We start from the raw sequence: 110,865 nt of genomic DNA on the forward strand, positions 1-110,865 counted from the left end.
GGCATACATACATAGGGAGCATAGTGGGGGATGGACTGAAAAGCATATTGGAGGCATATAGAGGGGAAGTCAAGCAGTGATATAATTTTATCCATATAGCTGTTCAGAGTTAATGGCGAAGCAAGGGTGAGTGGCGCTCCTTCCCCATCCCTTCCCACCAACCCACCCCCTTCCCTTCCCCTCCCCGGTATCTCTTTAATTTTCTCAGCCCAAGCAGCATTACGAACTTGCTGCCTGCATCGTGTCAGCTCTCCCTCTGATGTAATTTCCTAGGCACAAGACCCAGAAGTGATGTTAGAGAGAGCCGACACTGACACGGGCAGCAAGTTTATGATACTGCTCATGCCGAGAAAATTAAAGAGGTATGAGGGGAGGGGAGGGAAGGGAAAGGAAAGGAAAGAGAGGAGATAGTACCAGGGGTGGACCCCCCCCCCACTCTTACTATGTCACTGCATAGAGTTTGAGGATTTCATTGTCACAGTTCACATAACCCCTTGAAGTGCTAGGTGCCTATTGGCTAATTCATTTGTTAAAATGTTTTTTTTATGACACTTTTGAATTAATGGTGCCGATTAAGCCAAATTAAATAATTAAGTTAGACACCTATATCAGCTAGTTGTGCCAATCTAGGCATTTAATGTCAGGTGTTGTTAATAGAATTTGGGCCCAGAAGTTCACTCTATCACCAGAAATGGCAATCCTGCATGGCCCCGTCATTTTTAGTGATAGCTAGCCAATGCAAAATCAAGATGACAACCCACCTCCATCATGCCTATTATTGTAATGTGCAGCTTTGATGGGGGCCTCCTTGGGCAATCATGATTCTGGACAGAGAGGCCTACCTCCCACACCTCTCCCCCAACAAGAGAAGGGCAGGGCAATAGGCTAACTCCAATTTCTAGCAGCTGGAGAAAGTATATACTTGTGAGGAAATCACTTCTCTCCTGCATCACAACAGCCAAGACTTAATGGCCATACTGTTTCCCTGAGGCCATTTAAAAGAAACAATAACAGTTTTTTTTAAAGATTTCTCTGTTGTTTATTTGGCAGAATACTGCACGCAATGCAAAATTTGTGCAGAATTCCCTACCTACACTAAATTGGACTTTTCTTGTTCATAATCCAGCAAGATTGGGCCGCATGGCCATAAGTGGAAAACAGAATCAAGATTGGCCCTGTAGATGAAGGACGAGGGAAGCATCAATCATAAGAACATAAGAATTGCCATACTGGGACAGACTAAAGGTCCATCAAGCCCAGTGGCCAACCCATCCTGTGCATAGAAAACAACTCATGAGGAAGAAGTGTTGGGGAACAAGCCTGGGCCTGCGACTGCGACTCCTTCACAGGTGGGATTACGAATGAAAACTCAGAAGAACCAAAAGAAAGCAACGAAGAAGTGGGTTGAGATTTGAAGAGAAAAAGACAGACTAGTGGGGGAGGGGCTTGGGGGGGGGAGCTGAGCCTAGGGATGGATGGGGGCTGAGCATGAGCTGGGGAGGGAGTAAGAGGAACATTAGCTATGGGATTAATGAAGGGTGTGCAAGAGCATGATGGGGATTATAAAAATGTTGAAAAGAGCAAGACCAAGGACCAGCAGCTGTGGCACACCACTAGTAATACCAATTCCTTCAAAGTGAACTCAATTTACCACCACCCTTTGTCATCTCTCACCAATTTCTGACCTAGCCAATCTTAAATCAATTTTCAGTTTATTTGTAAATCACTGGTGTACAGTGTCAAAAGTGTAACCTTGTCAAAAGCCTTGATGAAATTTATATGCATCCCTGATCCAACTCTCTAGCCACCCAGTCAAAGAAGTTGTTCAGATTCAAGTGATAAGATCTACCCCTAGTAATCGCATGCTGCCTTGGATCCTGCAATCTACTCGAATCCAGAAACTATACTATCCTCAGTTCATCTGTTTACTATTGAGGTCAGAATAGCTGGCTTTTATTTCCCATAAGTCTCTGGATCGATTATGGTATCATAGAAAGAATGGCCTAGGCAGGGAATGAGCTATTAAAGAATGTGCTGTAAAGAACTTATCCCGAACGGTGCTACAGCCGATTGAGAGCCAAGATACCGGAAATGGCGATGACAGCGACATTGTTTACCTTAGAGACTGTCGTTAGGGAGCGAAATCGGTTGCCAGGAGACGGGCGCAGGTGGTCAGGACGGGAGGACGGTGCCTGGCAGGGGCAGACGCAGCTCACCTTCGCCCGGGCGCCCCTGCCCTCCTTCCCTGTACCAGCAGCCATGACATCGGTTCTACAGCAGAAGGACTCGGTGGTCGGCAGCAGCAGCACTTACACCTTCTCTAGCCGCCCGCGGGTGCTGCCCAGCCGGAAGAAGTACCGGGACGTGGAGCCCCCCACGTGAGTATCGCGCTTGCCGATATGTAAATAGATGTCTCTGCTCTTTCGAACGTGGCACCTCTTTTTTTTCCCCCCTCTGCCCTTACCTCCACCTCCAAAAGCAATGTCCTTTGTCTCTTCCTCTCTCTGCTATTCAACCGTACATTCAAATCGTATCCAAACTTTTTAAAATTATTTCAGGATGTAGTATAGCAAGGGAAAATACGGGGGGTGTGCACTAAACTTTTCCTTAGGGCTTAGGGTAGGAGTGGGGGGTGGGGGAGGGGGTTGCTTGGCGGTGGGAGAGAGTGGGCATCTCTCCTGCTGTCAGTTGGAGGGTTGCTTGACTTCTTAGGCAGCTCGATTTGTTGGGGGGGTTTTTTTTTGTTTTTTTTTGGGGGGGGGGTCATTTATTCTGCGCATATGCCCATTACTATCGCCAGCGATGGGCATATGCAAATTTAGCAAATCTTCACTACTCTCCATTGTTTTTTGGAGAATGGCTCGCTTTTTTAAAATCGCTACTATAAGGACAGCAATAGCAGTCCATCGGTTTTTAACGGAACCTTTTGAGAATCTAGGCCTAAGTCAGGTTTATCTGTTGTAGTATGATGCCTTTGTTATTTGCTGATCTGGTATTTATGAGGGCGATAGATAAGTTTTTTTGTTGTAGGGGTGTATGAGAAAAAGGGGATTCCTCTTAGATTGTGGGGGCTATGTTGGGAAGGTTTTTTCTGAGGGGAGTTTTTTGTGTCAGCATATTTGCCCTGGTTGATGATGACAGGGTAAGATTATTATAAGTTTAAGGTATAGCATTTGGGTTGTTGAATTATATTTTAAATTTTCTTACCCTTATTCTGTGCAGGTTGGACTTGGCTGGGCAACAGGTGGTAGGTGCAGTGGCGTACCAAGGAGGGGGCGGGGGGATGGTCTGCCCTGGGTGCACGCTCCAAGGGGGTGCACAGCCGGCCACCCTCCCTATTCTGCCGCTGCTGCCTTTCCTTAACCAGCAGCAACGGCAGGGGTGTCCGCAGGTGCTCACCGGCATTGTTCAGCTTCTGGCCGGTTCCCCTGCTGAAAGCCGCGGGTATCTGCTCCTCATGTGATCCACGGCTGCGTCGGAAGCATTCTCTCTAACATCACAACGTCAGAGAGAAGGCTTCCGACGCAGCCGCAGATCGGTGAGGTGTATACGCCCACGGCTTTCAGCAGGGGAACTGGCCAGACATGCTGGGCAGGGAAGGAGGGAGGGTAGAAATGCTGCACAGGGAAGGGGGGGAGGGTAGAAATGCTGCACAGGCAAGGGGGGGGGGGGAGAAATGCTGCAAAGGCAAGGGGGGAGAAATGCTGCAAAGACAAGGGGGGAGACATGCTGCTGCTGCACATTGAAGGGGGAGGGGAGAAATGATGCAAAGGCAAGGGGGGTGACATGCTGCTGCTGCTGCACAGGGAAGGGGGGAGAAATGCTGCACAGGCAGGGGGGAGAGAAATGCTACTGCTGCACAGGCAAGGGGGAAAAATGCTGCAAAGGCAAGGGGAGGAGAAATGCTGCTGCTGCTGCTGCACCCAATTGGGGAGAGAGAGAGAAGGATGGAGAGGAAGACAAGGGAGAGGAACCAGAGATGCCAAGTCCATGGGAGAGAAGGAAAGGAGATACCAGACCATGGAGGGGGAGGAAGAGATGCCATGGCATGAGGGAAGGGATGGAGATAGAGATACCACACCATGGTGTAGAGATAGAAGGAAGGAAGGAAAGGAGAAGAGAAAGAGAGAGATGCCAAAGCATAGGGGAGGGGGTGTAGACAGAAAAATGGAGAGGGGGTGAAGCTGAAATGAATCATGTGCACAGGAGAGAAGGGACCCCAGATATACAGTTTATTGAAGGGACATAGAAAGAGGGACGATGCCATATGGAAGAGAGAGACGGTGGACAGTAGATGGAAGGGGCAGAAAGAGTGTGGGCAGTAGATGGAAGGGGTAGAGAGAGAGGGCAGAAGCTGGGTGGAAGGGGCAAAGAGAGGGCAGATGTTGCATGGAAGGAAGAGAGGACAAACGCTGTATAGAAAGAAGAGAGCAAAGAGAAGATGATTAAAGCAGAAACGACAAAAGGTAGAAATATTTTTTTGTTGCTTTACTTAGAATAAAGTAGTATTGTAACTGTATTGATAAAAGTTTATAAATAAAAAATGGAAATAAGGCAATTTTTTGGACTAAACCCCTTTCCTCAGGACAGGATACCATAACAGCAGTATACTGTACTGTTCTGAAGAAAGATTTGGCCTCTGAAAGCTAATTGAAAAATGGATTAGTCCAATAAAATGGTATTTTCTTATTTCTCATTATTTGTTTTATTTTTATTTGTTAATTTGTAAAGTGGTGATTGTTATGTATCAGTTTTTTCAAATTTACATCTACTGTCTTTATATTTTGCACAGTATTAGGAGACATGTGCCACTGTTTTTGTGGTGTTGTGGTGTTGCATTGTATGCAGAGTCTGGGTTCTTGGCGGCAGTGGTGTACTAAGGGGGGGGCGGGAGGGGCGGTCCGCCCCGGGTGCCAGCCATGAGGGGGTGTTCCCGGCCTTGCCGTTCATTCCCCCCCACCCCCGAAGGACCGCTCGCCCCACTGACCTTCCTGCACCACCTGTGAAGCAGCCCGCAGCAGGATCGCGACTTCAGCGATACCTGAGCTGCTTGGGCGCTGCTTCCTGCGCCACGGTCCCGCCCCTCCTCTGACGTCAGAGGAGGGGCGGGAACGCGGCGCAGGAAGCAGCGCAGAGATCGCTGACGTCGGGATCCTGCTGCGGCTGCTTCATAGGTGGTGCAGGAAGGTCAGTGGTGCGAGCGGTCCTTCGGGGGTGGTGGGGGGGGACTGAACGGCAAGGCCGGGAGCATAGGTAGTGCTGCTTCATAGTGGTGCGGGGAGGCCAGGGGCGAGCGGGTCCTTCGGGGGGGGGCGGGCGGGCAGGCAGGCAGGCAGGCTTTCAAGGAGGAGGGGGGTGACAGACAGGCAGGAAGGCCTTCAAGGGGGGACAGGCCTTCAAGGGGGGGGGGGACAGGCAGGCCTTCAAGGGGGGGGGACAGACAGGCCTTCAAGGGGGGACAGGCCTTTGGGGGGGTGTGCAGACCTTCAAGGGGGAGGGACAGGCCTTCAATGGGGGGACAGGTCTACAAGGGGGTGGGACAAGCCTACAAGGGGGTGAGACAGGCCTTCAAGGGGGGAACAGGCCTTGGGGGGTGCAGGCCTTCGGGGGGGGTGCAGGCCTTCAAGGGTGGGACAGGCCTTCAAGGGGGGGACAGGCCTTCAAGGGGGGGGACAGGCCTTCAAGGGGGGGGGACAGGCCTACAAGGGGTGGGACAGGCCTTCAAGGGGGGTTCAGGCCTTCGGTGGGGGTGCAGACCTTCAAGGGGGTACCGGCCTTCAAGGGGGGACAGGTCTTCAGGGGGGTGCAGGCCTTCGGGGGGGGGCAGACCTTCAAGGGGGGGGGACAGGCCTTCAAGGGGGGGACAGGAAGGCAGGCCTACAAGGGGGGACAGGCCTACAAGGGGGGGAGGACAGGCCTTCAGGGGGGTGCAGACCTTCAAGGGGGGGGGACAGGCCTTCAAGGGGGGGGACAGGCAGGCAGGCCTTCAAGGGGGGACAGGCCTACAAGGGGGGGAGGACAGGCCTTCGGGGGGGTGCAGACCTTCAAGGGGGGGACAGGCCTTCAAGGGGGGGACAGGCAGGCAGGCCTTCAAGGGGGGGGACAGGCCTACAAGGGGGGGACAGGCCTTCAAGGAGGTGGGACAGGCCTTCAAGGGGGGTGCAGGCCTTCAAGGGGAGACAGGCAGACCTTTAAGGGGGGACAGGCCTTTGGGGGGGACCCTGGTTTAGAAGTACACGGAGGGAAGGGAGTGTTCAAAGAGACGTGCATATGCCAAACTTGGGGGGGGAGGAAGAAATAATGGGTCTGAAAATAGAGGAGAGGGAGAGAGATGATGGACCATGGGATTTAGGGAGGGAAGGAACAGAAAGGGAGAGAAATTGGACACAAAGGATGGTGTGGAGGAGGGATAGAGATACTGGATAGGAGGGTAATTGGGAAAAGAAAGGGAGAGATGGTGGACTCGGGTGGTGGGGAAGGAGGGAGAGATGCCGGATGAAAGGGTAGTTAAGAAAAGGTGGATCTGTGGAGGGAGATGAAAAAAAGGAAAGATACCAGACTTCCTGGGGAGGGAAGGGAAATGGAAAGGGAGGACAGAGTTGGCAGATGGATGGTTAGCATGCAGAAAGAAGAAAGAAGGAGACCCCAAGTTATCAGAAGAAAACCAGAGCCTTGGACCAACAAGATTTGAAATATAACCAGACAACAAAAGGTAGAAAAATTAATTTTATTTTCTGTTTTGTGATTATAATATGTCAGATTTGAAATGTGTATCCTGCCAGAGCTGGTGTTGGACTGCAAACGTGAGCTAGGATTTAACAGAGAGAGGAAAAGTCCTTTTTGTTTCTTTATTTTATTTACACCACAGCGCCAGTGTGATTAGGAGAAGCCAAAGGGGGTGAAAAAGCTATAAAACCCACCAGGAGTTTTGAAAAAAATCACCCAACTGGGCAGGAAAATCGAATTGAAAAACCAATTCAATAGGCTGAATCGAATCAAAATTTTTTTTCCTGAATCTGGCAGCATTAGTTTGCGCTCCTGTCTTAGACTTTAGGACCTGGGATTGGGGAGAGATGGCATCCTCAGTACTTTATAATGCAAGTGAAACGAGGATTTGGTCAGACTTTTGAAGGGTCTGCAGAAAAAAAATATTGTATAGGCCGGGGACATGAGACAGCAGGAAATGGGAACTTTTCTTCCTTCTATTTTTGTGAATGGAAAGGCTGAGGATGTCAGAGAGTTCAGTTAAAATATGTGCTTTATAAGAAAATATAATAATGTGTTTTATAAAGTTTATAGCATAGCTGGCCTACCCAGTGAGGTGTTTCTAGTGGTGGTGGTGGCAGCGTGTCAATGTGTTGAGAGGAAGAGGTGGTCTGGGAAATTCTGCTGAGCAAACTCCGGGCCCATTTCCACCCCCCAGTTAGTCCACTCCACTCAACTGGTTCACACACTGAGTGGGTCTTTGGGTGTTGTGTTGGGATCTCTTTCAGTGGTTTATCAGTATTTCCTTCTGGTCCAAGGAAGGAAACTTTGTTATCCTTAGCATTGACCTACAGAATATGTTTGTAACAGCGCTGCTTGTGTGGCATTAGGCTATGTAGTGATCGAAAGAAAAAAACAGACCTTTGCACATTTTTGCACTATATGGTGGGTGTATGAGGAGATTCACATTTCCTGCACAGCTAAGTCCATGTGAAGTTACCTTGTGCTGTATTTGACATCTAGCAAGGTCTCTGTTTGAAAAGAAAGATCTAAACTTAAAAATGAAGTGGCCAGAAGTTATGGTAAAAGCAGATAGTGTAGCTGGTTTTAAGAAAGATTTGGACAAATTCCTGGAGGAAAAGTCCATAATCCTTTATTAAGACATGGGGGAAGTGTCTGCTTGCCCTGGATCGGTAGCATGGAATGTTGCTACTCTTTGGGTTTTGACCAGGTATTAGTGTCCTGGATTGGCTACCATGAGAATGGGCTACTGGTCATGATGGACCATTGGTCTGACCCAGTTAGGCTATTCTTATGTTATGTTCTCATCTGTAGGGGCCTTTGTTTTCACTTCTTATTTTAATGTATTTTTTTTCTGGGAACTTATCAGTGTTTTTTATAATGGGAACAAAAATGGAAGAGAATTAATGTGTGTGGGATGAGGGGGTAACTAATTTCTTCAGCTAAATAATTCAATCCACTTCAAACAGACATAGGAGAACTCACGCACCATTCACACACCCTCCAACCAAAAACGTCAAAAGAAAAAAACTGTTCGACAACCTCCTAAGCCATTCGAGCTGCAACACTCGACCCCCAACTCTACAACCAATTGACATCGATCACAGACTGCAAAACCTTCAAAAAGAAATAAAAACCCTTCTATTCAAAAAACACATAAAACCGAACTAACACAATCAGAACTGTCCCAAGCATCACCTGCAACTACTCCATATGTACTTCTGATGTCATGACAATTCAGACATAATTTATGTTATGTTATGTTTGGAATATAAGAAAATTTTCACTGCCTGTTTCTATTCTGACCATTTATTCCGTTTCATGGTCATTACAAAAAAATATTTTTTTTACATGGGGGGGGGGGTGTCAAAAAATGATGGGCCCCGGGTGCCACATACCCTAGGTACGCCACTGCTTGGCGGTTCAGTTTAACTTTTGTCTACATATTTCTATTTTTAGTTTGTGATTATTCCATATTGAGCGAAGGTGTATCTCTCTTCTGTGTGTATGAAAAGGACATAGTTTTCAGTTGGCATTGACTGCAGGATCAATTGACTGTGCGGGTTCTGGCTTGTTTAGTTTTATAATGTATGTGTTGGTGTTCTAGTGCTCACTGCAATATTTAAGATGCTGCCTTTTCCTAGGTACACTCTTGTTGTGCGATATGTGGATTGTTACTAAAAAATCATATTTTTGATATAGATGTCAAAAAATGATGGGCCCCGGGTGTCACATATGTTAGGTATGCCACTGGGTAGGTGCATCTATATATGTAATGTGAGATCCTAGGCTGAGTTCACAGTGTGGCTGTGGGGACTATCTCGGAGATCTCCTAGAAGCTGGCCTATACCAGGGGTGTTAAACTCAATCACATAAGGGGCCGAAATCTAAAACATAGACTAAGTTGCGTGCCAAATTTTTTATTGAGATACTTAGGGGTCCTTTTATTAAGGTACGCTAACCGATTTAGCGCGTGCTATAGATTAGTACACGCTAAATGCGCACCTTAATAAAAGGACCCCTTAGTCTTAGTAGAAGTATAGGATTACAACCTCTCCCCACACTCCTTTGCAGGCTCTGCACCCTGTCACCCCTCCCTACCAGGCTCTGCACTGAGCCCCTTCCCTCCCTGCCCTACCAGGCTATGCATCCAGCCCTTCTCCCTGTCAGGCTCTATACCCTGTCCCACTGCTCTGCCTTGTACCCTGTCCCACCTCTGGTGGTCTAGTGGTAGTCCAGGACAGGAAGGATCCGTCCCAACTGACTAATAATTTTTACCCCCCCCCCCCCTTTTTAATTCTGGTGGGCCAGCAGTGTATCAGAAGGAGCAAGCTTTCCACGCTCCTGCCCCTTCCTCTCTAGACAGCTACCTCATCATATCTTGTGGCCAGCAGCGCACAAGGCAGGAGTGTGTTTTTCACACTCCAGCCTGACCCCGCACCGCTCTCTGAATGGCTGCTGTCAGTTCTTGCCAATACACCATTGAACCACCAGAATTTAAAAAGATACCGGGAGGGGGGGGGAAAAATTGTTATATGCATTCCATAAGAGCACAGACATTTCCACCCACTTGGGGGGGGGAAGTGCATCGTGTGGAGAGAAAAATACGGGTACTCGCAGGCCAAATTTAATTATCCTGCAGGCCAAATTTCGCCCCTGGGCCTGAGTTTGACACCCCTGGCCTATACTTTAAGAAAGGGCATTCCTGGTAGAGTTAAAAGTAGCAAAAGATGAGAGTTGCTTTCCAGGTGGAAAAGCTGGGTTCATATGAGAGCAGGATAGTAATGTAGAATGATTTGAGTTAACAAGCTTTGGGCTGCTTGCTTCAAAAGTTTCAAAGTTTATTATTTTCTTGATTAATCGCTTTATCTAATTCTAAGGAGGGGAGAGAGAAAAAGTGTGATTTTAATATGTCATATCCATTTATGTGGGACAGGCAAGTGAGATCTTTTAGGAAGAAGAGGAGATAGTGGATGGGCAGACTGGATGGGCTATTTGGCCTTTATTTGCTATCATGTTTCTAAGTTTGTACTTTCACTTCTTGTCTCCTCTCCTATAAAATTGTAGTTCTTCCCTCTTTTCCAACTTGTCTCTAGTTAGTCTAGTTTTAGTGAATGTCCAGACAACTTTTATAATTTATTCATTGTTTAAAAAATAAATAAATGCCACTGAATTTTGAGATTCAGGCCTTTAGGTTCCTCAGACTTCAACCTGAATATCCATTCTTGTTCTCTTTTTAACAGAACCAGCTTTCTATCTCCTCCTCTTTTATTAGGTGGCATATGATCTATGAAAACAAAAACTGTGGATACAAATGTTCTGGGTCTACCCATTTTTCTTTGATATGATCTATGACCCAGCATTTAAGCATGGAAAATTGATGTCCATATTGTATGCAATGTTGCACTAATGGTTCATCATTCTTTTGACATGTTACACTACTCCTGTGTTCACCAAACCGTACCCAAAATGGTCTTGTGGTTTATCCTATATACACCTTCTCACAAGGATATTTTATCAGATAAACCACATATGCTGTGTCACATGAGGTTTTAATCTAAAGGTGTTGTTAGTCTGGGGATCTCTGAAAATCTTTATTTGCTCCTCAGCTGAATCACAAGTTTTACATTTACCACACTTTAAGTGACTCCCCTCAATAGACTAACCTTGTGTTTGTCATCAACACATCTGCTGGACATAAGATTTCCTTTAGATTCTGATTTCTGGTGTATGCAATTCTTAACTGTTTGTCTTTATACATGGGCAGAATTGATTTTTTTTTCTCTTGAAATGCCTGTACAGATTGTGTGCTTAATTGAATACAGTTCCTCAGATTCTGAGCCCATTGCACTAACTACTAGGCTACTTATCCACAATAGGGCCTTCAGATACTACATAATTGCATCTGAACTGCTTCCTGCATACTGTGATCAAGTGGGCTCCGCTCTGCCTTGGTCATGTTGTTTTCTTGGCTTTCCACCAGGGGGAGCCGGTGGGCTTAGGTGCTCTTCAAGTTGAAGCTATCTAGGGCACCACCAGGGGGAGCCCAAGGGCTGAGGTAATTCCTGCTGACTTGGCTAGAGCAGGGTATGGTCTTTGTTAGAAAAGACAGCCAGCTGGGACAAGGAGGAGGCAAGCGAGGGGAAGGATCTGGTCTCTCTCAGTAGGACTCCCCAGGTCCTGGCAGAGGTAAAGGCAGTGCAACCTATGCTGGTACTGGAATCTGGAAACTTTCGGGATTTGGCATGCTGTGAAGAAAGCCACTACGTGGGATTAATAAGGAAGCCTTTCTGAGGAGTTTATTACTTACCTGCAACCGACAGTGAGTTTGTGTTTTTGGAAACTATTGGGTTTTTACTTTGTTTGGACTTGCTTTGTTGAGCACTGCAGTATTTTTGGGGTGTAACTTACCTGAAGCTGGAAGTCCTCTGTTTGGGGTGAGGTTTGTTAAGATCCTGAGAGGGGATTTTTGGATAGCTACTTTAAAAGCTGTTATGGCAAGACAAACCTGGAGACACTCCTAATTCACCCAGCAGTGCTACCTAAATCTGCTGAAGGCTTTAATGGAAGGACTATAAGCAGTGCTAAGAACTGAGCCAAGCACCTTGTTAATAGTTTACCCTGCTTGGGAGCAGGCTTAAAGCACAGTGTATTTATTAGCTCTGAGGAGAGCCAGTGCTCATGAACAGTACTTTCTTGCTGTGTTGGAAAAGAAGAAAACTGAACTTTACTTTTCTTTGAACTATTTTGGTTTTGGCTTTAGGTTTTACTTTTGAACAAGAATCAATGCCTATTGTTTGTGGATGTCATTCCTGACTTTATTTATTGACAAGTAAAAATGATATATTTTGAATGAACCTTGGTAGCAGTGGGTTTGATTTTGGTTCCTGTTTTTCTTTGATCAGTCCGGTCCTGCAGGGTGTCTCCGGTCCGGGTCACACTCTATCTGGATTTTTCTTTGCAACCACTGGGGGGTGCTCTAGAGTCCCGTTCAGTATCCCAGGGTTGCTACAATACACAGAAGCTACCTTCTACTATATCAGTGTTTCCCAATCTCTTTGTGGCGGTGACCCCAAGATTGTAGCCAAATCAAATTGTGTGACCTCTCTGGAGGTGCGGATTAATGATGAACCTATGGTGAAATCACCTAGATTGTGCCCCCAAAGACATGTTTTGTGACCCCATTTGAGGTCCCGACCCACAGTTTGAGAAGTTCTGCTCCACATGTCTCAATACTCATCAAGGAAAAAGCAAAATTTAAACTACAAGTAGGTTAAGAACATAAGAATAGACTTACTGGGTCAGATCAATGGTCCATCTAGCCCAGTTTCCCATCTTCATGAAGGCCATCCAAGTCACAAGTACCTGGCAAAAACCCAAATAGTAGCAGCATTCCACGCCACAAATCCAGGGCAAGCAGTGGCTTCCCCATGTCTGTCTCAACAGTAGACTATAGACTTTTCCTCCAGGAACTTGTTCAAACTTTTTTTAAAAACCAGCTACATTAACTGCTTTTACCACGTCCTCTGGTAATACATTCCAGAGATTAACTATTCTTTGAGTGAAAAAATATTTCCTCCTATTGGTTTTAAAAGTATTACTCTTTAACTTTGAGTGTCTCCTAGTCTTTGTAACCAATTCTTGATCTACAATTGAACATTACCTTCTCTTCCATATTCTTATCCCCTGGCTCTCCATTTCATCTTTTTAACTCACCCTTGGTGATGGGGATCTTAGTAAGTGACAATAGGAAGAATATAATGTCAACCCAGAGTGTACTATTGTAATAGAAATTATTTATTTAGGCTTTTGGAGGATTTTCGTATGATATAATTATAATTAGTTTTAGCATTTTAAGATGTTTCTAGGATCATATATTGTTAATTAATTTTAATCTGTTCTGTTTTGATGAAAATAAGAGCATTAGGATAGCTGTATTGGGTCAGACTAATGGCCAGACCAATGATCCAGCCCAGTATCCTTCATCCACAGTGGCCAATGCAGGTCATAAGTACCTGGCAGAAACCCAAATAGCAGCAGTACTCCACCAAGATTGTGTTACACTTTGATCATCCACAATAAAAGCTATAAAAAAGTTAATTGATAAATAAACTAAATATTATTTCAGCTATTTATGCTTTTGATTATGTAAGGCTTTAAGTATTATCACTGTCGGTTTAAATTTTACCCTTTTACTTGAAGCCAGTGGAGTTTAGCTAATAATGGTCATACACTTTCATGTGACAGTGTTCTGGTTTATCTGTAATCTCCCTAACATCTTAAATGCTAACCCCCTCTTCCTGCTAGAGCAGTCCAGACTAGTGGGATTTTCAGGGTGCACTGTGCAGGCTCTTTTAAAAAATGCCTAGTGAAAAAAACTTCAGAAGGGAATGCCCTCGATCCAGCAGGCTGGAGGGCAGAAAGAGATCAAATTTTGAGTTATAGATATTTCACATTTATTTAATGTATCACAGAATAGATATGTAAGCAGTTTATAACATATCTAAAATAAATGATGGCAACCAGTGCTAACTAATATTCTTGCTGTTGTATTATGTTGCAGAATTGAAGAATGTGTTAATTATGGAAACATTATGTATGACAGAAGGGTGGTACGAGGCAGCACTTACGCACAACAGACATTTCCTCTGGTAAGCAGAATTTGGATTTTTAAAAGTCTGAGTTTCACGTCAGTTAACAGGGGAATACTTTAGACATTTTTGCTGAAAAATGCTCAAGTATGTTATCTTTATTTAATGACAAATCACCCCTTTTACAAAGCCACAGAAGAAGCTGCCATGCGGCAACTGCATTGAAGCCCATTAATTTCCAATGGGCTTCTGTGCGATTACAGCAGGCTGCTGCAGTAATCCCCTTTGTAAAAGAGGGCCAAAAAGATATAAAGGCCATTGGCACCTTAGGGATTCTCAGACAGAATCCGTCTGATTCAGGTACTCTAGTGCTCCAGTGATGGCGGCAATGGGAATAAGTCCTCAACCCGCGCCATTTTTTTAGAACTGAAAATTGAACTCCTTAGTCAGAGGTGGAGTAAAGATAATTAGTTAGTCTGTGGAGGTAGTGAATGGGTGGGAGGTGGGTTAGCGAGTGGGTGGAGGTAGGTAGTGTGTGGGAAGGGAGTAATTAGGTCGATGGAAATTTGCGAAAAGTTGGGGTTAGTTAGATGACTAGTCACATAGTTTGTGAGTAGGTGCTTGGGAGATCCCAGTGTAGAATGCATTCTCGGTGAAGCCTTCAAAGCTATCCAAGAATCAAGAAAGAGCCATGAGCATGAAGAAGTGGTTAGTGGTTATGTAGTGTTGTAGATCCACAGAAGTCCATACTTGAGCTGTTGATTCCCATTTCCTGCGAACTGCAGAAGGATATCCCTTTAAGAACTCAAAAACTCCTCCTCTTCTGCAGTGGAGCATACCATCCTCCTCAGTTATTCCTTTTGCGAGTGAACTCAGAATACTGTATGTGTTTTACTCTTCTCTGTTTTTTTCTGCCGTATTTTTGAGTTCTTCATGGCTTCGATGCTCAAAGATTCTCTGCTCAAGCATACTCTGCTGGGGAAAGGATGCAGTCCTGCATGAGAGGACTTCTACTCCCAGGCTAATCTCCCAGAGTAGCTGGGTCCCTTCATGAGCTCGGGGTCTGTCCCCCCTGGGAGTAGCTCATCTGCTGATTTAATCATAGGCTTGAGCGCAGGCTGTGTGGCTCCTAAGTAAGAACCCTAGGGATATCGGGGTAACAGTTGTCACACCCACGCTCTCTGAGAACACCTTGAGCCGTCGGGTAGTGACATGAAGCTTGTTACTGGCGTGGTCCCTTTAGAATTAGGGTCACCTTTCAAGTTGGTAGTCGCTGGCAAATGCCCCACTAAGCTTATTCTCCAAGGATTTTGAAAAAAATCACACTTTGTCAGAATGGCCTTGGTGAAAACATAAGCTTTTATTCGGCCACCGGCCGTGGAATTACTGTGCCGCTCCAGGTTTTCCTGGTAGCATGAACATCATACAAAAACAACCGAAAAAGTTCATTTCATTCCTGGTCACCCAGTAATCAGCTCTGGACTGGGTTAATAAACCACATACAGTCATTAATATTCCAGGAGGCTAGGAGGTGAAACAGTTAGCACAATTAACTCTCCATTGTAGCTTTACAGGAGAGACATTCTTGTTCATGATTGAGAAATATTCTGTGCTGTCTTGCAGTGCATTCTCTTTCTCTAGCTGGGTTGAACTTTCTCCCTAGTCTCTCAGGCTTTTCACTGAGAGGGTTAATCTCACTCTTCCTAAGAGGCAGGCAGACTAATTGAGTTAGTTAGTTGTTATGGTAACCCCTTTGCAGCTGGGCTTCCTGAAGCCAGGAAAATCTGAGGTTTAAACTAGCCAGCATTACAGTCCATGGGGTTCAGCAGTGCTCCTAGCCTGAAGAGGACATTACTGTATCCCTCTATACATTCCAGCAAACCAACATGTGAAATTGCAGTACAGGATTATTTCACTAGTAACTCCCACAGTCATTAGTTCACAGAGCAAGCAGAGAAATACAGCCAAGACAAAACCTCTGTTCACAGCCCTTTCCCAAGATATTCAGCTCTCCATTTCCTCTGAACAGCTTTCCTGTATAGCCCCACTTTCTTCCCATACCATGGGCTCTGGGGGAAGGAATTCAGTGGCCAAATTACCAGCCTGTTCCTCAGTCATTTCCCAGTCAGTGCTGAGGAACTGCTCGGCCCCGTCCTGCCTTTGCTCTACTGCCAAGCCTCGTTCTGCTCCTCCTCCTTCCTCCTTCTGCTCTCTAACGCTCTGGAACTGCTTCAGGTAAGTCTAAGCCTTCCTGTTCTATTTCCATTTCATTGTCACTCACCAGGTAGTTAGCTAATTTATTGTCCTGGGCCCTGACCTGGTCAGCCCTTCTGCACTGGGGTTTATATACTTTCCTTAATTTCCCTGTGGCAAACCTTGGGAAAGACGTCCGTTTGTCACACAGTTGAGTAATTTCTCCCTCTGTCACTGTATGAGGAATCTCGGGGGTGGGAGTCGGTGGCCATGGTTCATCCGTCTGGCAGCCAGAAGATTTCCTTCGACGGTTGAAGTCTGAGCAATTTCTGAGGCAGACCTGCAGCCAGGCTGATTCAGACAAACAGGCACCTAAAGCCACAGTGAGTACTCCCATTATTCCCTATGAGGAACTTCGTGGGGATCTGAAATTTGGGGGTTGGGGGGCTTAGTGCCGATGTCCCCCTCCTCTAAAACCCTAAAATCACTATTTTTTTATTTTTGCATTTAGCTCCAGTGATCCGTTTTTGGCAAAAATATTTTGACTGCAGCCATCTTGGATTTTTAGTGATTGATTTTTAACTCTTTTTTTTTCTACTTCAAAACCATTTTGTTTTGACAAGTGATTGCCTCTGATGGATGCCCCAGATCTTGTATTGGTTGTACAGAGTTGCCAGGTGAGGAGCAACTGAGTTTCACATGCTGCGAGATGTGGGAGGAAGGGGCAGGAGCTTCGGGCTCAGCCCTCAGTCAGTCCTCCAAAGACTTGGAACTCCCGAAATCCCAGAAAGAACAGTCTAAGGGGAAGAGATCCTGCTCAGATGAACTGAGTAGCAATGGGGCGAAAGGCAAGCACTTGGTGGCAGAAGATGCGTCTCTTCTTCTCCATTCTGGAGTTATGCAAGGAGCTTCAGGTCTCCTGATGGAAGACTTCTCAGATATAAAGTTTATATAAATTTTTTAATAAACATAAACATATTATATATTGTAAACTGCTTGGATCCTTTCTGGCTATGTACATGGTATATAAAGTTTTTAATAAACATTTTGTCAGCCTTTTATGGTAAGCTTATTTAACAGGACCGGGAAGCATTGTGCTGCCTATGGGCGCACCTACTCCGCCTAAGGGGAAATCCTTCTCCCAAACAGGTGGCCTCGCTTCATACCAGGCCAGCTCTCAGTGTCAGTGACCTTTCGAAGCAGGATTGTGATGATTGGAAGTTCCTTTCCATGCCTTTGTTTTCGCTGGGCTCTTCTGCGATGATGGATGATATGGGATCCCTTTTGGGGTCCAGTATACAGAGAGCAGGGGCAACAGTGGATCACAGTGATGATCTCTCTGTACATCACATTTTCCAGCCAACTTCAGTCTCCCATGCCATTTCTGACACCCTGTCTGTACCAAAGCTCGATGCCCAGCAGCCTTCCACTTCACAGTGTTCTGTCACGTGTAGAACTAATGCACAGATTAACTTTTTTCCTGTTCACCTAGATTTTACCTCTTTGGTTACTGACCAGTGGGAGACCCCTGAAGGCTTACTTAAGGTGGCCAAAGCTATGTCTCAGTTCTACCCTGGATAGACATGATATCCTGGATGTCTAGAGCAGCAACTGTTTGTCCAATCAAAGGTGGACTTCTCGGTGGCCCAAGTGACCAAGTGCACCTCCCTTCTTCATGAAGGTGAAGCGATGCTGAAGGACGCACAGGACCATAGAGTGCATGCAGTCCTGAAAAGACAGTTTGAAGTGCTGGCCTTTGGTTTTAAAGCTGCAGCAGCTGCCTCCTTCATAGCACATGCCTGCCATACCAAGCTGCAGACTAGTCTCTAGGAGTTTGGGGACTCCTGTCCCCACATTTTAAGGAGGGTGTGGATTATGTGTCTGATGCTCTTTAGGACATCATTAGAGTCCTGGGTAAGGTTCCAGCTTACTCCATTTCAGCCTGCTGGATGATCTGGATCAGACAGTGGGCAGGCCACTCTCAGCAGATTACTCTTCAAGGGGCAGATGCTGTTTTGCAAAGGGCTAGTGTGGTGGATCACCACCCCAATTCCCTCCCAGATAGTAGAAGCCGCCAACCTGCCAGAGGCAATGGAAGCAATTTTCATGCTTCCAGGAGAGCTCGCCAATTTTCCTATAGCTACTCCTCTCGGAGGCTCTTGCAGGGATCCAGTCAGCAATGACACCAGGAGGACAGCCAATCCTCCTCATATCAGAGAGCGGCTGTCAGCATTCAGGGACAAATGGGATTAGATCTTGGCCGACCGTTGGGTGCTGGCCATTATCAGGGAGGGGCACAGGATCGAGTTTTGTCAGCCCGTTCCAGATCTGTTCCTCAGCTTCCCAGCCAGACAGGCAGAGAAGCAGGTCAGAGTCCGAGTGATATTCCAACGACTGTTAGACATTTGTGCCATAAAACAACCAGTTCCCAAAGAAGAACTGGCTCAGACAGATATTCTTTATACTTCTTAGTGCCCAAGAAAGGAACAGAAGATTGGAGACCCTTTCTGGATTTGAAATCTGTAAACAAGATCCTGAAAGTCCCCCACTTTCGCATGGAAACTGTCCGCTCTGTCATGAGGGGCTGTGGCTCCTGCGGAATTCCTTGCCTCTCTGGATTTGATGGAGGCTTATCTTCACATCCCCATCTTTCTGGCTTACAGGAGATATCTGAGATTTCATGTGTTTCTGCTTCACTTTCAGTTTGTGGCACTCCCCTTCGATTTGGCCATGGCTCCCCGCACCTTTACCAAGATGATAGTAGTTGTAGCAACCCACCTTTGCTGGATGTATGTCCAGGTGCATCTGTACCTGGACCATTGGCTGATCAGGGCCCCCTCACTGGCAGAATGTGAGCACGTAGTCCAGCAGGTCGTGAGCCTCTTACAGGACCTGGGCTGAATAGTCAACTTTTGGAAAAGTCATCTTCATTGTTTGGAGTATCCGGGAGTCCTCTTTGACACAGCACAGAACCGTGTTTTTCTTCCCAAGCCATGGGCCTGGTAGTATCTGCAGATGCGGGGCTCAATGGCTGCCTTCTTGGAAGTGGTGCCCTGGGCGAGAGCTCATATATACTCTCTCCAACATTCCCTTTTGTCCAAATGGTTTCCGCAACATCACTCCTTGCAGATGAAGTTCTTCTGGACAGCGGAGGCAAAGCACAGCCTGCATTTGTGGCTCCAAGGGGAGAACTTAATGAGGGGCATACCGATCCGAATCGACACATCATGAGGGGCATAGAGAGGGTGGATAGGGACAGATTCTTCAGACTGAAGGGGACAGCAAATACGAGGGGGCATTCTGAGAAACTGAAGGGAGACAGGTTCAAAACAAATGCAAGGAAGTTCTTTTTCACCCAAAGGGTAGTGGACACTTGGAATGCGCTACCGGAGGAAGTGATCAGGCAGAGTACGGTACAGGGATTCAAGCAGGGATTGGATGGATTCCTGAGGGATAGAGGGATCGTGGGGTACTGAGTAAACCAACCTGGTCGTGCATGTGCAAGACCAGAGGGCTAGGACTTCGATAGGAGGGCAGAACTTAAATGGGAAACCAAGGTGGCAGGGGAGCCCCTTCTGATGATTCAGACAGGCCTTGACCTGTTTTTGGCCACCGCGGGAGCGGACTGCTGGGCAGGATGGACCTGTGGTCTGACCCGGCAGAGGCACTGCTTATGTTCTTATGTTCTTATGACCAATGCCAGCCTCAACAGCTGGGAGGAACCTCTGCTGCGATTGCAATCTCCAGCGCAAGTAGTCTCTGTCGGAGATCAAATGGTCAATCAAATGGTCAATCAGTCATCTGGAACTGAGAGCGATTCAGTTGGCCTTTCTACAGTTGCAGTCTTTCCTGACAGGGAAAGCAGTCAGGTTGTTTTCACACAATGCAGTGTCTTACATAGACAGTCAGGGGGCACTAGAAGTTCTGCCCTCTGTTTTGAGGCTCAGATGTTGTTCCAGTAAGTATAACTTCACTTGTAGGCCTTCTCAGTAGTTCATGTGACAGGAGTAGAGAACGTCTAAGCTGACTTTGTCAGTCAGCAGACCCTGGAACCCAGAGAGTGGTTCAGTCTCAAGAGCATTTCCCCTCATAGTTCAGACTTGGGGCAAGCCAAGCATAAGAACATAAGAATTGCCGCTACTGGGTCAGACCAGCAGTCCGTTCCCGTAGCGGCCCTTAGGTCAAAGACCAGTGCCCTGATTGAGTCTAGCCTTACCTGCTTACGTTCTGGTTTAGCAGGAACTTGTATAACTTTTTCTTGAATCCCTGGAGGGTGTTTTCCCCTATAACAGCCTCCGGAAGAGCATTCCAGTTTTCTACCACTCTCTGGGTGAAGAAGAATTTCCTTACGTTTGTACGGAATCTATCCCCTTTTAACTTTAGAGAGTGCCCTTTGTTCTCCCTGCATCCATTGCTGTCTGCTGTCTGAAGTGGCTTCTCCCTGTTTCCTTTTGTAGCATCCTTGGTGTTACTGTGAGGTCCCTCACCTGATTTTAAAACTTCTACCTTTGCTTGCTTATTGCGTGTGTGTCCTCTGTGTCTGCTGTGGTTGCCCTCTGCTACTACTGTGTTCATTTATCTACTGCATCTCTGTCCTGTTGCCCTTGTGGTACTTACCTGTGTAGGTGTCCTTCCCAAGTGTTTCTTCTTTGCAGTGACTTGTCCCTTCTTAAGGCCCTTCGCAAAGGCACTCTCGCCAAGGCGAGCCCCTTTAACGCTCGCCTTTGACACGCACGAACAGCTGAGCGCCATTGGCCCCTCTCTTTTAAGGAGGAGATCTGGATTGGTGCTGCTTGGCTGACATCAGAGGGGTGGGTGGAGCTACCTTTTGTCGCTGCCCCTCACTCTCGCCTGCCTTCTCCTGACCTTTCCCTTCTTTCTCCGCTCCTTCTTCTCAGCTGATTTCTCTCCTTCATCTGCCTCCCAACTTTCTACAGGCTGCCCTGCTCTCTCTGGCACAGCATGAATCTTATGGCCACGACCAAGCATGTGGAAACATCCCGCTTCTACAGTCAGAGTTGAGCAGGGAAGAGCAAGCCTGGATACCCTGGTCCAGCCTTGTCCCACAGATCTGTTTCTCTGTGTTTCCACTGTGGGTCATGCTGGATCGGATCATCTGCAGGATAGCCATCCATTGGGGTCTGATGATCCTGGTGGCACCAGTCTGACCACAAAGGCCTTATATTCAAGAGATAGACTCTTGAAGCTGTCTGTTCATCCTGGGCTTCTCAGTCAAGGATGGAGATGTCAGAATGCTTTGGTCTTATGGCATGGCTCTTGATTTGGAAAGACTAGTCGGAGGTTGTGGTTACGACTCTCCTTAGGGCTAAGAAGCCTGTGATGGTTATGGCTTATGCTAAGACCTGGAAGACCTTCCAGTTATGGTGTGCCAAGGAGCAGGTAGAACCAGAGAGAGCTTCTGTTCTGTGATCATTACTTTCCTGCAAGCCAGTCTCAAAAAAGGACTTGTGGTTTTGTCCCTTAAAGTGCAGATAGCTAGTATCTAATGCTTTCAGGCTCGAAGTGGCCTTCAGTCTCTGGCTTCTCACCAGGACATCGCTTGGTTTGGGGGGCTCTCAGGCTGAGACCCTTGTTGTGCAAACCGTTCCCATCTTGAAACCTAAATGTGGTCTTGAAGGGCTTGGCCCATGCTCCCTACGAGCCTCTTTCAGCGGCTTTTCAACTAGACCTTACGGTTAAGTGGTTTGGTTGCCATAGTCTCAGCAAGAAGGATCTCAGAATTGAAGGCTCTCTCCTGCAGAGAGCTGTTTCTCTGTTTCACAGAGTCAGGTATTTCTCTGTGCACAGTTTCTTCCTTTCTTCTGAAGGTGGTTTCCACTTTCCATGTCAATCAGGAACTTCATTTGCCTGTCTTTCAGCCAACTGGTTCTATGAAACAGGACAAGCTTTTGCACAAGTTGGATGTGTGCAGGGCCCTGCTTATCTTCCTGGAGAGGACTAATGACTCCAGGCTTTCTGATCATCTTTTTGTGCTGACCAGTCACTTGAGACATGGAAAGCCAGCTTCTAAAGCGTGCATTGCCAGATAGATCTGCATGGCAATTTCATCTTCCTACATTTCCTGATGGAAACAGCCACCTATTTATCTTGCAGCACATTCCATGAGAAGCTTAGCAGCCTCCTGGGCAGAGTCTCGGGCTGTTTTTCCTGATGAAATCTGTAGAGAAGTTACATGAGCCACTCTTCACATTTTTACAAAGTTCTACAGTGTGGATATGGCGACTTGAGGGGATTCTGCCTTTGGGTTCTCAGTTCTATGGGCAGGCTCATCTGCCCCCCCCCCCCAGACGTATGGCACTGCTTTGGTATGTCAACTCAAGTATGGACTCCTGTGTATCTGCAACAGAATGACAGATTAGGTTCTTATCTCAATAATTTGGGTTCTGTTAAGGTACACTGGAGTCCTTACTACCCTCCCTTGTGTGGATTTTTGTGATTCACCTGATTTCTGCCTCGGATATTGCTGGTATCCATCTTGGTGCCTCTTCTACTGTATCTAAGATTAAGCAGAAATGTTATTACAGAACCAGGGGGGGTTTCCTTTTCTCTTTCCCCTTGGGAGGATGCTAAAGCTTGTTTCACTTTAGCAGATTAGCTCTTAGTTACTCACGTTCGTGATTTATTGTTCACTGTTTGCTCATTAATTGTTTATTAATCATTGTTCTAAGTTTCAGAGCAGAGCAGAATATGTTTGTCGCAGAGAAAGTTTTCCATGCCTCTCCTTCTCCTTTCTTATGTTTCAAAGGAGTTTGATTGCTTTGGTACCAACTGAGGAGGGTGCTGTTCTCCACTGCAGAAGGGGAGGAGTTTCAAGTTTTAAAGGGATACCCTTCTGCAGTTTTGCAGGAAATGGAAATCAACAGCTCAAGTATGGACTCTTGTGTATCTTAACAGAACCCAGATTATTGAGGTAAGAATCTAATCTGTCGCTCTTAAGAAAGTTAACATTATCATTCTTTTTATTTACTCACTTCCTCTAAACAGTGATTCTTAACCTATCAGTAATATTATTCTTATGTTTCTTTTCTAAGCTGATTCCTAAAGAATATCAGTCTTATACTACTAGCAGCACAGGCAAACTTTATCTTAAACATGAGGTAATGCAGTATCACACAGGTTCTTTTAACCTAAACTCCAAGAAACAGATCTTTCTTTCATTACTATTCTCTATTTAATATATGGTATCATCATGGCATTACATTAATTTTCACTCTTGATATAAGCCAACCTGGCTTCCGCATCATGGATCAACTGGTCCACATTCAAGACTCCTCACTGTACACTCCGTGGCCGCTTGGTAGACACCACGGGATCCACTTTCCCCAGTGCCAAACATAAGAACTGAAACACAATCTCCGGTTTGGGCAGTCTCGTTTCCATGTCCTTTGACATGCTTGGCATACTCCCCAGGTCTCGCCAATATACTTGAATACCCTTAAAGGGAAAGCAGATCAATTCTTCTCAGATGCCATAATATAGCAGCAGGGGATGCCCCCAGCGCAGGATTTTTCACAATTGCAACACAAATTTGGTCTTAATAAAACACAAAATTATAGATGGTTGCAGTTTAAGCAGGCCATTCAGGAAGGGTTCCCTGAATGGAAAAATTTGGAGGTTCAAAATAGTTTGCAGGTCTTATGTTTTCAGGTAGACTTCCTGAGTCACCAGGCCACTCAGTGGTATAAATTAATATCTGGATTTTTAAATAAGAAACCAAAAAATGGTCTATGTGACATTTGGAGCATTGAGATAAAGCATCAAATTACTGCATCTCAGTGGCCACGAATTTGGTCTTGGAGGTTGAGATGTACAATGTCTGCATCTATGAGACAAACATGGGGTTTTTTTTTATTACATAGAGTATTTTGGACCCCAGTTCGGTTGCATAGAGTAGATAGTTCTAAATCTAATAGATGTTGGCATTGTCATCTGGAAGTTGGGACGTTAGATCATTTACTATACTATTGTCCTTTGATACTAAAATTCTGGAGATCGATTTGGGATCAGGTTAATAATTTATTAGAAAATCCAGTGGCACTATCATATGATACTATTTTATTTGGAACATCTATGAGGGTGAAAAGTCAAATTTCAGCAAAAAAATAACAAACTTTTGTTTATAATGACGGGAGTTGCCATGCAGCTTATTTAAAAAAATTGGGGATAGATTAAATTATTCATTCTGGTGGGAATCCCTATGTTATATCTTTAAAAAGGAAAAGTTTATGGCCATTCAGAAGGGTTATTATAAAAAATTTATGGAAGTTTGGGAGCCATTAACTAAATATTGTAAAGATTGATTTATTTGGATAAACTGAGGGAAACATGTACATCTGGGGAAGGGGGAGGGAGATATGTTTTGGCATTTCTTAAGAAATATAGAAGGGTTGATTACAAGTATTTTTATGAGGTGTTTGTAAATTGGAAAGTGGGTGGGAGAAAATAAGTCTTGTTTTTATTCTATTAAGTATATTGTGTTGTAATAATGATGATTTATGTAAATGCATCTTCTTTTGTGCACAATTGATGTTCTAAAAATGAATAAAGAATTAAAAAAAAAAAAAAAAAAAGAAATTTCCAAAAAGGTAGGAGTAGAAAAACTCAAACACAATAAACACTACTCTCTTCTATAAGGGGAAAAAAAGCGTGCAGTGCTAGCAAAATTCAAGCACAGTTGGAGAAAAAGACCTCAGTTAAAGCCACACCATGGTTAGGAAACCGCTGTAAAAACTAACAAGAAACTTGTCAATGTAGACATAGCGGCTCCATAACAGTTATAGGTCTTTAAAAAATTCCACCTGATATCAAGCAAACAATAGCAGATTGAACGCTGCTCCCCCAAATAATAGGTAAGTACAGGCAAAACTTGTTGGAAAGTCACTACTTAACAGAATCTCCAGTTCAGGCACAGCATTAAATATATGAAAAAAAACAGGCCACTTAACTTTCATATGTCTTCATAGTTGTGCCAGCCAGTTAGAAATCCCAATGGGAGTACCCCGTTTCACAAACAGCCTCCTCAGGGGAACGGGACAGTAACACTCCTACAAATAAGTTGTAGCGATAGTGGTTGCTAACAAGAGTTCCTCATCCCAGTAGCAAGTCTATCCCCTTTAGTACCTTGAATGTTTCGATCATGTCCCCTCTCAATCTCCTCTGTTCGAGGGAGAAGAGGCCCTATTTCTCTAATCTTTCTCTGTACGGCAGCTCTTCCAACCCCTCAACCATCTTCGTCGCTCTTCTCTGGACCCTTTCGCGTCATTATTATTCTCGTGTTGACAGTAAGGAAACTCTCACTCCTGTTCCCTTCATCCTCCACATGCGGTTCAGATTTAGACTCCTCTCTTTCTCTCACTGGAACCTCCCACACATATTTCACTGATGTTATCACATTGCTCCCATAGACGTCTGAAACTGGGTGGGCAATTCCATCTCTTTTTTTCCCTTTCTCTTCCTGCCATTGAGAAAGGTGCCATTTTGCATGTCCTCAGCCAAATTTCAGTTCATTTTTACTCAGTCTCCGGCGGGAAATCTCCCCTTGGTCTCTCCGGTCCACTCATCTCTCACAGGTAGGTTACCACCTCGTATACCTCCTCTATTGAAATCTCCCTGGGATTTTGTAATCCTTTCGCCCCATGTTCCAGGCATCATTTTTGTAATCCGGTTCTGCCTCGCAGCCGGTTTGTGGGCTATGGCCAGCTGTTTGAGTCAGGAGACCCTCAACCAGGACTCACAAGAAGAATTTATCTGGGATAATATGAACATCTCTGAGCTGAGCATAGGCTGGGGCCAGACTTACCCTGGTAGGCACAAGGATCTCAATCCCGGGGTTCAATCACTCACTCAGTCCTTCACTTAATTACTGCAAGAAAATCAAGCTGAGACCAGGATGCAGTTGATAACAGGAACTTTTAATCAAACTTGCATGAAGATTCAGTGTAGAACTATTTACAGCTTCATCAGGTATCCAAATTTTAATCTAATTCCACATAAACAGATGGTATAGTCCCTTCACACAATCATATTCTCTTATCTCCTGATAATCACTTCTGAAAGATAAAGGGCTAGATTCACTAAGCAAACCAATTGTGTACCGAACAGTTTGCGACCCCTTTGCAACCCGATTGTCCTCCGACCTGATTCACTAACCTCTGTGCCGATCCGATTCTGATCCGTGCATGCAAATGAGGGGAAACGGCATGCAAAATAGGTAGGCAGCTATTCACTAAACAAAAATCTTGAACACCGACTTGTCTGGCCAATCAACAAGAAGTGACTGCTGGGCTTGCATCCTTTCCGACTGTCCTGCCAGCCCTGCAGCTCTGAAACTGCTCTCTGCCGCAACCTACTCTCTGCCTCCCTGACTCTCTCTCTGCCTCCCTGGCTCTCCTGCTCTCTGCTGCGACCTGCTCTCTGCCTCCCCCGACTCTCCTGCTCTCAGCCGCCCTTCCCTGCAATGCGAGCTTGTGTGTCCTCCTTACTTCCACTGCTTTCAATGGAAGTTTAACCCAGTTGTCTCAATCCATCCTCCTTTTTCTGGAGTCATATGTTAATCCTTCGCAGTTCCAGTTCTAGATTCTGGAATAAAAGTTCAGTTTCATTACCTTAGTGCCTTACCTTAGACAAGATTTATATAGAAATATGTTGTAAGCACCAGACAGAACTCCACTTTTCTACCTTCCTCTGGGCTTCCTCTCTCTCTCCCTAGCCCTGCCTTTTATGTTCCTCAGAGCTATTGTACTTTTTTTTATTAAAAAAATTTCTATACCGTTTAAAACTAAACGGTTTTCTTAAAATTACATACATAATTTTAAAACAAAAACATGATAAAATAAACATGCAAACAATCCTCAGAAATCATGTCTAAAAAATATCATAGCTTGCATAGTAAAGATCATGAATAATTCATCAACTCTGCCAGAGAGGAAAATTATTGGCTAGAGAAAGGCATCTACAAATAACTACGCCTTAAGTAGTTTTCTAAACATGCCCTTTTCACAACAGTTTCATATCTGACCCACCAAGAAGTTCCATATCTTAACTCCTGCACAACAAAAAGTTTGCTTCCCTTCTCTCCCCCACTTCCTGAGGAGAGCTCATATTTCTTAAAGTTCTGACTCTGTGAAGAAGAATCCACTAGGGGGTGTACCATAAGAGGAGCCCACCTTATTCGAGATATTATAGTTAACCTCAAAATACCTAATTTTAAAACTACTTGTCAACTCCCCTTGAAATTTACTTGTTCTTCATTTATCAGTCTATAGATGGCAAGCACTTGCACTAAGTTATAGATGGCATATGTTGGTACTTACTATTTTCTATTGAGTGCAAACAGTATATTCTCCAAACAATAGTAAGCAGTTAGGCTTAGCAAATGCCATTAAGGCCCAGACTAAAGATAGCGATTCAATCGCTTTTGGCTGATTTTGAAACAGCGATTAATTCACTATCTTTCTTGCATGCAAACTCCCTGACTCAATTGTTCAGTGAGCAATTGAGTCAGGGCAGAGCCCTGACAGTAGTGATAGGAGAAGCAGCCTCCTGTTACAGCTGTCGGGGCTTCTGCTGTTTTTTTATTTTTTATTTTATTTTGCAATGGTCAATCAGGGACTTCCTTAGGCTACTCCTTAAGGAAGTCCCTGATTGGTTCAGGTGCCTCAAGCCCCTCTTAAGGGAGGAGCCCGAGGTGCCTGAGCCAATCAGGGCCTTAGGCCACTCCCTGTGCATCATATGATGCATCGTGGCGGGGCCTAAGGCCTCAGTTTGTCACTGGAGACCTCCAGAGCAGGAGGGACTGAGAGCCCCTCATGCTCCCAACTTTTAAAGGTACGGGGAGGGGGCGTCCGGTGGCAGGAGGGAGTGGGCATCCTTCCTGCCATTTGTTTTTGGGGAGGGAGGAGGAAGGAGTTGGCCCGATGGCAGGAGGAAGTCGGTATCTCTCCTGCCATATTTTGAAACGCGGTGGGGGGGAGCAACGATAGCAGGAGGGAATGGGCATCCCTCCTGCAGTTTTGGAGGGGGAAGGGAGGGAGTGCTTTGTCGGGGGGAGGCTTTTTAATTTTATTAGCCAGATATTTTGTGTGTGTAATACATGCAAAATATCAGTGCCATTAAAAAAATATATATATATATTTTTTTCAAAATCTTTATTCATTTTTCATCTTACATCAAGTGCACAATATTACAACAGACAGGCAGACCAGTTACCGACAGGTCTACAGCAGTCGGGTTTTACAGTCATAAAACCCAATGCAAAATAGCCAAGCAATTGTTAGTGAATCAATCACTTGGCTATTGTGCATGAGGTTTTACTCATTTGCATGAGTGTATCGGATCAGACAGGAGATTCATCGGACAGCAGTTTAGTGAATCGGGTCGGGGAACAGGAACGATTGCAAAACCAGTAAAACTGGTTTTGCGACCATCATTACAAGATCGGTAAGTTTAGTGAATCTAGCCCTTAGTACAAAATCAGTCTATATAAGGATTGGAAGCAATGATGGGAGGGACAATCAACACCTCAGAATAATACTGTGTAAACATAATTCCCCTTAAAAAAAGAACAATCTTTTAGAAACAAGATACTACTAACTTATTACTTCTTTATCTGCCCTATGCTCACCAAGCCACTCTTAACAAGCTGATACCTTTCGATGGTTCATATAGTGAGTGTGGGACATTCTAGCCAGTGGGAACTTATTGGATCAACAGTTTAGCATACTGGCAGGCAGAGTATCCAAATGAAGACATTAATATTCCAATTTTGGACTGTATTGCAGTCACTGGTCCTTTCAGTTCTAGACTATTATGTTATAGTGTACATATATCTTGGCCTACCCATGTATGCAGTCAAACTGCACAATTGTTCACAGATTTCTCATTAAACAATCTTTGGGGCACACCCAGCCAGTCAGGTTATCAGGATATCCACAATGAATATGCATGAAAGAGATTTGCATACCAAGGAGACAGTGCATGCAAATCCATCTCATATATACTTTAAAGTAGCATCTCTGAAAGAAAAAAATCTGAAATTTCGAGATTAAAAATAATTTACCTCGGAGCAATTTGCTTATAATTACTTCATAGTATGTCAAAAAGTGGCTTGCTTCTCAATGCCAATTGCTAGATGCAAATGATTACCTTTTATTATGTCAAACCCCAGACTGCTCAGCCAGACCCTCTGGAATACCAGCAACATCAAGAGGCCCAGCGGCGAGCCCTTGCAAAGAAGAGAGCCAGAGATCATTTACGTGTAAGAACCCCTGAGCCAGTGGAGGGCAGGAAGCATGTTGATGTGCAGACAGGTATGACCCTGGATAAGCTCTTGTATAGTGAATGGCAGTCCATCCAGCCTACCTCATTGAATTTCTTTTCTTTCTAGTATCACATTGGATAGATAAAGCATATGTTCTTTAGCAACTCTCCAGACCGTTATAGCTGCAAATCTTACAGATGGGTATATATCTCATCATGACCAGCAGCTATACCAGTCTGGAGAGGCTAAAAGAAAGAAAATTAGCAGGTAAGAACCTAATTTCTCCTTTTACTATATACAATTCAATGCCAGCTTCCCTGCCTCTCCTGTCAACTGATCTCTCAACTCATTCCCACCATGGCTGTTTGTATTGTGATATTGTGGTGGTGTAACTGGTAGGACTAGAACTATTTTAATTGTTTTATAAATATTTTAATTGTTGTAAGGAATGATGTTAATGGAATTGTAAACCGCTATAACATGTTTTAGTCTTTACTGGTATATCAAGTAATCAAATGTTTGACTGAAAGCTTAATTGTATAACATAAACGTGCACACAGCTACAGAAATTGGTATATGTCAGCTTAGAAAAACATTCCCTTATGCTGTGCAATATGGAAAATAATAAAAATAAAGAGCACACTGTTAACTAGTGAATAAAGTCTTCTATGATATAGGACCACTTATGTGCTAGCTTGGAATAAGGTGATATTTTCAATTGTTTCTACTAATTTTGTCTCAACAGAGATATATCTGGAAGAGATCACCGACCAAATTGAAGAGACTGATGTATCATGCCAAACAGATGCCTTCCTCAACAAACCACCAACACCTCTCTTTATCCCAGCAAAGTCTGGTGCAGATGTGGCCACACAGATAGAAGAAGGAGAGGTAGAGTGCTAGCTTTGATGTAGAAAAGATTATGCAACATAGTTATCTGATTTTTATTATTTCCACAGCAGACTAAGCAAATTAACACCAGATGGGAATTCTAATACATGTGGGTCTCTCCTTATTAAACTGGTATTACATATTCATGCACGCTAAGATGGCAATTCTATAAAGGATGGATGCTTAGATGTAAGTGCCTCAATGCAGTAAAGAGAGCACCTATACTCATTCTTTTCAATATCTACCTTTCCCCTTTACTCACCATTCCCCAGACCCTAGACTTTACAACATATGTGTATGTAGATGATATTCAAATTCTGTGTACTTTAGACTCTACAGACCAAACTCACATTGAATCAATTAATATAAAACTTCAACACCTATTAATACAAAACTTCAACACTTATCAACATGGTTGGCTGATAACAGGTTACCCCTAAATCCAGGCAAGTTCAAATCCCTACTATTCATCAAGCACCACAATGTTACAGCGCTGCATACGCCTTTCAGCGCTATATAAGTGATAAGTAGTACAGTCAACTCCACTTAAGTTCAAGGCTTCCGGACCGGACCGCGAGATGCGCTTAAACGGAGTGTGCACTTAATCGGAGTACCACTTTTTAGTCATGAAAAATCACAGTACGCTATAGTTAAATGCAATAAAACTTTTATTCAGCAAAAACACACCAAATACAATTTAACACGGTTCAGTTATAGAAACAGCACTGTTCCATCTAATGCAATACACTGTAAACCTTTTTTTTAAACCAACATTTATTTACTGAAATAATCAGTCATTGTTTTCTGCACGCAGATTGCACGATTCAGGCTGTGTATCTGACTACTGATGCTATAAAACTGTCCATAGTCGTGACATCTTGGTTGTCTGCAGTGTCTTTTATGACTGTACAGATATCGGAATTAGTGCTGTCAGATGATGTGGGCACATCATTGTCAACGGTGACATACAATTCAAACTCTTGTGGCGAGAGTCCAACTGGGATTCAATGGACAAAGTGTCAGCTTCAGTTGTCTCATCAGATGCGTGAATGAAGCTCGCCCGTCAATAGCAATTTGAAATCGTTGATTAGACTCGACTCCATGCCTCCCGTACCATGTGAAGAGAGTCGAGCACTGTCATTTTTCTTGCAAGCTCAGCAGCTCAGGGGCTGGATACTGTGCTTGCATCAATCACTGCCATCACATATCTTAAGACAAGCGACCTGTAATGACATTTGAAGTTTGCAATTATCCCTTGGTCCTATCGTTTGGATCAAAGAGGTCATGTTTGGCGGAAGAAACACGAGTTTGATGTTGGTTAGTCTTATGTCATTGCTGTGTGCTACACAGTTATCACATAACATTAAAATGTGCCTCCTACGCCTACTCATCATATTGTCAAGCTTCTGCAACCATTCAATCCACAGTGTCGCCGTCATCCATGCATTTTTATTGCTTTTGTATTCAACAGAGAGGCATTTAATGTTTTTGAAGCACCAAGGATTTCGATTCTTCCCAATCACCAGTGGCTCGAGCTTTTCCCTACGTCCATATTGCAACTGAGCAGCAATGTCAATTGTTCCTTTGGCACCTTGAAGCCAACAGTTTTGCTGCATTTGAAAGCCAGTGTTCCATCAGGGATGGCACGCCAGTACAAGCCCGTATCATCGGCATTGAAAACAGCGCATGGTTCATATCCACCAATGACTGATGGCAACACTTCCATGACCCATCTTTCTGCACCAAACTCATCTGCGTCTTGCTGCTTCTTAAATTTTATGCCATTATGAACTTTCCACCTCTCTAGCTATCCGTGTGCTGCTTTTTCCATCAGCAGAGGCCCACTGATTGGCAGTTGTCATATTCTAGCTTCAGCAAACCATCACAGCAACGCCTGTTTAACATCTCCAGCCTTCCCAATTCTTTTCCATTTTCTGGTAGGATTGCTGTTGTTTTGCCAATCTTGTTTTTGTAAATATAAGAAATCTGGCTAGGATGAATGCTCCCAAGCCAATTGGTTAAGCCAATCAGGGCCTTAGGCACATCCCTCAGTATCCTGGATACAGAGGGATGTGCCTAAGGCTTGATTGACTCGGATGCCTAAGGCCCCACCCCTTGGGAGGCCTCCATTACTCATGATCTTAATGACCCCAGACTGGCCTCACCATCCGTGGTATACAGACCTAGTACATCTTCAGCAGGACAGGAGTCTCAAGTTCTCACTTCATCTCAGACTCCTCAGTCAGGAGCCAGTTCCCATGGAGAATCCACAGTGCTTTGGTTTCATGGCATAGCTCTTGAGTGTATGGCCTAGTTCGCAAGGGATATTCAACATGATTATTGCCACTCTTCTCTGAGCTAAGAAGCCTTCTACAATGGCGGCCTTTGCCAAAGCATGGAAGGCTTTTCAACAGTGGTGTGAAAGGGACCAGGTAGAGCTACTTAAAGCTCCCATTCCAGTTATCCTTGCTTTCCTATAGGCTGGACTGGAAAAAGGTCTTGCAATGGCTTCCCTCAAGGTGTAGGTGGCTGGCCTTATATGTTTCTGAGAGCAAAGTAGTAAGGTTTCACAGACAGCTCACCCAGATGTGACCAGATTCCTAATAGGGGTGCTCTGGCTGAGACCTCCACTAAGGCATCCTTTCCCATCAGGGAATCTTAACACTGTTCTAAAGGGCCTCACTAAAGCCCTATATAAACCACTCAAAGATTCATCCCTTTTGGATTTCACAGTTAAGACAGTGTTCCTGGTGACAATAGTATCGGCAAGATGTATTTTGGAATTCCATTCTCTGTCTTGTAGAGAGCCCTTTCTCAGAATCACAGAGGTGGGGTAAAGCTCTTTGGGCTGTTCTTTCCTTCTTTCTGAAAGTTGTATCTGATTTTCACATCAACCAGGAGGTTTGTCTGCCTGCTTTTCAACCTAGAGGCTCAACCAAGCAGGATAGGATATTGAAGAAACTGGATGTGTGAAGAGTTTTACTCTACTGCTTGGAAAAGACCCAATGAATTTCATTTTTCCGACCATCTGTTCGTGCTAACCAGCCAGTCCAGGCATGCTGCTATGTTTTTAATTTCTGTTGATCATTGCTGTAATGTTTTTCTACGTTATAGAGCAAAACAGAATTGTATAATGTGTGCGGGGACGTTCCCCATACCCCTCCTTCTTTGTATTCTATTCCAGTGGAGCTTGATTGCTTTGGGCCATAACTGAAGGGGGCACTCCATTCCACTGGCAATGTGGGAGGTGATGAAAGCTGTATCACACTTCTGAAATTCCCGGTTCTAGGGAATGGATTGATCACCTAGCATAAGGACTCCTGAGAAGATTAACAGAAAGAAGATTATCCAGGTAAGAACCTAATCTTTCATTACACACCTAAGTATGGAACCCGCCAATGCCCCACCCATGCTTCCCCCCATATATAAGCAACCCGTTTGCATTTGTGCACTATACAGGTTGTGTGTTAAGCTTTTTGAATATTGCTTAGCTCCCAGCCAGCACTTACATGCATAATTGATACATTTATGTGCATAAGTGCTAGTATTCTAAAATCTTAGTGTGCATATTGTGCTTACATTTAGGTGCTAAGACTATAGAATGAGGGAGCTAATGTGATTTAGTATATAGGCCATTTTATGAATTTATTTCTGATAAAAGAAAGAGGAGGCAAAGGAAGGAGTGGGGTAGTGGTTAGAGCAACAACCTCAGCACCCTGAGGTTGTGGGTTAAAACCCCACACTGCTCCTTATGATCCTGGGCAAGTCACTCAATCCTCCATTGCCCCAGGTACATTAGATAGATTGAGCCCACCTGGGCAGTTAGGGAAAATGCTTAAGTACCTGATTGTAAACTGCTTAGGTAACTTTGATAGGCAGTATATAAATACAAAAATAAATGCAATGTTTTGATCTTTTATGGTTGCACCTCATTTAGAGCCTTTGGAAAACCAAGTTACAGATAAATAGAGGAATTAACTTAGTAGTACTAAATGTTAATGCACTTCAAAGATGCTGCATTTTAATTGAAAGTACATAGTCTTGAAGCAGCAATTGAAAATGAGTAATTCCAGCTGTATGGAGAAGGCTGGAGAATGCCTCATTTCTGCTGGCAAAGTGTCACTAGCCTTTAGGAATGCTAATACAATGTAATCCCCTAATGCAATTTTGGGTAAGTTGATAACATTAAATACTCCCAATAGGGATATATAACTATCTAATAATTAAAATTATATGTGGCCTCAGTGCATAGGTGAAAGCTAATGAACACCTGGTGAACCAGGGTTCCAGGCTTCAACAACTTAAAGGGAGCTATTTTTCAAGCCCCTTCTGCACCATCATGCGTACTAAATAATGTGTGCACGTATGTGGGCCCATGATGGTGCCACATATATAATTACAATTATTAGTTAGTTATATATCCCTATTGGGAGTATTTACAGCCTCTTTTACAAAGCCGTGCTAGCGGCTGTGCTGCACTAATGGCCTCGAAGCCCATAGAGATTTAAAGGGCTTCAGGGCCGTTGCCGCACAGCTTTGTAAAAGAGGCATTTAATGTTATCAACTTACCCAAAATTGCATTAGGGGATTACATTGTATTAGCACTCATTAATATTCCCATTAGGGTCTTTCTTACTGTGCGAGACTGACTTTTAGGAAGCACTATTGCTGACGGAGCATCTGCCCAACAACACAATCCAGCAAACAGAGAAGCCAGACTGTTCCTTGCTATTTCTTACATCTTGCTCCCTTGATGCATGAGGTACTGCAGGAGATGGAGAGCTTCCAGGAATTTTGGCAGAAGAGAAAACCTCCAGCACTCTACCAACTGCACCCTACCTGCAGCAGACTGGGAAATGGCTGTTAGCCATGGAGACACTAGATCTGTGGCTTAGTATGTCCTTCCCTTTTCACGCTCGAGTTGATGGATCAGAATATTTGCATAAAAGAGAGAAATTAATGTATATATTTGTGTGATTGGGAGTACTCATATGTTGGAGAAAATTTAGTTTGTATAATAATTGGTTAACATTTTGCAGATAATAAAATTTGTCACATACTAGTCTTGATGACCAGAATAAAAAATTAACTTCTATTTGACCCTAAGTGAGCTGGTTATTTAACATGGCACTTACAAATCTTGGCCCACGGACCTGAAACCAGAGAAGGAGCTGCTGATAAAATGTGCATTGTCTGTGATCTGAGACTATTAGCTGTTGTTTAATACTCATTTATTTTTCCTCAGCTCTTCGATTTTGACATTGAGGTCAAGCCAATGCTGGAAGTTTTGGTTGGTAAGACAATTGAGCAGGCTCTGTTAGAGGTCATGGAAGAAGAGGAACTGGCCAACATGCGGGCGCAGCAATATATATTTGAGGAATTACGGTATGCAGAGCTCGCAGAAGTGCAGCGCCTTGAAGAGAAGGAGAGACGGCACAGAGAGGAGAAGGTAAGGAACTCGCATCAAATGTCTTCTCAGCGACTACACACATTAAATGAGATGTGCCATAGTGCATTCCGGTGAGCTGTTCCAGTAGAATCAGTGACAAGATGGAAATTCAGTCTACAAGAACGAGAGGGCATTCAGAAAAATTAAGAGGGGACAGATTCAGAACCAATGCTAGGAAGTTCTTCTTCACCCAAAGGGTGGTGGACACCTGGAATAGGACAGAGCACGGTTTTGGGGTTCAAGAAGGGATTAGATAATTTCCTGAAAGAAAAGGGGATAGAAGGGTATTGATAGAGGATTACTATACAGGTCCTGGACCTGATGGGCTGCCGCATAAACGGAATGCTGGGCATGATGGACCTCTGATCTGACCTGCTGAGGTACTGCTTATGTTCTTATGTTGTCTCCCCTAAGATGGATTTGCAGCCCAGAGACTAAGAAGGATATAGTGGGTTAGCCTACCAAAAATAGCATTAATTAATACAAAATTAAATTAAAAGAATAATGTTCATAATAAGCTACCTAAATCAGAGCTTTTGAAAGTTGCCCCATATAGAGTAGCTAAATATAGCAGACTAGTTACAGTAAGCAATAGTATTTAGCTACTTAAAATGGGTGTTTAGGGGTTTGGGTTGGGGAACTGTTCCCTCTATGCCAGGGGTCTCAAAGTCGTGGCTCGGGGGCCACATGCGGCCCACCAGGTACTATTTTAAGGCCCTTGGTATGTTTATCATAATCACAAAAGTAAAATAAAACAATTTCTTGATCATATGTCTCTAGCTATAAATTACAATATTATTATTAAGACTTGGCCTAACAGAAAGCTTTATAAACTATAAAGAGTTTTACCTCATGCAAAATTGTCATTTCTTTAATAAGACATTAACCATTTTTTTCTGAGGCTCTCCAAGTACCTACAAATCCAAAATGTGGCCCTGCAAAGGGCCACCATTTGAGTTTGAGACCGCTGCTCTAAGCTGAGTGGGAGTCCTCCAACTTCACTGCTGCCAGTGGAGGGTAGTGCTTCAATATTGTGTTTCTAGTCACTAGGGGACAGGCAGGTTCTGGGGAATCTTGCAGAACTTGCCTGTCCTTTACTATTGAAAATGTGATAACAACATAAGAATAGACTTACTGAGTCAGACCTATGGTCCATCAAGCCCAGTAGACCGTTCTCATGGATGCCAATTCAGGTCCCTAGTACCTGGCCAAAACCCAAAGAGTAGCAACATTCCATGCTACCGATCCAGGGCAAGCAGTGACTTCCCCCATATCTTTCTCAATAACAAACTATGCACTTTTCCTCCAGGAAATTGTCCAAACCTTTCTTAAAACCAGCTAAACTATCCGCTCTTACCACAACCTCTAGCAATGTGTTCTAGGGCTTAACTATTCTCTGAGTGAAAAAAAAATGTCGTCCTATTGGTTTTAAAAGTATTTCCCTGTTAGAGATCCTACTTTGGTTGCAAATTACAGGCCCATTTCATTAATAAATGTGGATGGTAAACTTTTGGCCAAGATTTTGGCTTTACGATTAGCTAAGGCTCTCCCTTTTATCATTGATATGCATCAAACTGGTTTCGTGGCAAAAAGACACTCCTCTGATAATACTAGATTGGCTTTTCATATGTTAAATTTATCTAAAGAAATTGCAGATCCGGTTTTTTCCATTTCTTTAGATGCGGAAAAAGCGTTTGACAGAGTTGAATGGTCTTTTATGTATCAAGCACTTGGTTGGTTTGGTATTGGTCCGGGATTTATTCAAATGATTCAAGCTTTGTATAGCTCCCCTTCTGCAAGATTGTACATTAATAATAGTTTCTCTGAACGGTTTACTTTGCGGAGGGGGGTTAGACAGGGTTGTCCGTTATCTCCTTTGCTTTTTGATATTGTATTAGAACCCTTGTTATTGGCCATTCAACAAGCAAAGGGGATACAGGGTATTCTCTTTTCTGATAGAGAATATAAAGTTTCAGCATATGCGGATGACATATTGCTGTATTTGAGGAATCCTGAATCTACCATTCCATGTTTATTGGAGTTGATTGATACATTTGGAAAATTTTCAGGATATAAAATCAATTGGAATAAGTCTGAGATTCTTCCTCTTAATGTACATTGTACTAAAGGTTTATTTGATGCTTTTTCATTTACCTGGAAAGAAGAGGGATTAAAATATTTAGGTATAATGATAAAAAAGACGTTGGAAGACACTTTGAAAGAGAATGAAAAACTTTTATTAAAAAAAATAACAGAAGTATGTGAGCATTGGAATCCGTTACATCTTTCATGGTGGGGGAGAGTGCAAACAATTAAAATGATGATTCTGCCTGTAGTTTGTTACCAAATGAGTATGATACCAATATTTTTTCAGGGGTCATTTTATAAAAAACTTAATGGTATTCTTACGAAATTTATTTGGCTGGGTAAAAGACCTAGGATTGCTCTAGTATCTCTACAAAAGCCAATTGAGGAGGGAGGGGTTAAATTTCCAAACTTTTATAGGTACCATCAAGCCTATATTTTAAGCCAGGGTATGTATTGGATCCTCCCAGAACTCTATGATAATGCTCCAGATTGGTTATATTTGGAGTGGCGTCTTATGTTTCCTTTACATTTAGTTCATGTTGTTAGTATAAAAATGCCTAGAAGATATAAACAGAACAGAATTTTGATTGATACATGGAAAACTTTGAGATACATTAGTAATCTAACATCTATTCCAATAAGCAAATCAACAAATCAATCTTTATGGATAAACTCCAAGATTCGAATTGGCGGAGCTCAAATCTTATGGAAACACTGGATTATAGCAAGCATAAGAACTTTAAATGATGTTATTTTAAATGGTAAACTGCTTGACTTTTCATAGTTGCAAATTAGATTTGGTCTTGATAAATCACAAAGTTTTAAATGGTTGCAGCTGAAGCAGGCTATTCAGGTGGGGTTCCCTGAATGGAAAACTCTTAATACTCAATATAGTTTGGAGTTCCTATGTTTCCAGGCTGATTTCATGGGACACCTAGCCGCACAGTGGTATAAATTATTATCTGGATTTTTAAATAAAAAGCCAAAAACTGGTCTGAGAGACATTTGGAGCATTGAGATTAAGCATAATATTTCTGCTTCTCAATGGCCACGAATTTGGTCTTGGAGAATGAGATGTACAGTGTCAGCATCTATGAGACAAACTTGGTTCTTTTTATTACATAGAGCTTTTTGGACCCCAGTTCGTTTACAAAAGTTGGATAGCTCTAAATGCTGGCACTGTAATCTAGAAGTGGGGACATTGGATCATCTAATTTTTTATTGCCCCTGCATTAGGAATTTTTGGAATTCAATTTGGTCTCAAATAAATTGCTTATTGGAAAATCATGTGGAAATATCATATGATACTGTTCTGTTCGGTATGTCTATGAGGAAAAAAAGTCAATTATCAGCACATAACAATAAGCTTTTGATGATAATGACGGGTGTTGCTATGCAACATATTACTAACAACTGGAAAAATTATAGTAATCTCAATTATACGTTTTGGTGGAATTCCCTGTGTCATATTTACAAGATGGAAAGAGCAATTGCAATACAGAAAGGAAGTTATAAAAATTTTTTAAAGATATGGAGACTGATGGTTGATTTTTGTAGTGAATAGGCATCATTTTTCTTTGATAATATACATAGGGGGGTGGGGAGATTGGAAGATAAGATGTAGCAAAATTGAAATTTTTAAGGAATATGATAGTTTTAATGATTGTAAAGAAAGATGGGAGGGGGGAGGGTTTTTAATTAATTTACATATAAAGAATATAATGTATGATGTTCAAGTGTTGTACGATAGTATTTCATGTTGTTCTTTTTGTGCACTTGATGTAAGTTTGAAAAAGAATAAAGAAATTATAAAAAAAAAAAAAAAAAGTATTTCCCTGTAACTTCATCAAGTGTCCCTTAATCTTTGTAATTCTTGATAGAGTAAAAATCGATCCATTTATATCCGTTCTACTCCACTCAGGATTTTTTAGACTTCAATCATATCTCCCTTCAGTCGTCTCTTTTCCAAGCTGAAGAGCCCTAACCTTTTCAGTCTTTCCTCATATGAGAGGAATTCCATCCCCTTTATCATCTTGGTCACTCTTATTTGAACCTTTTCTAGTGCCGCTATATCTTTCTTGAGATAATGAGACCAGAATTGAACGTAATACTCTAGGTGAGGTCGCACCATGGAGCAATAAAGGGGCATTATAACATTCTTAGTCGCCGCCACACATTGGGTGGAAGTTTTCATCATATTGTCCACAATAATACCCAGATCCTTTTCTTGGGTGCTATCCCCCAAGGTGGACCCTAACATCCGGAAACTGTGATTTGGGTTATTTTTCACAATGTGCATCACTTTGCATTTGTTCACATTAAATTTCATCTGGTTCAAACATGTAGTTTAAAAGATATCTGGAGAATTTTACATTTTGATGCTCGAGAATTTTCACAGACTCCCACGGGTGGGACATGGTCATATCGGGTTACAACTTGCTTCGCCGGGACAGAGAGGGTAGGATGGGAGGGGGTGTAGCATTATATACTAAAGATGACATTAAGGTCACGAGAATCTCAGATGTCCAGTATACTGGGGAATCCCTTTGGGTTAATTTGGCCAGAGGGAAGGACAAATGCTTGTATCTTGGCGTAATTTACAGACCCCCAAGACAACAGGATGACCTGGATATGGAAATAATCGAAGATATAGAAAATATCACCTTGCGTGGGGACACAGTATTGCTAGGTGACTTCAACATGCCTGATGTGGATTGGGTTACACTTACCTCTGCTTCCGGCAGCAGCAGGAGGCTATTAAACTCTATGAAAGGAGCAAGCCTCAGGCAACTGGTGTTGGAACCGACAAGGGATCAGGCAATACTGGACCTGATACTTACCAATGGAGAAAGTGTCACAGAGGTCTCGGTGGGCGACACATTGGCCTCCAGTGACCACAACATGGTATGGTTCAATATCAGGAAAGGTTTCACTAAATCTACTACACTAACCAAAGTCCTCAAATTCAAGGACACAAATTTCAAAGAAATGGGAGACTTCGTTCACCAGGCGCTACAAAGCCAAGAAGAAACCGATAACGTGGAAGACATGTGGTCAACTTTGAAAGCAACCATACAAGAAGCAACAAACCGCTATGTAAAATCAGTAAGTAAACGGCGAAGGAACAATAAGCCACAGTGGTTTACTGCGGAGATCTCAGACCTGATCAAGGAGAAGAAAAAAGCATTCATCTCTTACAAACAATCAGGGAAGCAGGACTCTAGAGCAGACTACCTGGCCAAATCAAAAGCCGTCAAAACAGCAGTCAGGGAGGCTAAATTCCTCATGGAGGAGTCTCTAGCAAAGAACATCCAGAAGGGAGATAAATCCTTCTTCAGGTATATCAGTGATAGAAGAAAAAACTCAGGCGGGATTGTACGTCTTAGGAAACCAGACGGAGACTATGTGGAAAAGGATTCGGAAAAAGCCCAACTATTAAATGAATACTTCTGCTCAGTCTTCACCCGAGAAGCGCCAGGGCTCGGCCCTCAGCTACAGACAAGGGTTGGCTCAGTTGACCCGTTTAGTAACTTTGAATTTACGCCCAGCAGTGTCTACGGTGAGCTGTCAAAGCTCAAGGTTAACAAAGCAATGGGGCCGGACAACCTGCACCCCAGGGTGATTAGGGAGCTGAGTGATGTCTTGGTGGAGCCACTGTCCGCGCTCTTCAACCTCTCCCTTAGTACAGGCAGCGTCCCGTTGGACTGGAGGACGGCTAACGTCATTCCACTCCACAAGAAAGGCTCAAAGATGGAGACAGCAAACTACAGACCAGTGAGTCTAACATCGATAGTGAGCAAACTAATGGAAACTCTAATCAAACACCAATTAGATAAGATCCTGGATGAGGAGAATCTACGGGATCCCCGACAACATGGATTTACTAAGGGGAGATTCTGCCAATCCAACCTGATCAGCTTCTTTGACTGGGTGACGGGGAAGCTGGATATTGGGGAGTCCCTGGACATCGTGTACCTGGACTTTAGCAAAGCATTCGATAGCGTACCACACCGCAGGTTACTGAGCAAGATGAGTTCTATAGGATTAGGTAACACATTGACGAAATGGGTTGGGAGCTGGCTTGGAGGTAGGCTCCAAAGGGTGGTGGTGAACGGCACCCCCTCCGAAATGACGGAGGTGATTAGTGGAGTACCACAGGGCTCAGTCTTGGGCCCAATCCTATTCAACATCTTTATAAGAGACTTGGCAGAAGGGCTTCGAGGTAAAATAACATTATTCGCCGATGACGCCAAACTGAGTAATGTAGTGGGCAAATGCACAACAGACGAAGATTCAGTGCCCGACAACATGATGCACGACCTACTCCTACTGGAGCGATGGTCTAGGACATGGCAACTCAACTTCAATGCCAAAAAATGCAAAGTTATGCACCTGGGCAGCCAGAATCCATGCAAGTCTTATACCCTTAATGGCGAGATCCTAGCAAAAACGGTAGCAGAACGAGACTTGGGGGTAATCGTCAGTGAGGACATGAAGTCTGCCAATCAAGTGGAGCAGGCTTCGTCCAAGGCAAGACAAATCATGGGCTGCATACGAAGGGGTTTCGTCAGTCGTAAGGCGGAAGTCATTATGCCATTGTATAGATCCATGGTGAGGCCCCACCTGGAATACTGTGTGCAATTCTGGAGGCCGCATTATCGCAAGGATGTGCTGAGACTGGAGTCGGTGCAAAGAATGGCCACTCGGATGGTCTCGGGACTCAAGGATATACCATACGAAAAACGGCTTGACAAATTACAGCTATACTCGCTCGAGGAGCGCAGAGAGAGGGGGGACATGATCGAGACGTTCAAGTATCTTACGGGCCGCATCGAGGCGGAGGAAGATATCTTCTTTTTCAAGGGTCCCACGACAACAAGAGGGCATCCGTTGAAAATCAGGGGCGGGAAACTACGAAGTGACACCAGGAAATTCTTTTTCACTGAAAGAGTGGTTGATCGCTGGAATAGTCTTCCACTACAGGTGATTGAGGCCAACAGCGTGCCTGATTTTAAGGCAAAATGGGATCGGCACATGGGATCTATTCACAGGGCAAAGGTAGGGGAGGGACATTAAGGTGGGCAGACTGGATGGGCCGTGGGCCCTTATCTGCCGTCTATTTCTATGTTTCTATGTTTCTATGCATGTTCATAAGTCATACTCTAGAATTGATTATATTTTTGTTTCAGATACTATGGTACAACAGGTCAGGAAAGCTACCATAGATCCAATCATTCTATCAGATCATGATGGATTATGGATAGAATTTGAAAAGATGGAAAAAGATTGTAATAGACCTGTTTGGAGGTTCAATAATACACTGCTTGAGGACACGAAATTTATTGAAGAATTTCAGATAAAAATGGATAAATATTTTCAAATTAATTCTTCAGATAAAATCTCATTGGAAATTTTGTGGGATGCTTTTAAAGCTACCATGAGAGGTTACATAATTTCATATTCGGCTTATGTTAACAATCAATCAAAAAAGGAATTCTCAGAATTAGAGAGGAAAATTAAAGAATTAGAATCAAAACTGATTGTAAGATGGGAACAAGAAACACTCCAGGACCTTTAAAAACCTAAATATAAATATGAGATTTCTTCTAAATGGGCTAGAAAAGAATTGTTCAATCAACAGGCTTTGTATTATGGAAACTCGAATAAGGCTGGGAGATTACTAGCTAATTATTTAAAAGCAAAAAATAGAAAGTAAAAATATTGGCTATTACAGATGAAAATGGGGTTACTCAATCTATAATTGATAAAATATTAAAACAGTTCATGAATTATTATAAAGCTTTGTATTTTTCCGAGCATTATTCAAACAAAGAACTTGATGGTTTAGAATTTTAAAATGCAATAAAAGGACCTAAAATTCCTGAGCATATAAAGGGTTCTCCTGATGCACCAATCTTGATGAAGGAGATTCAGACAGCATTGAAGTCCCTTAGAGTTGGATCCGCTCCAGGAGATAATGGGTACACTGTGGAGTTTTATAAATCATTCCAAAATACATTATTGCTTTATTTATTAACAATTTATCAGTTTCAACTGAATAAAGGCAGCATTTCAGGTACTATGGAAGAAGCTTTGATTATAGTTTTGCCTAAGCCAAATAAAGATCCTTTGTTGGTTTCAAACTACAGGCCAATTTCTTTGATTAATATTGATGGAAAACTTTTGGCTAAGATATTGGCTTCTCGTTTGGCTAAGGTTCTCCCTTATATTATAGGAATGCACCAAAAAGGGTTCGTTGCTCATAGACATTCTTCGCACAACATTAGACTAGCTCTTCATATTTTGACTTTAACAAAAACTATGGAAGAGCCAGCCTTCTCTGTATCTCTGGATGCAGAGAAGGCATTTGATTATGTGGAATGGACCTTTATGTATCAAGCAATGGATTGGTTTGGTGTGGGTTCTGGATTTATTCAAATGGTTAAAACTTTATATAGCTCCCCTTCTATTAGACTAAATATAAATAATACTTTTTTGGATGGTTTTCATCTGGAAAGGGGAATTAGGCAGGGGTGTCCTTTATCTCCTTTATTGTTTGATATTACTTTGGAACCCTTATTATTGGCTATTCAACAGACTAAGGAGATTCAAGGTGTTTCATACGCAGGCCGAGAATACAAAGTTTCTGCATATGCGGATGACATTTTGCTTCATTTGAGGAATCCTGAATCTACCATTCCACATTTACTGGATCTGATTGAAAGATTTGGAAAATATTCAGGATATAAAATAAATTGGAGTAAATCAAAAATTCTTTCACTAAATGTACATTGTCAAAAAGGATTGTTTGATCAATTCCCTTTTCTTTGGAAAGAAGAGGGTTTAAAATATCTAGATATATGGATTTATAAGACTTTGGAAGAGACAATAAAGGTAAATGAAAAATCTTTATTGTTGAAGGTCACTGAATTGTGTGAGCAGTGGAACCCGTTACACTTGTCTTGGTGGGGGAGAATCCAAACAGTTAAAATGATGATTTTGCCTGTGGTTTGTTACCAAATGGGTATGTTGCCAATTTATTTTCAGGGGACATTTTATAAGAAATTAAATAGTATCCTTATTAAGTTTGTTTGGATGACGTTAGAAGAAATACAAGTAATGTTTACAAGGTTTAAATGATGTAATATTGTGTTCTTGATGTAAGATGGAAAAATGAATAAAGAATTTGAAAAAAAAAACAAAAACCTGCTAGAATTGCTTTAGTATCCTTACAAAATCCAATTGTTGAAGGAGGGGTAAATTTTCCCAATTTTTATAGGTATCATCAAGCCTATATTCTACGTCGGAGTATGTATTGGATCCTACCTGATCTCATGAATCATTATCCTGAATGGTTAATTTTGGAATGGAAAATTATGTCCCCAATGCGTCTGTCACATGTATTAGATATTAAACTACTCAGTTATGCTAAGGATAATAATATAATTTTGGATACTTGGAAGACTTTGAGATATGTTAATAAGAATACTGAAATTTCTATAGAACAGTTTTTGTGTCAATCCCTATAGCTAAACTCTAAGATTCAAATAGGCGGCTCTAAAATTGCCTGGAAGGAATGGATGAAGGCAGGCATAAAAACATTGGAAGATGTTATTTTAAATGGAAAAATGCTTGAATTTTCACAGTTGCAACAATCTTTTGGTATCTCAAAATCTCAATTTTATAAATAGTTGTTACTGAAACAGGCTATTCAGAAAGGGTTCCCTGATTGGCATAATTTTAAAAATTATTATAGCCCTGGGGGCGTGGCTTGGCAGCGCACAAGATGGTGGTGTGATCGCGGCGCTCCTCAATCCCAGGCGGCACGCAGATAATTTTGAAAACCATGTCGCAGCTTTTTCTTCACTATAGGATATAGAAAATGTTGAGTATGGCAACTATGCGGCAAGCAAAATTGGATACTGCCTTCACGGCAGGAGGGTCGGCAAAGCGTCTTAAACAAGATCAGGTTACGCCGTCGAAAGTACCTCTCCCTGCTGAAGCTGTTGACGTGCTGGACAGAAATGAAATAATGGCAGAATTTCAGAGCATTAAGCAAATGCTTCAAGATAACGCAAGCAGGATTGCTGAGGTAAAGGAAGAAGTCTTGAATATTAACAGGCAGATAGAGATTGCTAATCAAAGAATGTTGTTATTAGAAAACAAAGTGGAGCAGTTGGAAATTAATGCGATTCAAAGTAAAACTGAAATGTCGAGCTATTAAAGAATTGAAAAAGCAACTTGAAGATTATGAGAATCATGGAATGAGGAAGAATGTGAAAATAATTGGTCTAGCTGAAAATTTGGAAGGGGGAAATGCTATTCAATTATTGGAAAACCTTTTACCAAAGTTACTGCAGTTAAATTCAAAACATCCCCTGGAAATAGAACGAGCACACAGGATTCCATCTAAACGGTCAGCTAACCAAGTGAAGCCAAGGCCTTTAATCTTCAAGCTCTTACAATTCCAGCAAGCCTTGGAGATTTTGAATTTGGCTAAAGCTGACAGAAACTTAAATTATAAAGGATCAAAGTTGCTGTTCTTGCCGGATTTCGCAAAAAAACACTGCGACCATACGAAAACAATTTCTCCAGCTAAGACCTCAAATGAAAGAAAAGGGCTTGTATAGCTTGTATTATCCTGCAAAAATGAGGGTGACAAGTAGAAACAAGTCCTTATATTTTGAAGATCTGGAAAAATTAAAAGATTTCTTGACAAATTCTGAGCCAATGTCTATTTAAATGGTTTTAAGTTAAAAACCTAGACTTTACAATATTTTTGAGGTTTTTGGACAAATTAACTTGAAGAAGAAGAAGAAGAGGAACTTTGAAGAAAGAAAAGAGTAGCATCTATAATAAGACGGAAAAAGAGAATGGATGAATTTTGTCATATTTAACAATCTAAAGATGAGAGGAAAAGAAGAGAAGAAAAAAGGGAAGAAAGAGAAAAGGGGAATAAAAAGGGAAAAGGAAAGAAAAAAAAATAAGAATGAGACATTCAGCAGTATCTCTAGTTTGTTTCATAATGAAAAGATATTTATGTAATGACATATTAACTTTAGATAGAATAGTTTATTTTAAATGCATCAGACATGCTTAATGATCAAAGCAAAAGATGAATCTATATGATGAAATTGAATTTAGTAATTTTAATTGAACAATATTTGTTTTATGAATATTTTATTAAATGAAAAGATGGACTAATGTGTTTTGATAAAGTCAGTGGAATTATAAAAAGGGAAAAAGGAGTCTATTTCTGCATTTTGGGATGGTCATGATAAAACTTATACATGAAAGTTGGAAAATATGAATTATTTAATAGTAGTTTAATTCTGATATATGAAGATGTTCTATAGAGATGATTAACTAAATTTCCACTTATAGGATATTAGAGGGATTAAAGAGAAAAGAGGGAAGGAAAAGGAAAAGAGGAAAGGGGCAAAGGAAAGAAAAAAGAAAAAGAAAAGTTCATATGCTATATTTTGGATTTATGAATTGTTTAAGAGGAAAGATGATTCTTATCTTTGAATTCAAAGGTTTTATAAATTCTGACTTGAGTTATACTGAATAAGATTTTTCTAATTGGTAAAGTAATTTGTTTTAATGTCAAGGTTAAGTTGATAGGCATGTAAACATGAAATAGTTTGACGGAAGTTTAAGAGTTGATTGTGATTGTTGTCTTGATAACAAGGATCATAAATATATATATATATATATATAAATTTTTTTTTTTTTTTCAAAAGATAGTAAAATATTTATAAAATGTTGCCTGGGGGGTATTGTGGTTACTAATCCTATGTGTGTTCCAAGGTAATCCATTTATGTGGGAGGTGGGGGAGGGAAGAGGGAGCGGGGTTTTTTCAAAATAAGGGGTGGGAAAATAGGGAATGATGGGATTGAAGAAGATAAATTTAACTGTTCATTGGTTATTATCTGTGTAATGGTGTCTAATCATATCAAATTAAATAAATTTAAATATCATTGTTGGATTATACATTTGGAAATAGATGGAGATTAAGATATTGTCATTGAATGTCAATGGCCTTAACTATCAAATAAAAATGCTGATTTGTATTTTATTCAGGAGACGCACCTGTCAATGATAGAATCAAAAAAACTGGAAGGGGGTTGGGTTCACCAACATTTTTTGGCCCTGCAGTTGACAAGAAAGCTGGGGTTGCCATATTAATAAATAAAAAATGTACGGCTAATTTTCAGATGATTGATTTGGATCCTTTGGTTAGATGGGTACATGTAAAAATGAGCATGGGAAATACTACCCTAGAATTGTTCAATGTATATGCCCCAAATACGAATCAAATGGAATTTTTTTAAGAATCTACAACAATTACTACTCCCACTGGCTACTTCTAATTTAATTGTGGCTGGAGATTTCAATGCTGTAATGGATCCATTAATGGATAAAAAACCAAGTAAAAATATGAAGTCACTAGTGTTAGATAATTTGGCACAATCTTGTAATTTAATAGATATGGCGTATACTTCATTTTAATGATCGGGAATTTTCCTTTTGTTCACAGGTCCATAATTCTTTTTCAAGAACAGATTATATTTTTGTCTCGAATCAAATAGTTCAGAAAGTGACAAAAGCCACCATAGATCCTATCATTTTTTCTGATCATGGTGGTGTATGGATTGAGTTACAGTCTGATGAGCAAGATTATTGTAAATCTGTTTGGAGATTTGATAATACTTTGCGGATTCAAATTTCCTTGAAGAATTTAAACTAAAAATGATTGAATTTTTCCAACTTAATACCTCAGAAGATATTAACATATAAACGTTATGGGATGCATTTAAGGCTACCTTGAGAGGTAATATTTCATATTCGGCATATATTAGAAAATAACTTAAAAAACAATTTTATAGTTTAGAAAAAGAAAATAAACATTTGGAAAATAAATTAGTTGATAAATGGGAGCAAAATACCCTACAGGCTTTATTAAAAGCAAAAGGCAAATATAATGAGATATCTTCTAAATTTGTAAGGAAAGATTTGTTTTCCCAATAAACTCAGTATTATGGAAACTCAAATAAGGCGGGAAGATTATTAGCAAATTATCTTAAAGCAAAGAAAAGAAGAATAAAAATTATTGCAATAAAGGATGAAAATGGAGAAACACATACTAAAATTGAAAATATTTTAAGATAATTTCTAAATTTTTATAAAGACCTATATTCTTCTGAGCCTTATGGAGATAGGGAAAAAGATGGTTTAGAATTTTTGAATCTAATTATTGGACCGAAGCTTCCTGAACATATAAAAAGAAGTTTAGAGGAGCCTATATCACTAAAAGAATTAGAAGCAGCATTGAAGTCTCTTAGAGTTGGATCCTCTCCAGGTGGTGATGGTTTTACAGTAGAGTTTTATAAATCATTTCAAAGTACCCTTTTACCCTATTTATTAAATTTATATCAGTTTCAACTGACTAAAGGTTGCATTACAGGTACTATGGCAGAATCATTAACAATTGTTTTGCCAATGCCAAAGATCCCACTTTGGTTTCAAAGTACAGGCCTATCTCATTAATCAATGTTGATGGAAAACTTTTAGCTAAGAAATTAGCTTTACGATTGGCTAAGGCTCTCCCTTTTATTATTGATATGCACCAAACAGGATTTGTTTCTAAGAGACATTCTTCTAACAATACTAGATTGGCTTTTCATACTCTAAATTTAACAAAAAACATGAATGATCCGGCTTTCTCTGTCTCTTTGGATGAGGAGAAAACCTTTGATCGAGTTGAATGGACTTTCATGTATCAGGCATTAGAATGGTTTGATATAGGTTCAGGATTTATACAAATGATTCAGACGTTGTATAACTCCCCTGGTGCAAGATTATACATTAATAACAATTTATCAGAGCATTTTAATTTGCGGAGGGGAGTTAGACAAGATTGTCCCTTATCTCCTTTGCTTTTTCATATTGTTTTAGAACCCTTGTTATTAGCCATTCAACAGGCAAAGGGGATACAGGGTATTCCTCGTGCAGATTGGGAATATAAAATCTCTGCTTATGCAGATGATATACTGCTTTATTTGAGGAATCCAGAAACTACCATTCCATGCTTACTTGAATTGAAAGAGAAATTTGAAAAGTTTTCAGGATATAAGATAAATTGGAGCAAGTCAGAAATTCTTCCACTTATGTGCATTGATTCATTCTCATTTGTATGGAAAGAAGATGGATTAAAATATTTAGGTATTAGAATAAAAAACACACTAGAAGAAACAATGAAAGAGAATGAAAATTTTTTATTAAAAAAGTAACAGAAATGTGCGAGCAATGGAATCCTCTACATCTTTCATGGTGGGGGAGAGTCCAGACTATTAAAATGATGATATTGCCTGTGGTTGTTATCAAATGAGTATGATACCAGTTTTTTTTCAGGGGTCTTTTTATAAAAAAATTAAATAGTATTCTTACAAAATTTGTTTGGCTAGGTAAAATGCCTAGAATTGCCTTAGTATCTTTACAAAAATCAATTGTAGAGGGTGGGGTAAATTTTCCAAACTTTTATAGGTATCATCAAGCCTATATTTTATGCCAGGGTATGTATTGGGTCCTCCCAGAGCTCATGAAAAACATCCCAGATTGGTTGTATTTGGAATGGCGACTCATGTTTCCTTTACATCTATCTCATATTCTCGGTATAAAAATGCCTAGAATATATAAAGAGAATAGAATATTGATGGATACATGGAAAACATTACGTTATGTCAGCAATTTAACACCTAACCCAATACACAAATCAACAAATCAATCTATTTGGCTAAACTCCAAGATTCAAATTGGCGGTTTTAAAATCGATGTAACATTGGCCACCTTCTTTCAATTGAGGTCTCAACATGAGGAATTGCTTCCTCGTATTCGCCGTATTCTTAGCGAAATCAGGCACAAACAACAATTTGGACCCCTTATAATTTAAATTTCTGTCAGCTTTAGCTAAGTTTAAAATATCTAAAGCCTGCTGAAATCTCAGTAATTTAAAGATCAAAGGTCTGGGCCTCACTTGACTTGCTGACCATTTTAATGGAATCCTGTGTGCTCGTTCTATCTCTAGGGGATGTTTTAAGTTTAACTGTAATAGTTTAAGCAGAAGGTTTTCTAGAAATTGGACATTCCCCCCTTCCAAATTTTCATCTAATCCAATAATTTTTATATTCTTTCTTCTACCTCTATTTTCGTATTCTTCAAGTTGTTTCTTTAATTCCTGCACAATTAAACTGTCATTTTTGCATCGTATCTCAGAAAGTTTCAATCGCTCCATCTTGTCTTCTAAGGTCGTCATTCGCTTATTAGCAACCTCCATTTGCCGATTTAAGTTTAACACTTCCATTAGGTCTCCTGGAAGAGGAACCTTTGACGGCGTCATCTGTTCTTGTTTTTGGCGCTTCGCCACTCCTCCCGCACAAGCAGGCTCATTTTTAGTTTGCCCTGTATTAGCCATACTTCCGCACTAAATCCGACATTGCGGGTAAGAAATAAAAATCAAAGTAACCTTTCAATAACTTCAAACTGTTGCCCAGGTTAGAGGAGCATCGCGATCACTCCTCAATCTTATGCGCACGCCAAGCCACGCCCCCATAAATGAAAAATCTTTATTGCAGAAGGTGACAGAAATGTGTGAGCAATGGAATCCTCTACATTTGTCCTGGTGGGGGAGAGTACAAACTGTTAAAATGATGATCTTGCCTGTGGTTTGCTACCAAATGGGTATATCAGTTTTTTTTCAGGGGTCTTTTTACAAAAAATTAAATAGTATTCTAACAAAATTTATTTGGCTGGGTAAAATTGCTAGAATAGCCTTAGTGTCTTTACAAAAGCCAATTAAAGAGGGAGGGGTAAATTTTCCCAATTTTTATAGGTATCATCAAGCCTATATTATGTGCCAAGGTATGTACTGGGTCCTCCCAGAGCCCATTGAAAATATCCCGTATTGGATATGATTGGAATGGTGACTTATGTTTCCTTTGCGACTTTGTCATGTTCTTAGTATCAAGATGCCTAGGATATATAAAGAAAATAGAATATTAGTTGACTAGTCTTTAAGCCCGTTACATTAACGGGTGCTAGAATATATGTATGTCTGTCTTTCTTTCTGTCTCACTCCCTGCCCTTGTGTCTTTCTTCTTTTCTTTATGTCTCCCTCCCTCCTATTATTTGTCTTTTTTTCTATTTATCTCTCTTTCTGCCCCCTATGCAGCATTTATCTCCCCTTGTCCACTTTCCTGTACAGTAGCCATATCAGCATTCCCTCCCCCTCCATTTCCTTGCGCATCAGCATTCCCCCCCTCCCTACTTCCCTGTGCAGCATTTTCCTCCCTCGGGTGCTAGAATATATGTGTGTGTGTCTGTCTTTATTTCTTTCTCTCTCTGTCTCCTTAGCCACTTTTTCCTGTCCATTCTCCCTTCTTTTTACCTCCCCTGTGTCCACCACCACCCCTTCATTGCTCCCCTTATCCAGCAGCAGCAGCCCTTCTCCCTTTGTTTTACCTCCCCCCTGTCCATCAGTACCTCTTCCTGCTCCCCCTGTCCAACAATAGGCATCCCTTCCTTTTTTCCCCCTTGTCCATCATCACCTCTTCCTGCTCCCTCTGTCCAGCAGTAGGCCTCCCTTCATTTCCCCCCCCATCCATCAGCATCTCTTCCTGCTCCCCCTGTCCAGCAGTAGTCCTCCCTTTATTTTTCCCCTGTCCATCAGCATCTCTTCCTGCTCCCCCTGTCCAGCAGTAGGCCTCCCTTAATTTTTTCCCCCTGTCCACCACCACCTCTTCATTGCTCCCCTTATCCAGCAGCAGCCCTTCTCCCTTTGTTTTACCTCCCCCCTGTCCATCAGCACCTCTTCCTGCTCCCCCTGTCCATCAGCAGGTCTTCCTTAATTTCCCCCCCTGTCCATCTGCACCTCTTCCTGCTCCCCCTGTCCAACAATAGGCCTCCCTTCCTTCCCCCCCCCGTCCATCATGACCTCTTCCTGCTCCCCCTGTCCAGAGTTTTTTATTTACTCGGATAGAGTCCTTGCAGCCCTCCCCCCTTCCCTTCCCTTCCCTTCCCTTCCCTTCCCTTGTAACTCGGCGATTCAAGCAGCCTGTGCAGCAGTCTTCACACGCTGCTTCGGGTCCTTCTACTGCCCTTATTTGCTCTGCTGCGTCTCTGATGACATCATCAGAGACGCGACAGAGCAAATCAGGGCAGTAGAAGGGCCTGAAGCAGCGTGTGAAGACTGCTGCACAGGCTTCTTGAATCGCCGGGTAGGTATTCGGGTCAGCGGCAAGGGAAGGGGGGTGAGCGGCAAAGAACTCCTCTGGTCTGTTGCGGAGGGAGGCCCGGCTCCATTTATTGATTAGTTGGGGGAGGGGGGAAATGCGCTGTGTTGGGGGAAAGGGTAGGCAGACTCGGGGCCCGGGTTGCGCGCTTGTGGTGCCTGAGCTGCAGGAGAGGGAGCTGGTTGTGCGTGGCGGGGGAGGCCCCGACTGCAGCTTCTTTGTCGTTGAAAGCCGCCGCCGCCGCAGCTCCTCTCTGTCGATCCTGGTCCAGTTCGAGAGAGGAGCCTGGGGTGAGGAAGGCCGCCGCAGCTATGTAAATTTTTTTTTATTTGAAAGCCGGGGCCGCGCATGCGCAGTTGTATTTTCGCGACAGATCAGGGAACACGTTTTTTTTAGTGCGCATGCGCGGCCTATCATTTTATTATATTAGATACTTGGAAAACCTTAAGGTATGTAAATAATCTAACACCTATTCCAATTCATAAATCAACAAATCAAACTATTTGGCTAAACTCCAAGATTCAAATAGGCGGTTTTAAGATCATTCGGAAGCACTGGATGATGGCAGGTATACGTACATTAGAAGATGTTTTATCTAATAGTAAACTGCTTGAGTTTTCACAGTTGCAACATAAATTTGGTCTTAATTCACAAAGTTTTAGATGGTTGCAATTGAAGCAGGCCATTCAGGTGGGGTTCACTGAATGGAGAAATCTCAATAATCAATACAACTTGGAATTCTTATGCTTTCAGGTAGATTTCCTGGGACACCAGGCCGCACAGTGGTATAAATTAATATCTGGATTTGTGAATAAAAAATCAAAAAATGGTCTTCGAGACATTTGGAGCATTGAGATCAAGCATCAAATTACGACGTCTCAATAGGCACGTATTTGATCTTGGAGGATGAGATGTACAATGTCTGCATCTATGAGACAAACTTGGTTTTTTCTTTTACATAGAGCTTTCTGGACCCCTGTTCGTTTACAAAAATTAGATAGCTCTAAGTCAAATAGATGTTGGCATTGTCATTTTGAGGCTGGGACTTTAGATCATATAATGTTCTATTGTCCTTTTATTTTGGCTTTTTGGAAATCAATTTGGGGCCAAATAAATAGGCTGTTAGAAAACCCGGTAGCCTTGACATGTGATACTATTTTATTTGGCATGTCAATGAGAGCAAAAAGTCAGATTTCATCAAAAAACAATAAGCTTTTACTTATTATGACAGGAGTTGCCATTCAACAGATTACATTTAATTGGAAAAATTGGAGCAGATTAAATTACAGTTTTTGGTGGAATTCTTTATGTCATCTATATTAGCCACACAAAAAGGATATTTTGGTAAATTTTATGATGTTTGGGGACCGTTTACAGATTATTGTAATGAGTAGTTAACATTTTCCCGTAATAATACAATACAATAATATAATACAATTGATATGATGGGTTAGGGGTGGAGGGTTTCTGATTCTTTATTAAATGTTGGGAAGGATTATATTGTACTAGTCTTTAAGCCCGTTACATTAACGGGTGCTAGAATAGATGTGTCTGTCTGTCTGTGTTTCTTTATCTCTCTCTCCTTGGCCGCTGTCTGTATCCTTCTGTCTCCTCCTCCCCCCCGAGCAAACCTGTCTGCCCCCAGCACCCACCTCCCCCCCAAATGTCTCTCCATGGCCCTCTTCTGCCTTCCCCCCCAGAGCAAAGCTGTCTGTCCCCTTTCCCTATCTCTCCATGGCCCCTTCTGTCTGCCCCCAGCACACCCTTCCCCCCAAAGCAGCCCCCTTTCCCTCTCCCTGTCTCTCCATGGCCCCTTCTGTCTTCCCCCCAGAGCAAAGCTGTTTGCCCCAAGCACACCCCTCTCCCCAAAGCAGCCCCCTTTCCCTCTCCCGCTGACTCTCTCTCTGGCCCCCTTTCTCTGTCTTTCTGTCCCTCTCCCTGGCCCTGTGTCTTTCTTTCTTTCTGTCTCCCTCCCTCCCGCTGTCTGTCTGTCTGTCATTTTTCCCCATTTCCCTGTGCAGCAGCATTTCCATCCCACTTCCCTATGCAGCAGCAACAGCATTTCCCTCCTATCCCCCCCCCTTTCCTGTGTAGAAGCAGTAGCGGCATTTTCTCCCACTCCTCCTTTCCCTTTTCTTACCTTATCTTCCCTGCTCCTTTCGGCCCCTCCCCCTTCTTTTACTGGCGTTGTCGATCCGGCCTGCTCCTGACCCTCCCACCGCCGACAAACCTCGGGACTCCAGCCGCGTAGGCAGCACTTTAAACACGCTGCTTCGCAGCCTTCTACTGGTGATTTCCTCTGCCGCGTCTGTCTCCGATGATGTCATCAGAGACGCGGCAGAGGAAATCGGCAGAGAAGGGCGCGAAGCAACGTGTTTAAAGTGCTGCCTATGCCGCTGGAGCCAGGAGGCGACGGAGAAGGCAGGGGGTGGTAGCGGCCGGCAGCGGACTCTGGCTCTCAATCCACCACCTCGGTCCAGCGTCCCGCACGATCCTACCTTCAAATTGTCAGGCATGAAAAAGGAAGTCGTGTCAGAGAGGTAGAGTGAACGCTTCCAACCAGAGGGACTCGGCTGCTGTTGCTGTCGCCGACTTTAAATAACAGTTTGAAAGGTGGGATGGCGGGTGGGGAGGATAAGGGAGACGTTGGGTTGGGGAGAAATCTAGCACCCGTTAATGTAAGCCGCGCATGCGCACTTCCTATGTGTGCTACAGCTCATGGAAAACGGACGCACGCATAGGAAGTGCGCATGCGCGGCTTACCGTTTTATTATATTAGATAATATATCTGAATGCATATGATATGGGAAGAATGGGAGGGAGGGGGGTATAATTCATTTATTTAAATTGATTGTAATAGTGATGTTTTAAGTTCAAATGTTATTTCTTGATACACTTGTTATAAGATGAAAAATGAATAAAGATTAAAAAAAAAAAAAAAAAAGGCTCGCTCTCTCTCTTTCTCTGTCATGTCCCTCCCACCTCCCCTAAGCCTTCACCAGTCTCTTTCCCTCACCTAGGCCCAGATGCACTAAAGTCACCGTGTGTCTTAACGATTGTCGCTAAACCGGTTAGGGGGTAGATCAATCACTCTTCTGTGGAGTCACTGAGTCAACTTCCTTGCTTTGTAACACAAGCACAACATCTATGCCATTAAAAAAAGAGAGAGGAAAAAAAGTCTACCTGCTCCGAACAGCTAAGTGGCAGGAGGCTGCTTCAGGGCTTCCCCTGCCACTCAGCTGTTCAGGTTTCCCCTACCAGTCCTGCGCATGTGTAAGAGTCACTTTCTTAATGTATCGGATGGGATTACGGCAAATCTCTGCAAAACTCATTTGCATGCAAACTTGTTGGAATATTGCTCGCTGGTTTAAAATCTGACAAAAATTTGGCCTACAGCGACGCACACAGTCTTTTTTTAAAATTCTTTATTCATTTTTAATCATTCAACAAGTGTACAATAAAAAGTGATACATAGGTTCAACAACAACACTTGATAAATCCATCAAGATAATAACAGTCTTAAGGACCATTTTTAGTGTATCCAGACCCTGGTTCCAGTAGCAGAAGCTCAATGGGATTCCTGCTTCTCTTGCTGTGACTCAGCTGTCTGTAAGCTTAAGCTGCATGGTGCCAGAAGTTTGAGTTGATTTTGCAGTTTCAAGTCTAAAGATTTGAAATCACAAGATCAACCTGAAATTCCAGCACTGCATGACTCAAGCTTACAGACAGCCAGGTTGCAATGGGGAAAACAGGAATCCTAATGAACTTCTGAGGGCCAGGTAAAAGCTCTTGATAGGCCAGGTTTGGGCCTGTGGGCCATAGGTTTGAGAAGCCTGATCTAAGGAAATATGCTAAGGCAGTGAGGCCCTGATTCTCCAAAAGTGCGTCCCGATTTTAGGCAGCTGTAGGCGTCCTACAGCTGTCTAATCAGCCAATCGGGATGCACGTTTTTTTAAAAAAATGCTCCCCAGGCAGGTCGCCTATATTGAAGGCGAGGCCCGCAAGACACCTAGGCCCTGATTCTGTATAGGACGCCCGGGAGAGGCGTACTATTCAGAATCGGCCTACACTAAAACCCCGATTCTGTAACCGGCGTCCATGTTACAGACGCTGGTTAGAGAATCGGGTTAGATTAGACATGGCCCGCTATACTTATCGCGGCAAGGGATCTCTCTGCCGCTATAAGTATAGCGGGCCGCGGCCTGTCCGATCGGATGCCCCCCCTCCCAACACTACCGACCGCCCCCCCCGACACTACCAACCGCCCCCCCCCCACATTACCGATCTCCCTCCCACCCCGATACTACCGATCGCTGGCAGGAGAGTGTCCAATCCCTCCTGCCCGAAGACGGCACCCCCCCCCTTGCGCTAACAACCCCCAAACCTCCAAACTAACCTGTTCTTCAGGCTAGACGGTTCTTACTCGTCTAGCCGGTAAGCCCGCCTCGTCGAAATGAGGTGGGCTCGCCCCTTCCCGGCCCATCCCGCCGAAGCCTAAGGCCTGATTGGCCCAGGCTCTAGAAGCCTGGACCAATCAGGCCTTAGGCATAGCAGGTCCGCCCATCCCCACTAAGTCTAAGGTCTGATTGGCCAATCAGGCCTTAGATTAAGTGGGGATGGGCGGTCCCGCTATGCCTAAGGCCTGATTGGTCCAGGCTTCTAGAGCCTGGGCCAATCAGGCCTTAGGCTTCGGCGGGATGGGCCGGGAAGGGGCGAGCCCGCCTCATTTCGACGAGGCGGGCTTACCGGCTAGACGGGCAAGAACCGTCTGGCCTGAAGAACAGGTTAGTTTGGAGGTTTGGGGGTTGTTAGCGCCGGGGGGGGTGCCGTCTTCGGGCAGGAGGGGGGGTGCCGTCTTCGGGCAGGAGGGGGGGTCCCGTCTTCGGGCAGGGGGGGGTGCCGTCTTCGGGCAGGAAGGATTGGACAGCCTGCCAGCGATCGGTAGTGTCGGGGTGGGAGGGAGATCGGTAATGTCGGGGGGGGGGGTTGGTAGTGTCGGGGGGGGGGGCATCCGATCGGACAGGCCGCGGCCCGCTATACTTATAGCGGCAGAGAGATCCCTTGCCGCGATAAGTATAGCGGCTGCGTCTACTTACAATGTAGACCAGCATTTTGCTGGCCTACATTTTAAGGTTTCTTCCTCTACTAGGGAGACGCGTAGGGCCACCTAGGTTCGCCTAAGGCCCGCCTAAGGCCCTTAGGCGAGCTTAGGCATCTTGCGGGTCTCCCTAGGCTCCCGGAGGCGCCTTCAGGCCTGCCGGGGGAGCATTTTTTTTAAAAAACGTGCATCCCGATTGGCTGATTAGACAGCTGTAGGACGCCTACAGCTGCCTAAAATCGGGATGCACTTTTGGAGAATCAGGGCCTGAATGTCTGTGATTTTGAAATGCCCAAAGTTGAAGATGATTCTGTTGCTGTGTGAAAACATAGCCCTTCTCAGTGTGTAAGAAGCACATTGACAACTCTTTCCCATCAGAGAAGGTATACATGAGCTGTGGAGAGCAGCATGCAAATGGAGTTTCTTCTTTATTCATTACTGTATTCTGTTAGAATCTCTTAAATGTAATTTCTTGCTTTTCTGTTTGGGCAGAGAAGAATTTTTAAAAAACTAGAACTTACCTGGTGTCCAAATGTTTGACAGGAACGGCGAAAGCAGCAACAGAAGGAAATACTGTTGAAAGAGAAGGAGACAGCAGAGAAGATTGCAGCCCGAGCCTTTGCCCAGCAATACCTGACTGATCTTATACCGTCAGTCTTCAGCAATCTGCGAGACAACGGCTACTTCTACGATCCAATAGAAAGAGGTTTGCCCTTTGTTTTGGGATTTTGTTATGGGCCAGAGACATAGATACAAAGGCTGTACGACTTCCAGATGGTATTTGCCTGTTTTTTCCTTTACAGCAGGGCCAGCTTAACCTATGGATCAGGCACTAAGGGGTACCACAAGTCCAGGGCTGTGACATCACCAGTCCATAAGTTAAGCTTGAACACTTCGCTCCTCCTCACTCTTCTGCCATTGCTGCCCGGTCCTGGCAGGGTATGGCTTCATAGGCCAGCGTGAGCATCAGAGGAAGGAAGTTCAGCACTCTGATGTTACTGCTTGACACTGATGCTAACCTATCCTGCCAGGACTGAGCATTAGCATCAGAGGAGAAAACTGGCTGACAGGGGGCAGGACACAGGGCAGGGCATGGACTAGGGTGTTTTAAGCTCCTGAGCCAGCCCTGCTTTACAGTTACTGCTTACTGTAGATGATATTTTGACTTTGTTCTCCCTGCTTATGTCATTATCAGACAGTAATAGAACAATAGACTAAAGAAAACTGAATGGTAATCTAGTAGTTAATTATAAAGTCAAAAGTACCATTAATAAAAGTCAAAATGAGCTGCAGGTAATTTTCTCTAATAATTAATAAAATAAACAGGAACAAGCCTCATATCACCAGCTTGAACCCGTCCTCCCTACCATAAATTAATTATTTATACCTAAAATTGATATATCTCCTTACCTAATCTTAATTAATCTTTAATCAAATTTCATTCACATGGTTTAAATTAATCAAATCTAAAAAATCTTGTCAATTCCATGATATTTTATGTTTGGGAATTTTCATTTTTTCATTCAATGATCACAGTTCATTTCAACACTCAAAACCGACAGAAACAGCTATACAGTAGTACCTTGGATTACGAGTATAATCAGTTCCAGGAGCATGCTCGTAATCCAAAATGCTCGTTTATCAAAGCTAGTTTCCCCATAGAAAATAATGGAAACTCGCTTTGATGCGTTCCCCCCCCACCCCGAGAACCGGCATTGCTCCCCTTGAAGGCCCCCCCTGCGATCAGGCACCCCCCGCCACGATCCGACCCCCCCCCCCGACACGATTGGGCACCTCCCCACCACGATCCGACCCCCCCCCCCCCCCGACACGATCCGACATCCCCCGACACAATTGGGCCCCCCCCGCCGCTTCTTACCCTCATCTGGGCACTCTTGAAGCTCGGCCTCCTCGTCTGCTGGGCCTTGAGCATCTGAGCATGCTCAAGGCCTGCAAGTTCACGTTCACGTTTCAGTTGATAGTGCAAGCTTGGGGTCAGCCCCTCGTGGACCTGATGGCCACAAGTGTCAATGCCAAAACAATCCACTTCTTCAGTCGTCGCAGAGACTGTCAGGTCGAGGGTTTGGATGCTCTGGTCCAACCATGGCCAACGGAGGGATCTGGTGTACGTGTTCTCTCCATGGCCATTAGTGGGCAGAGTTCTTCTTCACATTGTGCGTCATCCGGGCCTTGTGATTCTGGTGGGCCCAGACAACCATGGTATGCGGACCTGGTGAGGCACCTGCTCTGGCTCTCTTGCCTGACCTTCTGACTCAGGGTACTATTCCCATGTTCGATCCGGGTCCCTTTTGTCTTACGGCTTGACTCTTGAAAAGGAACACCTAGGTAAGAAGGGGTATTCAGATAGAGTCATCTCTACCCTGTTGGGGTCCCAGAAACTTTCCACTTATCGAGCTTATGTGCAGGTTTGGTGTATATTTGAGGAATGGTGTGCTGTGCATGGAGTGGTCTATTTTCGTGTTTCCCTGCCTAACATCTTAGAGTTCTTGCAGGATGGCCTGGACAAGGGTCTGGCTTGGTCTTCTCTTCGGGTTCAGCTTGTGGCCATATCAGTCTTTTGGAGGTTGTTACAGGGTCAGTGTCTGACTGCCATTCCTGATGTTCATTTTTTGCGGGCGACCAAGTTGCTCAAGCCTCCCGTTAGACTGTCTGTTCTTTCCTGGGATCTTAATCTGGTCTTATCTGTGCTGGTGCGCCCACCCTTCGAGTCTTTGGGAGCCTGCACATTGAAGGATCTTGCTCTTAAAGCGGTCTTTTAGGTAGCAATTACTTCTGCTAGACGTGTTTCTGAGTTGCAGGCTTTCTCTTGTAGGTCTCCATTCCTGGAGTTTTCTAGGGAGCGGGTTATTTTGCGGGCTGTTCCTTCCTTTCTGCCTAAGGTAGTTTCTTCTTTTCATGTCAGTCAGTCAGAGTTGGGTTCTTGGGATGGATCTTCAGAACAGAATCAGTTGTGCAAGTTGGATGTTTTTTGGGTTCTTCGCTCTTATGTCAAAAGGACTCAGGCGTTCAGAAAATCAGATCGTCTCTTTGTATTTTTAGTGGGTCCTCATAAGGGAGATGGCACTTCCAAGGCTATCATTGCGCACACTGGATCAAGGAGACTATTGCTTCTACTTACCTTCTTCAGAAAAAGCCTGTTCTGGAATTTCTCAAGGCTCATTCCACTAGGAGTCAGGCAGCTTCTTGGTCTGAGTCTTCGCTAGTGCCTTCAGTGGATATTTGTAAGGCTGCTGTTTTGTCTTCCTTGCATTCCTTTGTCAGACACTACCGTGTAGACGTTCAGGCATGTCGGGACGCAGTGTTCAGTGAGCGTGTTCTGGTGTCAGCCCTTGGGGGGCCCATTCATAATGGGACTGCTTTGGTACGTCCTACTTGTAAGATGCCTATGCCGGTCTGGAAAGTTGCTAAAGAAGGAGAAATTAGGTTTACCTACTAATTTACTTTCTTTTAGCCTCTCCAGATCGGCATAGGACCCCACCCTGTCTATTGTTGTATTGTTCTTGTAGGTGTTACGCGTGCAGATTTAGGTTTTTTTCTGCGGGTTCTAGTATTTTTCTAGGGCCGGGGAGAATTGAACAGCGGCTGTGGCTCGGCTGGTGAGCTTTGGGGACATTTTCTTGTTGAGATCTCTCCTTTGCATTTTCCAACAGCATTCAGGTTCTTACTCCTGTTCGGAGTTTTCTTTTTTTTTTTTCTGTTTACACTTCTTAGTTCTGCTTGGCTATTTGACAGAATGAGGTAATTAGGGGGAGTAACCTATTAAGTACTATGCCAAAGTTTTTTGGTTTTTTTTATTTATTTATTTATAAGTTTTAATAATCATATTACAAGAATCCTCTTGTTATAGAAATTCAGAGATAAAATTAAACAAAAAATCCGAAATATTATAGGAAACCCTACGGTACCTATGCAGAATCGGACTCCGATAAAGCCAAACTACTAAACAAATACTTCTGCTCAGTCTTTACCTGTGAGGCGCCGGGATCCGGTCCACTGCTTCAAACAAGGGAGAGCTCAGAAGACCCATTCAGGAATTTTGAATTTACTACCAGCAGCATCTATCAAGAATTATCAAGGCTCAAAGTGAACAAAGTCATGGGACCGGATAAATTGCACCCCAGAGTGCTTAGGGAATTGAGAGATGTCCTGGCAGAACTGTTAGCCGTGCTCTTCAATCTTTCCCTGAGCACGGGAAAAGTTCCAGTAGACTGGAAAACAGCTAACATCATTCCGCTTCACAAAAAGGGATGCAGGTCAGAGACTGCAAATTACAGGCCGGTAAGTCTTACATCAATAGTGTGTAAACTTATGGAAACGTTGATTAAATACAAATTAGATATGGTTCTGGACGATGAGAGGCTGAGGGATCCCCACCAGCATGGATTTACAAAGGAAAGGTCCTGCCAATCCAATCTAATCAACTTAAGAACATAAGAAACGCCTTCGCTGGATGAGACCTAGGTCCATCTAGTCCGGCAATCCGCACACGCGGAGGCCCAGTTAGGTGCTTCTTATTGGAGACCCGGATTTCCCGTATCCCCCGATGTGATTTGCAAGAAGGTATGAATCCAACTTGCGCTTGAAACCCAGAACAGTAGTCTCTGCTACAACCTCCTCTGGGAGAGCATTCCAAGCACCCACCACTCGTTGTGTGAAACAGAACTTCCCGACTTCTATGACCATTCCTTCTTTGAGGGTCTCACTGCCATACTTCTTGGGCGAGTTACTGATCCGGTATACATTGCAGGAGATTTCAATCAGGTGTTTGACCCGACTTGTGATCGTTCTCAGCCGGGACCTGGTGCGAGTATATCTCATACCAGAGGCCTGCCCTATCTTTGCGCCACTTTAGATCTGGTGGACCAGTGGAGCATTCTCCATACCACTGAACGGGATTACACACACCGCTCCAGAACACATAACACACAATCTAGGATAGATTACATCCTTACCATGCGCAGAGCATTTCTAAATGTAGATACAGCGGTAATAGGCCCGGCGGTGATTTCAGATCACGCGATGATCTGGCTAGATGTGAATGTGGGCTTCGGTTTACGCGGACCTGTACGTTGGCGCTTCCCTAGTTATCTATTTTCTGATGACCATTTCAAAACATACCTAGCGACTAAATGGGGTGAATTCCTAGACTTTAATGGTCAGCATAGCAATGATCCAACACTGTTTTGGAGCACAGCTAAGGTGGTGCTCAGAGGAGATTGTATAGCTTATGTAATAGCGCGTAATCGCCGTTTGTCCCGGGGAATACTGTGGTTGGAAAAAGAACTAGCAAGCGCTAAGCGTCAGTATACCCTGTTCCCGACCCGCCACGCTAGGGAACACTTAGCTTCCGTGGAAACGACCCTCAACTCTTATATACATGAGCGCACGGTAAAAATGCTCTTGTATCAAAAATTTTGCTACTGACGCTATGGAAATTGGGCAGGGAAGTTATTAGCCCGCTTGACTTCCCAGGTGCGGGGTCACCGTTATGTTCTGGGATTGAAGGATAATACGGGCCAATTTCACCACACTACTGAACACATTGCACAACTTTTTCAGTCCCACTTCGGGAAGATATATGGGCACCGGAACTCGGGAGCTGAACCCCTTATTAAGGACTATTTCACGGATTCCGGTTTACAGCCACTCTCTGACTCGGATGTTAGGTTTCTTAATGCACCCATCACCCCTAAAGAACTACATAAAGCTATCCACAATCAACGAAACTTTTCAGCTCCAGGGCCAGATGGCTTTACGGCAGAATTTTATAAATTGCTCTCAGGGCAGCTTAGTCCTTTTTTGAGGGACTATTACTCCCAGGTAATCCAGGATGAACATTTCCCTGGAGAAGTGAATGAGGCTTTAATCACGTTGATATTGAAGCCTGGCAAAGACAGTTCTTTTTTTTTTTTTTTTGTAAATCTTTATTCATTTTTGAATCTTACAACAAGTGAATTAAACATAATACAAACAATTTTCACATATCACTTGTATTTACAATCAAATATTCTTATAAGATAAAATAAATACCCCCTTTGTTAGGCAAAGACAGTTCTGCTCCCGAGTCCTATCGCCCAATTTCTTTGCTGAATGTAGACATCAAAATTCTGTCCAAAATCTTAGCTGATAGATTAGCGACCCTTCTCCCCGATGTGATTGCATCCACACAAGTCGGCTTTGTACAGGGTAGACAAGCAGTACATAGCATACGTAAATCATTGATAGCCTTAGCGCACACGCAACTCCATCACACTCCTATGCTTCTACTCAGTTTGGATGCGGCACAGGCATTCGACCAGGTCGATTGGACGTACCTCTTTGCTGTGTTAAATTGTATGGGGATATCGGCATTACGCAATTTATATTCCACTCCAACAGCAAGACTACTTGTCAATGACATTATTACTGACCCAATACCTATTGAGAGGGGAACTCGACAGGGTTGTCCCCTCTCTTATTTCTATTGTACCTCGAACCCTTTCTTCGCACAGTGTCTCAGGACCCCGACATAGTGGGTATGGACTTCGGGATTCATTCACTCAAAGTGTTGGCCTTTGCAGATGACCTATTATTTTTGCTAACTGACCCCGCTCACTCTGTTTGATATTTATTGCAAGCACTTGACGAATTCAAATTTTATTCGGGATTTACGTTGAACTACCAGAAATCTATGGCCCTAGCTAGCCCCATGACACTACAACAGACATGGAGCGGTCACTTCCCATTTACGTGGGCTCAGACTTCAATTCGCTATTTGGGGGTACAGATCCCCCGAGACCTTACGACACTGTACACCAGCAATATCACCCCATTGCTTCAAGACACCTCACAACATCTACAGAATTGGTCCACTTTTCCCTTATCGGTGACGGGCCGGGTAGCCCTTTTTAATATGGTGCTCTTTTCCAAATGGTTATATCGCTTTCAGGTTTTACCTCTGCTGCTGTCCCATGCCCATAACATTCGTTTAACGAAAGAGCTACAGTGTTTTCTATGGGGTGGTAAGCGACCACGTATGCCCTTGCTACGGATGTGTCTGCCCGGGGATAGGGGGGGCTATGGTTTATTAAATGTACGTTGGTATGCTATGGCTTGTCAGATGAGACATATTAATGATTGGATTAGAGGAACATCTGAATTTTCTGCTACACCACTGGAATTATCTTTGCTGGCTCCGTTCCATGTGAGCTATTTTCTACATGTGGCGGATCCGAGGATGCGTCCTTTGGTGTCTCACTACCCCATTTTTACGCCGGCCAGAAGGACATGGAGATGGGTCTGTAAAACAACCAAATTGTCTTCTAGGATGTCTTTATATTTGCCTATACAGGGCAATTGAGCTTTCCAGCTGTGCATGCAAAATGCCACCTTTCTTAGGTGGCAAGCACAAGGTCTACAATATCTTTTTCACCTGTTTTCGGAGGAGGGGAGCCTGGTCACATTTGCCGAGCTGCAACGGACTTTTGACCTACATGCTAATGATCTCTTCGCCTATTACCAGATCCGTCACTATGTTCAGTCCCTCCCAGTGGCTGCCCTTACTGAAGTCTGCAGGGAGGCGCTTTCGGAACTCTTCAGCCTTTCAGCACAACAGAGGATTCCTCTACGATTTCATATTGTGGGAATCCGGGATTGCCAACCAAGTACGAATCTGGATATATTAGCGACAGCGTGGGCTGAGGACTTGCATTGCCAGTTGACTGCTCAACAGTTACAACGGGTCCTGAAGAACATTCAGAAGGTGTCACCCAATATTACTCACTGGGAAATGTAATTGAAAATTGTTCTTCTAAGACTTTACATTCCACCGGAACGTGCAGCCCGGATGGGGATTACTGCGTCACATTCTTGCCCAAAATGCAATCAGGCTCACGCATCTTTGAGTCGCATGTTTTGGGCCTGCCCCGCAATCCAACAGTTTTGGAGACATCTGGGCCTATATACCACATCGCTTTGGGGACGGCGATAGCTTCCGCAACCGAGGCCGTTATTTGGATTTTATAATATAGCCTTGCCCAAACCCAGGGGAATGTCAGCATTTATCTCCAGAGCCCTTTTGATGGGAAAAAAAGCCATCCTCACCAACTGGCTCTCCCGTGATCCCCCGTCATATGCACAATGGAGATCCCTAATGATAGTGCACGCAACACTGGAGAGACGCATGGTGGGAGACTTGACTCTTGGCCCGGGTCGCAAATTTTGTCAGGTGTGGGAGCACTTCTGGCAGGACCTCACACCGCGTGCTCGCAGTAGACTTTTGAATCTTTAAGATTTTATTCCCACTCTCAGCTGTTGGACTGGCCATGGATTCTTGGGGGGGGATGGGAGGGGAACTGATTATATTGTTGAAAATGTTATTTCCTGAATGGTACTACTGTTTGTATTTGCTTCTTACTACTGGAATAATAAAAATCATTTAAACATAATCAATTTTTGAGAGTCCAGAAAACTACGAAGTTGTTCCAGTGCAAAGTATATATATTTGTTCCCTGCATATTTTATCACACATTTACAGGGATAACTTAATAAGAAGGTCCCTCCCATTTTTGTTATTTCTTCCCTCATATTTAAGAATAATTACCTCCGCACTTGAATAGACTTAGTAACATCAGGGAAAATCCAGATTTTTTCTCCAAGAAACAAATTTTGGGAAAGACGAAAATAATTCTTCATTATCATATTTAAGTCCTGCTCAAACACTAATGAAACAATCATGGTTCCTCTATATAGAATTTCCTCCTGAGTAGTTTCAAGAATAGTAGTCAAATTATTAAAATCTAATTCTTGAGGATAGGAATTCTATGTTTTTCTTGGGAGGTAATAGATTTTATTTATAGGCGGAATACACTCAGATGGAATTTTTAAAGTCTCAAGAAGATATCTTTTGAAAACTTCATTAGGTGTCCCAACAGCTAATTTAGGAAAATTCTAAACTCTTAAATTCAGTCTTCTACTGAAATTTTCCAAATTTTCAATTTTTTGTTGAAGATAAGTTCTATCTTGAACCATTGTAGAAGATAAAGTTTTTAATGAGGAAATCTCCTTATCCACCATATCAAACTTTCTCTGCATTTCAGCTTGAATATTTTGCACTGACAAAGATAAATCATCTAATTTAGTTGCTACCTTGGATATATCTTCAGATGTTTTTGTGACTGCAATTTCAAGTCTCTGAAAACTCTTCCAAATAGCTCCAAGAGTCACTGCAGAGGGGTCTGAGTTCTCTTCAACCCCAGAGAATGTTGCCTTGGCGTCCTGTCCAGTGCTATAGCCCCCTCCATGTGAGGACGCCAAGCTTTACGATTGCTCAGTTCTCTCACGCGAAGCACTGTGCTGCGCCGGATTTGGCAGTGAACGCGCTGCTGGAGCAGAGAGAGATGTTTCCAGGCCCAGCGCTCCGGCAGCTCCTTCTAACGGGGCTTCAGCGGGCATGATTTCTCCTCCTTCAGTTACCGGGGAGCTTGTCAGGAACTGATCCATCAGCGATTGTCCAGGGGCAGAGGAGTCCCTCCTGAGAATGCCCTTGCGTTTAGTATGGGGCATTTTTCTTTTTCAGCGAGGAAAAGATGTTTAGAAGGCAAAACCAGCAAGGTAAGATGGAACATCAGTTCCGAGTGCAATCACGCCACCGCCATCTTGTCTCTGACCATGCCAAAGTTTTGTCTCAGTGTCCACCTGTTGGTCATGATGAGATATAACCTGCTTGTAAGATGCCTATGCCAGTCTGGAGAGGCTAAAAGAAAGTAAATTAGCAGGTAAGAACCTAATTTCTCCTTCTTGTAAAATAACCTCTGGAAGCTTCACGACAGGATTATGTATCTCTCCCAGCCTTGAACTGCAGGGAACTCAAAACCAAGTTCCAACCCCTCCCTCTGTGGTCATATCCATGTGCTTACCCCTGGAACACCAGTCTAATTTCCTGCAGACTTAGCTGCAAGGTGTTTATCTCTTCTGCTCGTATTTAAGTTTAAAATTTCTAGTCACTTTAATTTGTTTTTGGCATGGGTCTTGCCCTTGTGCTGTGGATTCACCCTGCGGGACATCCTTTGGCAGGAAATCATAGACTTTTATATTTAGATTTTCTGCTTCTGGGGGGTTACCTGTTAGTAAAAGTGCAGTAAACCCCCTGGACAGCCTGCAGGACAGATCGAGGCTCCGGGATCGGGAGCTAACTCACCCTGGGTTTGTCCGCTATGGGGTAGAGTGCAAGCTGTGCGGTTCCGTGGAGGCGCAACCGGGATCAGGACCGGACTGCGTACCTTCCCTGATTGTCCTTGTCACTGACTGGGGTGACTGAGCAGGTGAGGCAATCAGAAGTGAAAAATCCCGTTTTCCCTGCTTCCTGAAATAATAGATCTCCATGCCAGTTCTGTTAATTGTAGCACAGCCACAGTAAGTACACTGTATGCATGTTTGTATTGGCGATTTGGGGGGTCTTCAAAAGTGGGTTTTGGGAAAACAAAGCTTGACCATGAACATCCATCCTCCTTGCATTGTGGCTAAGAGGTGTCGTTATCAATGTAGGCCACTGTTAAAACATGGGTTACTTTACCCCACTATCTTGTGCTATTGAGACCTAGTTACTAATTACTGTTGTTAACAGTAAAACACATCTTAATGGTTGCCCACCTAGATATTACAGAGCAAGTCTGTATGACAGGTCTGGAACAAGAGAAAGGAACAAGTACAAAAAAAAATCACGTTACTTTTAACCTTTTATCCTGTACTATTGGGACTGTTTCAGATGGTTAAAATAATATAATACAATTCTGGCCTTTCCATATTGTGTAATCAGTATCTAAAACAACTTGTTCTCTATTCTGCTTTATCAGATATCGAGACCGGATTCATTCCGTGGCTGATGATAGAGGTGGAGAAAAACTTGGAGAAGACCCTTCTAGGAAGAACCATGCTTGATCGTAAGTTGCATGGCTAGGAAGTGCAGCATTCTATACAGAGCCGTGAAGGGAGTACAGAGTCTTACCATAAAAAGTGCCAGCCAATTAAACCTTGCTTTTAAAGGCTACTTTGTATTTCACTCTCAACATTATTTTGTTAAGATCAGTTGGAGCCCTTTTGTTGTAACCACCCACATCCTGATGGCAGGATAGAACACTTTGCCCCAGTCTGTGTCAGAACCTGCATGAGATTTAATTAATTTAATATAAGGGGCCCTTTTACTAAAGTTTAATGTGTGATAACAGTGGCATTAGGCACCAGTAGGCACTTCTGGAAGTGCGATTCTGGTGCCTTTTCTTTAGATGCTGGTAAACGCCTTAAATATAAAGTTATTTGCTGTTTCAAATGGCGTTTCCCTTTTAACTTAGGCACCGGTAGGGCACCTATCGGCGCCTAAGTTAAGACACTGTTTGTAGAATTTCCCCCTTTCTGTGTATAAAACATGCTCTATAACAATTTTTTTTAAAATTCTTTATTCATTTTTAAAACTTCAGTTATGCACAAGAGATGATGCATTTACATATAATATTAACATTACAGCACAATAAACTTAATAGAATAAAGACAAGACTTATTCCCCCCCCCCCTCCATTTTCCAATTAACCAACATCTCATAAAAATACCTGTAAACAACCTATCTATACCTCTTAACCAATGCCAAATACCCCCCTCCTCGGATGTGTATGTTTTCCTCATTTATATAAATAAATCAGTCCTTACAATATTTAGTTAATGGTTCCCAAACTTCCATAAATTTTTTATAATATCCCTTCTGGATGGCCATAAACTTTTCCATTTTAAAGACATAACATAGGGAAAGCTTTATAACATTATCCACCCATATATCCTGAAATTTAGAATGTCAGGTGCTATTCACCAACTCTTCACCAGATGGCACTGTAGGATTGAAAGCAAGGGTCTCTAGGTCACTGGAGGAGAGTGTAGTGTAGTGGTTAGAGTTACAGACTCAGCACCTTAAGGTTGTGTGTTCAAACTAGAGAATGACACGGGGAAAAAAATCTGTCCCCGTCACTGCCCTGTCACCGGACCACTGTCTCCTTCACTGCCCCGTCCCTGCCATCCCCTTCACCGCTTCGGCCCCGTCTCCACAGCATCCACACTTCCCTCTCGCCACCTCACTGCCCTTCAACACCCCTCGCGCGGTCCGTGCATCACCCTCCCTCCCTCCCTCCCTCCCCCTTACCTTCTCGGCGCGTTTTACGGTTTCAGAGTACTTGTTGTAAGCCGCCGGAGCCTACGTGCATCGCGTGCATTTGTGGGTGGAAGCTTCTCTGACACAACCGGAAGTTGCGTCAGAGGAGAAGCTTCTGTCCACACATGCACGCGATGCACATAGGCTCTGGCGGCTTTCAACAAGTACTCTGAAACCTTAAAATGCGCCTCAAAGGTAAGGGGGAGGGAAAGAGGGAGATAGATTCGTAGGAAGATAAGGAGGGAGGTGACCACGCGCGTTCCCTCCCTTAACTGCGGGGACAAGGCCATTTACCGCTCCACGGGGCGGTGGATGGCCTTGTCCCCACACCTGCGGTGAGCACCTTTTCCCCCTCATCCACCATGTCATTCTCTAGTTCAAACCCCGTGCTGCTCCCTGTGATCCTAGAGAAGTCACTTACAGCTAGATTCACTAAGCCCACCAATCAAGTCCCGACCACTTTGCGACCACTTAGCGACCCGATTTCCCTCCGACCCAATTCACTAACCTCGTGGCCGATCATCCTCCAATCCGATCCGCGTATGCAAATGAGGGGAAACGGCATATAAAGTAGGCATGCAGCGATTTACTAACAAAAAACTGGAACACCAAGTGGGTTGGCCGATCAACAAACAAGCAACTGCTAGGGACCAGTCGCTCACGTTGTTTCCGACTGCATCTCCTGATCTATGCCCTGACTTTCCTGCTTTCTGCCCCAATTGCCGCCCTGCTTCTGCCCCGACTCTCCTGGCCTTCCCCCACAGTGCAAGCCCATGGTTTTAACCTGCAAGTTTAAAGCGGGTTAAAACCACAGGCTCGCTATAAAAAGTAAAAAAAGTAAAGTTTTAAAGAAAAGGTTGCTGCTCTGTAAGCATGCACAGGATGCGTCGGGATCGCTATTCAGTGATCCGTGCAGTCGGTTGGGAGCATGATTCTGAGCGTCCTCATTTGCATGAGGACGCTTTATGAATCGGCCCCCCACCCACAGATCAGATCGCTCATGGATCGGATCCATTCCGTGGGCTTAGTGAATCTAGCCCTTAATCCTTCACTGCCCCAGGTGTATTAGACAGACTATGAGCCTACTGGGTTCGATAAGGAAAATGCTTGAGTACCTGATTTGTTACCTGTTCTGAGCTCCTTTGGGAGGATGGGCTAAAAAATCAAATAAATAGATAAATTAGAATCAGGCCTGAAAGATCAGAGAGCTTTTTCTCTCTTTGGGCTAGATTCACAAAGCAATTGTGTACCGATCGGTTTGTGAGCCCTTAGCGAGCAGATTTCCCTCCGGCCCGATTCACTAAAGTGTTTAGCGATCCCCTCCCGATCCGTGCATGCAAATGAGGGAAATGGCATGCAAATTTGGGAGGGCAGCGATTCACTAAACACTTTAGCTAACACCGATTGGACTTGCTGATCAGAAAAGAAGCGACTGCTGAAGACCAGTCGCTTCTATCCTGGCCGACTCTCCTGCCCTCTTCTGCCCTTTAAAACCACGGGCTTGCAGTGCTCTTTAGCAGAGCAAGCTCATAGTTTTAAATCCGCCGCTGCCATCGGGCCCAACGTTGCCCCCCCATCCCCGCAAATATAGCAGGAGGGATGCCAACTCCCTCCTGCCATCGCAAAACCACCATCGGCCCGGCCGGGCCCAGCCCACCCCTCCCCATACTTTACTCGGGTTCTTTAAAATTATGGCAGGAGGGTTCCCACTCCCTCCTGCCATATCTACAACTCCCTGATGCCACCCCCCCCGGACGCCCCCTCCCCGTACCTTTAACAGAGCAGGAGGGGTGCTCAATCCCTCCTTCTCCAATGCCTCCCGTGACGAGTCTGAGGCCTTAGGCCATGCCCTGGTGCATTGTGTGATGCACGGGGTGGGGCCGTTATGTTAGTTTTTGGGTGGGACCGATGGCAGGAGGGAGTGGGAACCCTCCTGCCATAATTTTTTTCAACGCGGTTGCAGGGCAAATTTTTTTTGGGGGGTTGGGGAGGGAGGGGGGTTAGGGGCACTTGTTGGGAGGGGGGGTTAGTAGTTCTAGATATGGCAGGAGGGAGTGGGAATCCTCCTGCCATAATTTTTCTAAACGCGGCTGCGGGGCAAATTTTTTTGGGAGTTCGGGTCACTTGTTGTGAGGGGGGTTTCATTTTTTTTTTTAAATTGGGCAGATATTTTGCATATATAAAACACGCAAAATATCTGCCCAAAGCCCTGACAGTAGTGACAGTTTCTCCTGTCACTACTGTCAGGGCTTTAACGATCCGTGCAGTCAATTGGGGGCATGCCTCCGATCGCCCCCATTTGCATGCAGATAGTTGGCGAATCAGTCGGCCTGCCTCCAATCGCACATGGATTGGAAGGTTAGTGAATCTAGCCCTTTGTCCTGTAGCATTCGCCCTTGCTATGTGAATTTTCTCTAATAATTAAAGCCCAGTCAGGTTTCAGTGAAACAATGAAATGTGTCCACTACCTACAAAACACAGACACACACTTTCTTGGGATCTTCTTTAAATAGAGAACTCAAATGTTAAAGAAATCTTTATTTTGAAATAATTGGCAGTGGCACAAGTTAATATGATTTACACTGACTGAAGACATCTCAACAGCAACTTAAAAGGTAATAGATCATATGTCTCCTTACAGTGATGATTCGTGAAGTGGTTGGAACCAGATTAAATGCATTCCGTCAGTAGGAGAACCAACCAAGCTGAGAACAAATGGGCACAACAAACTATCAGGTAAGAGCAACTTCCATTCAAGTGGCAGGCAAAAGACCTCTGCAAATGTGAGAGTTTTTTTCTAGGACTCCCACAAAATTTAGCTACAAGTAGAGGTTAATGAGATTCTCACTATTCAGCTTTAAATAGTGTACTATGGTTAATTTCATAACCACTTTTGGGGCCTGCAAGTTCATTTTCAAAATGAAATATGGGCCCCTTTAACAAATTCACTGAAGCCTATAGGAATTGAATGGGCTTCGGTGCATTTACGACAGCAGCGGCTCTGTAAAAGAGGCCCTACATGTGAACTTTGCACCTGCTTACCAGGAGCATGGTTTTGCAGTGTCCAGCTTTCATAAGCCAGTGGAAAACTTGTTACTGTTCTTAGACAGTCTCAAGCTGCGTTATTACATCGTGTTTTACAAACCTCTAAAAAATAGCATTATGTTACAAAAAGAGCATCTTGCAGGTTTATACTATATGGGCAAATGCCATAATCTATCTGGTTTTTAATATTGTTATCGTGTCACTCAGTCTCTCATGTAACTGTAATATAAAGCACAAAGACTGAGCTGATATGTTTTGGTGAACATTACCCCAGTTGTATGCTACAAGGAGAAAGAGAGTGGAAGTAGACAGGCAAGGGGACACCTGAGGGCAAATAATGATTAAATCATAGATAATGGCAGATGAAGACTGACTGGTCCAACCTATGTTTTTAGTTTTTCTGGTTAGGGCCTCCGTGTGTGCGGATCGCCGGACCTGACGGACCAAAGTCTGATCCGGTGATGGCAGTTCTTATGTTCTTGTGATAGATCACATCTGCCAGCTGTAGAAGCTTGACAACTGTTGTAGTATATTACTTCTCAAGTCAGATTTTGTTGCCTTCTTTCTTGATTCTCTACTACCTTGGTGGAAGAGTATGCATTTGCCATACTAAATCCAAGAGTCAGGTCTTCCCACTCTTGTGACTTACCACAAAACTTTGTAACAGATTTAAACTATACTAAAACTGTTGCTTGAACATTCAGCTTCCTAGATCCTCTTAGCCTTACTAGATGGTAATCAGCCATCACCAACCTGCTAACAACCCAACCCATTTGGTTTCTGGGGAGTTGTAACCTGAGGTTTTCACACCACTATCCTGTGGTCTAATATGTTCCTGTTTTGTGATTCCTTTATGTTTGCCATGTTTTCTCAATTTCAACCCCCCTCCCTCCCCCCCCACACACACCATTTACTTTGCTTCTGAAAGATTGATAGCCATCCTAACCTTGTTCCTATCATTGTCCTTTTCACCTGTTCTAAGCACATCTGAATTCTTTCACAGTACTGGTTTCCACTACCCAGGGCTGGTGCTAAACATGATGGGACCCAGGGCAAACACTAGAGAAGGTCCTCCAAAGCTTACTTACAGGTTGTCCCTATTTCAACTTCAGACAGATTTGGGGCCCCCCAGTGACATGGGGGTTCAGGGCAACCCAGAACCAGTGGCATTGAGAGAGGAGCCAGTTTTTTCAAACTGATAGCATTGTGATTGGGATCCTGTCTGACAGGAGGAGGATTTGGTGGGGGTTTCCTATGACTTTGAGGCCCCAAAGGAGAACCTTCTCCCCTCAAATGTTGCCTGGTTCCCGAATAAGCTTCTCTTACTGGACCAGGCTCCCTGTCAGTACTGGGCTTGCCAGGAGTTAGGCCAGAGGCCAGTATTCCTCCTCCCAAGGGTCACCCAGCTCCCAAAGGAACGCTTGCGCTTCTCAGCTTGGGAACTGTTCTTTTCAGCACCACAATCCACTCAGAGTGAGTAGACAGCTCCTAGCAGCATTTGCAGCTCTTATGCAAATCAACTCCACTATTCATGCTCTCTCAATGAGCTCCAGTGCACAGGCTGCCTCTACTGGCTGGCCAGTGACAGGATCCTCACCCTGTTACACTCACTAAACTGAGATGAGGGAAATGTTATGTTTTCCAAATATAAGTTTAACAAATATGGCCATTTCCTTTCAATGAGATCTTTAAATATGGAGGAATAAAATGTGGCATACATCATCTGGGTCAATGTACACTGTAATGCTTTGGACACAATCCTTGTAAGGAATAAACTTAAGTATTTCATTTCAATGTCTCTAAATACTTGTGCAGTTACATCTACTTTTATCTTGAGTGTTTAGATAAATCAGTCAGTTTATTAATAAGTGCTTCAATCTGCATGGAGTTTACGTAGTCCTCCCATTGCATTTCCTAACCAACCGGAAAGATCATGGATCTTTCTTTCTGTTCCTTTTGATTTAGATATTAAGTCTTGCCAAAGCTAACATCATGTCTTCTAGTGGCATCCCATGCTTTGTTTAGACATGAGTAAGCATCTCTCCAGACCAGTACAGTTCACTAATGGGTAAGAGCTCACCATGACCAGCTGACCACCATGACTGAGACAAAACTTTGGCTGTAATACTAATAGCTGTGCTTCCCTCTAGTCTAACCAGTCTGTTCTCAGTCTCAGCAGGTGTGGTAAGCTGTGCCAGTCTTCCCTTGGTTAGTGTAGGCCTATTGGAAGTTGTTTAGTGGTCTTCTTGTCCGTTTGGTACCGGACTGAGCTTGGAGGGACCCTTTCTGGGGTGTCATACTCAACGGGTCATAAGTTGAGTCCTTCCCCCATTTCCTCCACCTCCCCAAAATTTTTCTAGAGTTGCCTCAGCTGTAAGCCTTGCCACCTATACCGGCAAGGCATATGGCTTAGAGAGCCAGTAGAGTCTGTTCTGAGAAAAAAAAAAATCTTGAGGCAGTGCCGGTCTGAAGGGAGCCTTCAGTTCATTGTTATTGCTTTTTATTGCTAACTGCACTTTTTCCCTTAGCTAGGTCACGTATTGCGCAATGAGTACTTTTAAAGGGAAAAAGTGCTCATTGTGCTCCAGGCACGAGGTCAATGCGGCTGGCCTGTGCTCACGGTGTACCGGCCACCGCGAAGGGGAATCCTCATCAGCTTCAGGTGCCGGGATCCAGGGATCCCCTTCGCAGAAGGGAAGCCCGGACTTTTCTCGCCACCCACACAATAATTCCCCCAGCCACCAAAGGTCAGGGAAATAAGGTTTCCCTTACCGCCGATGCCGCTGGGGACTCCGTTATTGATGCTGCCGACTTGCCTGCTTTAGCTACTGGGAAGGTTCAGACTTCTTAGCCGCTACAGGCCTCTGGGGCATGCTTTTTGGCGGGCTTTGCTCCAATTTTGGCGGGAAGCGCCTCCATTTTCCCTGCAGCATCAGGTGACCTTCCCTCTGTTTTGGAGAGACAGGGGCAGGTTTATGCTGGGTCCTCTGCTTTGGCAGTGAGTCCCATTGGGACACCAGGGGTTTTTTCCTGATTTGGTTTTCGCCTTGTGTAAGGCTTATCTTCAGTCGGCATATGGTACCCGTTAAGGGCGGCTCAGCCTTGAGGGACTCTGAGGAGCATAGGTTAGAGTCCCTCTTAAGCAGAATTTTGAAGTCACTGCCCTTGCGATTCAGGCAGTGATGTGTGGCTATCTGGTAGCTCGGGCTTGTTTTTGGTGGGCTGAGCGTGTCCTTGACTATGAGTCTGATGACTGGCCCTTGGTGGAACAGGAAGTAGCCAAAATTGAGATTGGTGCTTCTTATCTCTCTGATGCCATGTATGACCTCTTGCGGGCATCAGCCAAGTCCATGGCTCTTGGGGTAGCCGCTCGTCATACCTTGTGGCTCCGGGCTTGGTTGGTGGATGCAGCATCTAAGGCTAAGCTGATGAAATTTCCCTTTCAGGGGTCTTTTTTTGGGGGCGAGGATTTGGACAAGTTGGTTCAGATCTTAACAGACTCTAAGGTGCCCCGTCTTCCTGAAGATCATACCCGCCTGCCTGCGTGTGGTGGCAGTGCTTGGAGGCATTTGCGTGATTTCTCAGATATCACCCTGGTCAAGGGGGCTTCTTCTTTTCCTGTCTCTCGGTCTCCCTGGGGCTGTTTATTTCAGCGAATGCAGTCCTTTCGGAGGGGCCTGTCGGGATATGATTCATCTCTGGCTCCCCCACCGCCTGTCCCGCCCAATGATTCCTTGCCAGCGTCTTCCTTGGCTCCAGTGGGCGCTCGATTGAGAGTCTTTTACCAGGGGTGGGCCGAGATCAGAACGGATCAGTGGGTCCTGGAGGTGATTCGGGACGGTTATGCTCTGGAGTTTTCTCACTCCTTGCCAGATCACTTTCTCATTTCTCCTTGTCAGGAGGCAAGGAAGAAGCGAACCTTTTGCCAGATGCTTCAAAAATTGCTAGATCTCAAAGCGGTAGTGCCCATGCCTCCGCAGGAGTGTGGCACCGGCCGGTATTCGATTTACTTTGTGGTGCCCATGAAAGAGGGGAAGTGTCAGCCCATCTGGTCGTATTGAAGTGGAGGATGATATTTTCTTTCTCAAAGGTCCATCGACCACAAGAGGGCATACGCTTAAAATCAGGGGTGGGAAATTTCATAGCAACACCAGGAAGTATTTCTTCACTGAACGAGTGGTTGACCATTGGAATGGGCTCCCAGTGCCAGTGATCGAGGCCAGGAGCGTGCAAGATTTCAAGAAAAAGTGGGATGCCCAAGTCGGATCTCTGCAAGGGTAGTGTAAAGGGATGTCATCAGAGTGTGACCCCTAGGAGGGTGGTTAGGGGGAGGGTTAATAGAGTGGGCAGACTTGATGGGCTATAGCTCTTCTCTGCCGTCATTTTCTATGTTTCTAACAGGGCTCTGCAAGTTCCATCTTTTCACGAGACACTGAGATCTGTCATTCTGGGGGTTCAGCCGGAGAAATTTCTGACCTTTCTCGATCTGACAGAGGCCCACTTCAATGTTCTGATTCGCACCTCCCATCAGCGGTTCCTTCGCTTTGTGATCTTGGGATGGCACTATCAGTTTTGTGCGCTTCATTATGATCTGGCCATGGCTCTGGGGACATTCAGCAAGATTATTGTGGTCATGGCGGCGGCCTTGCGCAAGGAGGGCATTTTGGTTCACCTCTATCTGGATGACTGATCTGAGCAAAGTCTTTTCAGGAGAGTTCCTGAGTTATGGCTCGGGTTGTTGGAGTTCCTGCAATTGCTGGGATGGGTAGTCAACCTGTCCAAGAGCTGTTTGGCTCTGTCTCAGTGCCTAGAGCACCTTGGGGTTCTTTTTAACACCAGCTTGGGGAAGGTCTAACTTCTAGAGGCTCAAGTGGTCAAGTTTGCAGTCGCAGATTCGTCTTCTGATGGATTCCCGGTGTCTTCAGGTGTAGGGTTTCTCCAAGTCTTGGGGTCAATGGCGGCTTCCCTGGACATGGTTTGGTGGGCCCAGGCTCATATGCGCCTACTCCAGCAGTGGTCGTCCAAGGTGCACGATTTGGACTCTCCCATTCCTCTTCAGGGGTTAGTTCATTGCAGTCTCCGTTGGTGGCCACAGTCTTACAATCTGGTGCAGGGAGTGAGTCTGGCTCAGCCCCAGTGGACAGTGCTTCAGTCTCCTTGGTTGGGGAGCTCAGTGTCTCGGTTGCTCGGCTCAGGGCAGCTTGTCTCCAGAGGAGGCATCATGGTTGATCAATGTTCTGGAAACCAGTGGCTTATGTCAGTCATCTGGTGGCGCAGGAGGCTTCTCTGCTCATGGTGTGGGTAGAGACTCATTTTTGGGACATCTCGGCTTCCCACATAGCAAAAGTGTCAAATGTCCAGGCGAACTTCCTCAGTCATCACGTGCTAGATCTCGGAGAGTGCTGTCTCGGTCCCGCAGCCTTCAAGTTGATTGTGCAGTCTTGGGGGCTGCCAGTCATGGACCTGATGGCCATAAATGCCAACACCAAAGTACCACGGTTCTTCATTCGGCGCAAGGATGTTCAGGCCGAGGAGCTGGATGTTCTGGTACAGCCTTGGCCAACGGCGGGCCTCCTGTACGTGTTTCCGCCATGGCCAATGATGGGCAGAGTCCTTCTTCACATTGCTCGGCACCCCAACCGCTTGATCCTGGTGGCTCCGGATCTGGTTTGTCTTCTCGTGGCAGATCCTGTTCCGCTGCCCCTCTTGCCTGACCTTCTGACTCAGGGCCCTATTCTAATGTTCGATCTGGGTCCCTTTTGTCTTACAGCTAGGTAAGAAAGGTTATTCAGATAAAGTGATCTTCACTCTCTTGGGATTCTGGAAGCTTTCCACTTCTTGGGCTTATGTGCAGGTTTGGTGTAATTTTGAATAGTGCTGAGCGTGGAGTGGTTTCCTTTCGCGCCTCTTTGCCTCATATCTTGGAGTGCTTGCAGGATGGCCTGGATAGGGGCCTGGCCTGGTCTTCTCTCCGGGTATAGCTTGCTGCACGGTAAGTGTTTAATTTCTTTTCCAATCATGGTTCACTTTTTGACGGTGTCTAAATTGTTTCGGCCTCCAGTGCAGCCTTTGGTTCTGCTTGTGGAGTTCCACAGGGCTCCCCATTGTCTCCTTTACTTTTTAACATTTATATGACTACATTAAAGAACCTCAGTTTAGCCGCTTCTGAAACAATTTTTACATATGCGGATGATATTTTTATTCTATTAGAAGTAGATCCAAAACTGAGCAACTTTGAACTAAATATAAACTTGTATTTCCAGACTTCAAATATGAGCTACCTCTGTTCAAATGAAACTTAGTGCAACCAATCTGGTCCTGTCCATGCTAGTGCGCCCTCCCTTTGAGCCCCTGGGTTCCTGCTCATTGAAGGACCTTACTCTCAAGGCAGATGCATTTCTGAGCAGCAGGCTTTTTATTGTAGGTCTCCCTTCCTGGAGTTTTCTAGGGTGCGGGTGGTGCCTGTTCCTTCCTTTCTGCCGAAGGTTGTCTCACTTTTTCATGTCCAACAGGCTGTGGACCTCCTGGTCTTGGGTAGCCAGGAGGGCTCTTCGGAACAGAGACAGTTGTGCAAGTTGGTTGTCTTGTTGGATCCTTCTTTTTGCACTCTTAGCGGGTCCTTGTAAGGTGGACTACCATTGCATGCTGGATCAAAGAGACTATCGCTTCCGCCTATCGTCTTCAGAAGAAGCCTGTTCTGGATTTTCTCAAGGCTCATTCTACTCAGGGTCAGGCAGCTTCTTGGGCTGAGTCTTCTCTGGTGCCTCCAGTGGATATCTGTAAGGCTGCAGTTTGGTTTTCTCTGTATCTTCTTTGTATCTACACAAACAACATTATTCGTATATGCATTTATAATCAATCAAAATCCCCACAGCAAGATAAAAAAAACCCCACCCCACCCAACCTAACCAATACCTTACAAGAGAATAAAACCATGATATAAATATTCCTCTCCCACCCTACCTCCCCCTGGGGGTGTGTGCAATATACCAACAGGATCAAAGGAACCCCCCCACCCCCAATACAACGCATCCATAAAAGATATCAAAGGGCCCCAGATTAACTTAAATCTCTTAGTATGACCCATTATATCTGTATTCATTTTTTCAAATCTATAAGTTAAGCATAAACTTGCTTACCAAAAATTAAAGTTAAGGCGATCCCAGTTCTTCCAGTTGCACGTAATCATTTGTATGGCTATCCCGGTCATAATAAGGAAAAGCCACCCTCTATATATGTCCAATGAGGGCTTCAGATGTAAGATCATCCCACATATGACTGCCTCATATGTCAAAGTAATCGATGCCTCAATAGCATTAATCTGTCCCCATATCAACTTCCAGAACTTGAGTATTAAAGGACAATAGAACAACAGATGATCCAGTGTCCCTAAATCAAGATGACAATGTTAGCATCTATTTGACCTAGAACTATCTAACTTTTGTAAACAAATAGGGGTCCAAAACGTTCTATGCAATAACAAAAACCTTGTTTGTCTCATAGATGCTGACACTGTACATCTCATCCTCTGAGTCCAAATTCGTGGCCATCGAGATGCAGAAATGTACTGCTTTATCTCAATGCTCCAAATTTCTCTGACTATTTTTTGGTTTCTTATTCAAAAATTCAGAAATTAATTTATATCACCTAGTGGCCTGATGTCCCAGCAAATCTGTCTGGAACAGACCTGCAAACTGTAATAGTTTTTAAAATTCTGCCATTCAGGGAACCCGCTCCGAATGGCCTGCTTCAGCTGCAACCATCTATAATTTTGAGATTTTGAAATTCCAAATGATTGTTGCAGCCGTGAAAAATCCAGCAGTTTCCCATTAGATTTAATATCATCTAATGTTTGAATGCCTGCCTGCATCCAATACTTCCAGGAGATCCCAGATCCACCTATTTGAACCTTGGAGTTAACCATAAGAACTGATAAGTGGATTTTTCCACTGGAACATCTGTTAATTTATTAATAAATTTCAGTATTTTCCATATATCAAATAAAATACTATTGTCCTTAACATATCTAGGTAACTTTTTACTCAGAACATGAAACAATCATATTGGGGACATGAGTTGCCATTCTAAATATAGCCAATCAGGAAGATGTTCCATGAGCTCAGGAAGGATCCAATCATACACTGATGATATCTGTAGAAATTTGTGAAATTTACCCCACCTTCAGCAATTGGTTTTTGCAATGACACCAAAGCTATTCTAGCAGTTTTACCCAGCCAAATAAATTTAGTGATAATACTATTTAGTTTTTTATAAAAGGATCCCTGAAAAAAAACTGGCAACATCCTCATTTGGTAACAAACCACAGGCAAAACCATCATCTTTACAGCCCGTGGCACAGACAGTAAATAGTGCATCAGCACTTTAAGAAATTCAAATCTTTCATTCTGCCCGCTAACGCGTATGTGCAAGTGTCTTCCCAACCATCGAGGACATTCAAGACCCCAGTTCTTCGTTTTCCGCAGAGTGAAGAAGCCATGTTACTGAAAGCTGTACATCTTTTTTCTCAAAAGTGCCTTCCCTGCACGTATTTGTTCGTTGGAACCATTTGGTTCATTAATTTCTTTATAGATATTTTAGTTAAAAAAATAGAAGAGAAAGTTTGTTTATTTGTTTTTCCGTTGCCTTGTCTTTCCCTTGATAGGAGAGGATTGGCTGGCAATCGTTAATGTTTTTTTTCCTTTAGTCAACAATTGAGTTTAATTTAGGTGTTCCTGTCGATGTAAACTATTGAGGGGGTTAAAAAGTGCTGTCGGTGTCAGCGATATATTTCTATCACTGACCCACATAGCTGGTATATACAGTGTTTAGGCCTGAACATCGAGTTGATTCCTGTCTCCGTTGCTCTACCCTTCAAAAACGTTCTCTTAAAGTGCATAGAATTCAACAGGAAAAACTGTTTGGTTCCAGCATGCCAGATAAATATGTCATCGGTACCATCGGCCCCTCCATCGACGTTAGACCATCCTTCAACTAGTAAACTGTTAAGAAGCCATCCAAACCAGCGTCACAAGCCTCTTCAGCATTGAGTCCCTTGATATAGGCCAAGCCTCATCATCAGTGCTCTCCTTCTGTACTAGAGTTGTCTCCAATGGGACATGCATCCTTTTCGAGGTCTTCCACCCCCAGACATCCTACAGTACCATTGATACCCACTCAGTCACAGGTATTGGTACAGGACTTTCAATCCCAGGTCGATCTGGACATTGGTACGATGAGTGAGGTGATTAAATTTGCGGACAATACAAAGTTATTCAGAGTAGTGAAGACACAGGGTGATTGCGAAGATCTGCAATCTGACATAATCAAGCTCGAGACAAGGGCATCGACATGGCAAATGAGGTTCAACGTGGATAAGTGTAAAGTGATGCATGTCGGTAATAAAAACCTCATGCACAAATACAGGATGTCCGGGGTGGTACTTGGAGAGACCTCCCAGGAAAGAGACTTGGGAGTTCTGATTGAAAAGTCGATGAAGCCGTCCACGCAATGCATGGTGGCGGCGAAAATGTCAAACATAATGCTAGGAATGATTAAGAAGGGGATCACGAACAAATCATAGAAGGTTATCATGCTGCTGTACTGGGTCATGGTGCGCGCTCACCTGGAATACTGCGTCCAGCACTGGTTGCCATACATGAAGAAGGACACAGTACTACTCGAAAGGGTCCAGAGAAGAGTGACTAAAATGGTTAAGAGGCTGGAGGAGTTGCCGTACAGTGAGAGGTTGGAGAAACTGGGCCTCTTCTCCCTTGAAAAGAGGAGACTGAGAGGGGACATGATCGAAACATTCAAAATACTGAAGGGAATAGACTTAGCAGATAAAGACAGATTGTTCACCCTCTCCAAGGTAGGGAGAACGAGAGGGCACTCTCTAAAGTTGAAAGGGGATAGATTCCGTATAAGTGTAAGGAAGTTCTTCTTCACCCAGAGAGTGATAGAAAACTAGAACGCTCTTCCGGAGTCTGTTATTAGGGGAAAACACCCTCCAGGGATTCAGGACAAAGTTGGACAAGTTCCTGCTAAACTGGAACATACGCAGGTGAGGCTGGACTCATTTAGAGCACTGGTCTTTGACCTGGGGGCTGCCGCGTGAGCAGACTGCTGGGCACGATGGACCATTGTAATGACCCAGCAGTGGCAATTCTTATGTTCTTATGATGACTTCTTGCAAAGAGAGTTTAGTAATATTATCAAACTTGCATCCGCTCAAGTGTCAGTACCAACCTCGTCGGTATCAGCCCAGTCTGAGTGTAGTTCTCATGGGGCACAGGACACCATTTCAAGACCTGCATCGAAATGACGCTCTGCTTCGCGTCATTCCCCAAGTCATCGTCGACGTTTGGCATCAGAGCGTCATTCTGTTTCCAGGGGATATCGACATTCTTATTCAAAACATCGACGTTCATCTTCATCTGAGCATCGAGAAGCATTGAAGCATCGTCTAACATCAATACATCAAGATTCTACTGAGACATTGTCGTTCATCTTCTCAACGAGACTCTGCATCAATACATTGAGGATCATCTTCTGACCATCGAGGTATTTCATCAAAACATCGAAGTTCTACATCAAAACATCACCATTCATCATCTAAACATCGCTGATCACATTCAAAGTGCTCATCTTCAAAACATTCGTCGAGATATCATCGTTCACTGTCTTCAGTATATTCACCTCAATGCCATCATCATAGGGATTCTGTGAATCTGGATTTTGATTCAGATGTAATGTCATATCAGAGTGGGGTGGTGATTTATCAGCTCCAGAATCATGGAATTCCTTCAGAACCATTTCCACCACCTCCTAGGAAAAGATCTCTTCCTGAAAGTCTATCTTTTACTAAATATATTAGACAATTAGGGAAGGAGCTTCCTGTGAAGTTGGAAGCAGATATGGAGCCTAGAGCTGAGATGTTAGAGGCATTGGACTCTAATGAACCTCCCAAGGAACTTTTGAAATTGTCTCTTCATCCTCTTTTAAAAAATTCAGCTTAAAAATTGGGAGACTTCATTATCTGTAACCAAAAGTTGGACTCTATTTATAGAATCATTTCTTGTCCTGGATTTGATAGACCAACATCAATCGTTGTTGGTAGAGTACACACTACAGAAAACATCTAATACTAGGGTTTATGCCTCAGCTCCACCTGGACGTGAGGGCTGAACCACAAATAGATTTGGTTGCCATTTATATCAAAATTCAATTTTAACAAATAGTTATTAATTATAATTTTCAAAAAAAATTCAGAATTTGAGCAGTATATTCCACCAGCTCAAGTCCCTGATTTTAAACATATAACACATGCTTTATCTTAAACAAGAAAGTACGTAGCTCGTACATCTTTTGATGCTTTTGAATTAACATCTAGAGTTCCATCTATGGCCATAGCAATGAGATACTTGGCATGATTTTGGGTTTCAGATATGGATCTTAATCTCCAAGTCAGATTAGCGAATATTCCTTGTGTTGGAGAGGAACTTTATGGCTACACAAAAATTGATACAACATGAGCAAAATTGGAATACCCTTAATAAAACTAAGAGATCACAATTTAACAGGTCTAGTCAAAAGCCATCATCTTATAAAAGATGGTATGCTACGGCTGCTGTTTCATCAAAACCTCAGAAGACACAGAGACAGCAAAAGTCCCATAAGCAGCAACCATCTACAAACCAGCTCAGTCTTTTTGACTTGCTTCTAGAGAACATAACCAAAATAGCAAAATTAAAACCTCTTCCTCTTCCCATAGGAGGTAGTCTTCCAGCATTTTTTCTACGTTGGACTCTAATAAAAACCGATTCTTGGGTATTAAAAATCATAAAGGAAGGGTACTCTCTTCATTTTCATTCTCTTCCTCCAAATTACCCTCCAAGAAAGTATTCCCTAATGTCTCAGCAGACGTCTCTTCTTCAGGATATAGGTGATTGATTGATTGATTTATTTAATTTTCTATACCGTTCTCCCAAGGGAGCTCAAAACGGTTTACATGAATTTATTCAGGTACTCAAGCATTTTTCCCTTTCTGTCCCGGTGGGCTCACAATCTAGCTAATGAACCTGGGGCAATGGGGGGATTAAGTGACTTGCCCAGGGTCACAAGGAGCAGCGTGGGTTTGAACCCACAACCCCAGGGTGCTGAGGCTATAGCTTTAACCACTGCACTTCACATTCCCCATTTACTTCAGCTGAATACAATAGAGGAAGTTCCTCCTTCTCAAAAAATTGAGCTTTTTACTCAAGGTATTTCCTAATTCTAAAGAAGACGGGAGGAATTTGTCCAATTCTAGACCTCCGAAATCTCAACAAATGTCTAGTAAAAGAAAAGTTTTGCATGTTATCTCTAACAACATTATATCCTCTTTTAAATCAAAACAAATGGCTTTGTTCTCTAGATCTCAAAGAACCTTACACTCACATCTCAATTCACCCAAACTACAGAAAGTATCTTCAGTTCAAAATTGCTCATCAACATTATCTATACAAAGTTCTTCCTTTTGGTATAGCATCATCTCCAAGAGTTTTTACAAAATGTTTGGTAGTGTTTGCAGCAGCACTTCGTTCTAAAACTACAATAGAGTTCCTTCAAATTTTAGGGTTTGAAGTAAATTTTCAAAAATCTCATCTAAATCCCTCACAACGTCTCTAGTTTAAAGGAGCAATCTTGGATATAAATCAAATAAGAGCTTATCGTCCCCAGCAAAGACAAGACAATATAATTCATCTATGCAGTCAAGTATCCGCTATGTGGATGTTGCCAGCCAGCCAGATGATGCGACTAGTAGATCACATGGCATCTACGGTACATGTTGTACCAATGGCTCATCTACATCTCAGAATTCCTCAGTGGCCTGTGGCATCCCAGTGGTCTCAGGCTTACAATCAGTTATCGAAGATCAAGATCATCTGAGCAGATTGAAGTCGATGATGTCAGTGTGTGACTTTCGGATAGTGGTGCAGATAATAATCATCGCAAAGTTGGATTATTGCAATGTCCTTTATCTGGGGATTACATCAGCACAAAGTAAGGCCTTACAGATGATCCAAAATGCTGCGGCATGTCTACTATGTGGTGTGAGGAAATTCACCACAGACTTCATTGGCTGCCTATAAGATTTTGAATCATCCTTAAAATATTAGTGCTGGTGTTTAAAGTTATTCATCAAGGCATCTCTTGGTATCTGACACTCTATTGGCCATTGAGAACTTTAAGGTCTGAGGGGTCGATATGACTGTCATTGACAGAATTTTCACAAGTATATTATGAAAGTACAAGGGCATCTGCAATTTCTGCAGCTGGAGTGACATTATGGAACAAATTAACAGGACCACTAAGAGCACTTGTAAATCTGCAAAAATTTAAGAAAGTATTGAAAACCACTTTATTTGTGGAAGCATTTAAATGACTGACTATTGGAAATTCATGAGGATACTGGCACTAATATATGTAGATGTTCATGAGAATTATTTGTCTCTTTTGAAGAAATTATTGTATGTACTTGCCTGTCTGTTTTCATATTATGACTGTATTTTGTAAGCCGTCTAGGACAGGCAGGTAAGAAATTTTTTAAATAAATAAATCTAAAGCAACCATATCCAGGTGCATCAAGATGGTCATATCTTCTGCCTATATTGGAAGCAGAAAGCAGTCTCCAGTAGCGGTGAAGGCACACTCCACTTGCAGCATTGTGTCCTCTTGGGCAAAATCTAGAACAGAATTATCTACAGAGATTTGCAGGGTGGCTACTTGGTCCAATCTTTAAATGTTCGCTAAATTTTACAGAGTGGATGTAGCAGCCTGGCTGGACACCGCTTTTGGGTCCTCAGTACTGGCAGCAGGTTCATCAATCCCACCCTAGGAACCCTATGTCCAGCTGGTCAAGACTACCAGTCCTGTTACACAAGAAGGAAAGATTAGGTTCTTACTTTGCTAATCTTCTTTCTTGTAAAAAGGAATGGTGCCTGACGTGTCAGATGTATACTAGCAGCAGTTCCATTTCACTACTGTCCAATCGCTAATATCCCCTTATTAACTAAGATGATTGAAGCTATTATTTCTGTACAACTTTCTAGTTATTTGGATAAATTATCTATTCTTCTCCCATTCCAACATGGTTTTCGATCTAATTTCAGCACAGAAATGTTATTATTGTCACTAATCTCTTAAGATTCATAGTCTATTGTCTCACAATAGATATGCTATCTTGCTACAGTTTGATCTTTCGGCAGCTTTTAATGTAGTACATAATGATATACTGATCTGCTTACTTTCCAAGACAGGCCTGGGTCAGAAAGTACTGAGATGGTTTACAGGTTTTCTAACACTACGCACCTATGAGGTACTGTATATATTGATGGTAAAACATCTGCCCCATGGAAGTCTGCTTGTGGAGTTCCACAGGGCTCCCCATTGTCTCCTTTACTTTTTAACATTTATATGACTACATTAAAGAACCTCAGTTTAGCCGCTTCTGAAACAATTTTTACATATGCGGATGATATTTTTATTCTATTAGAAGTAGATCCAAAACTGAGCAACTTTGAACTAAATATAAACTTGTATTTCCAGACTTCAAATATGAGCTACCTCTGTTCAAATGAAACTTAGTGCAACCAAGACAAAATTATTATGGTTTGGTCCAAAGATTGAACCTCTCTCTCTAACTTTAAATTCTGGAGAATCTTTGAAAATTGAGTTTTCGTGTAGAGTTCTGGGAATGATATTGGACTCTTCTGTATCATTTCAATGTCATGTTAATCACCTTTCAAAGAAATGTTTTTTTTCAGCTTACAAATGTTAAGAAAAGTTAGATATCTGTTTCCTCAGCAACATTTTGAGGTACTGGTGCAAGCTATTATCCTAGCACAATTAGAATACTGTAATTCAATCTATATAGGCCTGAATACGGAAATCTAAAATGGTTACAACTAATCCAAAATACAGCAGCAAAGCTAATATTTGGTAAGAGAAAATTTGATCATGTGTCTCCTCTTATGAGAAATCTTCACTGGCTTCCTGTCTATCTTAGAGTACAGTTTAAATGCGCTTCTGTGGTTCAAAAAGTATCAGACCTTAGTTTTTTTTGCATAAACAAATAAAACTAGGGAGGTGTGGTTTGGTGCACATATGTAGGTGACCCTAATGTGCATGCTTGAATTTTTTCCCGCCTACAGAAGCTGCCAGTCACCGATGAGTGAGGAAGTGTAAGTGAGCACCATCCAATTTTCGTTTTTGACAAAATGACAGAAAAAGTTGAACAACGCTACTGCATTAAATTTTGTGTATAGCTTGGCAATTCCCAAGTGGAAACGATCCACAAGATTCAACAGGCATTCGGGGATGAAGCAATGGGCACCACATAGATAAAGGAGTGGTACAACCACTTCAGAGATGGCCGCACATCAGTGGAGAGTGAAGCATGTTCATCATTGATCAAGTGAGGACCCTGGTGATGCAGGATCGTCGAATCACGATCAGAGAACTTGCAGACGAGACAAGCATCAGTGTTGGATCCGTTCATTCCATTTTGACTGAGGATTTGGGCTTCAGGAGAATTTCAGCAAAGTTTGTGCCAAAGCTGCTAACGATAGAGCAGAAGCAACTCTGTTTGGAGATCGCACAGGACATGCTGGAGACTGTGAACAGTGATCCCAACTTTCTCAGCACAGTGATCACTGGCAGTGAGTCCTGGGTTTATGGGTACAACCCAGAAACCAAGTTGATGTCATCACAATGAAATCATTCAACATCCCCGAGGCCAAAAAAAGCAAGGCAGGTCTTCAGCAATGTTAAAAGTCATGTTGACCGTCTTCTTTGACTCCAGTGGCACAACCATCACCAAGGGGTACTACCAAGAGGTTCTGCATTAGCAGCTCCATCACAATAACACACCTGCCCATTTTTCACATTTGATACGGAGTTTCCTGGCCAACACAACACACCTGTAATTCCTCAGGCTCTGTACTCTCCCAACATGGCTCCGTGTGACTTCTGGCTTTTCCCCAAGCTGAAAATGCCCCTGAAAGGGACCAGATTTCATCCAAGAGAAGACATCATGCAGAATGCGATGGACCAGTTGTGAGCAATCTCAAAAGAGGTGTTTCAGCACTGCTTCCAACCGTTGGAAGAACTGTGTGGCAGTCCAAGGGGACTACTTTGAAGGAGATTAGAATAAGCTTGTTGTATCTGAATACGAATATTTTTTATGAATAAAGGTCTGATACTTTTTGAATGGCCCTCTTATTTACGTCTTTGATTCCTCTATCTTTGAATAATCAGAGATCTTCTGATTCAAGAAACTCTCATTGTCCTTTCCATCTTTAAAAGGAATAAAATCTATTGGTAATATTACTTATCTTTCTCATATATTTTTATAGTGATTTGGAATGGGATTCCCTCTTGTGTTAGAACTCTTCACTCCTTCCAGATTTTCCATAAATCTATGAAAACACTATTATTTCAACAGTTCTTATAAAATTGTTTTAATGAAAATTAGTTATCTTCCCTCTAGGATGTCGGATGAGGGTTTTCATTAATAAGTTATTATCTTTCTAATCTAACTATTTTTATTTGATTATCAATTTTTATGTAAACCGAGTCGAGTTCCTTTTGGGGAGATGACATGGTATATACTGTATATTTCGCTCTATAAGACACACCTGACCATAAGACACACCCTAGATTTAGAGGAACATAAGAAAAAAAACATTCTGAACCAAATTCTCCCTGCCAGGCTCTGTACCTTGTCCCCCCTCTGGTGGTCTAGTGGTAAGTCGGGACAGGGCACACAGGCAGGCCTCCCCCTCCCAGGCAGGCAGTCCTCCCGCCCCCCCCCAGGCAGGAGGTCCTCCCACCGCCCAGGCAACCCCTCCAGGCAGGCAGGCTTCTCCCTCCTTGGCAGCCCCTCCCCAGGCAAGTAAGCAGGCCTCCCCCCTCCAGGCCTCCCCGCAGACAGGCAGGCTCAGCCTTCCCTGCTCCCTTATTTTTAATTCAGCAGGGTAGGCACTGGTCCCACCCCCAGTTACCATTTTTTTTTTCATTCCGTTACCCTCCCTTGCTAGACGCGGCTCGAGTCCTCTTAGTTTTCCTTGCAGCAGAGCGGCGCACAGGGCTGACTGCCTGGTCCCACGCCGCTTACCGCAAGAACTGAGTTCTCGCAGGAAGCAGCGCAAGATTGGGCAGGCAGCCCTATGCACCACTCTGCTGCAAGGGAAGAGGACTCAAGCTATGTTAGCCATCACTGCTTTCAGGGACCAGGCAGGCAGCCACGTCTAGTGAGGGAGGGCGATGGAATAAAAAAAAAGGTAACGGGGGGTTGGGTATTTGCTCCATAAAATGCATCCTTATTTCCACCCCCTTTTGGGGGGTGAAAAAAGTACGTCATATGGAGCGAAAAATACGGTAAATCCAAGATTTAGATTAGGTTAGTCAGAGGTCTTATTGCTATCACCTGCTCAGTAGAGTCAGGAATGAAGAGGAATTCACTCATAATAGACTTCTTGTAAATACTGAACAACAGAACTATTGGTGCAGATGGCACTCAGGTATATGGCTCCTTTTAATTCCTCCTTATTTCATTTAGTAGTGGTTTAAAAGCATTGTTGTTTAATGTTTGCATTTAGAAGATGCACGCTTTATTCCAGTAATATTTACCTAGTTGAAACAAGCATATAGTGCCACATAACCAACACGCAGGGGAACAGTGTAGTACTGATAAAGCAGCAGAGTGGGGAGGACTCACTTTAAAATATTTATTTCTTTAAAAAAAGGGCACAGAACAGTTTATCACATAAAGCCATTGGGTTGTAGATCATGCTGTAAGATAAATGTATTGCAATAATATTTTTTTTTAGCAATAATTTGATTTTTCTCATGTCTTCACAGAGCACCCATTAAGGGGAAGAAAGAATATCTATTTCATCTATTCTTGTTAAGAAGAACTTAAGTTGAATGTTCAGAAAAGGATATATGAAAATGAGTAATCTTTCAGGAAAAAAAATCAATAAATTGAAATTTTTTTATTTAAAAAAGAGGGGTTTTTGTATTTACTCTATATTTACATAATGATTGCTTATATCAGAGCAAATACCACTGTGTTAAAAATTGTTATGTAAGCAGGTGCAGGGATGAATCCTGCTGGTTTTACCTAATTATTGTACAAATTACTCCAATGATGTAGCAAAATAGGTCCTATTGAATTGAATTAAGATATTTTTAAATGTGTGTCTATGAAAAAATAAATATATAAAACATATTTGAAACCATGCTTTTAATACTTGTAGAAGGTAATTTTATATATCTTTTACTGCATCTATGGCTTGTCTCTTATGAAACTGTGCTGAGGTGTATGCATGTAAAAAGGGTTCATAGTCATTCACGTGTGGGACTTCAGCGCGCCAACATTGCAGCGCAGACAATTCGGCGCAAGACCCCAGCGCGCCACCTAAAAAGTTACTTTTAAAGAGCTACGATGTGGGGTGTAACTGGGGACCGCCCCACTTTACTTTATACTCTTCGTGCTGCCGTTGGGGGGACTAGGGGGTTGGAACCCTCCATTATAGAGTAAACTTAACTTTTTCCCAATTTTTTAGGAAAAAGTTAAGTTTTCTCTATAATGGGGGGGTTTCACCCCCCATACTCCCCCCCAACGGCAGCGCTAAGAGTATGAAGTAAAGTGGGGGGTTCTACCCCACTTCCCCCCCACATCCCCCATCGGAGCTCTTTAAAAGTAACTTTTTAGGTGGCACGCTGGGGTCTTGCGCTGAATTGTCTGCGCTGCAATGTCGGCTCGCTGAAGTCTTGCGCCGAATTGTCCCATCACTATAAAAAGAGATGCACAGAAACGGTGCACCTACATTTACTTGATCTGAGCATAGGCATTCCCTAGAATAGGGTTAAGATATACGTGCATAATATATAAAGTGCACAAATTTACAGTATAAATTTGTTTGTGTGAATTTGCATAATATTAGGGCTAGTTTTGGGATCTTATTTTATAAAGGTATATAAGTGTCTATTTTGCCTTTATAAAACAGGCTTCAATAGGTGACTTTTTGAACTTTTCACATAGGCCTCCTTACCCTATTACCTTACAAGGGTGCCCAACTTCAGTCCTTGCCAGGCCAGGTTTTCAGGATTTCACAAATGAATATGCATGAGATCAATATACATACAATGGAAGCAGTGCAGGCAAATAGATCTCATGCAAATTCACTGGAGAAATCCTGAAAACCCAAATAGATCCAGCCCTCGAGAGCAGGAGATGTGCAGGCCTGTCCTATTACTATCTTTTCCAAAATGATAGTGGATTTATTTTGTACTTTTCGACATTACTAACCTAAATTATCCTGAATATTCATACACAGAAACAAGGTAGTATATTTGTCATTCCGCTTCCCACTCTTTGTTTGTATTGTAGACAAGTTTGTACCAAACTGCTACATGTGACCAGGTACTCTGTGCCTTAGAAAAGTAGACTATTATGGCAAATAAAGATTGTAAGGCTCATGTACCCTGTTCATTTTGCCTTCTTGTTGCAATAATCTGTTTGATAACTAGCTTTACTTGTCCTTCCATACAACTAAGATTGCTCTTTACTTTTCTAACACTTTCTTAAATTCTCATACTGCTATATCCTCCATCACAATCTTTTTTTTTCCATGCATGCACCTACCTTTCTGTGAATCTGCCCTTATGATACTCCAGAATCTACCCTATTTCAGCCCATAAATCTTTTCCAATGCAATAAGAGCAGACGTCCTGGGTAATCACCCTCAAACCATGAGTTTGACTGCAGAAGATGTCAATCATTTTCTTTGGCTTCACCTCCTTCCCCTGTGGGTTGTGCTGTAGCCCCTCAGTTTTTCCCTTCTGCAGATGAGTTTAGAAGATATCTGATCTGATTTCTTTGTTTGACTTTTCAGGTTTCTTGCCCCGACTCCAGGCTCCAGCATTGCTGTCTACACCTAAGGGTTCGAAAAACACCTTGGACCAATAGGTTTCTATTTTGGAGACCCATCACTGTTTAGCGAGACATGAATTACATAGTGTTGCATTCGTAGAGTATTGCAAGCAAGAAATTATACCACGTGGAGAAAAAACACTGTGAGGAATTATTGAACGAAAGTAAGGTGGAAGTTAATTATGAGATGCAGTTTCAAGAAATGGAAATAAAGATGGATAAGTTTAAGCATGAATTAAAACCAGAAAATTAAGAAGTTCCATAGAGACAAATGTGTCTATAAGGATGGATATGTATATCCATGGATGAAGAAACCAGCGGAAAGCCAAGTGATACATGTTGTTCAGTTTTCATATGTATCAGCTAGTTCCAGTAGTGGGGAAGAGGGCCGAAGGAGGGTCTCTGATGAACCAAAAGATGGGGTTCAAGAGAGAAGGAAAAACACAGAGCATGAATATAAAATGTTAGGTGTAACATTGGGCAAGAGCAAACAAGAAAGGGACCTGGGGGTACTGATAGACAGGACCCTGAAACCGTCGGCTCAATGCGCAGCGGCGGCAAAGAAAGCAAACAGGATGCTGGGCATGATAAAGAAGGAAATCGAGTAGATCGGCGGACGTCATAATGCCGCTTTACAGAGCAATGGTCAGATCACACTTGGAATACTGTATCCAACACCGGTCTCCCTGCCTAAAGAAGAATATAACCCTGCTGGAGATGGTACAGAGACGAGCCACGAAGATGGTAAAAGGTGTGGAGAATTTGGACTACAAGGAACGCCTCGAAAAACTGGGTTTGTTCACCCTCGAGAAGAGAAGACTGAGAGGGGATATGATAGAGACTTTTAAAATACTAAAAGGTTTTGACAAAATAGAGCAAGAAGCATCGTTGTTCACATTGTCTAATGTGACTCGGACAAGAGGTCATGGTCTGAAACTGAGGGGCAACAGGCCCAAGACTAATGTCAGGAAGTTCTGTTTCACATAGCGAGTGGTGAAAGCTTGGAATGCTCTCCCAGAGGAGGTTGTGAAGGAGACCATCATTCTGGGATTCAAGGGCAAATTGGATGCACACCTTCTTGCAAATCACATTGAAGGATACGGATAAACAGGGTCTCCATCAGGGAGCACCTAGCTTGGCCTCCGTGTATGCGAGTCGCTGGACTAGATGGACCTAAGATCTGATCCGGTGAAGGCATTTCTTATGCTCTTATGTTTACCGTGGCAGAGGGATCAACATGGGAAAAAGTATCCAGACAATAATGAGAAATGAATGTGTGAACCGAGGACCAATTGGCAGCTTTGCAAATTTCCTCAATAGGAGTAGATCTGAGAAAAGCTACTGATGCCATCATAGCTCTGACTTTGTGGGCTGTGACTCGACTCTGTAGATACAGTCCAGCCTGAGCATAGCAGAAAGAGATGCAAACAGTTAACCAGTTGGAGAAGGTGCGCTTGGAAATCGGATGTTCCAACTTGTTTGGATCGAAGGAGACAAAAAGTTGAGGTGCAGATCTATGTGGTTGAGTGCATTGCAAGTAAAAAGCCAAAGCACTCTTACAGTCCAGAGTATGAAGAGCTGTTTCTCCAGGGTGAGAATGAGGCTTGATTGAGATGAAATTCTGAAACCACTTTAGGTAAGAATTTAGGATGAGTACGGAGGACCACCTTGTCATGATGGAATACTGTGAAAGGTGGGTCTGCAACTAAAGCTTGGAGCTTGCTGACCCTGCGAGTGGACATAAGAGCAATGAAAAAAACTACTTTCTAAGTGAGATATTTAAGATGAGCCGAATCCATCGGTTCAAAAGGAGGCTTCATCAATTGAGCAAGAACAACATTGAGATCCCAAACCACTGGAGGCGGTTTGAGAGGTGGTTTGACACTGAAAAGTCCTTTCATAAATCTGGAAACCACAGGGTGAGCAGAGAGGGATTTCCCTTCGATAGGCTGATGGTAAGCAGCAATTGGACTGAGATTGACTCGAATGGATGTGGATTTGGGGCCTGATTGAGACAAATGGAATAGGTAATCCAATTCTGAAGACAAGGAGGTAGATTGAAGCTCCTAGAGTTTTTCCACCTGAACTCGACGACGTTTGCAGGCACAAGATTGAAGGGTAGCACAGCAGGCACACGACTCCAGACGATGGTCAGGTCCCAGACACTGAATACACCACCGATGTGGGTCAGTGAGGGAGATCACGAACCGGCAATGGCTACACTTCTTGAAGCCTGTGACTGGCCAGGACATAAATGGGAAAATAGCCGCAGCTAAGTCAAAACCTGCCGCTGAGGCCGCGAGGCAGGCCCCACCGTGACCAAAAGAAAAATTAAGTCTTTTTTTTTTTTTTTAATAAAACGCACAATTTAACTAGGCAGGAACCTCTCCTGATTAACCCCCATTTTTATAAAACCATTTTTAGAGCCAGCCGGCGTGCTGAATGCTCTGTGCTGCTCCGACAGGCATAGAGTTCCTATGAGCATTGGAGTAGCGCAGAATATTCAGCACACCAGCCAGCACTAAAAACCTCTTGTACGGTTTTGTAAAAAGGGGGAGGGGTGAAATAATTATGAATATTGATCCCATTTTTAATGTGTTTTTACTTTGTACGTTGCCTTGGATGTATTGCTTTGCTTCAGAAAGGTGGAAAATAAATACATGTAATTAATTATTACTTTTTCTGGCACAGATTTCATATGCAGACTATAGCCCCCTGGATCTTCTCCAGAATCACCAGCATCTGGATCCAGACTGCTTGGAGTCCTTCTCTCTCCTGTCAGCTTATGTAGAGAGGATGAGAGAGGGCACAAAGTTAGAACTGAGTCTAGTGCAGAGAGTCGAAATAGGACTTCTCGACTCCACGGAAAACTGAGAACAGAGGAGTTGCAGCCGCGCACCCTCCAAAGCTCCACAAGCCCGTCCGGCCGTGAAGCTGTCCGCATCTGGGCTCTGTGGATGGCATCACCCACATGTGAGAATATGCTGCTTGCTTGTCCTGGGATAAAAATGCACCAGTGTTTTCCTTCTTGCACCTGAAGAGACAGAATAGAAACCCTACACAAAATCGCAACAATGCCACAATCAGCAGTGGTAAATCTATCTTCTAGGATTCTCGCAGATGTTGAAGAGAAAGGCAAAAACACTGAGGCCCCGATTCTGCAAACTGCGCCTACTTTAGGCGTGGTTTAGATTTCCGTGGAGCGCAACTCGCACTTCGCGTTGCTTAGACATGAGATAGGCATCAGATACGCGTCTCAAAATATTTTTTTTTCACTTCTAGACACCAGATGGACGTTCCTACAATGTATTTAGTTATATGTAAAATTGTATGTTTTACCGATTCTGTTCCATTATTTCAGGATTGTAAGCTTTAACATAATTTAAACACAGTATACCATCTTTAAAAGGATACTAAAAACACAGTATGCCATCTTTTAAAAGGATATTTATAATATATTATTTTCAGTGGGACTTGTACTGGGAACATCAGAGTGAATCTTGAAAAAATGTGACATGCTAACACGCTAACCTTCATTCTAATCTGCTGTGCTAGACAACATGCCATACAAGAATAGCAATTCAGGTTTGATTATACTGTTTCATATAGGCCGTTAATTCTGCTAGGATAGATGCCAGGAGACAACACAAGCTTGATCTTACTGCCCTGTCATATTCTTTTTCTTCATTATGTCAGGATTGTAAGCTTTTAACATAATAAAAAAAGTAACACAGTATGCCATGTTTAAAATGATATTTATACTATTTAATTTCCAGTGAGAGGTACTGACTGACTGGGATTTGAACTGTGAACATCAGTAAAGAAGGGTGTAAGTTTAACCTCTGTGCTACATGTATAACAATTGTAAAATGAGCTCCTTGAAGCAGTGTAAAGAATAGCTGTTTGAGCATTGTTTGGGCTTTAGATAGACGTGGTTTGGGCTTCAGATAGATGCTATTTGGGTACCCCTCTAGGTCATCCATTGAGCTTTGTTTGGGCTTTAGATAGACGTTTCTCTAAATGGAGTTTAGGCACATTTTGGACGTTTCCAAAGTGATCTTCTAAATACAGTTCAGGCATTTTATTCTCTGATTCAGCCAGCACATAAACAGGACACATCCATACAAGCATATTGAATTTAAAACTGCCTAAAGAAGCAATGTTATTAGCTAATTACAGCACATGAAAATCACAACTTTAGGATTCTTGCTACAAATAACTCCTTTCTCAATAAACATTCCTCCAATCAGCTCATTCTTCAAAGCAAAGAAAGCCCATAACTTCAATTGGCAAAGCTTAGAAACAGAATTACATTACATTACATGAGAGATTTTTATTCCGCCAATACCTTGCGGTTCAAGGCGGATTACTAAAGGAGATCATTTTGGAGAGTTAGGAAGAAGAAAGGAGGAAGGAGGAGTTCGTGATATTAAAACTTATTCAGAGGTTTCTTGAAGAATATGGTTTTTATTTCTTTTCTAAATAACTTGTAGTCTGAGGTTGATATCAGTAGATTAGAGATTTGGCAATCAAGTCTGGCTGCTTGAGTGGCCAGGAGGCCATTGTAGAGTTTTTTTTCCATTTCATTTCTTTGATTGGTGGGTGTGTGAATGGGTTTTTCTATGTCTGGTTGAGGTATTAAGGATGAGTCGGTTATTCAGGTAGGCTGGGCTGTCTCCATTTATAGTTTTAAATAGTATGCAGTAGAATTTGAATAGTATTCTTTCCTGGATTGGGAGCCAGTGTAAGTTGATGAGTGTTTCCTTAAGGAGTAGACGAGTCTTAGGGCTGTATTTTGAATTGTTTGTAGTTGTTTGGTCATTGTTGAAGGGCAGGGGAGATAGAGGATGTTGCAATAATCTAGTATACCCAGGATAAGGGATTGAACTATGAGCTGGAATTGTGTTCGTTCGAATAATTTACGGACTTGTCTTAGGTTTCTCATAATGGCGAAAGATTTCTGTATTGTTTTGTTTATTTGTGATTGCATGGTGCAGCATCTGTCTATTGTCATGCCTAGTAGTTTTAGGGTGGTTTGGATGGGGTTTTTGATCGAGTTGAATTCTATGTTGGTTATAGTTGGGGTTTTGTTATTTTCGAGGAGAATGAATTTTGTTTTGTTTGGGTTGAGTTTTAGTTTGTGGTCTTCCATCCAGTTCGCTACTGTTTCCAGAGTTCAGTGTAGTGCGTCTGTTATGGTGGTCTATGGTTGATCAAAAGGTATGAGGATGGTGATGTCGTCTGCATAACTGTAGGAGGTTATGCCTAGTTTGTCCAAGTATGACCCGAGGGAGGCAGTATATAGGTTGAATAGAGTAGGGGATAGTAGGGATCCTTGTGGTACTCCAAGGTTCCGATTTTTCTTTATCCGATTTTACTCTGTATGTTCTGGATTTTAGGAAACCTTCAAACCATGAGAGTACTTTGTCTGAGATATCTATTGTGTCTAAAATTTGCAGTAAAATATTATGGTCTACCAAGTCGAATGCTGCAGTCAGGTCCAGTTGTATGAGAAGCATTCTTTTTCCTGTGCTGAGGTGTTGTCTAACTGTGTAAATAAGGGAGCCTAGTAATGTCTCTGTGCTGAATTTGGATCTGAAACCAGATTGCTTGGGGTGGAGTATGTTATGGTTTTCTAGATAGGTGATGAGGAGTTTAGCTACTAGTCCTTCTGTTAGTTTGACATATAGAGAGGTATTGAGGCAATGGGTCTGTAGTTGGTCTGTTGGTCCTTTTTGGATCGGGGTGATGATGATTTCACTGAGGTTAGTTGGGAAAAGGCCGTCTTTGAGCATGTTTTGTATGCATTGAAGGAGTAGAGTATGGAATTTTATACTTGATGTAATTAGGAGATATAGAGGGCAGTGGTTGAGGTCACATGATGCGTGTCTATATTTTTTGTAGAGATTGTTAAATTTGGCCCATATATTGGGGAATTGGGTCCACGTTCTGTCAACGGCTGTTGCTTTTTCTGTGGTGTGTATTGTGAATTCAAATGGGTGGAATGGGGTGCAATTGAGGGAAGCTCTTGCATTCGTGATTTTATTCTTGAAGTGTTCTGCTAAGAGGGTGGCTGAAGTGGGGTGGTATTGTTAGTGGTCAAGAGGGGTTTGGTGTCTGTTAGTTGTTTTAATATTTGGAATAGTTTTTTGGTGTCTTGGGTTTCTGTGCCTATTAGGTTGGTGTAGTATCCTTTAGTTGTAGTTTGTATTGTTTGTTGATTTTTTTCCAGGAGGTTTTTGTGTGGTCTAGGTTATTTTTCCTCCATTTTCTTTCTAGTCTTCTGCATTGTCTTTTGAGTAGGAGTAGATCATTGTCAAACCATTGGTCTGATCGTCTGCTCGTTCTAGTTTTGGTTTGTAGTGGTGCTAGCTCATCAAGGGTGTTAGTGCTCAAATTGCTCTAATGTGAGATGAAGTTCTTGGGGTTGCATTCCAGGATTGTTTCATCTATTTTTGTCCAGAATTTGGTGGGCTCGATGTGCTTGCGTGAGGTGTAAGTTACTTTTTTGGTTTTTGGTGTGGTTTTGTTTTTGGACAAGTTGATGTTGAAGGTGTATGTGTAGTGGTCTGACCAAAGGGATGTGGACCAGGTTTCATTAGATGTTTGAATTTCAGAAGTGGATGGTTGATTGGTCATGAAGGCTGCAATGTCAAGTTGGTGTCCTTTCTCATGAGTAGTTTGTGGGTTTAAGATTTAGAAAGATAAGGCATTGAGAAATGATAGAAGGTTGGCTGCTGGTTTGGATTTTTGGTCTTCAAGATGTAGGTTTATGTCTCCTAGGATAAGGTTGTATGCTGCTGTTAGTGAGTTTTGATATATGAAGTTTTCAAATTCAGGTCTTACTGTGGTTCAGTTTCCCGACATTATGCAGCAGAGCATGCAATTTAGTGTGTTTTTTAGAGTAGTGCTTGAGAGTTGACATGCTAGAAGGTCCATGTATGGATTGGATGTTTTTTCAAGAATGTTTAGGGTTAGGGAGTCTTTGATTATGATTGCTAGTCCTCCTCCTCTTTTTTACTTTTTGCAAGTCACTGTTATTTTGTATCCTTGAGGGCAGACTTCAGTTATTCTGGGATCTGTGTCTGATGTTAGCCAGGTTTCTGTAAGGAAGAAGCAGTCTCGCTTCTAGTTTTTTATATGATCTGTTTTTGGACCTGTTAGTGTGGTGATATCTGTTTGGTAATTTATGTTTGGTGATTTCTGTTAGTGTGGTGATTTCTGTTTGGAGCCTTCCAACTGTTTTTAAGGTAGATGAGTGATTTAGGTAGATGTTGAGTTTTGGACTTGGGGTGTGTAGATCTTCTTTCCCATGTTGTGGAGATGGGATGTTGAATGCTGGTTTGGTGATTCGAGCTTCTGACTGTTGGAATTCTCCTGTTGTGGTGGAGGATTTTGTTTGTAATTGAGCTAGTAGGAGGGGTGGGTATGCTATTCGCTACTGCCTTCCAGTTGGTAATGAGGAGGATTAGTAGTAGGATGACCTGGGTGAGTGTTTGTGGGATTTGCTTCATTTTGGTGGTAGGGGGGGTTTGGAGGAGGCGTGGTTCTCTGTGGTTCACTGAGATTAGGTCGTTGAGCTAGTGTTGAGTTCGGTTGGGTGGGAAGTCGCTTCTTGGTCGCTTCGCAAAGTCGCTCTCGCTAAGGCGAGTGCCTTTGACGCATGCCTTAGATGGCGTGCCGAATGGCCACATGCCATTAGGCACTGAGACTTTTATTGGCTCAGTGGTACAACATTGAGGGGGAGGGGCAGAGCTCGCTCACATACCCTGGGTGCTCTGGGCACTGCTCCCGCTCTGTCTCCGCTGCTCCCGGTGCAAGATAGGAGGCAGAGTGGTCCAAGGTAGGTGGGCAGAGAAAGTCCAAACCAAAAAATTGAATTGTAGAAGCGTTCCCGCTGAGCCTTCCAACTGGCTCAGCAGTGCAACATCGAGGGGGAGGGGTGGAGCTCGCTTCCACGCCCTTGGTGCTCTGGGCACTGCTCCTGCTCTGTCTCCGCTGCTCCCGGTGCAAGATGGGAGGCAGAGTGGTCTGAGGTAGGTGGGCAGAGAAAGTCCGGAGCAAAAAGTTGAATTGTAGAAGCATTCCCGCTGAGCCTTCCAACTGGCTCAGCGGTATAACATCGAAGGGGAGGGGCGGAGCTCACTCCCATGCCCTGGGTGCTCTGGGCACTGCTCCCGCTCTGTCTCCGCACATAACAGACCTGAATATGGCTTCTAGTTCATTGCAAAGGGAGGTATGCAGCTGCACAATGCTGACTTCATTGTGAGATCATCAAGGTGCACCTGCCAGGTACAATCCCATAAGTAAAAGACAGGCTGGGAGTTGAACTCGCAACCTCTGCAAGATCAGCACAGAGCATTTACTCATTGAGCTACACCACCTTCCACTCCAGTTTCTCTGGCTCCCCTGTCAAATCATATCTTAGTGATCTGCTAAGGTATTATCTGCTTAGCTATCATATCACAGTTAGCTGAGACAAAAGACTGTTAGCTCAATGGCTTAAAGCACTGCTTTCATTGTCCCAAAGGCCAGAATCCCAAGTATGCTTGAATAAATGAGACATGGAGTCAAATACTGATGTTTTTATCAATTGCAAACTCCACTTTTGGAATTTATTGCTAATGTTGTGCTGTTTGAGATGAAAATTAGATTTGATTGGTCTGATTGTGTCAGCTGAAGTACAAGAGGGAATCGAACCCAGACCAGGCTCACACGCCAACCTTCATTCTAACCGCTGTGCTACACGATGAGCCATAAAATCATAGCAATTCTGGTTTAATTATACTGTTCCATGTAGGTGTCGTTACGACAGTAGCTACGACGTGCTTGCGGCTCCCTAGCGGAGTACCGGAAGCATGACGTAACGACTGCAGTTAAGCATATCTTAAGCTGTCAGGGTAGGAAACCTCTCGCCTAACTGAAAGAAGCCATTTCTGGCTCACCAAGTTAAGGCACCTTGTTGCACCTTTCCAGCTTTTTTAAACTAATAAATCTGTATGCTTCAAGACTTGTGTAGTTAAGGCAGAGCTTGCAGAAATGGGGCAGGGACAAGGACAGTAACAAAACTTGCGGAACAGAATGGAGAAATTGAGTTCCTGCAGGGACAGGAAAAAATTTGTTCCCGTGTCATTACCTGAAACCAACGAAGTTAGAGAACGGAAATGCTCAAACAACAAAATTAGAAAACAAAAAAGTAAAGTTTGTTTTTAAGCTTTGAGAGATATTAATTTCTTCTCTTTTTCTGTTTTGCAAAATTCAGGAGGACATGCATTTGTTCCTTCGAGGGTGTACCAAACTGGTTGAATATCAAGAATAAAAGTTAACAACCTTTTGCACATAAGCATTAGACTTCTCGTACTAAACAATGGCCTAATCAGGAACAACACATCCAGACCAAGGAGAACAAAGGCAAACTTTACTCACCCCCCAGTCGAAAGCATACAAAGCAAAAAACTATACGACAGACTATTAGCAATCCAAGCAGCAAGACTAGACCACCACCTCTCCAATCTGATGACCACAATGCCCAACTACAAAACCTTCAGGAAAGAATTGAAAACTATGCTATTCCCCAGATCCTAATGCATTTTCCAACTATCAACCTTGTAATCTCCCTGGGAATGCCCAGGCCAATTATTTTGTAAACCGCCTAGAACTGAAAGGTATTGGCGGGATAGAAAACACCAATGTAATGTAATATAATAATTCAAAGGCTGAATATGCTCAGAGACATAGAGGCAAAAACAAGGGGTATTTACCCCAAGAATAACACCTCACCACCCAATCATCGCATATGCTTAAAGTGCCTTCAAACACCTTTGAGTGCTGTATATCACAGTCTAATCATTTTCAAAAAATGTTCAATTAGAATGACAAGATACTTTCCAGGGTGGGTGGGTGGGTGATGGAAAATATTTTTAATCTTTGATTTGAGTGCAATTTTTGAATATGAACATGGGGGGGTGATATATTTTTCATAGATTACAATTTTGATTGAATTTAAGTGCTATTACAGTATAATATGATTGCATAATATGTTGCACTTGTTTTTTGGCTTTGTGTCATCATTCTATTTGAACATTTTATGAAAACGATTAGACTGTGATATACAGCACTCAAAGGTGTTTGAAGGCACTGTAAGCATATGCGATGATTGGGTGGTGAGGCGATATTCTTGGGTTAAATACCCCTTGTTTTTGCCTCTATGTCTCTGAGCATATTCAGCCTTTGAATTATATATATAAGAAGTCTAATGCTTATGTGCACAAGGTTGTTAATCTTTTTAGAGGAGTGAACCTTATTTTTAATATATAGAGTATTTTTTGGCATTTCTATTTCTGTTTCTCATCTGTGGTTCCTAATTTTGTATTAGGTGAGAGTATGTCAATGCTTGGCGTGTGTGACCAAAATAAAGGATTCTGCTAGTATGTAGTTCCTGAGAAGGGACCTGCAGCAGTCCCATTATGTTGACTTTCTCTGATAGGAGTATGGGTATTCTCGGAACTGATATATCTGCCATGTTGCCTTTTCCTAGGTAGGATTAGTGCTGTTTTGTTTGGTATTTGCTATAAAACAGTGATCTCAAACTCCAACCCTTTGCAGGGCCACATTTCGGATTTGTAGGTACTTGGAGGGCCTCAGATTAAATAGTTAATGTCTTATTAAAGAAATTACAATTTTGCATGAGGTAAAACTCTTTATAGTTTATAAATCTTTCCTTTTGGCTAAGTCTTAATAATAATATTGTAATTTATAGCTAAAGAGACATATAATCAAGAAACTGTTTTATTTTACTTTTGTGATTATGATAAATATACTGAGGGCCTCAAAATAGTACCTGATGGGCTGCTTGTGGCCCCCGGGCTGCGAGTTTGAGACCACTGCTATAAAGGGTCTGAGTCTTTTTTGCAGGGCTCTTTGTTACTTCACTTTTCCTTCATTTTTACAGTGCATATATTTATATAGTGAGATATAAGGGGAAATGTGGAGTGTCGGTTATAGAACATCTTTCTCCTCATACAGTTAGACCCAGCCCCCACCAATACCCCCAGAAAAAAATTGAAAATTGCATAAGTAAAATATCTAACTGGGCAATATGATGCAATATCCAGCTACACAAGCTTCACTGGCTGCCTATAATGTTCAGAATATACTTGAAAACATCCTGCATTTTGCACCAGATACGTCAAGCTAACTCAGCAGCTATGATAACCCAGATCTTCTCTGAACGCCACTTCTTATCTGTCAGAATCTTCAACATCTCCAAAATGCTCCTTCCCTCCACAAGGGGAGTCAAATACAAGCATATATTCAAAACATTATTCACCTATGTTGCAACAAAAAAATTGGAACAACCTCCCCATGGAAGCAAGATCAGAAGCTAACTACCTGAACTTCAGAAGAAATCTAAAAACATTCCTTTACAGCAACCATCTCCTAACAAGATGACCCTTTAAAATTCCAAGGGTTCCGATCCCTGACTCACGATCCTACCTTTCTCCTGCAAGCCCTTGCTTACCTTATCTCCTCTTGGTTGTAAAATGTTGTACCGACTACTTCTGTAAACTCTTGTTTATAAAATATTTTATCGACTACTTTGTAAATTCCCCATGTTCCATGGGCTCTTGTCCAAAAACCTCACTAGGGTCCTACAAAATTGTGTTTGTGTGGCCACACCTGGAAACACTGTTAACTGCTGGCCACAGAACAAAGTTTATTTCTTAACAAAGTACTATTTTAAAATTGTTTGCTTTTCCAATTCTGTCTGAAATGTAACCAGTAAAGTAGCCTGCATGATTCCAAAAATTGAGAAATATTTAAACTATCAGGAGACACCAAATGAGCCATTCCCCCCTCTTCAGCAACACTCTTGGAGCTCCTAGAAATGTAATAGATATTATCGGGGAAAAAACTGTCTTCTTGAGACTATTGAAGAACATCTCTCATATACATTTTCAGAAGCACCTGTGGTGTTATGGGAAACAGGAAAATTCAAGAACCTTAGGTTCCTAACTCTCATTAGATTTTCAATTTTCTCCCACTGAAAGTACAGTGATGTACTATCTTTAATATTAGAAGTCTGTTTTCAATCAAAATTAATTGAGTCTCATGTTAGTAATAATTTCCGTTGAAAACTAACACAACTTAGAAACAGTACTTTGCAAAGAAGTGTCTATTTGGTTCACCACTAACCAAACATCTTGTAATGTACAGAACTGTCTGTCCCAGAAATCATTTGTACCGGAGCTGGAAGTGAAGCACCAATAAAATCTTTGCTTCTCAAGGGCTATGATAGTGAATCCAAACCTGTTAGTTGTAAGGGAGACGAGTCTCTCCCTTTTTTCGACTCAGACACTTTCTTCAGGAATTAATCTAGGTTGAGGGGGAGGTGATGGTTCACCCGAGGATAAGGAAGCAGAGTAAAGAGATGTATTTAGGCACGTTAGATAGATTGTGAACCCACTGGTACAGATAGGGAAAATGCTTGAGGACCTGATTGTAAAACCGCTTAGATAACCTTGATAGGCAGTATATAAAAATCTTAATAAACTTGAAACTATTTACTTTACCAGCATTAGAGACTTCTGTAGGGGGAGCCAGATGTCAGTCCACAGGGCCTTTAATGAGGTAGATAGTATTACCTTCACTTTTATTTTTCCCATATCTCTCCCAAATTATAATTTCCTGCTCAAGGCTCCAAAGGGGCATGCCCCTTCTGCTTCTTTTGTTATTTAAAGCTCAGTGTCCATTATTTGTATTTGGTATTTGTATTCAGCTGAAAAGTAAAAAATATAATATTCAGTACAGCTTTAGGAACATTTTAGACAAATCAAAACAAATATATGATTTGAACAATCTGAGAAAAATACAATCCTGTTCTGGCTACATGTTAAATAACAAGCTCTTAGCACAACTAGGGATTGCTCTTGCTCTGATTATGCTACTAGTCCACCATGGCTTGAAAGGTAGGCCTGGGTTGCCTACAGGTGGAGAAAAGCCGGAGTCTGGAAGGGGAGCTCCTGTTTGGGGGCAGGGTAGGGGCCAAGCATTTTTGGTTACCCTTTACTTTCATTTATACCAGGGGTGTCCAACCTGTGGCCCCGTGAAGTATTTTGTGTGGCCCTGGTCGAGGGCGATGCAGTGTTTTCCTCTGCTGCCCCCTGTGTTTACCGTCTTGCCAGCTCCCTCCTCTGTCTTGCTGCAGCACTTGCGCATTTGTGCAGCCCCAGAAACATTTTTTTTCAGCCAATGCGGCCCAGGAAAGTCAAAAGGTTGGACACCCCTGATTTATACTATTTGAATTGCAGTGTGGGACCTCAGCTCACTCTATAATTAGAATCAAGCTACTAAATATATGTGAGAGATGTGTTTATTGCACTGTAAAAATACTGTAGCCAGAGCCAAAATATGGAGATAGGGTGTAACTGATGGCTTTAAACATCCCACTCCTCTGTGTCCCTTTTTTTCTTCCCTTCCTCCCTTCCCAAATAAAAAATAATTGGCTGATTCAGTAGTGGCTTTAAACTACTCAAAGCAAATTTCTCAGTTGACAGAGCTTGGAGATCCCCACCTGTTACAGAAAGATGTGTCCTGCTGCTGGGTGTGCTTGAGACAAAAATGAATTAGCTCAGACCTACCAGTGGCTACAACTACTGTATTACAAAGTACAATTTTATCATTTCTATAGCTCAGAAAGTTCTACACTGTGCTGTACATAAATGTAATAAATAGATGGTCCCTGCTCAGAAGAGCATACATCCTGCTATGTAAAATAATGTTAGCAGCACTTGCTAAAGTTTCTGTTAAAGAAGTACAGTATAATTTAATGGTCTGTTTATTTTTATCACTGCCAAGACCAAAGTAAAAACTTTTTACTACTAAATGCAAATGTATGAAGCCTAATACAGTATAGGCAGGTCCCTTCAGCAGCGTTGTGGATTGTAGGAATGGGGAACAGCAGCCCCCATCTTCCACCCCCACCATAAAAAAATTAATAGTGATGCTATTGCTGATTGCTCCCCACCCCCCACCGTAAATGACTTCTTTACTCTTTGCTCAACCCAAACAGAAAACCTACACACCTATGATAGTTTGGAACTGAAAAGGAACAGTTAGGTGTCGCACAAGTGAATGGGCTATAGCTGCGGTACAATAGACTTAGATTCCGTGTACACAGACTCCGTTTGTTAAAATATTAGCTAATGACATTCCAGCAGAAAAGGTGATTAATATTGGTTGCCGTATGAGTGTATTAATTAGTTACATAGTAACACAAATATTGTGTTCCTGTACGAATCACCTAGTGATCACTAAGGAGCACAGAGCAGCCGACCGCTCTGTCAAACGATACCTATCCCCAGGTAACAACTCTCTCACTGCCCAGAACTCGTCATGCCGCCTCGTTTTTATAGCAGACTATTTTAATCTTGCTACCTCATTGGCTCCCTCAGCCCAGGTGACGCAGCGCGTTGCACCCAGGTCAAACATTCGAAACTTGTAAGGCGCAGCTGGGGGAGGGGAAGTGAGTCCTCTCCTGACAGCCGGCTTCTATAGCTCGGGGCGCGCGAGAATGCATTTAAACGTAGTTGAGTTTACAGCAGCGTGGCTGCATAATTACTAAAATACTTCCCGGCATGGCATGCTTGTTTGTGCTGCTGTAAGCCTGGAGCTTCAACCTAACTGCCTTTCCAGATTCTTTAAAAATATCTTCTATAATTGGTGCTGCCAATATATTGACCCAAACATTCATTTCCGTCTTTTCGTACAGTATCCTTTCAATTCCAGACTACCCAGAGCCACTTGAGATAACTATTATCATTCAGAATTGGTTGCCGTTCCTTTCAGTCAAAAAGTGTAATTTTTGTTGTCACCTTATTAACTTACTGTACCTTGCTATACAAGCGGTAATTTGTGCCTGCTCTGCCACTACACTTCTTTCACCCCAGTAGCAGAAAATATACTCATTTGCCATCATGCCATGAAAACACAGCCAAGTGAGAATGGAAGCTACTTCCCAGGCAGTGGCGTACCAAGGGGGGGGTGGAGGTCCGCCCCGGGTGTACACTTCAAGGGGGTGCACAGCCGTCCAGGTCCGGAAGCTCCCGCACTGCTCATAACTGCACCTCAACGCGGCTGCCGACTCTGCTCTGAAATATGTGCGGCAGCCACACTGAAGTGCAGCAAGGTACCGCGATGACTACTTCTGCTGCCTCTGCTCTGGAAGAGGTAAGTGACGTCAAGGGGGGGGGTGGTCGTCAGCCGCAGTCATCGCGGGACCTTGCCACATATCCCTGCGTCTGCCGGCCCAGCCCCCCACTGACGTCAGTTATCTCTTCCAGAGCAGAGGCAGCAGAAGTAGTCATTGCGGGACCTTGCTGATTTCGATGGAGAGAGAAAGGAGCATAGCAGGGTGGTAGAAGGAGAAATAGGGGGTCAGGGTGGTATGGAAAGGTTGTGAAGGGAGAGAAATGGGGTCAGGATGGTAAGGGAGGGTGAGAAAGGGGGTCAGGGTGGTATGGAAGCATGGTGAAGGGTGAGAAAGGGGGCAGATGCTGATGGAAGTGGGGGAAGGAAGAGGAGAGAGTGAAATACCAGACCATGGGGGTGTGGGAGAGGGAAGGAGAGAGATGCCAGACCATTGGAGGAGGGAAGGGAAGAAGATGAATGCAAGACCAATGGGGGTGAAGGGAGATATGGAAGGGGGGAGGCATAAAGTTTCTGGAAGGGGAATTGAAGGAGAGAAGATGCCATATAGAAGGGGCAGAGAGAGGGTAGACAGTGGATGAAAGGTAGAGAGTGACAAGAAGATGAGTAAAGCAGATACCAGAGAAGACAAGGTTGAAAAAATTCTATTTATTTATTTTTTATTTTTTTGCTTTAGGGGAGATGCATCGCTGTTTCTGTGGTGTTGCATTGTATGCAGAGTCCAGCTTCTTGGTGCTTCAGTTTAACGTTTGTCTATGTATTTTTATTCTATCTCCCCATTTACAAAACTGTAGAGCATTTTTAGCGTTGGCTGTTACCATCATGGCTAAAAACCACCATACAGTTTTGTAAAAGGGGGAGGGGTTAGTTTGTGATTACATACTAAGCAAAGGTGTTTTCTGTGTTCTGTGTGTTCGAAAATCATGGTTTTCTGTTAGGATTGACTGTGTAGGATTGATCTGTACTAGTCTGGTTTGTTTAGTTTTACAATGAGTTTATTGATGTACTGCTCACTGCAGTATGTAAGATGCTGCCTTTTCCTAGTTACACTCTAATGTGACGTGTGGATTGTTACTAAAAATCATGTTTTTCATACAGATGGGGGGGTGTCAAAAAACGATGGGCCCCGGGTGTCACCTATGCTAGGTACGCCATTGTTCCCAGGTGCATTTTTCTTACATAATTTAAAAAAAAAAAAAAGCCCTCACACAGCCAACTATCTCTTTTCTTTGCCTAGTAAATGATGGCAGATAAAGATCAAAGGGCCAGATTCACTAAATGCACCAATCATGTCTCCACCAGTTTGCGATCGTTCCCCGACCTGATTTTTTCCTGACCCGATTCACTAATCTTGTGGTCGATCAATCTCCCACCCATGCAAATGAGGGGAAATTGCATGCATAAGTAGGAAGGCAGCGATTCACTAAACAGAAGAAGGAACACCGATTGGACTTGCCGATCCAAAATGAAGCGACTGCTGAGGACAAGTCGCAAATGTCTTTCCTGACTGTCCTGCTCTCTGCCGCCCTGAAATCCTGCTCTCTGCCGCCAAATTACTCCCCATATTTCTGCAAAAAGCGCAGTGCGAGCCCGTGATTCTAACCCGAGGTTTTAACCCATGGGTTAAAAACGTGTTCTGTTCCATAAATAATCTGGTTGCACAAGGTGTGGTCTGTCTGAAGAACTTGAGAATATTTCTAAAATATGTACATCTTGATTCCTTTGGGCCAGCGAGGACTGCAGCCACCCCGCCCCCTTTGTTTTGACCTCCAAGACCAAGCGCATGCACGGATCACATCTAGAGCCAACCAGGATGGTCTGCACATGCATCGCGATCACTCTGCAGCAACCTGTGGGGCGTGCATCCGATTAGATAATTTGCAAGAGGACTCAGTAGTGAATCAGTCGCCCGGCATGACTCAACCACAGATCGCCCACGGATTGCCCAGATCAGTGAGTTTAATGAATCTAGGCCATTAACAGACATTTTTTTTACTATAGGTCCCATTTTAGGCAGTGAGGCCTATTTATTAATAAGGAGAAATTTGTGTCTTCCTGATAATTTGATTTCTTTTATTTCTTTGAGATGAATCCAGAACCTATAGGTTTTATCAGTTGACCAGTGGATAGATATAGAGAAACAATGGTTTTGTGTAATATGCCCATTAAATGCCGCCCTATTGAAACCGAAACAAATCAAATATGGCGTCCCACAGGGGCCCTACTTTTTCCGCTATTATTCAGTCTCTACATTAGATCCATGCTAGACAGAGCCCAAAAACCCCAAATCCAAATTCACTCCTTCACTGATGACATCCAACTGTATCTACCACAGG

General features: G+C 43.2%; 1 protein-coding gene across 3 annotated transcripts; it reads left to right on the top strand.

Annotated features, from left to right (window-relative positions):
- The first annotated feature begins 2,041 nt into the window (after positions 1-2,041).
- RSPH3 (radial spoke head 3) lies at positions 2,042-91,626 on the top strand. Of its 3 annotated transcripts, none has more exons than XM_033939919.1 (9): positions 2,042-2,378; positions 13,790-13,877; positions 29,197-29,338; positions 30,035-30,180; positions 35,426-35,629; positions 58,650-58,812; positions 68,960-69,046; positions 72,941-73,035; positions 91,215-91,626. In XM_033939919.1, the coding sequence occupies exons 1-8, from the start codon at positions 2,092-2,094 to the stop codon at positions 72,988-72,990; spliced, it is 1,167 nt and encodes a 388-aa protein (XP_033795810.1). In that variant the 5' UTR covers positions 2,042-2,091; the 3' UTR covers positions 72,991-73,035; positions 91,215-91,626. The 3 variants fall into 3 exon arrangements, with proteins under 3 accessions (XP_033795810.1, XP_033795809.1, XP_033795811.1); XM_033939918.1 differs by having other exon boundaries at positions 2,044-2,378; positions 91,246-91,626; XM_033939920.1 differs by lacking the exon at positions 2,042-2,378 and adding an exon at positions 11,313-11,548 and having other exon boundaries at positions 91,246-91,626.
- The last annotated feature ends 19,239 nt before the right edge of the window (positions 91,627-110,865 follow it).

Source organism: Geotrypetes seraphini, chromosome 3, assembly GCF_902459505.1.
Source record: "Geotrypetes seraphini chromosome 3, aGeoSer1.1, whole genome shotgun sequence".
Classification (NCBI taxonomy): domain Eukaryota; kingdom Metazoa; phylum Chordata; class Amphibia; order Gymnophiona; family Dermophiidae; genus Geotrypetes; species Geotrypetes seraphini.

Excerpts from the sequence above, each read along its gene's own strand:
- RSPH3 (XM_033939919.1), top strand. The coding sequence starts at position 2,092 with ATGGCGATGACAGCGACATTGTTTACCTTAGAGACTGTCGTTAGGGAG. Across the intron at positions 13,878-29,196 it reads CACAACAGACATTTCCTCTG|ACTGCTCAGCCAGACCCTCT; the intron begins GTAAGCAGAATT and ends GTCAAACCCCAG. Across the intron at positions 35,630-58,649 it reads GACGGCACAGAGAGGAGAAG|GAACGGCGAAAGCAGCAACA; the intron begins GTAAGGAACTCG and ends AATGTTTGACAG.